Below are 124,683 nucleotides of genomic sequence, written 5' to 3' on the forward strand. Positions count from 1 at the left end.
GGGGCAAGTTTTTCCACCTGCTTTGCCCCCTCACCCCTGCTGTTAGTGACATTTTTCTTGGCACTGTCCTTTATCAGGAAAATTTGTGCTTTTTGGTTTTTAGCTGTTGTTACTTTTTAGAAATGCTAGATTTTGTTGGCTTGAATTTTTGTAAATTGTATTTTTATTTGTATTTTGTATTGGTGTTTTTCTATTTGTGTGTAAGCCACCTCGGGGGCCTCTTTGGTCAAAAGGCGGCCTAGAAATAAACCATAACAACATAACTTCCCCCCTCTCCTTTCCCCCTAAATATGCACCCCTTAATATGTTCTGGGATTCAGAGATTTGGGGAGAGTGAGGGACGCACATGAAGGAAGGAGGGGGGTCTTGTTGTGCTAGTGGTAATGCTTGTGCTAACAGGACGTATTACTAGAATACCGCTTCCCCCAAAGAATCTTGGAACTGTGATTTGTTAAGGGTGCTGGGAATGTTATCTCTATGAGGCTTAAACAACAGTTTGCTGGCTTCTTTGGGGAAAGCTATGGCTGTTAAGGTGCTATAGATATAGCTTAAATGTATGGTATGGATGCGACCTTAGATACCAATATGGCCGGGAAATTACCATGAAAAGCAAACTGGGAACTGGAACACAAGGCTGCCCCCTATTCTATGAGAATCCATGAGATATACACTGCAGTTAAGAGTCTGGAAAGATGCTTTTATTTACAGCAGTCATGATAAATTACGGCTCAATTCAACTGATTTTACGGTTTCACTGAGACACCTGAAGTCTTATGTGCTTTCTGTAATCAGAACTGGTGCTCATAAAGTGACCTTGCTGAGTCCAGAAGCACAGTGGGAAATATTTTGGATAGGGCTAGTATTCCAAACAAGCCATCCAAATTTAAAGGTTGTCACAAGAGTCTTTGGTGCAGTCATTGCACAATTGTAATGTAGCTGTTGCTTGAGATCATTTCTTTTGCAGGATTTAGGTTGCAATGGATGTTGGGATATTGATTTTATTAGACAACATCCCACCTAGGGAGAAGGGTGGCTGATCTGTTTTTGTGTTCCAAGAAAGGAAGAACCACAGTTTAAAGGCATTATGATATGCAAGACATTAAACTCAAATATGTTTTAACATGGGGATCTTTATCAAACAAGGCCCACGTATGTGGATAACGGGATTCAAAGGGTTCCTCTGGATGACATGGTTGTTCAGCGTTTATGCTGATTTGCTTCCACAAAGCTTCCAAAGAGGTTTGACTATGTCCAATCTTTACTGAGCAATCTTTCTAACTGGTTTGCAGGGTGGTTATGCAACTCAGTATTCATCTTCATTTGCTTGTGAGCTGTTTACACACCTTCCCATTAATCGTTTGTTCATCCCACACTTTACAGTGCTTTTCTGCATCATTCTGCTAACTGCAAAAAGTCCATTTTTTTAAAAAAGTAGAGTTGTTGTGCTGGGGTGAGAAAGCCCTTTAATCTAATTGCACATATCTAAATATCCTGTATGTGTTTAAATACCTTCCAGAAAACAGTGACAGTCTGGGACACCCAAAAGATTGTTGATGGGGGAAAATAGAAAATAGAAGGCTGCCTTATAACAGGTCAAACCATTTACCTATTTAGCCCAATATTGTCTTGCTGGACTGGCAGCAGCTCTCCAGGGTCTTGGGAAAGCCTTTCCAATCTCCTGCTACCTTGTCCTTTTAACTGGACATGCCAAGGGTGGAAGCCAGCACTTTATTAGGCCAAGCATGCCCTCTTACCACAGAGCTGTGGTCTTCCCTCAAACAATCTTAAGATAGAATGTATATCTAAACATTTTGTATGCCTCTATATAAACACTAAACTCTCAGATCAATTCACAAAATGTAAAACCAATTTATTGATAAATTATATTATAGATGATTACTATATATGGTCTCTGTTAAGTACCTAGTTTCACAGCTATCAACACTGGGCAAACTCCAGTCCAGTAGTCTGAAAAAATCCTTGCCTGTTATTGTGTTCAACACAAATGTCTGCAGTTGGTTTACAAACCATGCTACCCATAATGCTCTGGGCATCAAGCTGCTTATGGAGACTACAACATGCAGTTCAATAATCTCTCATTAACTAAATTATACTGTATAGTCTTGGTGCCCTGAATAATATACACAACTAAACTACTTCACTTTCGGGCTGCCACCTCTGTTGCTTTCTGTTCAATCTGCACTTAAGACAGCCCTCTTCTGGTAGGAATTAACAAGTCTGGATGCTGCATCAAGACATGTGCTTTTGAGATGACATCATTCTCCTCAGTGTCTGGGCAGTGACCTAGGCAGAGTGTGTTTGTAAATACAGAAAAGGGCCTAGGGGGTGGGGCAAGCAGAACAATTGGTACTGAAACATAGGTGACTTAATCAATGCACTACAGTTTCAGAGGCTAGATTAGGCCATTTCGAGTTGGCAAATGTTTCAAAGGCAAGAAAGCATGTGATGTAACCAAGCCAAGGGCAGGTTAGGGAACAGTTTCAACTTGACATCTAAACAATTTAAAATAATTGTTGAAGTAATTTCATGTTCTACTATTAATGTTGAAATTGCTATATGCACTCTATTAAGCAATTAAAAAATGAAATACAGACTGTGAGCCTCATTTTAATTTTCTGAAATATGTAAATAAATACATATTATACTGTTGGAGAGTCAGTATGGCGTAGTGGTTAAGGTGTTGGACTACAACCCGGGAGACCAGGGTTCAAATCCCCACACAGACATGAAGCTCACTGGGTGGCCTTGGGCCAGTCGCTGCCTCTCAGACTCAGAGGAAGGCAATGGTAAACCTCCTCTGAATTTGGGTTGCCAGGTCAGAAGCATCCCAAAACCTGAGATTTTAGGGGCAGGCCCAAGTGATGTCATGGGGCGGGCCTGAGTGATGTCATGGGGCAGGCCCAAGTGATGTCATTAAGCATTATACATTAAGCATCAATCATAGTTGCTTGGAGCGTACAATTAAAAAAAAAATCTGGCTGGAAATTAAGCTAGACATTTTAGCTAAAAGATGGAGCCTGGGTAGGGAACATTTAATCTATCCTACTTGCTTTCGGCTAGAAGGGTTTAAGTGCCTTCAGGCCAGGCCAGTCACCAGAAGGTCACTGTAGGAAGAAAGGAGCCTAGTGTTGTGGAGATGTTAGATGGGAGCATTCGGGAGTAAAGATGGATGCCCCTGAAGGCTGCAATTCTAAACACACATACTAAGGGACTAAGCCCCATAGAACTCAACAGGACTTACTTCTGAGTAGATATAGTTTGGATTGTGCTGTTGGTAAAGCTTGACTAGGGATCCTCTGCAAAGACATCCATATCCAAGCAGGGTTGGCAACCCCCTGCCTGGAATGCCCTGCCCTTATCTTTTAATGTGGCTGCTCCAAACTTCTTTACAGATTCGACCCTTCACTTCAGAAAGAGGTCTGAGAAATGAGTAAGAGTAAGAAGATTCTCTACCCTTTCTGTCTGCATAGATGCCCTCATCCTTCCCCTGTGCCCAGCAGAAGCTCTGGGCCAGGTGGGATGCAGTGGCATCTCATAGAGGACACCCTCCCCTTTCATGGGGTGTATGATTTGTCCTGGCCCAGAGCAGATTTTGGGGTGGGCACCCCCAATTACTTATTTTTCCTGTATGTCTTTTTCTGCTTTGATTTTGTATAGATGCCTTCTTCTGTGCCCTGCACCCAGCAGAAGCTCTGGGCCAGGCAGTACGCAGTGGCATCTCGTAGAGGACACCCTCCCCTTTCCTGGGGTATATAATTTGTGCTGTCCCAGAGCAGATTTCGGGGTGGGTACCCCCAGTTACTTATTTTTTTCTACGTGTTTTTGTCCATTTTGATTTTGCATTGATGCACCCGTGCGTGCCCGGTGCCCAGCAGAAGCTCTGGGCCGGACAGGATGCAGTGGCATCTCATAGAGGACACTCTCCCCTTTCCTGAGGTATATGATTTGTCCTGTCCCAGAGCAGATTTTGGGGTGGGCACCCCCAGTGACTTATTTTTTCCTGTATGTTTTGGTCTGCTTTGATTTTTCTACGTGTTTTTGTCCATTTTGATTTTGCATTGATGCCCTCCTCTGTGCCCTGCGCCCAGCAGAAGCTCTGGGCCAGGTGGGATGCAGTGGCATCTCGTAGAGGACACCCTCCCCTTTCCTGGGGTATATGATTTGTCCTGTCGCAGAGCAGAGTTTGGGGTGGGCACCCCAGTTACTTATTTTTTATGATTTTATGACATCATTATGTATTTATGATAATATCAGAAGCCTGATGATTTTGATTGCATAAATGTATTGTTATTCTTGATGGGGAGAGTCCCCCGGTCACAGTGATATATCATACATGGTACCCCAACATATATTTTGGGGTTCAGAGACATGTTACGTTTGGTTTGAAGTTGCTGTAGTTGTCAACTCTTCTTCTTTTTTAGTGTTTTGAACTTTCGAGCAAATAAGGAACTGGGAACTAGGAACCAACTTCAGCGTTGTATCAGTTAAATAGATTAAACAGTCGCGGGGGTCAGCTGACGTTTTGGTGTATATCTCGGGAACCAGACTACCTAGAAACTTCATTTTTTAAAAAATTGAAGCTGAGAGTCTGGAGATTAAGGGGTGCTAGCTGGAGAGCCTTAGGGGCCCCAAAAAAACCAGAGACTCTGGCCAAAAACCGGAGACCTGGTAACTCTATTCTGAATACCGCTTACCACCAAAAGCCTATTCATAGGGTCTCCATAAGTCGGGATCAACTTGAAGGCAGACCATTTCCATTTTCATTCATACTGTCACCTCTGAAATAAACACTCAAAGCCACCATCACAATCCAAAAAAATCAGCTTATAATTATATTTAAGGATTGCTATTCATATTGTTATAAGATCCTCAGTGGTGCAGAGTGGTAAGCGGCGGTAATGCAGCCGAAAGCTCTGCTCACGGCCGGAGTTCGATTCCAACAGAAGGAGTTGAATCTCCAGTAAAAGGGGTCGAGGTCCACTCAGCCTTCCATCCATCCGTGGTCGGTAAAATGAGTACCCGGCATATGCTGGGGGGTAAAGAAAGGCCGGGGAAGGAACTGGCAATCCCACCCCATATATACGGTCTGCCTAGTAAACGTCGCAAGATGTCACCCTAAGAGTCGGAAACGACTCGCACTATAAGCGAGGGGACACCTTTACCTTTTATTCATATTGTTAACTGAATTACTGCATTTTTCCATTTTGCATAAACTTTAAACCTTTAATAAAGCAGCAGACAAGTCAGAGCTCAAAAGTGGAAGAGATACTGCAGCATTTTCTGTATTTGGCCATTTAACTTTTCTGCTCTCTGTATATTAACAAAAGTTATCTCCATCTGAATCTGCCTGTGACCTGAACAGGTGTCCTGTAATTTCCTTTAATCAGATCTGGGGTCCTTTGACTTTGTACAGTAATAGCATGCCAGTGTGGTGTAGTGGTTAAGGTGTTGGACTACGACCTGGGAGACCAGAGTGCGAATCCCCACATAGCCATGAAGCTCACTGGGTGACCTTGGGCCAGTCACTGCCTCTCAGCTCATGAAAACCGTATTCACAGGGTCGCCATAAGTCGGAATCGACTTGAAGGCAGTGCTGTCTTATCAAAACTGAAATGTAACAGTGACAGGCATTCTTTTTTAGTCTTAAACAATTCACTGCTCTGCTGTACAATGATGTGAACTGCAATAAAATGTACATCTTGTGCTTAGTTTTTAAAATGTCAGAAACCAAATAAATTGTATGCTGTTCTTGCAAGAGTCTGGTCCTTTAAGAGTTACCACAAGTTTTGAGATTGCCTAGCTTTCTGCCAGTGTTGAAGGAGCACTGTTGCTGGTCAAGTAACAGGGCAACTGAGAAAATAGACCCCACATCTAGGCAGAATTGCCTGTCAGAGGGGGCAGAAAGCTTTTTTAATTTTGCTGGTTTAGAGCTCAGAAAGCACAAATAAAATCCTCAGTATGAGATACTTTTGATTTATTAAAGCAGATCCTGGAATAGTATGTAAAAAAATAAACACATTTAGCAAAGAATTTCAAATTAACTTTTCGCTGTGTTCTGAGATGACGCTATCAAAGTGTGGCAAACAGAATGCAACGTGTAGATTCACAAAACAGGATATTTGGTTATGATAGGTTTACAAATGTTGGAATGTCATACATGAGACCATGTGAACATAGGACCCCTGTACATGTGATATTTTTTCTGCAGAGTGGTAGGAAAGAAGTTTAAAGTATTACAATGGTTGCATCCACTTTTACATCATAAAATTGTTTTTAATATCAGGATATTACATAATATTGTGATGGTTGCAACCTACAAGTAAATATTGGAAGAAGCAGGCCATACTGAACACGTGCACATTATTTCTTGCGAGTTCACAGCTAGTTTGAAGGTAGCAAAGCATTAGATTTTTTTCTAAGGATAACTCCACATACTTTTCTACACTATCAGAGAGCATCTGCTATAACCACAGGGTATTCTCACAACCCCTACTGGAGCAATAACTGCTCAAAATTGGGTGTATATTTTCAGAATGTTTTGACGGTATACCACTTTGCATGCTTTTGAAGGTAGGTAGCTGATACATTGTAAAATGAATCCTGGATGGGTAGTGGATATAATCTTGCTGTGGCTGGATTGTCACGCTGATACTTTCTTTTCCTTCCTTATGGATGTCTGCACTTAACAGACTGCAGACCATGCAGTAAAGAGTTTTTACAAATTCCAGAAGAGTTGATGTGTTAGGCTGCAACCCTAACCCTTCATATCTGGAAGTACCCCACACTGAATTCAGTAAGACTTGCTTTTAAGTACACATGGTTAAAATTGTGCTGTTAGTTTGTTGTAGCACACACAGAAAAGAGTTGTAGCACTAGCACTTTTGACAGATTTACAGCACAATCTATGTATCTCTACTCAGAAGTAACCTCTACTGATTTCTACGGGTCTTATTCCCAATTAAATTTGAATTGCAGTCCTAATGTGTCATAAGCTTTCATGGAGTAGAATCTACTTCCTCAGATGCGTGAAGTATAATCCTATTGGCAGACACAAACATAGTGTATAGAGAGGAGAAACTGGAAGTAGCTGGACCAAAAGTCCATGCATGCCATGCAAGTACAATCTGTGTTGTGACATTTGTGTGTAAAGTTCAAATGGTTAAGATAAGCATAGACTGTACTTGCATTTCATAGCCTTTGCTCCACTGATCAGAATTCCTCCACTCCCACCCATGTGTGTGGAGGCAGTAGTTAAGGATTTTGGTAGTGTTGAGGAGGAGACACCATCAACGAAGCATAGTAAAATAATTGGTCTAAGAGACAAGTGGATTGGGGGAAAATATAAAGACCTTCTTCTTTCAACAAGCCTTTTAAGTAGAGACCTTATCCCAGTCTGTGTCTGTGTTGGAATTGCTTAAGATTTTTATTTTTTTTAACAGATGTTTTGTTTTAACATGTTTGTAAAGATTTTTAAAATATGTTTTAAAGTCTTTTGTTTTTAAGATGTTTTTGTGGGGGTTTTTTTTGCCACCTTGGGCTCTTTCTGGGAGGAAGGGCATGATATAAATTTAATAAATAAATAAATAAATATAAGCTGCTGACAGAGACTGAAGGGCTCAAACAGTTGTCCCCTTTGCCCAAGGACTTAAGATTGTACAACAGAACTTTCCCTACCTCTCCCCCCCCACATGTCTCTCAAATCTGTTCTAGGTTTTCCCACAGCCCTCCAGAACAGACTTGGGGTGGCAAGAGGAAGGGGACGTTTTGTTGCACAAGCAAACAACTCCTTGTGTAAATGGGTTGCCTTCAGTGAATACAAGTGAAATTTAAAAGCACACCAGTGCAATTTTTCAAAATTACTTTTTAAGTATTGCATGCTCAAGTGAATTGTTGTTGTTGTTGCTGCTGCTGCTTGAATACAAATTAATGAAATGGAAATGGACTGCCTTCAAGTCAATCCCGACTTATGGCTACCCTATGAATAGGGTTTTCATGGTAAGTGGTATTCAAAGGGGGTTTATCATTGCCTCCCTCTGAGGCTAGTCCTCCCCAGCTGGCTAGGGCTTGCTCAGCTTGCCACAGCTGCACAAGCCAGCCCCTTCCTTGTCCGCAACTGTCAACTGGGGTGCAACTGGGCTCCTTGGGACTATGCAGCTTGCCCACAGCTGCACAGATGGCAGGGCACATAACCCCTGAGCCACTCACTGTGGGGTGATCTTTAGCTGGCCCTTGACACCCAGGAAACACGAGAGGGGATTTAAACTCACAGACTCTGGACTCCCAGCCAGCGTCTCCTCCCCATTGTGGTATACCAGCTGTCTTACAAATTAATAGACTGTTTCAAAGCATAAAGCCATCAGAGTGGTGTACTATACAATGTTATTCCCACTCACAGGGCTATGTTTTGTCCACTCATGTGGATGGAACATAGTGGGATATGCATACATCAAAAGCAAAGTGTGAAAAGCCAAGTACAATTACAATGAAAGAGCAATGGTGTAACATGAGCTGCTACTCTGGAAGCATCCTAAATGGCAAAATACACATGCACTGCTGTCAAGTGTGAAGGCTATATATGCATTTAAATGCTTTAATTTTCTTGTATTAAAAATGGAAGTAGAGCCTAACTGTTTCCCTGTATCTCAGGCTGTAACCTATACCCCTTATTTATTTTATTTATTAAATTTGTTAGTTGCTTTTCTTCACAAAAGTGAACCCAGAGCAACTTGCAATCAATAAAAAAGTTAAAACCACTATAAAAACTTAAACACACATAAATATAACTGGTGGAACAACCCAGCCCCTAAAAGTGGGACTTACTTCTGTGTCGACATTTATGGGATTGCACTGTATTTCAGTGTTTAATGTAGGGAAACCTCTTCAGAAAATGTAATTGTCTCGATATGTTTATATTTTACCATTTAAAGTGAGGGCTCCTCTAGATTACCTGTTTATTTAGCATTGATCCCTATTTGCTTGCACAAAGCTTCTGCAGTAGTAAGACTAAGTCCAGTCTTTATTGAGCATTCAGCCTGATTTGTTTATGGGACAGTTATATGACAACAAGCATTTGTCTTGTATTCCTCCTGCTTTGCTTGTGGGCTGTTTACACATCTTCCTGTTCTCTTTTAACATTTATCCCACCCTTTTCAATGCATTTCCCCATCAGTTTCCAAACTGTAAAAAGTCTGTTGTGCTTTTTTTAAAGTAGATTTGTTGCAGTAGGGCAACAGAGCACTTTAATCCAGTTTAAATGCGAAGTTCCGGCATGTGCTTGAATCCCTCTTGCAAAATACTGACAGTCTGGAGGCACCCTCAGGTATTGCTAATAGAGGGCCTGGCTTCTATCAGTGCAGGAGCATGTGGGGTTAACCTTATTCCCTGCACCGTTTCCCTCAATTTATCCCAACCCAAAGTTACTGTTTCCCCTGCTTTTGGGTGAGGGTGGGGAATGCATGTCACATTTCCCCAGCAGGACAAACAGCAGCTTTGGAGGAACAATTTAGATCAGAATGCTGGCACTGGTAACATGAATGCATCTCTTTCACATTGAGATCTAGTAATTGTCAATCATGCCCTCATAAATCTCAAAAACTAGATTACCATCATGTGATGAATTGTGGAGTTGCCTGCCCTGAGTAACTTACTCAATAAATCCAGGTGAACTCCAGCTTTTGTAAGAGTTTGCATCTCAGCAAAATCAGCTGTTTAATCTGCTTTGCAGTGTAGTGGTATATAAACATAGCCACCAAAATTCCAACTATTCCAAGACTCCCACATCAAGAGCACAAAGCCCATTTCAGATTAGTTAAGCACTATATTACACTTTTTAAATTTACAGTATCTTTACAATTCACTCTACCGCTATAATCTATCAGTTGATGGATCCCTTAGCTTGCTGAAACGTTAGTACGAGTGACCATAATGGATTGCAAAGAAGCACTTTGCTTCTCTGTTACACCACTGCTCAACATGGGATCTCTTTATATGATCAATAACCCTGAGGTGGCAACAAAAGTATCTCTGATCACAGGAATTATTACAAAGTCTTTATTTTGACTGTCTATTGTCTCTGGATTTGTCCTTTAGTTGTATAAAAATTGTTAGGGAGTACAGTAGATAAATAGAGCAAATGGCCATATAAAACAGCCCCAACTCTCCAGGTGACATCACACCCTGAGGTTACATCAAAGTTGCCATGCAGGATTAGTATATGAAAATGAAAACAAAATTGGCATATTTCCATTTCAGGACTAATGGACTTTGGGAAGCCCCTTGGTGGCAGTATAACTGTGTTTACATGTGTCTGCAAGCATCTATCTGCAAGAAGCTGTAGAAGTACTAGCAATTGCACCTCTGCAAGTCAGCATCCAATGGCTGTTTATCAGCTTTTTGGTCACACACAGCAGAAAATATAGGACTGGGCTGTAATTTAAACAGAATGGACAAGTGCTGAATACCTTATAAGTCTCTTCCCCATTTAAAATGTAGGTTGCTAAGGTCTTTGCATCAGTCTTCACTGCAGGAGATATTGGAGAGAGACACACATCTGAATCACTGCTTTTATGCAGTTTCAGAGTGGCAGCCTTTTCAAAAGGTGCCACAAGATTCTTTGTTGCAACCTGACATATAACTGAAGAGCTATTTAAATAGAGATGACAGAGGATGCTATCTGAGAAATAACTGGCATGTTAAAAAATAACATCCCCGAAGCTCCTTGGAACAGCTTTCATCAAATAGTTTCTAAATCTTAATAATTTATAAAAGCACTTAAAATGTATTAGGTGCTGGACATAAGTAACATGCACATGTCTCTGCCACAGGCTCACAATCTACAGTTAAACAGCTCAAATCTAAATACAGAATGTAAATTTTATTGCTTAATATTTTAACTAAACTTAAGGGGAGTGTTAGTTTAAGCTAAAGTATCACATCTTAGACTGCAGTCTTATAGATATCTACTCAGTAGAAGTCTAACTGAGTTTCAGTGGAGTTCATCACCAGTGAAGAGAGTTGTTTTATGCAGCTAAGTTCATTGGAGATATAAAAGAATATGAAAGAGTGGTGTTTATCTTAAATAAAATTAACTCATTGTATTAAGAAAGTAGATTTGGATAGGGAAGCTGAATTCATTAGCTGAATTCAAAGGGGACAGAGGGAAAGGTTTGTGGGAAGGAGGAGGAACTGGAAGTGATGATAGCCCTGACATATCAGTCTAACCAATGAGAGGCATGCTTAAACTTGAGGAAAGTATCAAGGAGAAAATTCAAGCAGGGGGCATTTCAACTGACTAACTATATCTATTGCCCCTAATGATCAATAGATTCAGAGCACACAGTGAGACAATGCATTCATTGAGGTGAAACTTCCAACACCTCTTCTCATTGTCTTGACTTTTTACCCAACGTGCGTGCATTCTACTGCTTTTGCCTTTAACTCCGGATTAAATGGATGCGACAAAAACCAGCATTTGCTTTTAAAATCCGCACCTGCTTCTACCGTGTATTACCTTTTAAGTGCCTTTTCTGGCTGCGCAGTTTTTTCGCCATGAGATCCTCCCTTTTCACTGCCTCTTTCACTGTCTTGGGGCGTTATTTTGTTTCCTGCGGTTGACGAAATAACTTCCGGTTGCTCTTGCCTTTCTTTCTCCCATTTATTCCCCACCCCTTCATCGAGGGTAGCAGGGCTGGAGCTCGTAAAATTCCTTCCTCGGAGCTGTGGTTTTGGTGCTGTTGTCTACGTCTAGCGTATGTGTGTGCAAGAGAGTGTGAGAAAATGTGTGTGTGTAGGACCTCTTCTGCCTCGTAGCATCCCTCTGCTCTCCCCCCAAAGCTGGATCTCTCCCCCCCTTGGGCTGATGCATGTGCCCTTTTCACAGCCACGGTGAGAGGAGGCTGGCGAAGGTGCTGCTGGGGTAAGGGGAAAGGGGAGCTGCCTTAGCGTTTCATCCCAGCATCTGCTCCACTCACGGAGAGCAATAATATTAAACGGTCAATGCTTCCTTTAGTAGCTGCTTTTCATGTCTCTCTAAAGATAATTGTTTGGGGTTTTTTTATGTTTCCCAGAATGCATGCTGAGGCTTGTCCTGGGGTGCCAAAGGAACACCAATCTCGCGCAGGGACAGCCTAACAGCCACGGGTGGGAGCAATTCCCTTTCTTTCAAGCGCCTATTCCTTCGTTTAGGGAAATACCACCCCTTCCCCGCCTCCGCAGTTAAGATGCTAATGTGCAGGCGTGGCAACAAGGAAACGCTGATAGCAATAAACGCACATGTGGCACACGTGTGTGAATGCTAGAAAGAAAAACAGCCAATTTATTCGTAGTGAGAGCGGAAGTATGTGAGCTGTCAAAATCAATCATGATGGAAAAAGCAGCATTTTTAATGTGGATCTGGGGTCCCATGTAAACAAGAACATCTGCCACCATTTCTTCTGTCAGGCAGTACTTCAGCTGAATGAGCCCTTTCTGTTGCACATCTCTCACGCAGTGGTACTTGGTATCAATGTGCTTTGTTTGTAGTGTCCCCCTTTCTAATTGGGAAAGCAAAATACAGCTCTTGTTGTCTTCATGTATTCTAGTTGGCTTTGGTTCATTGATTCCAAAGTCTAAGAGTAGTCTGTGTAACCAGGTTGCTTCTTGACATGCTTGTGCTGCAGATATGTATTCTGCTTCTGTAGAAGGGAGGGCTACAACTGACTGTTTCTTACTAGTCCAACTGATGAGTCCTCCTCCATAATAGAACAGATTACCACTAGTGGACTTTCAATCTTCTCTGTCTTCAGCCCAGTTTACATCCATATAGCCAACCAGTCTGGGATTACTGTTTGCAGGTAGCATCAATTTCAAATCTGCAGTTCCCTTTAGATATCTTTCTATCCTCTTGTGCAATTTTTCTTTGTTGGTGTGTTAAATTTTCTGCACGGTATCCCAACTGCTGCTACAAAGTCCTGGCTGGTTACAGTTGACATGGCTTGACTAATACTAACAATTCCCCCCCCCTTCAACCTCCCCTTGGGTTTTTTGTCCAGCCAGATTATGAGGGCTGGAGAAATCAGAAGTCTGCACATTAGTTTATGACATTTTGGTTGGCCTAAAAAAGTCTTTGGGCTAATACAGTCTTTGGAATTTTACTTATGGACCAACATGTCTAATTTAGTTTTACCCTTTGTTTTATTAAGATTATTAGACATATTTATCTGGTTTGCATGTCACAGTAAGCCAAACTATGGCATACCAGAACCAGGCAAATGTGCAGGCTTCTGGGGATGAGCTCAGAGCCACTTTACTCCTCCCTGGTCTTTTTTACTTCTGTGCTTTGTTGAGCTAAACTGAGGTTTGGCTTACCATGTCATCCAAACCCAGATTTATGGTTGAGTTCTCTCCTCACTAACCATGAGATATAGCCAGTTCTATGTGATGTGCAAAACAAGCCATTGTTTTAAAGTCTCAGCCAAGCAAAACAAGGAAATGGAAGCTACAATGGTTGATATTAATTCTGTGTCCATTACTGGTCCAGTTATGGAGTAAAGCCCATTGAACACGAGTCTTACTTCTGAATAGACATGTATAGGATTGCAGTGTTATATACAGACACCAATTGGAGGATCACCAACATAATCTTAATTCTGTACTCTTTGGTGTATTGAGCATCTCTGCAAATATATGGCACAACAATACACTTTCAGAAAAATAATTCATCCTGAAGACAATAAGAAAAAAAAAGGCATCAAAATGTAGCTCTAGAATTCTGAGAATATGTAAGCTGGCCACAAAACCACATACTGTGCTTGTAGATTCCATAAGTGGGAATACGTTGCTAGAATTATGTGTGGTGAAGTGGTGCTTAAAAGTGCCTTACAAAGCAGGCTAATTGCACACACCTTCAATCCTTTTAACTCGATGATGGCCACCACCTCTACTTTGGGCTTTAACTCCAGGCAGAGAGGATGTCCAGAGCTACAAGCTAATTATCAGTTCGGGACAGATTACCAGCTAAATCTCCCATTGCTACAGGTAAGTTGCTGCTGCTGCTGCTGTTATTCAGTTTGTTAAATTTATTAGTGACCACATACTTAAGTCTCTAGGCTTTCTTCCTAAATTTCCTTAGATCAGAAAACACACAGCATGAAGCCAAACAGCTAGGTATAGTGAGAGATTACTCCTTAATAGTCAGCTAATTTATACATATTTTATTTAAACACAAAAGAAAGGGCATCAGTTCAAAGAGAAATAAGCATGATATAGGTTAAAATAAATAGTTGCTAAGTAATCTGTACTGAGCTTCTGGTAAGGTAAGTTTCTAAAACTCACAGGCGAAATTGCATGGCTCTACAATGATGTTTGGAAGAAGACAAAAACAATTAGTCAAGATTGTCCCACCCATATCCTGGGTGCATTAAATTTGAATATGAACATATTGAACCCAATATTAAAACTAAAATCAATTATGCTCTGATGAGATTTATTGGCTCCAGTGCAGCTAACGTTATGCTGCAATCCTATATACACAACTACCTGGGAATACACACTTGAATTCAGTGGGACTTACTTCTGAGTAGACATGTATAGCATTGCACTGTCTAGTTGTGATATACCTGAAGAGAGTTACTTTATGCAGCAGAGTTCATTGGAGATATAAAATAATATGAAAGAGCGGTGTTTATCTTGGCTAATTAATTCCTGGCTGTTGCTGGTCTTTTCCCCATAAAAGTAGAATTAAGATTCTGGGTTTTGTTCCCCAATGTTCCTTGGTGCTACCTGATGTTGGGGTTCCATCTTCCATCTGCTATCCAGGTTATACATCTCTGGGAAGATGTGGAACCATGAAGTTACTCAGCTGGTTTTCTTATATTGTGTGAGTATAGAATAGGCTAGACAGATGTTATTTTTGCTTGTGACTTGAACTCTTTGCCTTTTGTATTTTATTTAACCATAGGGGTGTTTGGTTTAAGGAATTATTTTGCTGTTACATTTTTTGTACTTATATTTTATTCTAATAAAGCTACCTCTTATTTACCAGTGTGTGTTCATTACAGGGGGAATTTGGCTCGGAATCCAGCAGCTTGGCCAATTAGCCATTGACTACCATATAGCTGTCTGTGGTACAGAAAACATCACTCATCCATGACATGATCGTGGATGAGAACGCAGACCTGATGTGCATCACAGAAACCTGGCTGGATGAGGCCTCAGCCCCTGTGCTTGAGGCCATGTGTCCAGCCGGTTTTCAGTACGTGCAGCAGCCGAGGGTTGGTAGGTGGGGAGGGGGAGTGGCAGTCATCTATCGGGAGTCTTTGATCTTTGCCAGACCCCCTCTCCACGAGACCAAGTTTGTTGATTGCATGTACTGGAGGTTGGGCCCAAAGGGCAGTTTAGGGATTCTGCTTGTGTACCGCCCACCCCGCTGCACAGCAGACTCCCTGACCGAGGTGCTCAAGATTGTCTCGGGGGTGCGGGTCCTTTCCCCCAACCTATTGGTTCTGGGGGACTTTAACTTGCACGCCGAGGCAGCTCTCATAGGAGGGCCTCAGGATTTCATGGAAACCATGACTTCCTGGGAACTGCACCTTAGTAATTTTGGGCCCACCCATGTAGCCGGTCATGCTCTTGACCTTGTGTTTGTCTCAGGAGGGGGAGGAAGTGCTCTGAAAATGGGGGCTGTTTCTTCAAACCCGTGTCATGGTCAGATCACTATCTGGTAAATGTAGACTTCTCAATGCCACACACCCTCCGCAGGGGACAGGGACCTATTAGGATGGTCCGCCCCAGGCGCCTGATGGAGCCTAAGGGATTCCTGAATGCGCTGGGAGATCTGGAGCTGTTTGAAGGTCGCCCGGTCGAAACCCTGGTGATGGAGTGGAATAGGGAGATCTCCGGGGCAATAGACCGGGTGGCTCCGAAGCGTCCTCTCCCCCTGAATAGAACTCAGACTGCACCCTGGTATACACCATGGTTGCGGGGTCTGAGGCAGGAGGTGAGACGACTAGAGCGCCGGTGGCAGAAATCTCGCTCCGAAGACGATCGGACACTGGTTAGAGCAGCAATAGCTGCCTACCAAGTGGCGACAAAGGCAACAAAGAGAGATTTCTTTGCTGCCTCTATTGCATCCGCAGAGTGTTGTCCCAGGAGGTTGTTCCAAGTGGTCTGTAGTCTAGTCGGTCCAGCTGCGCAGGAACCCATGGAACTTTCTAAAGCCTCTTGTGACATATTTGCCAAACACTTTGCTGATAAAATTGAGAGCCTGAAGAGCACGATTCCGTACGCCGTGAATACAGGAAGTGGGCCAGAGTTGGCCAGTTGCATTCTGGTACGGTGGGATCGGTTTCAGCCTCTTCCCTCTGAGGAAGTGGACAAGGTGCTCTCTACTGTGAGGCCGACAACCTGTCTGTTTGATCCTTGCCCCACGTGGCTCATTATGGGCTGCAAAGAGAGACTGAGCGAAGGGATCAAGGTAGTGGTGAATGCTTCCTTGGAAGAAGGTGCAATGCCATCAGCCCTCAAGGAGGCGGTAATAAAGCCCATTCTGAAAAAGCCCTCCTTGGATCCCCAAGAGTTGAAAAACTTTTGCCCGGTCTCTAATTTACCATTCTTGGGCAAGGTGATTGAGCGAGTGGTGGCCAAACAGTTACAGACACACTTGGATGAAGCAGATTACTTAGATCTGTTCCAATCGGGCTTCAGGACTGGACATGGAACTGAAACAGCCTTGGTCGCTCTGGTGGATGATTTAAGGAGGGCGTTGGATAGGGGAGAATATGCTTTCCTCGTCCTCCTGGATCTCTCAGCGGCTTTCGATACCGTCGACCACGGTATCCTTTTAGATCACCTGGAGGGAATGGGAATAGGGGGCACTGTTTTACGGTGGTTCCGTTCCTATCTCTCAGACAGGCATCAACGGGTAGCATTGGGAGATGAGGTTTCAGACTCTTGGCCTCTCAATTGTGGTGTGCCACAGGGTTCTATCCTCTCTCCCATGCTATTTAACATCTATGTAAAGCCTCTGGGAGCCATCATCAGGAGATTTGGGCTGCAGTGTCATCAATATGCGGATGACACTCAGCTCTATCTCTCGTTCAAGTCCTCACCAGAGTTGGCTGTGGATACCATTTCCAAGTGCCTGGAGTCCGTAAGTGAATGGATGGGAGGTAATAGGCTGAAACTGAACCCCGACAAGACCGAGGTGCTGCTCGTGGGAGACAAGAGAAGGTTAGGAGATATAGACCTGGTGTTTAATGGGGTAAGATTGCCCCTGAAGGACCAGGTCCGCAGCCTCGGGGTCATCCTTGACTCCCAGCTGTCCATGGAGGCTCAGGTTTTGGCAGTGAGCTGGGCAGCTTGGTATCAATTACATCTGATACAGAGGCTGCGACCCTACCTTCCTGTCCATCTGCTCCCACGGGTGGTACATGCTCTGGTCTCCTCTCGCTTAGACTACTGCAATGCGCTCTACGTTGGGTTACCCTTGAAAACGGTCCGGAAACTACAGCTGGTACAGAATGCGGCGGCACGTTTAATTAAGAACAGCCGTCGCCGTGATCTCATCACTCCGGTGTTAGAAGACCTACACTGGTTACCAGTTGTCTACCGGGCCCAATTCAAGGTGTTGGTATTAACCTTTAAAGCCCTATACGGTTTCGGCCCAGTTTATCTGAAGGAGCGCCTCCAGCATCACCAAATATGCCGCCTGACGAGATGAGCCACACAAGACCTTCTCTCGGTCCCACCAGTTAGACCAGCTAGGCTGGTGCGGACCAGAGAGAGGGCATTTTCGATTGTTGCCCCCACCCTCTGGAATTCCCTGCCCTATGACCTCCGCCATGCCCCCTCCCTGCCAAGTTTCCGCCACGCCTTGAAAACCTGGCTATTTAGGCGGGCATACAAGCTTCCTGGGGTGGGCTAGTCTTATCTTGTTACAGTTGTGGGTGGTTTTAGCTCATTATAGTTGAGGTTTTTGGGTTATCTGTTGGTATTTTATATGTTGTATTTTATCCTATTATGTACGTCGCCTAGAGTGGCCGTTAACCCGGCCAGATAGGCGACTCAGAAATAAAATTTTATTATTATTATTATTATTATATAGCTGGGTATTTTGCCTTAAGGCTCCAAGACAAGGAGTGCATCTTTAGCTCTTGTCTTTTGGAATACTTGGCAGGTCTGTTTCTGGCACTTTGGATTTCCCCTTGGGCCAGTGTGGGTGACCAGGTTTAAGGGTGGTGGCAGTCTACCTAACTTGCAGGGTTGTTGTTGGTCTAACTCAGCCTGGTAAGGGAGGCACAAGTTGTGCCTGGCCGGGATCAGTTGCCCTGGGCTTGGGAGTTGACCCCTTGCTTTCCTACTATATGGTTCTAGTAAAGATATAACCTTACCGGTAGCTAAATTCATTTTTATCGCCCAACAAATTCGTAGAGGTTGTTCTTCTACTGTTCTTTCGGATGATTAGAAGTATTTCCTATCTTATTGTAATGCATTTGGTAATTGTTCTATATTTTAACCTTTGATCTCCCATGTATATTTGTTTTAACATATGTATCATTTCCTTTTCCGTATTTGGGTCTATGACCGTAATAAAGTGGATTTGATTTGATTTGATTTGATTTGACCCCCCAGTCAGAATTTTGAGCATTCTTGACAGATAGGAAAGCCTAATCATCTACACTAGCCTAATTCAAAAGGTAGGGAGAGAGAGAATTGAGGGGAGGAGGAGGAGGAACTGGAAGTGATGATAGCCCTGAGAACATCAGTCTAACCAATCAGAGGTATGCTTCTCATGGTCTCACAACACCCCTTCTCATTGTCTTACACTCCAATTCACAACTCCCATCACTTCACAAAGATCCTGAAAACGTTCTCTAGGCAGTGGCTTGGTAAGAACATCTGCCACCATTTCTTCTTTCGGGTAGTATTTAACTCAATGAGCCCTTTCTGTTGTACATCTCTCATGCAATGGTACTTGGTATCAATGTGATTTGTTTGTGGTGTTACCCTTTGTGTTTGAGAGAGCAAAATACAGTTCTTGTTGTCTTCATGCATTCTAGTTGGCTTTGGTTCATTGATTCCAAAGTCTAAGAGTAGTCTGTGTAACCAGGTTGCTTCTTGACATGCTGTTCTACAGATATGTATTCTGCTTCTGTAGAGGACTACAACTGACTGTTTCTTACTAGTCCAACTGATGAGTCCTCCTCCATAATAGAACAGATTCCCACTAGTGGACTTTTCTGCCTTCTCTGTCTTCAGCTTTTCTAAAGCTTGAACACCAGCCCTTTTCCAGGTCCTTCAAACCCTGTTGGTTGTTGCATATATATTTTTTCCTCAACGTTTCCATATAAGAAGGCTGTCTTTATATCAAGGTGTTGAACCTGATCATCCTTGAGGTGGGAATACTGAGTGTCCTTATAGAACTGTGTGTGACCACAGCTGCAAAAATTCCATAATAATCTTCACCATAGTTTTGGGAGTATCCTTTAGCATCTAGCCTAGCTTTGTAGTGCTGTATATCCCTTTCTTAGGGTTGCCATATTGCCCGGTTAGCCGGGTTTTGCCCGGATTCTATGCATGCCACCCGGTGCCCGGCTAACCCCTTAGGTGGCCTGGATTCTCAGCTTTAATTAAAAAAAAATTAAGTTTCTAGGTGGTCCGGTTCTCAAGATATGCATAAAAACGTCAGCCGCCCCCCCGACTGTTAAATCTTTCTTTAAACAGTACTGCATGCACTTCCTACCTTTAACCCCGCCTGTTCAGGATTGCAGCCAATCTTGGATTGTGTTTCAGTTTCATTGATCTGAGGCAGTGTCTAGAAAACAAAATGGTGGTTTCACCCCCTGTTTATCTGAAAATCTCATAAATTGGGTAAGTATATACATTTCAGTTTTTTTTCCTCTTGTGTGCAGGAGTCAGATCTTGGGCAGTGTTTTGAAAACCTTCCCAATGCTTGCTTTTTGTAAGAGCAATGCTAATCCCATATGCCCAGAGTAAATCCCATTGAATTCAATAGGACTTACTTTTGAGTAGACATGGTTATGAATGTGCTCAAAATCAATGGGACTTTGGAGTGAATGTAAAAAAGAATTGTGTTTGTGTTCTAACTCTTTCTGCCCCCTTCTGCAGTCCTATTTTAAAGCATGTAGGCAGGGCTTACTTAGGTATTACAGTTTTTATTCTGTAGGAAAGTAATACTGATTTTTTTAAAACTAATACTGATTTTTCTGCAATGACCAACTGGTTTGACAATAAACTATTATATGGGCTGTATGTATTTATACATCTGCAGTGTGTGTGTGTGTGTGTGTGTGGAGTCTTTCCAACACCCCTGTGAGGTAGGGTTGGAAACCAAGGCAGCTCACAACAAGAAATAAAGCCATTTAAAATCCAATAACCATAAAAACAAGTATAAACAGTTGCAAAACAGTGTAAAGTGGCATGATTCGGAATTTTGGGTTGTGTGAATGAAGTTGCTTATCACTTGAGGTTGCATTTCTGTCCCTGTTTGAGTAAGCCCCACTGAATACACTGGGACTTGCTTCTGAATAAATAAACCTAGGATTGCACTATAAATATCTTTACAGTTTGTGTAAATAATAAATATATTTGATAGTCATGCTTATATAAATACTTCTTCATTTATCATATTTTTGGTTTTTGGTTAGGAATCCTGACTGGTTGTGAGATGCTTAGTTTTTTGCCTTACTCATAGGAATCTTGTTGTGGTTGGTATGGTATTACATTTAGGAAAGTGATACTGCCTTCTGTTTTTTTTTTCTATTTGCATTTCACTTATCTTTAACCTCACTCCGTTACAGCCATAGAAGCAACAGCAGCATATGCAAGATAATTAACTCCCATTAGTGATAAGAACAAGAATTTATAATTATTATTTCAATGAAAACAAGAGGCTTAGCAATACTTTGAAGAGGACCAGATATTTATTTTCTTTCTGAGCCCAGGACTGGGTCTTTCATGATGTCCGGGGGGGGGGAGCAGGAGAGTAGTCGATAAGACAGACATCCTGGCATTGATAATTTAATTAGCAAGGTATGTGTGGGGTTGTTGCACACTTCCAGGCCCAGTTTCATTTTGAGTATGGAGGTGGAACCTGTGTAGATGTGGTTGATCAAAGGGAGAAGAAATTTTGAGTTAAGCAAAGCTCTGCTTTTATAAAACCTAAGAAACATACAGATACTTTGAATGTCTGAGTGCCTGCACCAGTGGAATACTGGAGGAACTTGTAAAACTTGCTGCAACAGTATTTATAACTGAGCATGCGGTGTGAAAGACTCCTTTTCCTAACATTTTGGCTTCTTGTTTTTCTCCACCCACCGCATCTTTGAAATATATTGTATATGGTTAACCGTACTGCTGCCCTGACTTACTTTATGTTTGTTGCTATTTTGTGTTTTTATTATGTTTTTATATTGATTGTGTATTTTTATTGTTTTTATTATATTTGTAAGCTGTGCTGAGCTCTGTTTTTAACAGCAAAAGGGCAGGATATAAATTCTCTTAATCAATCAATAAATACTCCATAGTGTTGGAAACGAGAGTCTAGGCATTTAAGGCTGAAAATGTTGCTTTTAAAAAAAAGATTTCTCACATCTTTCCCCAGCTTTTGGTGGTAATTCCTAGGCACAAAAACAAAACAACTGGACAATCCAAATATTAACAGGCAGATATTTTGCATAATATGCAAATAATATGCAGATATTTGCATAATATGCAAATAATTTACATAATATGCAAATTAACCTGCCAGATTTGTGGAACTGGAATATGGCAACCCTACCTTTTCTGCACCTCGTTTGGTTGTAATGACCCATTTACATCCAATGGTCTTTCTCCCTTTTGGTAGCTCCAAGTTTTGTTCTTGTGAAGATATATTCTATTTCTTCTCCAGCAGCTTGCAACCATTTGTTTGTGTCAGTATCTGGCATCCCTTCAATGCCTTGCCAATTGAAGTAGAAGGAGGGACTGGAAGTGATAATAGCCCTGAGAATATTAGTCTAACCAGAGACATGCTTAAACTTGAGGAAAGTAACAAGAAGAGAATTAAAGCAGGGGATGGGAGAATTCCACCTTGTGGTTTTTCTCATTACGGTGTTGCAAGAATACCTGCACTTGGCTGACTTTCTCTTCTCCTAAAGATACAGGATCAGTCTCAGGCCATGAACCTGGCAACCCTAGCTGTGAGACTTAATTCCAAGTAAGCATACATAGGATGGTGCTGCACAGACCAGCTTATTTTTATTCAATTTATGGATTATTTGAAAGCAAAGCAAATAAAAAAGCAAGTAAGTAGGGGCTTAGTCCACATCTTCAGAGAAAAACATCAAGTTCCTCTGGTCGTGGAGGAAAAAAACCCGTTTTCATTATCAGTATTGCTGGCTGGCGTTTAGAAGAGTGGGTGAACTATGTTGCCTTCCTTTCGGAACAAGGACGGCTTGTGCTGGGCAAACGCAATTCGTCTGTGTGGCCGCAGCTGTCTGTGAAACATCCAGTCGTTACAGTCTGCACGTATGTGTTATGTGACAGGATTGCCCGCTGTTAGGTTTGCTGCCCACGTAAATCCCACTTTTGGCAAAGGCTGAAGAACTTTTATGGGTTCTTTTGGCGCCTATCCCGCCCACAAACGATTGTGGGACGTTGAGGAGTAGTAATAGGACTCTCCAATAGGGGGTGTTCTTCCTTCCCGTCATGCGTACTGGGCCAGCGCTGGAGTCAGAAGGAGTAAGTATTCGACTTCTTGAGGCGATCGCTTCTTGACGTCGTATGGCAAGAGCAGCTGACTGGTGAAACTAGAAAATAGTCACGCAGGTTTCCCACCCAGCCTCCCAGGGTGACTGCATCAGCCAGGCTCTTTAGGCATAACTCCTATATATGCGCCAATACACCTGTTCAGTTCCCTCCCTTCCTCCTAATTGCCATCTGCTTTTGCACACTACGTGCTCCGCCCCCGATTTTATTTTCCGGGGATAGGTGGCGACCAAAAGAGAAACCACGTTGCCCCTACTTGGAGCATATAGCCTTGGCAAGTTGCGTCACTACTTCTGTTCTGGCCCGCTAGTTCAGATCCGGCCACAGGCCTCCCGCAAGACAGTGCCCGAAGACCTTACGCTGGCCCATGACGTCATCAGAGAGCGAGAGGGTGAGGGCTAGGTTTGCCTCTCCCAACATGGAGCCGTGGACGTCACGTTGCCAGAGACGCTCTCTGTTTGCGACTCCAAGGAAGAGGGGAGGGGTAGCGATCGGAGCGGCTTAGGCAGCTGGGCTGGCCGGATAGAGAAGAGGAGGGGGAGGATTTAAAGGAGCCATGTCCCCGGCGCGGCGGCCTCGGCGGCTGCTGCTGAACAGGCCGGAGCCGGGTGCGGGACCGAAGGGAAGGGTGCAGCAGGGCTGCCGTGGGAGAACAAGAGAGACGACCCAGCCCTGAGCACTCGAGGGGGGCGGCTGCGGCGGTACAGAGTGCAAGATGGTGAGTGTACCCCGAGACTGAGCGCAGCTAGGAAGAGAAGGACCTGACCGGAGGGGATGGAGCCTGAAGAGGACGAGGAGGCGGTGCCTAGAAGGGGGACAAGTGACAGGGAGACGGGAGGGAGGGTGCCCGTGAAATGAGCCTTGCTATCAGGGAGGTAAGTGACAGGTAGGCCACGAGCGGGGTGGGAGATACGACACATTTTGCCCCTGAAGCGAGGAAGTGGAGAGGTCAGGTGGTGCATCCGAATGGGGCAGGTGTCAAAGAAGCTTGGAGAACGAGACACATAAAAGGTGTTGCAGGTGTCAGGGAGGTGACTGGGGAAGCCGCACCTGAAGCAGGACAGGTGGTGGGGGAGGTGGAATGTGTCCGTCAAGGGATTTAAAAGCGGCAAGCAGGTCACAGGTGTGCACTCAGTGATAGGCATCTGTGCATGGCATCTGGTGATAAAACTGAGGAGGGTGCTCGTGAAGGGAGAATGTGATGGTGGTGGTGCTTAGGGTGGGGTATGAATTACTCGGGAGGTTTTTCAGCAAGGGGGTAGGTAGGTGTTCCTTTTGGGAAGAGAGCAAAAGAGCATCAAGGTGGGTGGGATGAGAGGACATCTGCCTGTTGCTTGACCCAAAGATCCAAGAGTTTGGGAGCTTAATTTGTAAAGTATCCAGCAGTCTTTTCCTTGGCATTGTTCCCTTGTGTTGTCATGCATTGATGCATGAAGTTATTTTTGGGACAAATGGATGAGCCTTCACTAGCCCAGTACATGAGTTCCTGCACCCAGGGTGACAACTCACAGATGTGGTTTGTCTTAGATAGGTCTGCTTAGTGTAAGATTTCTGCTCCTCTCCACCCCCACCCCCACCCCCACTTTAAGGTTGCAATCCTATACTTGCTTACCTGGGAGTAAGTTCCAGTGCACTCATGGGGACTTGCAACACAATCCTATATATGTTTACTAAGAAGGAAGCTTTCTACCATTGACACTGGCAGTTCATTTGGTTTTGGCTGTAGCTCAGGCAATATGCCAGTGGCTTGCTGGTAATCGAGAGTCAGGATGGTGCTTAAGGTTATTACCCTAAACCTATTTATTTGGAAGAAAGTCCAATTCAAATTCAAGCAAGCTTTTTTCTGACTAATCATTGTTTGGATTAGGTTGTGGAATATGAAGCCTTGGTCAATATTGGTGTAGTGCTGTACTGTAAAATTCTTGATAGCAAGTTTTGGACCAAAACATTTCAAAGTTAATCTGAGGGAAAGCATGTTCTGTTCCAGTTATTATATTGCATCCATCTTTACAAGACCCGGGTGTCTTCCTGTGTTTAGTGAGCATGCACCACAGATTTGCAAACCTGAGTTTTCTAGTGTTGAGCTGCTGTTGTCCTTTGGAAATAAAGTAATAGGAAGGTGAAATAGAATAGGTAGTGCCAAAACCACTGAGAATACTTGCATGAATTTTAATTTATGTGCAGCGAGGATGAAAGGCATGTTTAGTGATGGGGTTAGTAGAACTGAAAAATGAATATTCTTGAGCATGAAAGGGAGTGAAGGAGTAATGTTGAATGTAGGCACCATTGGGTTGGGATTTGGAGAGAACCAAGTGTGTACCTCACTTAGTTACTTGCAGGAAGCAGTAAGACCGGACTTCATAATGTGTAGCAAAGGATTACTTTACTGAACATGGGCTGAAACAAGCCTCAATGGTGCCTACTGGGATTTCAGAAAAGTTACAAAATCCAGGAGTTAAAGGACAAACAGTTGGTACCTTAAAATGTATAGACCATCACACTAGACTAGATTACATGTGTTTTCCTATGCTGTTTTAGATGAGTTTCAGAGGTACAGCCATGTTAGTCTGTAGCAGCAGAAGTAATGATGAACTTAAAAGATTAACATTTATTACGCCATACGTTTTTGTGAACTAGCGTCCACTTTCTCTGACCAGTCTAGTTAGTTCAATTAACAATACTTCTAGCATATATCAACATAATGTTAATCTAAAATACATAATTGCTTGGTTTGTGTGTCATGCTAAGTCAAACCAAGGCTTAGTGTGAACATGTGAGTGTGTGGGTTCCCAGAGAAGAGATTGTAACAACTTTTCTTATCCTCCAGTCCTGCTGCCACTGCGTTGAACTAAACCATGGTTTGACTTGGTGTATTGTAGGAACCCAGGCTTGTGGTTTAGCTCCTGCAGATAAATCCACGAACCATAAACCATAGAGAAACCTTGGTTACAACCATGGTTAGGCTAGAGAGAGTTAAACTACAAACCCTGGTCTGGATGCCACACCAAAGCTTAAGGCTAAGCAAAACCATAATTTAGCTCTGTGCAGCAAAATAACATCTGGAGAGGAGCAAAATAACTGTAATTCCCTTTCTGGGAGCTTGCATATTCATGCTAGGTCATGGTTTGGCTTAGCGTGATGTGCAAACCAGGCTAATGTATGAGGATGGGCCTAATCCTAAAGGAATAAAAATGCTAAAGTGATGAAAGCAAGCACTTAATGGGACATCTTATATCGAAAGCAGCCATTCCCAAACTTTGGGTCCCCAGATATTGCTGGACTATAGTTCCCATCATTCCTGATCATTGTCCAGGCTGGCTGGGGTCTTTGTGGAGTCCTGTCCTAAAGAGGCTTGCCTAGTGTTTATTTCTGTTGGATAGTTTTGATACTACTTTAATAGCTGTTTTTAGCATATGGTGATTTTTCATTGTTATAAACTGTCTTTGGGGAGGGAAACTAAATTGAAGGGCAATACAGAAATCTTTTAAATAAAGAAAGTGGGTTGGATAGGCAGAAGCACAGTTTGCCTTTTAAGTGCTCACCCAGGGGAGTTGCTGCTTGCCTCTGGTGCGTGGCAAGATTGCGTGGCTGGTGATGGAAGTCTGGCCTTCTTGTGTGTGTGTGTGTGTTAGCATCATCTTGGCATGTAATTGTTGATTGATTGGTTTTTCAAGGATATGTTACTGCAGAAATTAATGCAATGAGAAGATCTGTTAAGTAATAGTTGAGAGGTGATTTTTATGTATAGATTTGGCATGGAATCTCTGGAATTAACTTCCTTTAAAAGAAAGGCTATTTTATTAAACTTAGAACAACTGTTTCAGTCTGTTTGCATGTTCAGGCAGTTGTTGATTAAATGTGCATTCCATAATTGAAGGCTTGTGATTGCAGACAGAAGAGTGAATGCATGCTTTTTCATTATAATGGAATGATTAATGTGCTTTGCAATGTTATATTTAAAGTTATCATTTAGTTTATGGTGAAAATGAGTGTCTGAGTCCAAATGCAGCACTGCATCTAAAGTGTAGGCAGATTATTTAGTGTCTTCAGAAAAATAACATATATGTGGAAGGACTTCTCTGGGCTCCTGCTGGGAGGAAGGGTTTGATATAAATAAAATAATAAATAAAATAATAATTAAATAAATAATATGGCTCTACTTGTGGTGCTAACGAAAGAGAGCCCAGAAAGCCAGCCTTAGAGGAAGCTGTTGCCTCTTGGTAGGAGAGAGGCTACAGTTTCAGAAAAGATTATTGTGAAACTCTCCTTTGATCTACACAATGGGAAAATATTTTCTGCTCGAAAGCATTCCTCGGATGCTGTGTTTCTCACTTCTGCTTGTTAGCTTTATCCCTCCCTTCTTTGCATACTCTGTTGCTGAAATTCAGATTGTAAGTTCCTTCGGGCTGGGGCCTATCTTTCCAGAGTAATGTTGGTAAAGAACCATGTACATGGGTAGTACTGCTGCAGAAGTGACACCGTGCTGGGAACATCAGGGGGCATGCTTTTCTATCTGCCTTGCCTCCTCACCCCTGCTCTTTCTGATATCCTTTATGGGGCTACCCATTACCAGGGAGATGAATGTATTTGGGTTTTGGTTGTTGCTTTTTAAAAATGTTAAGATTTTGCTGGCTTAAAGTTTTGTAAATTGTGTTTTTTCCCCTACTTATGTTTGTGTGTATTCTTTGTAAGCCACCTTGGGGGCCTTTTTGGCCAAAAGGCAGCATAGAAATAAACCATAACTTAAATAATGTTGTCAAACTCAATAAGATTAATGTTTCCCTTTGCAATTGCATAGTTTCTATGTGCCAGCGTAGTTCCTTGTCGCTAAATTAAACTACATTGAGGTCATTTGTGACAGAAAGTGGTACATAAAAACTTTAAATAATACATGACAGTTGTGTCTGCTAACCAGGAAGTTTTATACATGTATACCTTCTGGTCTGGGTGCTGGAAGCAGAAATTCCTTTATTATGCTGCAGCCCTATGCGCACTTCCCTGAGAATAAATATAGTGGGACTTAGTTATGTGTAAACATGCATAAGATTGCACTGTTAGTTTCACTTACACGGCTTTGATAATCATACTGCTCTAGCACATTTTGCTGGATCCAAACTATAATAATCTTAAAATGGTGAACTGGTATTTCTTTGGGAATGCTCCCTGCAGAACTAATACCATTCTTTTTCATTTGTTTGCTTCTGTGTTTCTGCACAGTATCTATGACAAATTACAAGGTTACTGTCTTATATTTCTGGACTTGCCCCATGTAAAAGGGGTCTGTAGAGCAGCAATTTGGGTGCCTGAACTGTGCTTTTAACAACTGCCACTTGAAATAGATTAATTACTCAGTAGATGCCAGAATAATTTCCTCCTTGAGCAATGTACTGTACTTTCCTCTGGCAAAAGTGCATGGCAGAGGGCAACATGGCAGTGCATCAATTCACCACATTCAGTATTTTCTGTGTAGTGATATTTGTTAGAGGTACCCTGTTGGTGACAAGCCCTGCTTAGTTCTTTGGCCCAAAAGCCAGCAGGAGAATCTGACAGGGCAGGGAGCTTGAGAACCAAATTTCCTCTCATCATCATTATGATTTTCCAGGCAAAATGTTTGCGTATGGGCACAGTTTTATTGCTGCTGTTCTTGTGTTGCATCTTGGTGAACTCAAATCAGATTCACAAGGTCACTCCGGTCCTGGCACATGCCACAGTGTAACAGATTGGGAGGAAGCATTTCAGAGGAGCTGTTGTGGTCCTTCTGATGAATGTATCATTCAGGAAGAGCTTGTGTGGAATCACAGAATAGTAGAGTTGGAAGGGGCCTATAAGGCCATCAAGTCCAACCCCCTGCTCAATGCAGGAATCCAGATCAAGGCATTCCTGACAGATGGCTATCCAGCTGCCTCTTGAATGCCTCCAGTGTCGGAGAGCCCACTACCTCTCTAGGTAATTGGTTCCATTGTCGTATGGCTCTAACAGTTAGGAGGTTTTTTCTGATGTTCAGTCGAAATCTGGCTTCCTGCAACTTGAGCCCATTATTCTGTGTCCTGCACTCTTGGACGATCGTGCGGGAAGAAAGGTGCAACCAGTTTGTCATCCTGGGGAATAAGATTTGCCAAATTGTTCTGTATTTTATCTTGTGCTCCGTATCCCCCAGCCACATATGTTTGCTCAGACAGTCATGGCCTCACTTAGTGTCACTTTTGGGTATCTATCTCCTCCTAGTGGTAACTACATTTGTTCTTCTGTTGCTTGCACTGGCCCATGCACTCAGTTCAGTACTAACTACTCTCTATTAAGTAGCAGCTCTTCTCCAGGTTCAAAATGGACATTCTGCATCTTTGCTCTAGATTCTCGATACCGTCTAAAGAGAACAATCTGGATCTAATAGAACTAGCCAGTCAGAAACTAGCATGGTGACTGTAGACCAGGCTATATTTATTTTCAATTTCTCTTATGTCTGTACTACTAAAATATTCTTTAAATGAAGGTTTGGTCAACTAAGCCTGCTAAAAATCATAAGGCAGATCTGTGGCTAATGAGTTTGTTTTGTATTCAGTTATTTCTGTTTTGATTATGTATTTTTAAGTCTTTGGAACATACTGCAGTCACTTCAACCTTTCCATTGTTAACTTTCATGTTTGAATTTTAACTTACAGGTTTTTTCAGTTTCAGCAGGTGTAACTTGAAGAAAATAAATATTCTGAAACTTGAGAGAAAGTGTTGTTTGTGTAGAATTCAAAGCTGCCATCTTAAACTAGAAAGCAGCAGTGCAATCCTATGCATGTCTGCTTAGAAGTAAGTCCCACTTCAGTGGGGCTTACTCCTAGAAAATTAGGTATAGGATTGCAGCTTCAGGCTCACTTTCTTGTAAGTCCCAATGAACCCAATGGCTTGGATGGTGAGTTCTCTTCTGTTGGTAGGAGCATCCCACGAGTTAGACTTCTGCTCACAGAACTCTTCTGCAGGTAGAAGAGGAGCAGAAATTTGCTGATTTCCCCCTGCAGTTCCTCAGTCTGCTCTGGAGGGCTAAGGAACCATCTGGAGGAAAAGGAGAGGGACTATAGGGGGAGTGGGAAATTGGGGAGAAAATGCTTCTCTGTGCCCCCCTCCTGCTAGCAGGATCCTTCCTGGATCAAAAGCCTACTGTGAATGGAAGGGACACTTAAGATCCAAGCTGATAGGCATTACTTAAGCTTGGATTGGATTGGGCTGTTAACAGTAGAGTCTGGAATACTCGGATTTATTGCCAGTGTCTTGCATGTTATGTATTCCTGTTCCAGAAAGATTTGTGAGGTAGTCCTGCGGATTATGCCTATGTAGTAATATATTTCATATGCATATTAATTGCTGAATAAAATTGCTAGGTAAACCAGAATGCAAAATAATTATTTGGAAATCAGAGGGCTTGCTAGAAAAGCCCCATTACAAGAACATATAGTGGACATGTGTGTATTCTCTCTCTCTGTCCTACACATACTTAAAAATAATACAGTCAGTTTTAGAAGAAAGGTAGCTTCCATGCCCAAAATTAAATTGGGATCTTTGAAACAGGGTTTTTTGCTAATGACTGTATGAATGAAAGTAATAAGACATACCTAAAATGTCTTCATGCTTATTTTTTTCTGTATATCATGTTGGTTTCAAAATGTGATTTTACCCACAGTAAAAGTAGTTAATAAAGTTCACTAATAGAGAATTGAGAGCCAGTGTGGTGTAGTGGTTAAGGTGTTGGACTACGACCTGGGAGACCAGGATTCGAATCCCCACACAGCCATGAAACTCACTGTGTGACTTTGGGCCAGTCACCGCCTCTTAGCCTCAGAGGAAGGCAATGGTAAACCCCCTCTGAATACCGCTTACCATGAAAACCCTATTCATAGGGTCGCCATAAGTCAGAATTGACTTGAAGGCAGTCCATCATCATCATCAACAGACAATATCAAGATACAGTATCCTTGGCCCTTCAGCTTGGCTTATTTCATATATGGGATTTCATTTAGGATCCATTCAAACCAATGTGACAATGCTAGTTTGAAGGAATTGTCTGAACCCACAACAAAATCTATTACATCTTACATTACAGTTTCCTTTATGAGAGGTTAGCTATTTGAGTTTTGTAGGCGAAACTACAAGAAACATTGTTGATAAAAGCTGGGATAGTACCTGGTAAACAGATGATTTCACATAATTTAATAACAAACAATGTAAATCCTATATGTAGGCATAGTAGCTATCCTTATGCCTAGAAAGTTATAAGAAACTTCTGAAGGTCACATCCTTTGAAACAGGATACCCCAAAGGTGGATTGCATTAATATTTAGTGAATGCTGGGGAGCACAACTGTCATACAGTTGTCTTTCTTACTTTTATCTTGGACTCAGTGCAAGCATACTCCTTTTGGGAGATGACTTGATCTGTGGAACTGTGCATTGATTGTAATGGCATGATTTAATGCTTATGCTGCTTTGTGCTGCAGCAGTCACACAAGAGATGCTCCTGATCCTTGGCTGGTGAATTGAATGCTGTCTGAACTAGCACTGAGTGACTCCACCTCTCTCTTTCTCCTTCCCCACTGCTATTTTGTGACTTTAACAAAGTTCCATAATTTTTTGTGTGGTTTAGAGTGTGAGAGCTCCTTGTACTTTAGCACTCCAGCTTGAGAATGTAGTCATCAAGCCTTAGCATCATTGATGGTCATCAATTTTGTTTTTTTGTTTTATAATTTCTCCTGTCATTTTATGAATCATTTAATTTTATTTAGTTCTTTGAATAATGTAGACTGCATATTGCACTACTGCTTCTGAATAGGGTTTTGGAGTCTTATAATGACCAAAATGTGGTTAGGACACTTTTCACTAACAGTATGGATGAGGATATAGAGCTCATTCTGCTGTTCTTTTATAATGCATGTACAGACTTGGTGTTAAATCCTGAACTAGATAATTCACTGTGGACAACCTTTATGGAGAGTTCCAGGGGGGTAGTTGTGTTAGTCTGTTGCAGCGAAAAAACAAAGACACAAGACTCTTTGTTTATGGTGAGAACATAAGGACAACATAAGAGCCCTGCTGAATCGGGCCAAAGGCCCATCTAGTCCAGTGCTGTGTTCTCACAGTGGTCAAATAGATGCTTCTTCTGGGAAGCCTAAACACAGGACCTGAGTACAATAGCACTTGCCCCACCTGCGATTCCCAGCAACTAGTATTCAAGGTATACTGCGTCTGGCAGTGGAGATAGGACATAGCCTATGGTGGACAAATTAAGGGTGCCACAAGTACAGTCCAAAGCATGAGAAAATACAGTTTAGATAAGATATGGAAAACCCATGGGCCTCTAGCTGATGATGGACTTGAACTCCCATCAGCACCAGCCATCAGGGCCAGTTGTTAGGCATGATGGGAGCTGTAGTCCAACAACATCTGAAGGCTCACAGGTTAGCCACACCTGACACGGGTGTGTGTTCCTCTAGTCTGCTGAGCTAGGGAAGAGGTGTAGAAAGGATCCAGGCCTGCCACTAGGCCACAGTGAGACCTACAGGCTTTCGTGGTCCAGTATGGGCATGGTACAACCTCCTTCTGCCTGTTTCACTTGTGATACCATGCTGCTTGTTGGCCAACCTCTGTCCTACAATAGAGTTGAGGTTGGCATGTAGAATATTTTTCATTTTCTTGTAACATACTAGTCTATTAAACAAGAATTTCTATGCTCCACACCAGAAATGTGAGCTGTCCTTAGTCAGGAGGCATTAGCTAGAGTTCTGAATTTGTGTAACAAACATACAAATATTTTTATAACAAACTTATGGAAGTCGTAAGTGTGCTAAATCTTAATCAAAATGTCTTAAAAGGGCTTGTGTGAAATTCAGTCTTTTGAACATGAGACATTTTGTCACCTTTTTTTAATTATAGGTTGTCTGGCAGTAATTGATGCAAATCCACCCAAGCCTTGATGGTTGGTTTCTGGAACTGACACAGCAAAATCCACAAGGAATGGAGAAAGCTGTTTCCACTCCTTTAACAGAACAGCAGACAGAGTGTGAGGATGATGGAGAAAAAAATGTGCTAATGACCCTAGTGTCAAACAAAGAGGATTGTGCTGCCCTTGAGTGCCCTCAAGGTGAAGAAAGAATAACTGCCTTTTTTAAAGATGCAAAAACATCCCTGGAGAGTGTGGCTTTGTTGGGGGCATCGAAGGAAGGGGGGATTGTTCTCAGGAAGCCTGTCCGTAGTTCTTCAGAGAAACTAGAAGCAATGAGTAGAGAGGGAAAAGTGACTGATGAGATGTGTAACCGTAAAGACGACCCCAGCTTTTTGTCACCATTCACTCATCAACAGCCAGATGATGCTTTGGAAGCCTGTAAAATGACTGGTAAGTCCTGTGCCTTGTAATTACAATCACTTTTTAGAAAAAGACCTTTATAAGTGTGTTTGTTTCAAAGTAGATAGGGTAGAGGCCTGGCAGGCTTCTTAGATGAAATTGACGATTTTGTTTTAACAAATCAAATGTCAGTCCAGAAAATGGTCATGAAGGCACTTTGACATGATTCTGTTGCTGTGGCTATCTTCATCCAAGTAGGAGACCATGCATTTCCTCAGCTGCAATGTATAAAGTGGCCTGTAGTATATTTGCTTGTGACATACAAGGACAGGATCAAAATGCATCTCAGAGTTCAGCAGCATAGCTGCAGTTTGTGAGTTCAGCACCACAGACAGGGATCTGAATGTAAGCTGTGCATAATGTGACCAACAACTGATGCCTGAATTTGTTTCATCCAGAAGAATCCTCTGCAGTACTTACATCCTAGGTTTGTCAAAGTTGGGATACTAATAATATGTTTCAGGTATTTGGTGCCTGGCCTGCATATGACAACTACGCAAATAAAAATGGCTGTTTTGCTGTTTAGGTATGCTTTATTTGACAATGCACTGTATGCCTTTTTAAAGCTTAAGACAGTGGTCTAGCATTGTGTAGTGATACATTCCAAGAAGGAAAGCTATGAAAGGCAAGTTTCTAAGAGAAGTATACACAACAAATACTTTTCTTAACTCCATGTACGTAATTAAGACTTTGTGAGAAGGTTGCAACAGGTGCAATGCTTCCTGCTCCTCCTGTGATTTTCCATATTTTTCTGTGCTACACTTTGCTGATTTGCCGTGTTCCTTTGCTACAATTTATCATTACAGTATTCACAACATGTCTTTAGTTCTACAGGGAAGCATGAGAATCTACCCTCATTCTGACTTCAAAGTTAGGTTTTTGAAGAATTTAGATATTTTAAGCAGGTATCTATGAACAGCAAGCGTACAGTAAACAAACATGCAATGAAATAGTTCTCCAGAGAGTGCCATGAATTGCTATTGTGACAACTGTGTGGAATTTGTTCAGAGGTGTTCACTGAATGTTATCAGTGAGCAATATAATGCTTTGACATCCACTGTGCCTGTTTTTTTGCGCCTCATTGAGTTAGAGGCTGTGGACCCATCTGCATGTACTGAATGCTTAAAAGAAAATGAAAACTGTGCTCAGATGTTCCATGAATTATATGCCAAAAAAACCCTGAGCTTGTTTGAAATTGGCAGGGCACACTGTATTGGCTTATTTTTGCCTAGTTTGTTTTGTTTCTGCTAGTCAGGAAGGACAGAGAAATATGTAGAGTACTGAAGTAACAGGCTTTACCAGATCACTCTGTCTACTTCTATTGTTTTTCTTCTTTCCTGCACTGCCAAATTTTGTGGTGCTCAGGCGAGGGGGAAAAAAAGTTACTTGGGGAGGCCAGATCAGTCCTGCGGGCTGGGAATTAGCCACCTCTGCACAAGACATTCTATTTTCGACACTTCAGAACCACAGTACTGTACAGGAATATCAACTAGCTTGGGCATGGCTGATACTGTGACCTCCTCCTCTCCTCTTAACAACATTCTGTGTTGTACCACTGGCATGTGTTTGTAGGTGATTGCATCAGCCATGTTCATAGCTTCTTTTTAGAGATAAATATTATCAAGGTCCTGACAATAGTCAGTACTGCCATTGCTAGTATAGTGGTAAATTATGAAGTGCAGGTGCTGTTCATAGCAATCCCCGTAACCAACACAGACATTTATATTATTTATTTATTTTATTTATTACACTTGTATACCGCCCCATAGCCGAAGCTCTCTGGGCGGTTTACAGCAATCAAAAACATTAAAACAAATATACCATTTAAAACAAATATCTTAAAAACAGTCTAAAACACAATTTTAAAATTTAAAACAATATAAAAACAATTTAAAACACATGCTAAAATGCCTGGGAGAAGAGGAAAGTCTTGACCTGGCGCCAAAAAGATAACAGTGTTGGCGCCAGGCGCACCTCGTCAAAAGCATCCTGCTGTAATTTGGGGGCCATCACTGAGAAGGCCCCTCTCCCTTGTTGCCACCCTCCGAGCTTCCCTTGGAGTAGGCACCCGGAGGAGGGCCTTTGATCTTCAACGGAGTGTACGGGTGGGTTTGTATCAGGAGAGGCGTTCCATCAGGTGTTGTGGTCCCAAGCCATATAAGGCTTTATAGGTCAAAACCAGCACCTTGAATTGAGCTCGGAAACATACAGGCAGCCAATGCAAGCGGGCCAGAATCGGTTTTATATGTTTGGACCGTCTGGTCCCTGTTACCAATCTGGCCGCTGCATTTTGCACAAGCTGCAGTTTCCGAACCGTCTTCAAAGGAATCCCCACGTAGAGTGCATTGCAGTAATCTAATTTGGAGGTTACCAGAGCATGGACAACTGAAGCCAGGTTATCCCTGTCCAGATAAGGACGTAGTTGGGCCACCAACCGAAGTTGGTAGAAGGCACTCTGTGCCACCGAGGCTACCTGAGCCTCAAGTGACAGAGATGGTTCTAGGAGAACCCCCAAGCTACGAACCTGCTCCTTCAGGGGGAGTGCAACTCCATCCAGAACAGGTTGGACATCCACCATCTGGTCAGAAGAACCACCCACTAGCAGCATCTCAGTCTTGTCTGGATTGAGCCTCAGTTTGTTAGCCCTCATCCAGTCCATTGTCGCAGCCAGGCACCGGTTCAGCACATTGACAGCCTCACCTGAAGAAGATGAAAGGAGAAATAGAGCTGCGTGTCATCAGCATACTGATGGCAACGCACTCCAAAGCTCCGGATGACCGAACCCAACGGTTTCATGTAGATGTTGAACAGCATGGGGGACAGAACTGACCCCTGCGGAACCCCATACTGGAGAGTCCAGGGTGCCGAGCAATGTTCCCCAAGCACCACCTTCTGGAGGCGACCTGCCAAGTAGGAGCGGAACCACTGCCATGCAGTCCCTCCCACTCCCAACTCAGCCAGTCTCCCCAGAAGGATACCATGGTTGATGGTATCGAAAGCCGCTGAGAGATCAAGGAGAATCAACAGAGTCACACTCCCCTGTCTCTCTCCTACAAAGGTAATCATACAGGGCAACCAAGGCTGTTTCTGTGCCAAAACCAGGCCTGAAACCCGACTGAAATGGATCCAGATAATCGGTCTCATCCAAGAGTGTCTGGAGCTGGCCTGCAACCACTCGTTCCAGGACCTTGCCCAGGAATGGAACATTTGCTCCCAGCCTATAGTTATTAAGATTTTCTGGGTCCAGGGAGGGTCTCTTCAGGAGTGGTCTCACTACTGCCTCTTTCAGGCAGCCAGAGACCACCCCGTCTCGCACAGAGGCATTAATCACTTCCCTGGCCCAGCTGGCCGTTCCATCCCTGCTATCTTTTATTAGCCAAGAAGGGTAAGGATCCAGCACAGAAGTGGTTGCATGAACCTGTCCAAGCACCTTGTCAATGTCCTCAAGCTGCACCAACTGAAACTCATCCAAGAAATCGGGACAAGGCTGTGCTCTGGATACCCCGCTTGATTCACCTGCTATAACACTGGAGTCTAAGTCCTGGCGGATGCTAAAGATTTTATCTTGGAAGTGCCTAGCAAATTCATTGCAGCGGGCCTCAGATGGTTCTACCATGTCCCTGGGGCCAGAGTGTAATAGCCCACGGACAATTCTGAAGAGCTCCACTGGGCGGCAGATTGATGATTTGATAGTGGCAGCAAAATATTGTTTTTTTGCTGCCCTCACTGCCCCTAAATACAGCTTACCATAGGCACTTACCAGTGTATAATTGCATCCACCAGGAGTTCGCCTCCATCTGCACTCAATCCGTCTCCTATATTGTTTCATCGTTCTCAGCTCTGGGGTATACCATGGAGCCGTACGAGCTCTACACAGGAGCAATCATGTCAACCGCCTGGGTCATTTCTGTATTCCACAGTTCAACCAGGATTTCGACAGGAGCGCCAGCCCTATCAGCCGGAAAACTCCCCAGAGCCCCTTGGAAACCATCCAGATCCATTAGTCTCTGAGGGCGGACCAACTTAACAAGTCCCCCACCCTTGCAGAGGGGAAAAGCCACTGTAAGTCTAAACTTCAGCAAGCAGTGATCTGCCCATGACAGAGGGACTGATGTAAAGCCCCCCACATTCAGATCACCAACTCCATGTCCAGTTGCAAAAACCAAGTCTAGAGTATGCCCTGCTACATGTGTTGGGCCAATGGCATATTGGGACAGTCCCATGGTTGTCATGGAGACCATGAAATCCTGAGCCGCCCCGGATAAGGTTGCCTTGACATGGATGTTGACATCCTCCAGAACCAACAGTCTGGGGGATCTCAACAGTACACCCGAGACCACCTCCGTCAGCTCAGCTAGGGAGTCTGTTGGGCAGCAGGGTGGGCGGTACACCAACAGAATCCCCAGTCTGTCCTGCTGACCCAACATAAGGTGCAAACACTCCAGACTAGTAGTCACATGGACAGGGTGCCTGCAGAGGAAGATGGAGCTCCTATAGACCACAGCAACCCCCCCTCCCCAACCCTCAGGTCTACTCTGATGCTGGACCAGGTATCCTGGTGGACATAGCTGGAAGAGACTGACTCCCCCCTGCTCACCCACCCTGGTCTCAGTTATACATGCCAGATCGGCTGCCTCATCCACAATTAAATCGTGAATGAGGGAGATCTTATTATGCACCGATCTGGCATTGAGCGGCAGCATCCGGAGGCCTGAGAGCTGGCTGATAGGGCAACCAACAAACCTGTGGGTGTGGGGAGGACCAGAACAAGGCACAGCCATTAACTGCCTGGGCCATGTTCCCCTTACCTGGCAAGTCCTCCTCACAATGCCATATCTCCCTCGGCCCATCACTACACTAATTGGGTCCCCCTCAAATCTCCCCACTTGGCTCCAAGTCCTCTCTCCCAGGCACATGACTGAAGACCCAGAAAAGGAAAAAAAAGGCAGACAAAGCAGGAGCCACCTCAGCCAGCCAGCTTATGTATCCCCTCCAGAGAAGGGACAGGTGGAAAAAACAGCTGGCTGAGTACGTGGGGCCTGGTCCTGCAAGGTGTGGCCCCCGCAGAGCAGAAGTCCAACCGGGAAAGGGTGGTTGTGGTGGTAGCCGAGCAGCAGCAAGCAGGCAGGCAGACAGCCAGCAGCAGCAAACGGCTCTCTTTCCCTGGAAGGGATGGTGGTGTTCCCCTTCCCCCTGCAGGCACTGGGTCTCCCAAGCCACCTCAGCCAGCCAGCTTATGTATTCCCTCCAGAGAAGGGACAGGTGGAAAAAATCAGCCACAGCTGGCTGAGTATGTGGGCCTGATCCTTTAAGGTGTGGCCCCCGTGGAACAGAAGTCCAACCGGGAAAGGGTGGTGGTGGTGATGGTAGCCCAGCAGCAGCAGGCAGGCAGGCCGACAGCAGCAGCAAACGGCTCTCTTTCCCTGGAAGGGATGGTGGTGTTCCCCTTCCTCCTGCAGGCACTGGGTTTATATCTTTAATACCAAGCCAGCTTTTTTTCTCACATCCTTCCTCCAGTCTTATGAAGAGTTCTGGTGGACTCAAAAGCTTGCATCCTATTTTATGACATATTGGGTTGTATTGAACTAAGCCCTGTTTGGAGTAGACCCATTGAAATTAATGCACCTAAGTTAGTCATGTCTATTTACTTCAATAGGTCTATTCTAAATAGGACCAGCACTGAATACCACCCATTGGTTGGTCATAAAAAATGATTTTGGGATTTCTCAAAATAAAAATGGCCGTTTTACATGTAGCTATTTATGCTAATTTAACCTACCTCTTTCTTTGCTTAGTTTCTTTAATGGGTTTCTCTCTGAGAAAAGCTTATTTATTTGGTATGCAGAGGATTGGCAGACAGTGCCACAGGATATGATATTGTCATCCCTTCTGTGACATAAGTGGTGGTATTTTGTCCTTGCTCCGCTATACCATGGACTGCCATCCTAGGAAGCTTGTATATCTCAGTTATGATGGATGAAAATTAATTTGAGCACATTAGATAGAAATAGTAGACCAGTTGTGTTGAGGGAATAGGTGTGGTTAAACAAAAGAGCAAGTATGAGGTCAACCATCCAGAAGAACAGTTCTGGGAAGGGAGCCTTCATTGGCAAGCTAAGGCAGCTTAAAATATTTAAATTAGAGAGTTTGGTGGTTTATAAGAATCAGGGCTGTCTGATCATTATTGCTTTGTGTTGTTTTTCCAGTAAAGCTGCTGGGCATGCTCTGGAGATCTTAGGTCTTTTGAATGAGGTAAGAAGCTGCAGCATCCTTTACAGGCAACAGCATGCACGCTGAATTGGGTTGGTTAATTATTATAAAGAGTTCACAAAAAGCAGTTCAGTGTGCCCATTTTTTGGTTTTGTCACACTTTATTTTTGGTTATGTTTGGTTTTGTCCAGTGACAGGCTTAGTTATTTTGTTCCATACTCTCTTCATACTTTTCTTGCCATCACCTCTGGGTGAGGATGAAGTAATTGTGTAGCATTATAGCCTGCTTTCAGTAAGAGCATAAGCTTTTGTTGAGAGTGAGGGTATATGGGGGGAGATGCGTAGCTCAGTGGTAGAGCATCTGCCTTGCCGTCACAAGGCCTCTGGTTCAGTTCCTAGCATTTCCAGGTAGACCATTTCCAGTCACTGTAGACAATACTGAGCTGGATGGACCAATGGTCTGACTCAGTATAAGACAGTGTCCTATTTTGCTTTAGAAAAACTTGGCCTTGAATCTCACTAATATATTCAAACCAGCAAATATTCTAGGAATTGAGTAACTTCTCTGGTGAAACACCTTGTCAGCAGAATGGAAACAAAATTGATGGCTTTAAAAAATCAATTATAGTGTCTCATTTTTAAAAGGAAATGCAATACAAGCATACTGAATCTGTATAGATTCTTGACCATTTATATAAAAAAAATTGAGTTAAAAACTGCTTTTCAGAATAGAATAGAAAAGCATATGACCTGAGGTTAAACATTGTAAATGAAACTATAAGTAGTATAATGTATTGTGGATTTCCTTCTGGACCAAGAGATGAGCATGTCATCAACAGCAAGAGGATCCGGAAGATGTGTATGGTACTCATATCCTCCCCTGAGCCCATTGCGCTGATCTTGTACTGCTGCTTTATGCCCTCCAGCTACCTGAGCTGTGTAGTCTGTTCAGTTTTGAATTATGAATGTTTATGGCTTTACCAACCAAACAGCACAAGCAGTTATTTTCCATCTCAGAAACACTGAGTTGTATCCAGCATTAGTCGTAAATGAAATAAACTAATTGAAATGAATGGACGTGACTAACTTAGGTCCATTAATTTCATTGAGTCTACTCTGAGTAAAATTTAATTGGATAGAACCCATTATTTTGGTTACTAACTTACAGAACTTGCTTTCCCAAAGTTCTGAACGTTCACAGTCTGATCCCATGTATGTTTCCTTGGAAGTGAATTCAAATTTGTTCAGTGGGACTGTCAGGGCCCTTCCTGTCAGGATCCCACCTTAGGCGCCACCCGCTAGGATCCCGCCTGTGGTCACCGCCTTGTCACGGTCCCACCTCAGGGTCCTGGTCTTTAAACAGCTCTCACACCAGCTGTAGCACAGATCTCTCAAGAGCAGCACCACCAGACACTCCCTGTAAAACAACATTGCCTTGAGACTGTGCCTTAGTGGCTTATTGCTACTTTGTGTCTGGGTGCATTTGCAGGCCACAACCCCCTGTATCTTTGTGCCTGTAAAGAATACAGCCCTGGATTGCTCTGGATACCTGATGATGTTACACTATCTCTTCACCTCTGCCACCATTGATACTGTTTCCCCACCTTGGTATATGTCCTGCCCACCCTTCTGGTCTGTGAAACCCAGCCAAGGATCAGGCATTCTGGTAAACCAAGAAATATTTATTTATATACACAGGGAATAACAAGATTACTTAAAGGTATAGTCAACAAGCATGTGGTTTCATAAGATGCGTTACTCTTTATGTTTCTAGTCATCAATAACCTGCCCCACTACCCGCCTAATTCAATCCACCCTCCAAAACTCAACCAACCAACTCCTAAACCCACCATCTAAAACCAACCAAACCAACTCACTCTCAACTGTCATCCTCTCATTTATACCTTCAGACCCTCAAGCACTCAGCCAATCATAATACAACACTCATCAACATTCCAACCCATGTACTCCCCCCTCTCACTCAGTCCACTTACCTCATTTACTCTAATAAACCCACACTTACCATATTTACAGTATTATAAATATAGGGGCATCACAGGGACTTCCAAATAATTGTGCATAGGACTGCAGCATTTGCTTTCAGGTAAATGATCTTGCTTAAATCCTTGCGTGTGTACAAAGGGAGTCAAGCAGAAATATTTTTTCTTATCTTTAAACATATAATTCTTCAAAAGTTAAAAAAAGTGGGCTCCATAAGTAAAGATTATGTATAATTTATATATAATAGTGTCTTATATAAAGGCTTTGTTTAGTTACAGATATTTTTTATTATAGTAGTCTGTATGTATACTTATATTTTTTTAATATTAATTTTCAAAATGAAAAACTTGATTTAAATCACTGCTTTAAATTTTTCCTTTTTCTGGGTGGTATGAACTTTATTTAAATTGCTTCCTAAGCATCACCCTGATTTTGGTGAAAATTTGAACTACATCAGGCAGATTTTCCTTAGGAGTACCCAACACTTTCCAGGGGCTGCACATTATGGGGGAAAATGGTTGGCAATCCATTTTTCAGGTGAGTTTGTCAATGAGATTGATATCCACTTTAGCAATGAGTGCATGATTAAACCATAGATAGAATTGGTGCATTGCACTGGGGTGGGGAAAAAATCATGTCCACGGGCAAAAGTCTTGACTTGTTTGTGTTGTAATATACCTTGTACACAGAGCCTCTGTGTCTACAAACTGTAAAGGCAGAGACTGCGCACAAAGCATAATCAAATGGTGGTTAGGGCCTGCCATTACAATCTTGATCAACTTCTATGTCCTCACTCCCCACATTTTTGAGAAGCCCCAAGATTTCACTGATTTAGTTGAAAGACTGCTGATCTTGAGAAATGGATGACATAAGAAGAGCTGTGCTGGATCGGACTGAAAGCCCATCTAGTCCAGTTCACAGTGGCCAGTCAAATGCAGGCAGAACGTGAGCACAGCAGTGGCCTCCCTACTTGAGATTGCCAGCAATTGGTGTATAGAGGCATACTGACTCTTACAGTGGAAGTAGAATATAGCCTCGGTGGACTTATCTAATTCTCTTTTAAAGCCATCCAAGGGCTCTTCCACATGTTGTTTTTGGGTGGGACTCAATCACATACAGGCAAATTTAGGTTGTACAGTTAAGGTATTATGCAACCAGCCCACTTCCCCAAAAGACTGGACTTTCTGTGATAAGGAATGATAGTGAAAATTCACTAGAAAGTGTGTGATAAAACTTGCTTGATGCCACATTGTCTTAACACCCCTGCCAACAAATAAGAATGAATTCTCAGTAAATAGCCAATGCCATCTAACTTACCTGCAAACAAATCAGGCTGACTGCCCAATGGGTTGTCTGGAAATAACCCAAATTGGTGGTCATCACAACAATTTTTGGTAGCAAATTCCATCATTTAGCTATGCAATGTGTGAAGAACTATGCACTTTTGTCTGTCCTGAATCTTTCAACATTCAGCTTCATTAGATGGCCCTGGATACTAGTATTAGGAGAGGGGGAGAAAAAATTATGTCTATCCACTTTCTTTACATCATGTATAATCTTATATAGCTTTATTATCCCCCTCCCCGTTCACCTCTTTTCTAAACTAAAAAGCCACAAGTATTGTAACCTTCTCTCATAGGGTAGTTGTTTCAGCTCCTTGATTATTTTGGTTGCCCTTTTCTGAACCTTTTCAAACTCTACAGTATCCTTTTTGAGGTGAGACCAGAACCGTACGCAGTATTCAAAGTATAGTCTCACCATAGATCTTTATAATGGCATGATGATATTGGCAGTTTTATTTTCAGTCCCTTTCCTAATGATGCCTAACATTGAATCCATGTTTTTAATAGTTGCCACACGCTGGGTCAACATTAGTTCCTTAAAGGATTTCTACCCATGTCATTATATAGGGATCAGATCAATTTTTACAGCATATTCCATTCCTAAAAGAAAAATGCAAACTCACAGTTGTTGCTGTCTGCACAATACATGGGACATTCTCTGGGCCCACTCAGCTGCCTGCTGCCTGGGTAAGAGGATCAGTGGAGGAATCCTTGCTCTCTATTAGCTTACTTTCAGCAAAGAATTTCTTCTAATGTTGTGTTAACGCACTGAATAAGAACCATAGGATGTACCTGTGCAAGCATACTCTTACTGTAGGAGTCTTTATAGTTTGTCACTTGCAGGTGCTGCTGGGGAGCAATGCATGAAACATCATACACTGGGATTTCATATACTGGGGTAGATGAATCATAGTATATTTAAATTATCTTTCTATCTATAGGTGGTGTTGCTAGTTTATTTTGGCCGAGAGCAGTCTTGTTCATTATAGAACATAATTATGTTTGGATCATCGCTGTCATGACTAGGCTGTACGCAGCTGAGTACATGGACACCTGAAAGTACAAGTCCCAGTAGGACTGAGAATAAAGTTTTTAAATTAAGTGATGGGGCAGAATCCACAGGAAGACCTAGGTAGACTTCTGGATGTCAGCCTGCATTATTGTAGCACCAGAGAGTTTGGAGATGGAATTATATAGGTTAGGGGTTAATTTGAGGGACATCAGAAGGAGGCTAGAATAGGGATGCTTCAGAAGAGTGACTGGTGAATAAAGGAGCTGGAAAACTGAAAGGGAAGCAAGCAGGGAGTCTAGATGACAAAGAGGATAAAAAGCGGAGAAACCTAGAGAGGATGTTGGATAGGTAATGCCAGAATCTGGCAGTTGCCTATAAAATCCAGACGCAAATTGGAAGGATTTTAAGCCAGACCAGGAGATACCAATAGGCTGACTGGGAGTGGAACTATGCTGGATTATTGGAGGCAATGTTGTTGTTGTTGTTATGTGCCTTCAAGTCAATTATGACTTATGGCGACCCTATGAATCAGTGACCTCCAATAGCATCTGTCGTGAACCACCTGTTCAGATCTTATAAGTTCAGGTCTATGGCTACCTTTATGGAATCAATCCATCTCTTGTTTGGCCTTCCTCTTTTTCTACTCCCTTCTGTTTTTCCCAGCATTATTGTCTTTTCTAGTGAATCAGGTCTTCTCATGATGTGTTCAAAGTATGATAACCTCAGTTTCATCATTTTAGCTTCTAGTGACAGTTCTGGTGTAATTTGTTCTAACACCCAATTATTTGTCTTTTTCGTGGTCCATGGTATGCGCAAAGCTCTCCTCCAGCACCACATTTCAAATGAGTTGATTTTTCTCTTATCTGCCTTTTTCACTGTCCAACTTGCACATCCATACATAGAGATCGGGACTACCATGGTCTCAATGATCCTGACTTCGGTGTTCAGTGATACATCTTTGCATTTGAGGACCTTTTCTAGTTCTCTCACAGCTGCCCTCCCCAGTCCTAGCCTTCTTCAGGTTTCTTGACTATTGTCTCCATTTTGGTTAATGACTGTGCCGAGGTGTTGATAATCCTTAACAAGTTCAATGTCCTCATTGTCAACTTGAAAGTTACATAAATCTTCCGTTGTCATTACATTAGTCTTTTTGACGTTGAGCTGTAGTCCTGCTTTTGTGCTTTCCTCTTGAACTTTCATCAGCATTCATTTCAAATCATTACTGGTTTCTGCTAAGAGTATGGTATCGTCTGCATATCTTAAATTATTGATATTTCTCCCTCCAATTTTCACACCTCCTTCATTTTGGTCCAATCCCACTTTCCATATGATATGTTCTGCGTACAGATTAAACAAATACGGTGATAAAATACAACCCTGTCTCACACCTTTTCCGATGGGGAACCAGTCAGTTTCTCCATATTCTGTCCTTACAGTAGCCTCTTGTGCAGAGTATAGGTTGCGCATCAGGACAATCGGATGCTGTGGCACCCCCATTTCTTTTAAAGCATTCCATAGTTTTTCATGATCTACACAGTCATTGCTGTAGTCTGTAAAGCACAGGGTGATTTTCTTCTGAAATTCCTTGCTCCGTTCCATTATCCAACGTATGTTTGCGATATGATCTCTGGTGCCTCTTCCCTTTCTAAATCCAGCTTGGACGTCTGACATTTCTCGCTCCATATATGGTAAGAGCCTTTGTTGTTGAATCTTGAGCATTACCTTACTTGCATGGGATATTAAGGCAATAGTTCGATAATTACTGCATTCTCTGGGATCCCCTTTCTTTGGAATTGGGATATATATTGAGCGCTTCCAGTCTGTGGGCCATTGTTTAGTTTTCCATATTTCTTGACAAATTTTTGTCAACATTTGGACAGATTCAGTCTCAGTAGCTTGTAGCAACTCCATTGGTATGCCATCTGTTCCTGGTGATTTGTTTCTTCCAAGAATTTTAAGAGCAGCTTTCACCTCACATTCTAAAATTTCTGGTTCTTCATCATATGGTTCCTCTGTGAATGAATCTGTCATCCTGTCATCTCTTTTATAGAGTTCTTCAGTGTATTGCTTCCATCTTCCTTTTATTTCATCTCAGTCAGTCAGTGTGTTCCCCTGTTGATTATTCAACATTCCTACTTGTGGTTTAAATTTCCCTTTCATTTATCTAATCTTTTGGAATAGGGCTCTTGTTCTTCCCATTTTGTTGTCCTTTTCTATTTCTATACAATAACTATTGTAATAGTTTTCTTTGTCTCTACGTACTAGTCGCTGTATTGTTGCATTTAGGGTTCTGACTGTGTTTCTATCTCCTTCTGCTTTTGCTTTCCTCCTCTCTTTAACCATTTGTAGAGTTTCTTCAGTCATCCATTGAGGTCTTTCTCTCTTTTTAACAAGAGGTATTGTCTTTTTGCATTCTTCCCTGATAATGTGTCTGACTTCAGTCCATAGTTCTTCTGGTTCTCTGTCAACTAAGTTTAAAGCCTCAAATCTGTTCCTTATTTGATCTTTATATTCTTCTGGGATGTTATTTAAATTGTATTTTGGCATTATGATTGCTTTGTTATTCTGTAGCTTTACTCTAATTTTCGATACGATCAGTTCATGATCTGTACCACAGTCTGCTCCTGGTCTTGTTTTTGCAGAAAGTATGGAACTTCTCCATTTTCTGTTTCCAATAAGTCTTTCTCCTGCTTCATTTCTGTCTCATAAGCCCCATTTCCCCACAATTCCTAGTTCTTCTCTGTTCCCTACTCTTGCATTCCAGTCCCCCATGATTATGAGCACATCTTGTTTTGGTGTATGATCAATTTCTTCCTGTACTTCTGCGTAAAATCTCTCAAATTCCTCTTCTTCTGTATTTACCTTTGGAACATAGACTTGGATGATGGTTATGTTAATAGGTTTCCCGTTTAATCTCATTGATATCACTCGCTCAGACCTTGCATTGTAGCTCTTAATTGCTTTTGCTACATCACTTCTCACTATTAAAGCAACCCCGTTTCTTCTTAATTTCTGATTTCCTGCATAAAATATTTTGTGGTTGCCTGATTGAAAATGTCCCATTCCTATCCATTTTAATTCACTCACACCGAGTATTGTAATGTTGATACGTTCCATTTCTTGCTTGACGATTTCTAACTTTCCCTAGTTCATGCTTCTCATATTCCATGTTCCGATTGTGCGTGTCGTACAACTCCAGACTCTTCTTTTGCATCTGTGCGCATCAGCCTCTAGGCTTCCTTTCGGCTTTGACCCAGCTGTGTCATTAGTCACAGCACTACTCGTACTTGTCCTTTGTTCTTCCCCAGTAGCTCGGTGAGTGCTTTCTGACCTGGGGGTCTCATCTTCCAGCACTATTTCATGTTTCATTTTGGATACTCCGTTCATAGGGTTTTCATGGTAAGAGGTATTCAGAGGTGGTTTACCATTGCCTTCCTCTGAGTTTGGATGCATCTTAGTCTGGTGTCTCAACTTTGACCATTCCGCCATGGGTTCCCCTGCTAGGAGTCTATCCTCTTGGTCTAGACTCCTGATGGCGTTGCTCTCAGCTTCTTCAACACTCTGGAACCCCCTCACCACGTTAAGGTGTGCATCCTAGAGGGGAATACAAATTTACCCAGAAAATAATAAACTAATGTATTTTGAGGTGAGCCTCCTTGCCCCTATGATTGGTTTTCTACTCACAATTAAAATAAATACATTTATAAGAGTATGTATCTATTTTGCAGATTGGTGGTTTGTGTTCTTCAGACTATGTGCTCAAAAAGGTATCTGATGGTGTGTGGTACATTGATTCCCCAAACTGACAAACTTTTAAAAATGGGTATGTAATCTACTGACCAATACTGTGGCTCTAAAGTCTTTATTCGAACAATCAATTTAGCTAGGAATTTTCAAGATAAAAAAACTCACATACAACCCAAGACAGAACATGCATCATGTATTATTATTATTTATTTATTACGGTCATAGACCCGAGCTGGTTATATACAATTTGAATATACAGGTAAGTACATTTAACAGTAATAGAATTAAAAGTAAAACAAGATAGAAATAAGCCAAAATTCAGTTTTAAGCTAATAGGCAAAATTCTTCGTCTAGCAATTTGTCAAGAACAGAGAATTAAAATAAGTCATTAAATCAAGAGTGCATAATTCGAACCTGGTTTTTACGTATGGATTGTGATACATAGAGAAATTTGGCAACTAGTTCTGTTAGAGTTTTGTCTTTATCGGACAAAAGAAAGTGAACAATCCATTCTGGTGTTCTATCAGAAAAGGTAGAAATGGATGGTAGAATTAATTTAACTCTTGGAACATTGTATATCTCACAGTTAAGTAGGACATGTTCCAGGTTTTCAGGTAAATTCTGATTACAAATACAGTAGCGTCTTTCTAGCGGGATACCTTGATAACGACCCGTTAAGAGAGCTGATGGTAGACAGTTGAATCTGGCATGAGAGAACAGAAATCTATAGTGTGAGGAGGTTAACTCTTCCAGATATATTGCTGAAGACGGAAAACAGAAACTTAAATTAAAGTGCATTGGGGAGCACTATGTGTGGGCCTTTGAGATTAGATATTGTTGGTCAATATCCTTTAATCGTTGGATGATGGTAGACTTAGCCATCGCTAGGTTCCAAGATGATAATAGTTCAAGAGACAGGCCTAGGTATTTTAGCTTCCCACTAAAGGTTTTGGTCCATGTACTTTCGAAGGGATCTTTCCAAATTAGGTGCAAGAGCCCTAATGGGGCTCAGACTAAGCTATTTTAAGCCAAAACCTATAGGCCTGTATCCAGGCTGTACATTCTATTGAGGAGATTCCGGCCTCTAGGCGAAGGCCAGCAGGAGAGGCACATTTTGGAAGTCCAAAAATAGAACGGAGGAAGCTTGAGAGTAATGTTTCTATTTTATTGTGGAAATTTAGAATCCAAATTGGGATACCATATAACAATTGTGAGAGGATTTTGGTTTTAAAAATTGTTAGTGCAGCGGGAATAAAACGGCCACCTTTGGTATGAAAAAATCTGATTGTAACTCTAATGGTGTTATAAGCAGCTTGTATTGCAGCCCGGATATAGGAGGTCCAGGAAAGTGTAGAGCAAAATATAATTCCAAGGTATTTATACTTTTTGACCTGTTCATAAAAAAACTCACATACAACCCAAGACAGAACATGCATCATGTAAACATTGACAATTTGGAAAAGCACATCTCAAGCCTGGTTTATTGGGTAATGAAGTGGTGGACGGGAAATATATTGACTTGGCAGATTTAATCCCACGCTGTTCTGAAAGATTGTATTCAATAAGGCTGTCCCCTTCCTTAGAGCTCTCATTTAACAAGGACAGAACATGTCTAACTTTGATTCAATGTGTCTTCTTCATCCTTTATTGCATAGTCAATAGACCGTAGCAGGAACAAACAAAGAAGTACAAATACACAGCACATATGATTAACAGATTGTTATACACTGGCTTCCAGAACCGCTTACATTACTTTAGCTTGTAGTACTTGCGTAAAAACCAGCTATAAGCTGTAAATCGTCCGATGCATAGCGTACAGTCAGACCTTCGGTCCCATCAGGTCCTTTCTAATCACCATGGCTTGATTTAAATATTTGGCCACACTTAAAGTGTCTAGTTCGTCAGAACCCTGAATAAGAATCTTTAAAAGTGTACTGGCCGAACAACCAGCGTAGTTTAAAAAAATAGGATTTAAAAGATCTCTTCTGACATCCTCGTAAAATTTACATTTAAAAAGGACATGCATGACCGTCTCCACCTCATGCACATCACAAAGGCAAAATCTAATGTTTCTTGGGATCTTTTCATATCTGCCCTCCAACAGTTTCGAAGGAAGGGCATCAAACCGAGCCAAAGTGAAGGCCCGCCTATATTTAGGAATAAAAAGCCAGTACAGATATCGCATCCCTTCCATACAAGGCAATGCGGGTAATCCCAATGCCCTGGAGGACCATGGCCCCTTGGCCGCTGCCAGCAGTTCTTGATTATCTATATCAATGAGACATCTTTTAACCAACGCCTTGGCCGCTTGAAAATCCATCCATAGCAGTTCTTGGGGTAAAAGACCAAGTGACTCAAGTCTCAGCCTGACCAGTTTAGGCCACGTTGCATTACAAGAATTGTTTAAAATCTGTCTAGCATAAGACTTTGGAGAAAGCTTACAGAAGCAGTGTAGCCAATAATAAATTGTGTAGAGGCAAGCTAAACATTTTAAAGAATTTAAGCCGACCTCCAGCATAAGAACGACCCCTAAGACACATTTAGGGACACTGAGTATAGATCTCAGCGCAGCATGAAGAGGGCCTTCTATAGACCCCTTAAAATATGGGGATCAGATCGGAGCACCATATAGCAACATCAGTGCCGGGACATACCTCCCTCCTTTGGAGAGATAAAATCGTATTAGTGCTCCCAGATTTTTACCAGCTTTGTTTTTTATATAATTTGCTTGTGATTTCCAGCTACCCGACTCGTGAAACCACATTCCCAGATATTTGTAGGAATTAACCTGTTCGATTCTACCACGTCCTAAACACCAGCGAAATCTAACCTTCTGCTTTGAAAAAACAATAACCTTTGGTTTTGCATGGTTAATTGTTAGAAAGTTATCATTGCAATAAGCCGCAAAGCCTGAAAGTAATCTTTTTAACCCTAACCCGGTGAGTGATATTAAGACTGCATCGTCCACATACAGCAATATGCAGAATTTATCATTCCCTAATTTAGGGGAGTGGGATTGAATTGAACTCATAGCCCTAGGAAGATCAGCCAAGTATAGATTAAAAAGAGTAGGTGCTAACACACAGCCCTGCCTTACTCCTCAGGTGGAGCCAATCTCTCGAGTAAGATGGCCACATTGGTTACATCATACTTGTACCACGGTGTCATGATACAGTGCTGCTGTCAGGAGCAAAAGTCTCCTGTCAATGTTCAGAGAGTCCATTTTGCTCCACAAGCGGCTACACGAAATGGAGTCAAATGCTGACTTTAGATCTACAAAGGCCACGAACAGTTTACCGCCGGGAGACAGCGCATGTTTGTACACCAGCTGGGACAAAACCAAACAATGGTCAAGAGTGGAATGGTCTGATTTAAAACCAATCTGTTCTTGGCCCAGGATGTTATTAGCATCCACCCATGACTTTAGCATGGAGTTTAAATAGCTAGCATAGATCTTACCTACCACTGAAAGCAGACTAATAGGCCGGTAATTATTAGGATCACTTTTTGAGCCACACTTATGGATTGGTAAAATTTAGGCTCACAGCCAAGGTAACGGAATCATTCCGGATTTATTAATTAGCGTGAATAAGGAGGCCAACATCGAGGCCCACCAGCTTCTATTACAGAGCAACAACTCCGGGGGAATGCCATCTGGTCCAGCTGCCTTACCCTTCTGTAATCGCGTAAGCATATCAACAATGGCATCAGGTTCAACCGGAGACCACTGTGAGATTTCAGATGAGACAGAAAAGGGAAGGCTGGGGTTTAATACATCCTCATTGTTAAAAGCCACTCGAAAGTGCTCCTCCCATATGTCCACCGAGATATAACACTCTGGGCTTTCCTTACGATTTGTCAAGGCCCCGTTGACTAGCTGCCAGAAGGACCTTGAGCTATGTGTCACGGTTGCAGCTACAAGCAGGAGTCTCAGACCGCTTCCTGTTTCTTTTTGACTATCAGTTTCTTATACTCCATGCGCAGTGCATAGTAGGAATGCGGAAGTTGCCATTCATTGTTGCTGCGATAACAACAATAAGCAGCACGGATCGACCTCCTCATATTTCTACATTCCCTGTCGAACCAACTGTTACATCTATCATCATGATATTCACAAGTAAAAGTAGAGGTACTTTTAGATAATGCACTGACCCCCTGTATCAGCTCGTCATAAAAGGCCATACCCAGTCCCGGTGCTTCCACCAGGGCCAGTTGGGTTACAAGCTGGTTGGTATAAGAGAGTTTTACAAACTCGAGAAACTTCTGTTCCACTTGATTTTGTTGCAGATGTTCAGGGTAGATGGTCTTAGGGATGGCAAGGAGGATTTGGGTAATTGAATATCACCTGAGATGGCAAGAAAAAACTCCAGGGGCAAGTGGTCGCTATCGGTGCGCCCCGCAACTCTAAACAGGGAGCTCTCGTGCTTCAACGCACTCAGGATAATTATATAATCAACCACACTCGACCCCCAGGAAGAAAAAAAGGTGAATTCACCGCACTCATCCGTTGCAGACGATCCATTTAAAATACACAGGTCGTGTTTAGATGTAAACTGGAGCAGGCCAATTCCAGCTAGGTTTAAAAGCTGGTCTTTAGAGTGGCGAGCCTTACATCTTAAATTTCTCCTATCCACATTGGATAGGAATCCATTCTGGGGAATATCTTGCAAAAAAGTCCCTGTCCTTGTATTAAAATCTCCAGCCAGAAGAGGGAAGGCTTGAGGGTAAATTGACAGACATTGTTCAAACAAGGAGTCCAGTTGAATCCAGTTTGACAAAATAATCTCCCTGTTTAAAACAGGGGGAAGATACATATCAAACAGGAGTACCGACAGATGGATCGGTCTTTCTACAAACAAGGTCAGAACCATCAAATCATTATCCATTAGATCGTGGACTTGGGACTACAGCTATTTTGGCGTCTAGCGCAGAGGAAACCAAGGTACACACCCCTTGCCTAGATCTACCCTTATGCTTACTTGGCGTACTTGATTCAGTGTGATTATTTGACCACTGGAGTGAACATCTGCCACTACACACCATAGCACAGACCTCCCTGTCTCGCCATCAACCAGTCCTGCCCCTGCAACTTCCACTCCTGCTAGAAAACTAAATAATTGCTTACCTGATCCTGGCTCCCTTGGCTTACCTGATCCTTGGTCCTGTTTGTGGCGTGGTGGAAAATGAAGAATGCCAGTGGTGAAAATAGGTGCCTCCTTTTAAATGACAGCCACCACTCATCTCACATGTAAAACTGCTCCTGCCCGTGCAATGCTGCAGCCACTGCCACTACTTCCTGCATGTGTTCCATGTTTATAAACATGCGCAGCAGTTAAACAAGGGACAAGGGGGCATCAGACACAGTATACAAGGAATGAAAGGGATTGTTCCATAGTTGCCTAGGCAGTGCACTACTTTCCCCTGCATTACAAATCTCAAGCGGCCTTGTGAAAACAAGCCTGCATCTCTGAAAGGAAACTCACACACACAATAATTATAAGACAATTTTGAACTGTTGGGGGGGGGATTCTACAATAACTTTCATAATTACCAAATGATTTTCAACTTAGATTGCCATATCTGTTTGAACTGTGGTACTCAAAAGTTGAAAACGGGCCTCCTAAGATGCATGCAGATAGTTGGCAGATGACACCAGCCAGGCTGTGTGTGTTTTCGGGGGTGGGGGTATTGAGATTTTGCACCAGCACAAAAAGGTATGGGTTTTTAAATTGGACTCACAACCCAGCATCTTGAGTATATACACTTTTACTTTTACTTTTCCTTCAAGCAAGTTTCTAGCCCTTATGGCTACAAAGATAGGAAAGAAAATGTGTGTGAGCAACGTCTGAAATCTCTGAAGCCAGAGGAAAGATTACGCAGCACTTCCAGTGGGCATGGAATAAGCTTTGACTGTCCTATATATAGTTTCATGCCTCTCACCATATATACCACCAGAGTCAGAATAAATTATCCACAGCAAGCAAATACATACAGATTTGTTCAGTTTACATAGGCCAAGAGCAAAAGAACTATTTTAGGCATGCCCAAGAGTTTAGATTTGCCCAGTGGGATTTTTGTTCTTTTCCCCCTCTGTCTTTGAATAGCAGGCCTCCATACTGTATCATGAACTTCAGTAATTAAGCAGTATGTAAATGTCTTAAATAAATTAAATAAGAGAACCTGCTTTTGAAAGCCCCTTCAGCTTCAGAAAGAATTTGCCATGTGATAATGGAGGCTATTGTTCAAGCTAAAAAAGTCCAACACTCCCGTGGACACAGAACAAGTGCTTTGGAGCCTAGCCATAATATATACAGTATACAGAATTCCGATTTAGTAGAGAATTCCAATTTACTTAATAACAAACTCTGACTGAAACTCTTATTTAGCCCTTTTTCATGTATCATTCCAGTGAGTATTGGCATTTCCAGGAAGAGCATGACCTCAGTGGAATATGTACACATATAGATGTAAGTCAGAAGAACCTGTACTCCTCTAGATGTTGTTGGACTCCAGCTCCCATCAGCCATCACAGACAATGGTCAGGAATGACTAAAGTTATAGTCCACCAACATCTGGAGGGTCACAGTGGTGTTCACTGAATTATACTTTTGTAATTTGCTAGATTGAATTGGTAACATGCTAGTTTGGATCTAAGTGGTCCTTCTGAAGGGACAGAAAATGTGCTAGACTAGAGCAAGTCTTAGGCCAGGAAGCAGAAAACAGAGAATGACTGCTATGTGAAAAATAGGATTTAGCACCAGTACACAGCAGTAAAAGTGAAGTAGAGACAATGGCTATGGAAAGGAACAAGACACACATAGACAAGGGTAACCAGTGCCCAAATGTGCTGTGAGTATGTTATGCCATGGCTACTTGGTCCAGAAAACATGTGCTCTGCAATGGAAGAAGCTGTAGTCAAAGGAGTGAGACTCCACTTCAGGGATCCAGAGGACACAGGTTCAAGGCTCCCTGCTTCCAGAGCCCCAACACTATCCAATAGATATCTTACGTAGGCTTGAAGGCAGGGTGTGGATCCATTACCAGTCCTTCTGTTTAACCCAGATGATGGTGTATCCCTGGGGTCACCAGTGTGGCACCCTTGAGCATGCTCCCCCCCCACCCTGTGTCATGAGTTGTTAAGGATGGTCACCTTCTTCCCCTTTGAAGAGTTTATAGAGCTGAAGGAGGAAGCTGGAAGAGTGATGTGCTTTCCCACTTCCTCATTCAGCTCTATGTGCTTTTCAAAGTTCAGATAAACATCTGAGCAAATGAAAAGAAAGTATAGAAAGCTGATTTTAATAAACTCAGAACAATTGTAAGTACGGTTCCATGGCAAGCGACCCTAATGAGAAAAGGAGTCAAAGATAGGTGGGAGTTTCTAAAAAAGAAATTCTAAAAGCGCAATGGCAAGCAATTCCAACAAGAAAAAAAGTAGGGAAACAACAGAAGAAGCCAATGTGGCTTTACAAAAAGCTTAGAGAGGACCTGACAACAAAAAGGAACGATATAGAAAGTGGAAAGAAGGCCAGGCCACAAAGGAAGAGTACAGGCAGGTATCACGGAATTGCAGGATGGTGTCAGGAAGGCTAAAGCTGAGAATGAGCTGAGGTTAGCGAGGGATGCTAACAACAGCAAAAAAGCTTTCTTCAGATATGTCCATAATAAAAGTCAGAGAAAAGAAACGGTGGCACAGCTACTCAATGAGGATGGCAAAATGATAACAGATGAAAAAGAAAAGGCAGAAATGCTCAATTCTTACTTTGGCTCAGTCTTCTCCCAGAAAAGGATCTGTGACCCTCCCGGGAAACATGAAGTAGAAGGGGCAGGATTGGAGCTTGAGATTGATAGACAAACGGTCAAGGAATACCTAATCACTTTGAACGAATTCAGATCTCCAGGGCCCGATAAACTGCATCCTAGAGTATTGAAGGAACTGGCTGAAGAACTCTCAGGACTGCTGTCTATTATCTTTGCGAAATCATGGAGGACTGGTGGAGTGCCGGATGACTGGAGGAGAGCTAATGTTGTCCCTATCTTCAAAAAAGGGAAAAAAGAGGAACCGGGGAACTACAGACCAGTCAAGCTAACATCAATCCCTGGAAAAACTCTGAAGCAGATTATAAAGCAGTCAATCTGTAAGCACCTTGAAAACAATGTAGTGATTACTAGGAGCCAACATGGATTTATGAAGAACAAATCCTGCCAAACTAATCTTATCTCATTTTTTGACCTGGTAACCTCCTTTGTAGACTGGGAATGTTGTGGACATAATATATCTCAATTTCAGCAAAGGTTTTAACCAAGTGCCCCATGATATTCTGATTAGCAAGCTAGCTAAATGTGGGCTGGATGGAACAACTATCAGGTGGATCCACAGTTGGCTCCAGAATCGTACTCAAAGAGTGCTTATCAATGGTTCCTTCTCAAACTGGGCAGAAGTAACAAGTGGGGTACCACAGGGCTTGGTCCTGGGCCCAGTGCTCTTCAACATTTTTATTAACGACTTGGATGAGGAGGTACAGAGCATGCTTATCAAATTTGCAGATGATACAAAATTGGGGGGCATGGCTAATACCGTGGAAGACAGAAACAAAATTCAAAGGGACCTCGATAGGCTGGAGCATTGGGCTGAAAAAAACAGAATGAAATTCAACAGGGATAAATGCAAAGTTCTACACTTAAGAAAAAGAAACCAAATGCACAGTTATAAGATGGGGGATACTTGGCTCAGCAATACGACATATGAGAAGGATCTTGGAATTGTCATTGATCACAAGCTGAATATGAGCCAACAGTGTGATGTGGCTGCAAAAAAGGCAAATGCTATATTAGGCTGCATTAACAGAAGTATAGTGTCCAAATCGCGTGAAGTATTAGTTCACCTCTATTCAGCACTGGTTAGGCCTCATCTTGAGTACTGCGTCCAGTTCTGGTCTCCGCACTTCAAGAAGGATGCAGACAAACTGGAACAGGTTCAGAGGAGGGCAACAAGGATGATCAGGGGACTGGAAACAAAGTCCTATGAGGAGAGACTGAAAGAACTGTGCATGTTTAGCCTGGAGAAGAGAAGACTGAGGGGAGATATGATAGCACTCTTCAAGTATGTGAAAGGTTGTCACATAGAGGAGGGCCGGGATCTCTTCTCCAACGTCCCAGAGTGCAGGACACGGAATAATGGGCTCAAGTTGCAGGAAGCCAGATTTCGACTGGACATCAGGAAAAATCTCCTAACTGTTAGAGCCATACAACAATGGAACCCATTACCTAGAGAGGTAGTGGGCTCTCAGACACTGGAGGCATTCAAGAGGCAGCTGGACAGCCATCTGTCGGAAATGCTTTGATTTGGATTCCTGCATTGAGCAAGAGGTTGGACTTGATGGCCTTATAGGCCCCTTCCAACTCTACTATTCTATGATTCTATGTAGCAGCCAAGAGGGTAGGAGTGAAAGGGAGTGATTTGGGATGAGGGGTGGGGGAAGGAAAATAGAGTGATGGGTGGAAGGCAGAAGAGAGAAAGTGAAGTGCTGCAGGAGCTTAGAGAGAAGGCATGTTTGCACACACATGCTGGATCCAATGAAACAGATCTTCTTAAAATTGCATATTTTTTCATGGTTCTTTCTCCCTCCCCATAATTGCTGCCAAATCTATCTCCATTGATTGAACCATAACAATAATGGATGCTTTGCAGCACTGCCATAGTGCAAAAATGTGAATCTGAGGCATGGATACTTACGGATTCTCATATATATATATATATATTTTCCAAAGGATCACTGAAAACCCACTATCAAATCATAGATCGCATCTGCGCCCACAGATTTGTCTTCTGTGTTTTGGTGGTGGTTTTGTTGTCATCCTATGCAAATCATTATCATCATCTTGAAGATTTGTGAAGATCTGTGCCTCGCATCAATGTTTTTGTGATGCTGGCAAGCACCAGTTCCGTGATTTTTTACTGTGCAGTCTTCCAGTGCAATCTTTAATTTTAAATCTGCTGGATCAGACTTTTTCCCAGACCTCATGGAAAAGCAAAGTGTGTGTGCATGCATGCATGCGTCCATGCTTTGTATGTTTCTGTCTGTCGGCATAACTTAAGGGAGAGAAGCAACCAGAAGAACAGGTACCTACAGCACTCTCTTAAAATTCAAAATGTGCCGTCAAGCCCCCAAAAGGTATATTCCATTCATTTACAAAGAACTATGTCTGTCACAAGCATCTTGTTCCTCTGGCTTAAACATATAGGCATGTCCAGAATCTTTCCTGCTGATCTCTTCTTCCCAGGCTTAGTGAATGCATAACTGAACACTGCTCAGCAAGCTCTCCATCTTTGTTTTGTTGGTTAGCTTTGGGGAGGCTCAAACAGTTGTTTCTTGAATTGCATTTCAATCCTATGCTTGTTTACGCAGGAGCAAGAAATGTGTGCATGGGATCGCAGCCTCAAACTCACATTGGCAAAGTTTGAGAATCCATGTTTTAAGGAGTCATGCACAAATATTTCTAGCCACTTGTAGTTAAGTACCTGAATGGTTTGTACACCTTCTAGCCCGAGGGTGTCAACTCTTCCAACACAAATGGTGTGTAATATTTTAATATTACAATTGACAGTGACTCTCCATGATAGTTTTCGTTCTCTCTAAGGCCTGTATTGCTTCTGTCACATCCCTACTTATTTAATAAATAAATAATTTAACAACAAAGAATACTCCTTTCTGCTCTGTTTGTCTATTGCTGTGCTGGAAACATTTTTTTAATGTGTTGTGTTGACTAAGTTAGTAAAGTCAGGTTTTTATCTCATTGTATTCCTACTAGAACAGAAAGATATTTTGCTATGTAGAATGCAGGGCTCTTCCCGAGCCTTTTGTGGCTCCCTTTTCTACACACACCACTTTCCTTTTCTTTCATTTTTGCATAGCTCTCTTTGCTGCAAACCTAGCTTAATGTAAGCTCTCTTAGGTTTCTCTGCTTTGCATGTATAGATATCTTCATCCCAAATGTTTTCAAGCTTTGGGAAATCCTACACAGAAACTAGAACACCTGTGATGCAAATGTTGTAAAGAAATCAGCCAGAATATGGCAGTATGTTCCTGCTTTCCAAATTAACATGGGATACCCTAGTCCTGTGTGTGTAAAATGTAAATATGACCATTTGATCATTGGATTGATGTAGGAACTCTGGGAATGGCCATTCCTTCAGAAGGGGACTAACTTTAGCAGCCATTTGATAAGATGGTATTAGGAAGATGCAGGAATTCCTGACATAAAGCTGCAATACTCTGCCACTTGCTCAAGTTTAAAGCCACAGAGGTGAAGTATTGCAGCATTGTAGTGGATGCTGCATTTTCCCCTAACACACAGCTTTGGAGTACATCCTTCATTGGGGTTTGATTTCTGTTTAAATATACTTCTGTGGAAAGATACACATCTGAATAGGGATGTGCTAGAATTCCACCCAATTCAGATTTTGTACTGAATTTCCCAATTAGCTTATTCATTGCGGATCAGATTTTTATGTAGCAATTTTCTACGGCTAATTTCAAAACCTGATGTTTTGTTAAGAAAATCTGCTTCTAAAATATCGATATTAAGAATTATAATTTTATCAATATTTCCTTTCCTTTACTGATATTTCCTTTCAAAATATCAACATTTCCTTTAAATATCTATATTTCCTTTATATATTAATATCAGTATTTTTTGTGAGGAAAAAAATGGATGGGTAACAGCAGCAGCTAACAGACAAAAAACAAACTTGAATAGATACCAGCCTGTTAGGTTGACAGAATGCTTTTGAACTGGCACTGGCTAATAGATCCCATCCCCACATTTGAATACCTGCCTTAGGTATTAATCATCTACCAAGGGTTGTTTGGATGGTATTTAACATGGTATTTAAGTTATACTCAGAGTAGTTTATTCTCACACTGGATATCATTCTCTATCCATACCACATGGGACAGCCTTTCCCAAGCTGGTACCCTCTAGATTTTTAGACTAAAACACTCATCACCCCTGACCATTGGTCATACTGACTGAGGCTAATAGTGTCAAGAATAGCTAATTTTGGTCAAGCTGAAATGGGTCAACCAGAGAGAATTCTGGGAGCCTGTGGGTCCCTGGGACACCCTACTGGGGGAGATCCGTGGCTCAGTGCCATACACACAATTTGCAACCTTGCAAGAAGATGCAGCTGAACCTTAGCTGTTATCCCTTATCGGCTTCCTGAGATCAAAAGTCAAGAAGAGGGGGTGTTGTAGATCAGGACCCCTGGGTGAGGCTGTCTAGCCCCCTTATCTTCAAAGACTTCAAAGGAGTGGATCATGGCAGGGGTGGAATATGATATGGCTATTTGCCTCCCCCCTCCCTGTGGACCAAGGAACTCCATAAAAATGAAGGATATTCCTTCAGTTGTTGTTCTCTATTTCCATTTACTTGACTCGCCTGAAGCTTTACAGAAAAGAAATCCATTTGGGGACCAGGCTATTCTACTGTGAGTATAGGATCTTAGTTTAGAAAGTTCTTTGTTATGTTCCTTGACTGTATTGAACCTCTCACCTTTGTTATGCCAGTGTATCTCATGTAGCCTGGCTGAGGGTAATTAGCTTTGAGGCAACAATTGCTGCTCTCTTTTTGTATATACTTTTCTTTTCTTTTAAATAAACTACTCTTTTATAAATGGCTTGAAACTAATGATTCTAAATCTAGTCCTTGATCGCTGAATGCTACTGATTACTGATAATGTGAGTTAATACCCTTAGAACTCACATAGTTCTCTGAGATCCCCTTGCTCAGAAAAGGAAGCTGGAAAAAAGGGGTGGTGGCAGTTCTACCATTGGTTTAATCCTGAAGGAGGGATAGTTTGCCTGGGAAGCAGAGACCCAAGGGAGTTGGGACTGTTCTCAGAAGCAAAGAACCCCCCTTGGGGCTTTGAGGACAAGGGACCCCAGGGGGACAATTCTTTGACAAATAGGAGTTGTAGGAGGGCATCATGTTGGGAAAGGCTAACACAGAACATGTCCAAATGTAGTAGGACTCAGACTAGGTTCTTCATGCATTTTTGCAAAAGTTGAGTACACATTGAAGTGTGTTTAGCCATTGATAAGACAGGTGGCAATATGCTTGAACGTATGTTATTGATTAAACAGCACTTTTTGATCCATGATGTGTCAAAGAGACTGATGAGCAACAGGAAAACAAGGGAAGTCAGTAGGACATTTTTCAGTCATGAGTTTGTTAGTACACTGAGCAACATCAGCACTTGCTACTGATATTTTTGAATACAGTACTAATGATGAACACTTCATTTACGTTTACACACACCACCTTAAATTTTGACAGAAAGAGAATGTATTGACCAGTGATACTGAGTTCCAGGGATAAAACTGAAAGAGTTAAAGGTTTCACTTTGTGCTGATGGAAGTATTTTTCTTATTATGGCATGGGAGTGATTTATGTGTGCAAGTTTTTTGCAGTGTCTGCATGATGTTGGCATCAAAATGGCAGTCTGTATTTCGCCTCCTCCCCACTCCCTTTAATCCAGATTTAGCCTTTCTGGGGGAAATCTAATAATCTTTTTAAAACGTTTCCAACAACCAATTTGTGATATTTTAATGACCCATGTACAATATTAAGCCCCCGTCTGGAAGCACCCTAAGAAGTTTCATTACACCAGTTTAGGCTGACGAGATTTCTACTACATGGCTGTAGTCAAGGAGATTTTGTGATTAAGAGCAGCCTGTATCAAGAAAATGGCAGTCAATATTAATCCTGAGATTAGCCTGAGAGCTTGAAAATGTGTGGTCAGCTTCTGTTAAATTGACTCAGAAAATAAAGTTGTAATTGCGGGTTTTTGTCCCTTCTTGTATCCTTTAAGTTGCTGCCCTGGGATCCTACGGAGAAAGGGTGGGATATAAATCTAATAAATAAATAAATTGAACTCGCATCCTATCTGTTGTGCTCAGTGCCACATGCATTTATATGTAAGCCACTTTGTGAAGGCCTTTTACTTGGAACAATGAAGACACAAATACAAAAATAAAATAAATTGGCTCCTTTCCCAGTGTAACCCCACTACCTGCCATAATTTTTAATTGTATAAAAGCCCGAAATACAGTCAGCAAAAAAATAGACCTGTGCTTAATTTACCAAACATATCCTGTCTACAATATTTGTTTTCTATTTACTGCAGAATTAGATGTCCTCTGACCATCTCCACCATAGGCTGACTGAGAATAAAGATTTTTAATGATTTATTTATTATTTAGTTTGTATTCTGCCCTTCCTCCCAGCAGGAGCCCAGGGCGGCAAACAAAGTGCTAAAAACTCTTTAAAACATCATAAAAACAGATCTTAAAATAAATTAAAAGAAAACAGCATTAAAAACATTTAAAAAAACTTTAAAAAAGGATTAAAAACATTATAAAAAAACATATTAAGCAATTCTAACACAGACACAGACTGGGATAGGTCTCAACCTAAAAGGCTTGTTGAAAGAGGAAAGTCTTCAAAAGGCACCGAAAAGATAGCAGAGATGGTGCCTGCCTAATATTCAAAGGGAGGGAATTCCACAGGGTAGGTTCCACACTAAAGGTCCGTTTCCTATATTGTGCAGAACGAGCCTCCTGATAAGATGGTATCTGCAGGAGGCCCTCACCTGCAGAGCGCAGTGCTCGACTGGGTATATAAGGGGTAAGACGGTCTTTCAGATATCCTGGTCCCGAGCTGTATAGGGCTTTGTACACCAAAACTAGAACCTTGAACTTGGCCCTGTAGCAAATGGGCAGCCAGTGCAATTCTTTCAGCAGCGGGGTGACATGTTGGCTATACTGTGCCCCAGTGACCAGTCTCACCACCACATTTTGCACCAGCTGCAGCTTCCGGACCAACCTCAAGGGCAGCCCCACATAGAGCGCATTACAGTAATCCAGCCTGGAGGTTACCAGTGCGTGGACAACAGTGGTCAGGCTCAGCTGTACCTTTTTATAGGCGCACAGGGTCAAGTGACTTTAATCCATTCAATGACTGGCCACCTCTGCTCTTGTAAGCTTCAGATAGATATCTAGAAAGTATTATCATTATTTATTACATTTATACCCTGCCTTTCTTTGTTCATGAAACCTAAGGCGGCTTACATATGGTTCCCAGGCGGTCTCCCATTCAGGGACTCACCAGACCTGACCCTCCTTAGGTTCAGCAGGGAGCTGGCCTTATGTGCCTTCAGACCATAGCCTGGGGCCAGTACAAGTAGGAGTGAGATGGCTCCCTCCAAGCTCATTTTGGAAGAGCTTTGGGAGTCATTCAAAACACTTGTTACTATGTTAGCAGACAGGTGTGAACAAAACTTACCAAGGGGTTGATTGTAAGCAGTACATTATCCTAAATAATGTAGGAAGTAACTTTTAGAAACTGGTGGCAAATCTGTATTTCCAAAGTATAATCTCAGTGATAGCAGGCAAGGGTAGAAGAGTCCCAGTTGCTATCTGATGGTGAGGGAGGTATTCAGGTTACCTTGCTGAAATGAAAAGAGTGGTCTCATAATAAGTGTTCTGCTGATTGAAAGAACTTTCTTGCTTTTATCCTGATGTCACACTGAGTCTATTTCAGATCCACCAGCCTCTTAAAGACTCCAACTGTCAGCACACAAAGACCTCTTTTGTAAACTCACAGTTCCTTCTTCTTAGCAGCTGTATCTGTAGCTTCCTTCTGTGAGGTACTTGCCATTATGTTTCTGATATTTAAGTTTTAAATCTGACAAAGGGTGGGGTCTTTGATTGTGGAGCAGCAAGAATGGAGAGCTCCAGTTGACAACAATCAACAAAATGTTCAGTCGGTATCAGTGACCAATGAACATGGTAGGAAGAGTTCTCATAGATTCAGAAGGTGAAGCAACTGCCCTTAACATTTTTGGCTACCTCTTCAGATCCATATCTGAATGCTTTCGGGCTTTGTAAAATCAACAGCGAGGGAGTGTGACATCTGTGTGCAGAGGCAGTGGATAGAAGTGATCTTGCTAATCAATTTGTGGTAAAATGGATCTGGTTGTTAAGTTTTGCCCACACAGTTAATTACCCCATACCTGGTACTATTCTGTTGTTGTTTTCATTGGAATTGTAGCAGTGTCTCTTTATTTATTTATTTATTTATTTATTTATTATTTGATTTATATCCCGCCCTTCCTCCCAGCAGGAGCCCAGGGCGGCAAACAAAAGCACTAAAAATACTTTAAAACATCATAAAAACAGACCTTAAAATACATTAAAACAAAACAACTTTAAAAACATTTTTTTAAAAAGCTTTGAAGACATTTTCTTTAAAAAGGTTAAAAACATATTGTTAAAAAAAAGGTTTAAAAGCGTATTAAAAAGCAATTTCAAAACAGACGCAGACTGGGATAAGGGCTCTACTTAAAAGTTTTGTTGAAAGAGGTAGGTCTTCAGTAGGCTCTGAAAAGATAACAGAGATGGTGCCTGTCTAATATTTAAAGGGATGGAATTCCAAAGGTTAGGCACCACCACACTAAAGGTCTGTTTCCTATGTTGTGTGGAACAGACCTCCTGATAGGATGGTATCTGCAGGAGGCCCTCACCTGCAGAGCGCAGTGATCGACTGGGTATATAAGGGATAAGATGGTTTTTCAGGAATCCTGGTCCCAAGCTGTATAGGGCTTTGGACACCAAAACTAGAACCTTGAACTTAGCCTGGTAGCTAATAGGTAACCAGTGCAATTCTTTCAGTACTGGGGTGACATGTTGGCAACACCTTGCCCCAGTGAGCAGTCTCGCTGCTGCATTTTGCACCAGATGCAGCTTCCAGACCATCATCAAGGATAGCCCCATATAGAGTGCATTACAGTAATGGAGGCTGGAGGTTACCAGTGCATGGACAACAGTGGTCAGACTATCCCAGTCCAGAAACAGCCGCAGCTGTCTTACCAGCTGCAGCTGGTAAAAAGCACTCCTAGCCTCTGAGGTCACCTGGGCCTCTAGCGACAAAGATGGATCCAGGAGCATCCCTAGACTACAAACCTGCTCTTTCAGAGGGAGTACGACCCCATCCAGAGCAGGCAACTGACCAATTATCTGAACTTGGGAACCACCAACCCACAGTGCCTCTGTCTTGTCAGGATTCAGAGTCAGTTTATTGGCCCTCATCCAGCCCACCCCTGAGTCCAGGCAGCAGTCCACGGCTTGCACAACCTCTCCTGATTCAGATGTTACAGAGAAATAGAGCTGGGTATTGTCAGCGTACTGCTGACACCTTGCCCCAAATCTCCTGATGACTGCTCCCAAGGGCTTCATATAGATGTTAAATAGCATGGGGGACAAGATGGTACCCTGCAGCACCCCACAGCACAACTGCCAGGGGGCTGAAAGACAATCACCCAATGCTGTTCTCTGAAAATGACCCTGGAGATAGGATCAGAACTACTGTAAAACAGTGCCTCCAATACCCATCTCACCAAATTGACCCAGAAGGATATCATGGTCAATGGTATCAAAAGCCGCCGAGAGAGCCGATTCAGTCCCATAACCAGGCCTGAACCCAGGCTGGAATGGGTCAAGATAATCTGTTTCATCCAAAAGTACTTGCAATTGCTACACCAAATCATCTTCTATAAAAAGGGGATATTTGCTACTGGGTGGTAGTTGTTGCAAACCAATGGGTCCAGGGTGGGCTTTTTCAGGAGTGGTTGGATCACTGCCTTTTTCAGGACGGTTGGAACCACTCCCTCCCTTAATGATGCGTTGACCACACCCTGGATCAACTCGATTAAACTCCATTGGCAAGCTTTAATAAGCCAAGAAGGGCAAGGGTCGAGAGGATATGTTGGACTCTTATCACCTGACTGGTGATCAGGAATGATGAAGTTGTAGTCTAACAACATTTGTAGGGCCACAGGTTAGCCAATCCTGATGAAAAGGCTAGAAAGATCCACCTCATGGTCTGGGTAGGTTTTCTGGTTCACACTGAGAAGCTATGTAAGTGTCTCCAAGGACAGAAGAGAGAGCTGTCCATATACATCAGTGCAGAAACTATGGAATTTAATATAGCTAGGCTTGGACACAAGTGCATCCATCCCTTCCTTCCCCCACAAAAAAATAAATAAATGGAGAAAATCACTGCCAAACAGCCCAGTGGGGATTGATCATGTTCATTGGGCATGGACTGCTGGCCATTGGGTGGCTGGGCAGGGGTGAGGAGGAAATGGGAGAGGAAATGTCGGAGCCGGGAGGAGTGGCTGAAACCCTAAACAGAAGTACTCCGCCCTGCAATGTTTCCTTTTCTGTTTTCCATCATAGGTTCCACAGTTTCTCAAGTAAATGTTGATTATGATCCTTTGATGAGCAAGAACTTCCCTGGATATTTTATCACCTCACTAATCATCTCAAGAATTTAGTGTCATTCCTGTTCCATACTACATGCCAATTAACGTCAGCCCTCTTCACTTGTTATAGAGTGTGTAGAAAGTGTGGATCTGTGCCATCTCTACCACCACCACAACAACATGCTTTGTCGGGCAACGAGGTCTTAAGGGGGCTTATAAGCATGTTTGCTTGAGTTAGCTTATAAGCCTGGGATCAGGAGCACTGCACAATGTGACTTCCCCATCGCAGGGACCCTAGTCAGGCCCACCCTTAGCATGTGTGGGGCCCACAGCAAAAGCATAGTTGGGGCTCCCCCATGAGCACCACTTTCGTATTTTCTGTTTTTATCTCGATCTCAACTTGTATTCATTATAAATATCTAAAATAATAATAAATTATAGATAGATCTACGAAATTAAAATGAAATTATCACAACGTAAACAAAAAATGAATTAAGAAAAAAGGAGATGCAGTGGTACTTATCCCAGTGGCTCATGGAATTTGGAGTCCAAAAACATCTGGAGGGCACTAGGTATCCTGCATCCCTGATTTAGGCCAGCCATTTCAACAAAAAACTTAACTTTTTTTTTGGTGTAACGTATACACCTAAAAGTGTAACACTGGAATGAAGTAAATGAGTCTGATTCAGGCACACTCCTCAGAGTGTAGATTATTGGCTGCAATTCCCTGTCAAGTATATACTCAGTGGCAAACCTGGGTTTCCTTAATGTGTGAAAAGTTGCTCCTGAGAGATCCAGGATTCGCAGCGGCAAACTGTACCGTACCAAGTATGTTTGTTTTTTGTCACGTCATATGTGGAACCGCCCAGGGTAAAAACAGCCCTTGATCATGTGCAGACGGCCTTGCCTTTGCTGTGTAACGACACAGCCTCCCGATACACTTTTTAAGGTAGACAGAATGGCTTCCGGTTACAGAGTGTGTGATGTTTTCAGTCAACGTGGGGCCCCGGGGTCTCTCAGTTTAGTTTCCTGAAAGCCTCTGACTTCTAGAGAGCTCCCCCTCCCCCACCAGATATGTGTGCGGGAGGGAGGCTGCTTTTATCTGGCTGAGGGCACTCTGCACACACTCAAATGGAGTCTCTTTTTTAAATTATTTTTAAAGAAAACCTGCTCCAAGTGTTCCAGGTTGAGAGTGGCGATTCTCGACTTCCGGGAAGGGTGACTTAGCCTGTGCCTGCTTTTGAGACGGGCTCCTGCCTCAAAAGAAGCTTATTCAGATATATCAGTCAGATTTTTTCTTTTTTTGACTGATTAAACTTCTCCCGGGTAGGGAGAAACGAAGAGATTAACCTCAAAGCCTATTTTTGTTGGGACGACCAGATCTCATTAATTTATGGGACGAGGTCCAGCCGACGAAGGTGGGACGGATTTTTAACAACAAGCTCTATCTGGAAAAGCGAACGTTCATCTTATCTTCTAAGAGAGAACGCACTAACAGGCAAGCACCCTTCTTTCTATATTTTTCTTTTACTTGACTTAAATTGTTGCTGTTTAAAAGAGATTTGCCAGATTGATCGGTTTTTGACATCTCACTGGGGAGCCATAACTTCTCTCTGCTACTCACTAATTAATAGCTTATCTCTGTTTTTGTTGCAAAAAGCTGTCCTGGATTTGCATTCTAAAGATATACACAGAAGAGGGATTTCTATTCCAGATTTTTATTTTGAAGAATATTATATTGTCTGAGACTACTCTCTTTTTGGTCTATTTTATTTTGACGAATCTGTTTCCTGATGACCGCCATTAATTGTTTCGATCCTGGGAACTGCATTTTGTTTACTTAAGCATGGAGAGATAAAGCTGTCTGCTCTGTTTATACTGTGATGTCACCAAGTTTGGAGTATTAACCCAATTGTTGCTGAAATAAGAAGTGGTTTTCCTATATTTTTCTTTTAAAATGGCAATTAAGAAAGTGGCTGAGAAGCTGGAAATAACTATGTTTCAGAAAATAATGGATGAGATTGAGATAACGAAACAAAACCTGCGACAGGGTTGTAAGGAGCTGAAAATTGAATTGAGTAAAATGAAGCAGGAGATTAAAGATATAGGGGTCCCTGTGAGAGAGGTGACCCTGGAAGGGGTCCCTGTGAGAGAGGAGACCCCGGAGATTGGAACAAACGTGGAACAGGAAAAAGATTTGGAGTCTATGGACTTTAGAAACAAAATTTATTGTTTGGAGACACAGGAGATTAAAGACATAGGGGTCCTTGTGAGAGAGGAGACCCTGGAGACTGGAACAGGGGTCCCTGTGAGAGAGGAGACCCTGGAGACTGGAACAGGGGTCCCTGTGAGAGAGGAGATCCCGGAGATTGGAACAAACGTGGAACAGGAACAAGATTTGGAGTCTATGGACTTTAGAAATAAAATCTATTGTTTGGAACTCAATGTTATCTCTGAAGAAATTAATGAAGATTCTAGAGATAAAGTTATCAATGGCATGGATAATCTTCTGGACTGGAATGATGTGATGGAGCCCAATATAGAGAAAATCTATGGAATTAACTGCAGCCATGTGACAATGGAAAAACTTTCAAGAGATGACCCAGTGTATTTTGAAAAAAAGAACAGAGATATGATTTTACAGCAGTATTTCAGCAACCTATTCAGAATGGATGGCAAGAAAATATTTGGGATAGAGGTAATTCCCATCAGACTCTTACTATATGACTATGGCTTTGACAGCAAGATTATTATGGAATACTGATAATGGAAGATTGGATACTGAAATTACTGGACTTAACAAGACTACTGAAGATGGAAGATGGAAAATGGAACTAATAGGGATAATAGAACAATGGCTACTGAAATTACTGAACCTAACAGATTCTGATGTGATGGATTAATTGAAATGTTTATTTTGACTATGGTTATGACAATAAGATTATCATAATTAGTAATGAGATGGATTAATCGATATGCTTATCTGGAAAAAAAAATTGATAGATATATTTCTTAAAGAATTGAAACCTCTCTTTGACTTTTTGTGGAAAGAATAAAGTAATGTTTATGAGATTTGATGATTAAGTAAGATAACTACTGGAGGAAAGTGATTTTATAATATGACTTAAGAGACAGGATTGTTATATATTATAGACTTATAACTGATTTGATCTTTGACAAATGGGAAGTCAATATTTTACTCTTTATTTTTTATTTTTGTTTTTTTTTTCTTTTTTTTCTTTTTGTTTAACTATTTTTGATTTTGTTTTTTGTCTTTGAATGTTTTATGATTTTGTCTTGTATGTTTTATGAAAATCTGAATAAAAATTATTGAAAAAAAAAAAAGAGAGTGGCGATTCTCCTTTACAACCCCTAACTTGTAAACACACCCTCCTGACTGAAATTCAGCGCCAAAAAAGGGGCTGGCCGGCCATCTCCCCTGCTCTCCTTTCTCCTGGAGCGCATCTCTCACCTTCCCCCACATTTGCTTCCTCGCTTGCATGCAAACATGCATTGCATTGTGTTGCTTTCCATCGCATCCCAGTTGGTTCGTGTGCAACAGCCACCGCCTGCAGTCAGAATTAATCTGTGCCGGCCAAGCCATGTGATCAGCGAGTCAAGTGTCTCCCCATCCCGCCTTGGCTGGGGGCGGTGCCAGGGTCATGTCCATCAGGTTATCGCCTTGATGCCAAATCTAGGCCGCAGATCACCAAGAGAGCCCCCCCCCAAAAGCGCGGGGCCCAGGGCAACTGCCCCGCTTCCCGGTACCTAGGGGCGGTACTGACCCTAGTAAGTGTGTTCAAGTGAACACGCCTACAGCTCCCCTTCACACCTTGCCAGTCAGGGGGTCCTGCACCTCCAACCTACTTCATTATTAATTATTATTAATTTCTAAATGTTTGCTGAAAACCTTTTTATGCTGCCAGGCCTCTGCAGACCATTAAAGAAAAATATTTTACAGTTAGTCTGGTGATCTATAATTTTGGTTTTTATTGTGTATATGTATTCACTAATAGGCAAAAAAACTTTGCGTTTTAAGAATGTACCTATAGCCAACAAGTATGTCTATCAAACTTTAAAAAGCAGGGAAATTGGGCAGCTATAGTGAATGCACCAGGGGAACAAGAGCCCTGACCACCTCTCTGAGATACTGTACTGCCCTACAAATTTGTCAAAATGCAAATACAATTTGGGTTGGTCTTTTCACAGTCCAGTCCACTTCCTGTGTACCTTGGAAGAATTTGGTAGCATGTGCCTCTGAGCATATGGTGACTGGTGCATTCACTATAGCTACCCAGTTTCCTTGCTTTTTAAAGTTTGATAGAATTATCTGATGGCTATTGGTACGTTCTTAAACCACAAGGATTTTTTGCCTGTTAGTGAATTTATCTGCTTTTTAATCCAGGAGATAAGAAATTGGATCCTGTGCAAGTTTGCTGAGAATGGATTGATCATTTGCATGCTTATTGAGTTCAGTGGGATTTACTCCCATGCAATTATGGTTAAGATAGGTAAAACTGACCATAGAGGAGGAGGAGGGGTAGGAGAAAGGGAGGGGATGGGAAGGGGATGGGGGGAGGGAAGGGGCAAGATGGAGGTGATAGGAGGGACAGGGAGGAGGGTAGGGTAGGTTTGATCATTTGCATGCTTTTTGAGTTCAGTGGGATTTACTCCTGTGCAATCATGCTTAGGATAGGTGAAACTGACCTGGGGGAGGGACAGGGAGGAGAGGAGGAAGGCAGGAAGGGGAGGGAGGGAGGGAAGGGGAGAGGAGGGGAGGAGATTGGGTGGGTGGGCACTGGGCAGAGGGGAAGCCCCTTTCCCTTCCAAGAGGAAAACATTGTGAACAGTATCATTGTTTTTAAGGGTTTCCCCCACCTTTTTATTCTACAGCAGGCACATATAGTCTCCCACCCAAATTTAAACCAAAGTTGTCACTGGCCGCATCCACACCACTTTAGACAGTCATGGCTTTCCCCAAAGAATCTTGCTAAGTGTAGTTAATGAAGGGTGCTGAGAGTTGCTAGGAGAATTTCAGCAAATTATGAGAACACTGACAGAAAAAAGTCCAACAGGGGTCTGGTTTTCCCCCCTCTCTCTTATACTTTGAACTCTCAGTTCTCTCTGACTGTTTTGTGTATCACCATGAAAATTGAGAGGGTTGTTAAGCAAGCATTTCTGAGTTCAGGACTATACATTTTGTAATGTTTTGTTTTGAAATGAGCTTATGGGAGGCATCAGAATGGCATTGGGGTATTTTCAATTTAACATTGCAGAATGTGAAAAATCCATGCTGGCTGTAGTATACAGCCACACTTTTGGCTGTATAATTTGCTGTACACTGGTTTGATGTTTTTTATGAATTGTGGCATATAAGTATTTTCCTATATAAACAAACTTTCTAACACCTGGAGAGTGCCCCTTAATTGCAGTGATGTGGGGAGATGCTGCCCTGGTAACACTTGTATAAAAGAACCCCCACGGGTGGGGGCACAATTGCCATGGCTGTTTTCTATGTGGACATTGCCTGCTCTTCTGTGATTTCAAACCTAAAGTTAGGTGTAATATAATAGTATCATCATCAGAAGCATTCTTTATAATAATTCTGTCATTATAGAAACCTGCCGTTGAGCCCCAGTTACTCCAAACGGCTCAGAGCGAGTGGGCAGAGGAGGATGAGCCTTGAGGGAGGGGGGGAGCATTAGCAACCCTTCAATCTCTCAGGACACTCCCCTGGGTGGCTTAGAGCCTGTTCTACCTGATAGCATCTTGCCACCTGCAAGCGTGCTGCCAGAGCCATTGAGGAGTGATCTTGCTCGCCAACTCCTGCCCCCGAGGCTGCCCTGCCTGGACCTTCAAACATTTCCCCACCAACTCGCTCCCCGCCCCCTGAAGTTGAGCTGGCACCTAGTGAGCCTGTACTGTCTGATGAGCAGGCGGAGGCTCACCCTTCTTCAACCCACGCGAGATGACACAAGAAGTGGTTCAGGCAGAGGGAGGGTCTTTGAAGGAGTCACAGATTACGAGCGAAGACCTTTCCTACTTAAGGCGGCACCCCTTTGATTTGGGTGCTGAGTCAACTTACTCCATACGCTGCAGAGGATGCTTAGTTAGCATCAGTAGTGAGCTAGTCTTGCCAGGCCTATGAGACGCACTAATGTAACGGTGACTCTAATAAAGCAAGAATTATTGCCAGACTTGCCTCTGACTCCTGTGTAAAACTCTGGGCAGGACACCTGCAATACATTTGGTATTCCAACAGCTTTCTAGTTTCTTAGGACACCTCTGAGCTCTCCTCTCTGCTCCCTTTCAGACAGCTAGATATTCCATAAAGTAGAGAGTAGCAGAATAGTGTCTCCAAGATAAGGAGCCAGGAACAAACCAACCCTTGTACATGTTACTCCACCACTGCTCTCAAGCAAAATGTTATTTACTAAGGAAAGTGATCTAATGAAAAGCGTTGTTTAAAAAAGCACCCTAGAGACACAAAATCCCAGTAATTATTTAAACTGTACGTTCACTTGTTAGTGGATAAATGATTTCAGCCCCAAATATCTAAAAAAAACTTCCATTGCTACAACGCCTCTTCATGTTAAGAACTGTAGAGAGGACTGTCTTAGTAATTCAAGCACCCTCAGAACTGTGGGAAATGATGGCCTGGGAAGAGGTCTTTCACTGTGGCAGCCTTTAAATTCTGGAACTTCCCAGAGAGGTGCATCTAGCACTGTCATTGTATACCTTTCACTGTATGCTGAAGATGGACCTCTTTACCCTGGTCTTTGATAGTGAAGGTATTTTGCTTTGTGGGATCTGCCTCTTTTTCTGAATTCATATTGTTCTGTTCTGGTTGGAATGGTCTCTACTTGTTTTTATAATTGTTACTATTTTATCTGTTTTTATACCTGTAACCTATGTTGTTCTAACGGTTAGAACTTTATGGTGAACGATGGGTTAAAAACAAGCTTGTAATAAATTTACCTTGGCACATTCATTAACCAGAATAGAGACAATAGTCAAGAAATTAGAAGAAGGCTAGGAATGTGGAGGGCAGCTATGAGAGACCCAAAGATGTATCACTGAACACTAAAGTCAGGATCATTCAGATCATGGTATTCCCGATCTCTATGTATGGATGTAAAAGTTGGACAGTGAAAAAAGCGGGTAAGAGAAAAATCAGCTCATTTGAAATGTGGTGTTGGAGGAGAGCTTTGCAGATACCATGGACCACGAAAAAGACAAATAATTGGATGTTAGAACAAACCAGAACTATCACTAGAAGCTAAAATGATGAAACTGAGGTTATCATACTTTGGACATATCATGAGAAGACATGATTCACTAGAAAAGACAATAATGCTGGGAAAAACAGAAGGGAGTAGAAAAAGAGGAAGGCCAAACAAGAGATGGATTGATTCCATAAAGGAAGCCACAGACCTGAACTTATAAGATCTGAACAGGGCGGTTCATGACAGATGCTCTTGGAGGTCGCTGATTAATAGAGTCGCCATAAGTCGTAATCGACTCAAAGGTACATAACAACAAACCTATGTTGTTCTAACCTGCCCCCAAGACCTTATGGTGAGCGATGGGTTAAAAACAAGCTTGTAATAAATTTATAATAAACAAACAATACTTTCACTTTTTAGTGGATAATATGAGTCTTTAATTAAATTAAAGTTAGTTTGTTTTGTTAAAATTTTAGTGGCAGGGTCTGATGTTCTCCAAAGAATGCCACAGCAGTCCAATCCAGTTAGTTTCTTTCAGCAAAGAAAGTAATTGCCCTGGCTCCAGCCAAACACAAAAGTCAAAGCCTTTCTTTTCAAGCAGCTTATTGCGGAATAAATGTACGTTGTTGTTGCTCAGTCATTGCACATAGTCCACATATCTTCTCTCAAGATCGTGTTTTTCTGTCATGGAATGTTGCATTTTTCCAGCACTCAAAGTATAATATTTTGCAATATCTTCCTTCAGATGGAGCATTCATTGTTAGTGCGATTGCACTGTCATTATGCAAGTGTCACAGGCCTCTATTGGACAGTAGTATTTGTGATGTTCTTAATGACAGATAATAACTCTTCCTTCCCCATGCCTGCATTATTTTTGTGACCTTCTAGTTTTATCATGTAATTGCAGGAAAGCTAATAAGCATAGTCCACAAAGGCTTCAGGAAACACCCTTCAGTTTCGTGGGTTCCATTTTAAAATATCCAGGAACCTGATCTGCAGCTCAGCTGCTCTGAACTGTGTTATGCTATTGATATGCACATGTTTAGTCTCCTCTGTTCTGCCAAATCCCAAGTTTACTTGAGGTTGGGACACTGAAGCACAGGTATATGATGTAACTAGTGGCAAAACTGCAGTGACTGGTGGAATCAAAAACTGTGGCATCCAGCCTGGTGGCCAAAAGGCCATGACATCTTAGTGCCTGGCCAGGAGCTGTTCAGAGTGCCCCAGCAAGCAGTTTATATAACATGGCGACTGAGTATATCTGTGTTTGCCAGGACTTCTCTCCCTTGTGGTGGCGTAGAAAAGGAGTCACAGTTCATCTGTTCATTACACCTTAAAGACATCTGTAAACTGAATTTGCATTCAAATACGTCTTGTGATTACAGCAGTTTACAAGAATTAACCAAAGGCATAAACAGATTTTTAAATGTAGAGGTTTCAGAGCTACCTCATCTTAATCCCTGGTGTAACTGTACCTCTTGTTGTGTGATGGTCTATGTCTGCGCTAATGATTAATACTTTGAACTTCAGCCATCTGTTCTCAGTGTTTAGAAATAAAGCTGTTCATTACATTGCTTTTTTTGTATGAGATATCTGGTTGCATTCTGACAATAGTATTTAGGTGGACACAGGACTATAAACCGCTGAGATTCTACAGTGATGGTTGTCTCTCTGTAAATATGTGTTCACATGTATTAGACTACTCTGACTGGCAGCAGCTCTCCAAGTTCTCAGGCAGAAGACTTTCCCAGTCTGCTCAGTTTCTTTTTACTGAAACTGTTGGAGATTGAGTTTAAGACATTTTATATATGTAAAGTACATGCTCTATTACAAGTGGTAAACCTCTTTGTGTTTGTTCTGTTTTCTATTCTTCTTGCTTACCAGCTTTCTTTGAAGTGCCTTTAATTAGAACTGATCATTTATTGTTATGACCTGCTCTACATGGAAGACATGGCTTAAAAAACAGTAAAAATAAACAGCGTCCTTTGGGAGGCTATCCCTTTGAGCGATGGAATGGCAGGTGAGCTAGTGAACCTTTCTCCCCCCGCCACCATTTTCCACTGAAAATTAACCTCCCCACCCCATCTCGCTTTTCACCCATGAGGAAAATATATGGGTACTCTCTTTTCCTCAACTGTAGTGAAATAGCTGGGGGGGGGCACATGTGGCTGAAAAGGAAAGGGTTAAGCTGCCTTTCTCCTGCTGTTCATCTACTCAAAATGGCAGCCTCCCATAACTGTTTTTCATTTATTTAAAAAAGAGATTAAGAAGCAGCTTCAAGATGCACTGAGGCATATGTTAACAGTAACATATAATTTTGCCCTAAGAGAATAGCCAAAGGTCCTAAATGTGAAAGGCACATTCCAAACTCTTCCCATAAATATCACTTTACCTCCATCTCTCATCACCTCAAATGCTTCCCCTCAAACACTGCAGTTGCTTCATTCTACTTCAGTAGTTCTCCCCAACTCCTATCCCCCACATGCAATTACAAGACAAAATGTCTAGATATGATATATCTGTGCCTTACAACAGTAGTCATGGAACCAAATAGAAGGGAAATGACCATTGATGTAATCCTGAGTGGTGTCCAGGATCTCATAAAAGATGTGCCATCAAAGTGCTTAAGAAAAGTGACCACCATCATGCTGTCAAATTCAACATGTATGTAAGTGGAAAGCTGGGCAGAAAATTAAAGACAGACACAATTTCTAAAGAGGAAACTTCTGAGATGAGGGGATTCATTTAAAAGGAAGTTGAATGGAGGAATCAGGAAGGTCCAAGACACTTTGAGGTTATTGAAGATCACTGTAATGGAAGTCTGGATAAAAGATACATATTGGAGATCAGGAAAAGGTTCAACAAATTTAAGAAGATGCCAGCATGGCCAGTGAACAAAGTCAAGAAAACTATGGAAAAAAAGTATAGTACTTTAATTTCAGAGGAGTTCTGCCACTCTTTATTTCCTTAGGCCATCCTACACAAGATGTTAGGAGATCCATGAACGTACAGGTACTATATGTTTTCCCTGCTGTTGCAAATAGAAAAACTGGAGGTGGGGGGAGTACAGATCAGGGAAATAGTGTGGGAGGAAAGAGTTAGCACCCTCAAGTGCTACAGTCTTGATCAGATCCACCGTCCCTTGCTTTTATCTTTGAAGTGTGTGGTGTGTGTGGGGGTGAGAAATGTGGGATATCTGATCACAGACTTCCTGAAGCCATGTGTAGTGTATCTCTTGAAGGTTGAGTGCTTCCTTACTTTTGCATAGGTTAGAAGAATCGTATCTCTCTAGTTTTAAACCAGTTCTGCTGGCTTTCTGTTCCTTTGTGGATATAATTTAAAGTGCTGGGGTTAGCCTGGTCTGAAGAACATACAGGTTATTTCAATGACCACTTACTCCCATACAGATCTGTTCTCAGTTGAAGGTAAATATGGTGAGGCCCGTGTACAAATACCCCCACTACTGAGATCAGGCAGGTAATGATTATGGATTGAGTTTTCCTAGTGGCGATATAGCATTCTCATTTTAAATGTGGACCTACCGTTTGGAATTCACTCCCTTTAAATATTAGACAGTATCTGTTGTCTTTTCAGTGCCTGCTGAAGGCCTTCTTTTTCAACAAGCCTTTTAAGTAGACACTTTATCCCAGTCTGCATCTCTGTTGGAGTTGTTTTTTAAGATGTTTTTAAAGATTTAAAAAAACATATTTTTAGTTGTTTTGTTTTTTAAAATGTTTTAAAGATATTTTATAGATGTATTTAGTGTTTTATTGCCTGTTTGGTGCCCTGGACTCCTTTTGGGAGGAAGGGCGGGATATAAATTTAATATATAAATTAATACCCTCACTAGGACTGCTACCTAAATCTAGGAGTTTGACATGCCAGATGAACATTGTTTTGTTCACCCCGGCCTTGTAATAGATTTTTATTGTCTGCTGCAGTGGAAGTTTTGATAAACTGCTGCTGTTCTAAATAGTGCTTATGTTTTTAAGTTCTTTTAATTTTAATGTTCTTTTTTAACTATTTTATTGTGTTTGGATTTTTTTTACATTTTAATTGTTTCGCTATTTATAATTGCAAGCTGCTTTGACAAGCCCCTTGAAGTGGTGGGTTAGGAATTACCTCTGAGTTTGGAATTGTACAACTGTCTGACAAAGGCTGAAATGTGCTTGCAAGCATGCTTTGACTGGTCACCTGAATAAAACAGTAGTGTTATGGTAAACCATTTGCCCCTTCAGCCTTAACTTAGGGATGGTTCAGTGCGCATATTCATTGCTGTGTGAAGCATCAGGTGTTGTCAGGTCAAACATCAGAGCTTTCTATCATCTCAGGTCAAACATCAGAGCTTTCTATCATCTCAGTGTTGTCTTAGTAGAGTGAATTCACACAATTAGCTGTGAGTGCACAAATGTCAAGTGACATACATGCATGTGTCAGCTACCCCTGTTAGGACTCCATTTTCTTACTTTCAGAATTTCATCAACACAAACACTTGTTTAAAATGAGTTTGTGCTGGTGACATGTCGTATTATATTTTGGAAGTGTATTCCAGTCCTCTGACCCCATTTTTGAGACTGTACTTTTCTAGGTTAACTATAATTGCTTATGCTGTTATTAGCTATATAAATATAGTATTTTTCACATTTCAAGTCATAGCACCATTTTCCTCTAATAAAATCTATTTTCCTTGCAGTATGTACTTGACTTTTCCTTGTGATTTAGGAAATAGATTTTTTTCAATATAAACTAAATCACTTGGAATGAATAGTATACTATCAGATGCACTTGAAGAAAGGCATTGCAGAAAAATATTCCTATAGAATTTATTAAAGCTTGGGGGGTGGGGGGAGAACAGTTGCCAAATGACTGGACTGAGTCCTAAATCTATCCTATCAACTTTTTTATATAAAAAAGAAAAGACAGATGCCATAGAGGCATTTTGTTATTATTAACAACAATAAGTGTAGCAGATTCCCTTAAAGAGGATCATGCTATGTGCCTAGCAAATGACAGATTAGGCCAAACTAGATGTGACAGTAGCAACTCTGTATGTTTAAACCTGAAACAGCCTTAGTCACATAGCAAGCAGTGGAATGGGGGATCCAATCTTAAAAGCAGAGAAGGAGCAAGCAGGTGAAGAAGCTATATCTTTTCCCCTGCTATGGCTTATTTTACTGCAGCCCCTTTCCCCATGCCCCTTTCTCTTAGTCAGGATAACTTCCGATATCTGAACCTCTGCTGGAAGAAACCTTCCCAAAGAGAGAGAGGGTTCAGGGACGTAAGCTCTGTTTGTTGGTGACATGGGGGAGGATTCAGCACTCTTTATCCATGCATTCCTTTATTGCTTTAAAATCCAGATTCTTCCATCCCTCTCTTTCTATGCCATTGGGCGTGTTCTGTGTTGAAGTATACAAAATTGTTGTCATCTTCTAGTTTGATCGTTTTAGGAGACTTCCAAAGTCCCTGTTAGGTTTGGATAGGATCTCTCCGGTATCAGCTGCTTTGATATTTTATAATGTGAGCAGTTTATAAATATTTTAAAGTAAAAAGCAAATCTTATGGAAGACAGACAATAAGGTAATCGGGTTATATGCCAACTCTTCTCTGCAATTAGCTAGTTGACATTTTATACAGCCTTTCCCAACCTTTGGGTCCCTAGATGTTGCTGGACTACAGTTCCCATAATTCCTGACCATTGGTCATGCTGGCTGGGACTGATGGGAGTTGTACTCCAGCAACATCTGTGGGCTCAAAGGTTGGGAAAGGCTGCAGCTTAGAATATATCTAAAGCATCACAGTTCATGGAAGAAAGTTCTATGTGTTTTCCATAGTCACTGGACTTCCATCCTGATCCTCAATGTGTCAGTGTGAAAGTTGATTTTAGTAATTTTCTTTTCAAATAATATGGCTAAGATTGAAGGCTAGGGCAGAGAGTACTCTCTGCCCTTTCCTCTCCCCCCCCCCTGTCAGAGTAGCACCAACGGCCACCATAGAGAACTTACATAAACTAGATATCTGTGTGCCGTTAAATGGGGTAATAAGTTTCTTATCTTTGCAGACTGTGTGGTCTTTGTGAAAAATCTGAAGGAAGATGTTAAATCAACTATAAAAAGGGATAAAGGAGTTGAACAATATATACTTCTAATAGGATAGATCATAATGTAAGTCTAAAGAAAATGAGCGAGATTGAAAAGTACAGCTCAGTCACACTGATGTGTAGTTAAACCACCTCAGATTTTGTGGTTACAAAACAAAAGTAAAATTTAAGGGAGCCAAATCAGCTACCCGTCTTTAAGAATAAGGTTGTGATGAAAATATTGAACTGTCTCACACTACCTTTGTATTATCTGGTTTGTAAGATCTTGATAACTTCCAGCTGCATAGTGAAAGCGGGGAATGAGAATCAGTTTTCTCTGAACAATTGGAATCAAATGAAATGAAAGCAGATTGTAGCAGTATGAGGTGAATGGACAAAGTCCAAAGCAACGCAAGCTGTCTTGCTTGGTTAGAGGAAGATAAACCTGGAATTGGATTGTTTGATGCCTTAGTGTCTTGGAAATACTATGAGGATTATATTTTTAGCCATCATGCCCTTGTTTTGCTGGAGCAGAGCTTCTCAGCTGGTGCTTGCACATGAGTTACACAAAGGTGATCCACCTCAGACAGGGCTTGTCTAGAGGGAGCCATGGCTGCGTGTCAGACTAAGGTTATGAATAGCTGAAGACTATGAACCTGATGTGAGCCTGGCAGTGTGACTTGTTACGTATCAGAGTAGACAAGTGGAGACGGCTTTAGCTATGCATGATAACTCTGTTTGTAAATTTATGGTGGAAGATACAGTAGATACTTTGTATTTTTGCATCATTTTTTAAACTAGATTATCTGTTCCTTCCTTGAATAATGTACCTAATAGTACTATTTAGATTATGAGGATGCTTTGCCAGTTTGAACCTGTGGCCATGGTTGAAGGGGAAATCTGGTGATTGCTGTGTGTTCAGCCTTTTCTAAAAACTCACGAGTTCCATTCTTGAATTTTCAAAGTTTGTTTTGGATTACCATAGAGGTTAAAATGTTAGCCAGCTAAGATCAAGACATTAAATTATCTCTTCTCATGCTGTTTCCAAGAAATGAGGTCTTGCAGCACAGAGTACAGTTTCATGCTCATCAGAAGGAAGATGAATCGCTCTGTTTTTCCTCTAAAGGAGATGGTTTCTAAATATAGAACATGCTGGAGCTCTCAGGAACAAAAGAATTCCTAAGATCCACCTCTGCCATTGTCCTCTATCTGTTTTTTTGCTGGTTTTTCTCTAAACGGCTCCCTATTTTTAATACTCTAATGTACCATTCTTTGTCACTTTTACAAAGATTGTTCTTTCCTCCCTACAAGTGAAACTGCCCTAGTCAATATCTGTTTTCTGGAAGAACAGGACCCTGCTGTTTGTCCACCAAGAGATCAATTTCATTTTTGCTGTCTTGCAAAACACTTAAAAAAAATATGAAGAACTTTTAGACAGGCAGTTCTCAAACTGCAGAGATGTTATCTCTTTGGTCTGAATTTTCATCAGCTTTGCAACAGAAATCCAGAGACACTGCATGTCTTGATTGGATATTGGTGTATAATAGATTCTTTCATTCTCTTTGTGAATCATGGACATGTTGAAGCAAAGGCTTTTGGAAAAGATACACTTTCATCCAAGTTACAGCATAGTTGTGTGTCTGGAAACATAGTCTAAAGGTGAAGGTAGATGTATCATATGCACATGTACTGCATTCATGACTAGCTTGGGGTTTCCCATAGGCATCTGGTTGGCAACTGTGAGAAGAGATAGGATTTTAGTCTGATCCAGCAGGGCTGTCTTCATGTTCTTCTAGAGTGGGAATGGCTTGGAAGAGCACTTGGTCTGTTCAGTTCAAACATACTTTCTTCTCCTGGGACAAGGTTTGGAAAAAAATCCGATTCAGAAGTTTTTCAAAATATTTCAGTTTAAATGTGGAAAATTCATCTCAGGATGCTTACTGGTTGTCTAGCACACACTTCCTCTCAATCCCCAGAATAGTTTTGCTGCTGGTTTTTAAAATCTTTGCATTCTGTTCTATAAGGAGAAGGGTAAACATATAAATCTATATGTGTAACTTAAAAAAAAAAAGAATAGCCCACAGGAAGTATGAATGGAGGTGCAAGGTTGATAGCTGAACCACCATTTGACTTGCTGTTATGTTTATAAAATGTCATATCTGTGTTCAACCTAGGATGGCATGAACAACTTTTCCTTTCCAGGTTCATTGTCAGTGAAAATTGCATTGAATCTTGCCTACAGCTGGTATAAAATATAAACCCTGCTTTTTCTTTTCTTCTATTTTATGTTTATTGCACTACAAATGTAATCAGTGCCTGACAGAACTGGGATATTCCATAGTCTCTGACACTGCAGGTTGTATTCAGCTGAGTCCTACACACAGAAGGCTCATTGAAATTAATGAATCTAAGCTAGTCATGTCTATTCACTTCAGTGAGTTTACTCTGAGTAGGACTAGCATTGAATATCACTCTGCATTTCCAATCCATGAAGGCATTCTGGTGTATGAAAAAATGTACAAAGGCAACAACCACAAAAAAGCACTGTGCAGATTCAAGCTCTTTTTCAGTTTAGACCTGTTACTTCTGCCCTGGTATCTTGCCATTGCTCCTCATTTTACAACCACATATTAAAAAGCTTTTTCTGTGGCAATATATGTCAGCAAGCTGCTAGTGTTCCTTTCTCCTGCCTGTACTTTCAGAATTGTAGAAATTATCTCATCAAATTCTATGGCCAAACTCCAACTCTTCCCCCCCCCCCCGAAAATAAATACCAGTGTCAAGCTTCCCTCAGAGGACTCACCCGAGGAGGAAGAGGAATGGGAGACCACAGACCCAGGAGAGGGGACAAGTACGGAGACAGCCCAAGACCCTTCACCAGACCAGAGACAAGCCCTGAGGAAGCCTGCCTGCCAGAATCAGGAAGCAACCAAGAGGCTGCCCCTTCCCCAGCAGAGAGAAGACACCAACAGGTGTTGCAGCAACGAAGGCAATCAGCGTGATTAAGGAGCAGGAGAGCTTGCAAGAACACAGGCTGATTGGAAGCACCTGGGCCAGCATGCAGAGTACAAAAGGCTGGAAGGAAAGGGAGACTCCTTGCTAGCGTCCAGCATCAAGCCTTGCTGCAGACATTACTCCAGCTTCCTGTTAAACCTGTGCCTTGAACCCTGGTCTGCCTGGTTGGATCTCTTGGTTTCTGAACATGGACGTGGAAGCTGATGCATCAGACAAAGCCATAGCAGCAGTACTGCTGCAGCCAGTAGACAAGGGACAGACTCTGCTCCCATGTGAGTTTCATTCCCAGAAACTCAACTTCTCAGAGAAAAACTATACTATTTGGGGAAAAGACTTGCTAGCAATCAAGGTGGCTTTCGAGATGTGGCGCCACCATCTAGAAGGGGCACGTCATCCGGTGCAAGTATGGACTGATCATCAGAACCTAGAGTACTTGCAGACTGCCTGATGGTTGAATCAGCGCCAGATCCGCTGGTCCCTTTTCTTTTCCGGGTTCAATTTCACCGTCTCCTACTTTCCTGGCTGTCAGAACAAACAAGCGGATGCGCTCTCCCACAAACCAGAGTACCAGACTGAGTCAAGTCAGGTTCCCCTGTGCCTCATCCTACGTCCAGAAAATTTTGCAGCCGCCCAGCAACCCCAGTCCCTACTGGACCGGGTGAGAGAACACCAGCAGAAGGACCCGTATGCGCGAAAGCACCTGCAAGCCCTTGCATCAGGAGCCCCAGCCACTGATAGTCCACTCTCGCTACACCATGGTGCCTTGTACCACCAGAACCAGTTATACGTGCCCCTGGGGGTCCTAAGAGAAGTGCTTCACCTGTGCCATGACAGCTAGCCAGCTGGGCACTTTGGGACCTACAAGACCCTCCACCTAGTGTTGCAGGAGTTCTGGTGGCCCCGAGTCTATGCGGATGTCAAGGACTACATAGCCACCTATGATACCTGCCAGCGGGCAAACGGCTGCCCCAGGAAGTCACCAGGGCCCCTGCTTCCACTCCCGACTCCCCCAGGACCCTGGCGGTTGGTCTTCTTGGATTTCATCACAGATTTGCCTACCTCCAGGGGAATGACTACTATCCTGGTAGTGGTAGACCTGTTTACTAAGATGGCCCACTTCCTCCCATGTACCAGAGTTCTCTCAGCTCCTGAGACCGCCCGGATGCTTCTTGCCCAGGTATTCCGTTTGCATGGCCTTCCAGGTCATCTAATATCGGACCAAGGAGTCCAGTTTACCTCCCAATTTTGGCAAGGCCTGTTTCAAACCCTAGAGGTCCAGCTCCATTTGTCCTTGGCCCATTATCCTCAAACGGATGGTCAGACGGTGGAGCAATACTTGTGATGCTATACCAGTTTCCAGCAGGATAATTGGGTGGATCTGCTGCCTCTGGCGGAATTTGCACTTGAGTGCTCAGCTGCAGCCTCCACCACCCCCCGTCAATGTTGATGGGGAGGAGGAGTTTGAAGTGTCCCAGATCCTGCCGGCTCCAGTACCTGATAGACTGGAAGGGGTATGGCCCGGACGAAAGATCTTGGGAAGATGCGTCTCAGGTACATGCCCCCTGTCTGGTCCGCCGGTTCCACCTTCATTACCCGGCCAAACCAGGGCTGGAGGGTCGGGGGAGGAGGACCCTGGGGTGGGGAATAGTGTCATGCCCCTCTCAGAGGACTCATCTGAGGAGGAAGAGCAATGGGAGACCGCAGACCCAGGAGAGGGGACAAGCACGGAGACAGTCCAGGACTCTTCACCAGATCAGAGACAAGCCCCTGAGGGAGCCTGCCTGCCAGAATCAGGAAGCAACCAGGAGGTTGCCCTTCCCCAGCAGAGAGAAGACACCAACGAAGACAATCAGTGTGATTAAGGAGCAGGAGAGCTCGCACGAACATAGGCTGATTGGAAGCACCTGGGTCAGCATGCAGAGTACAAAAGGCTGGAAGGAAAGGGAGACTCCTTGCTAGAGTCAATGTCAAGCCTTGCTGCAAACATTACTTCAGCTCTCCTGTTAAACCCGTGCCTTGAACCCTGGCCTGCCTGGTCGGATCTCTTGGTTTCTGGACATTTGGACTCCCTTAAGGACTTCTCTGCCTCTTCCTTCAGCCCTTCCCAAATGGTAAAACACACTGGCTGACCCCCTGGTTTCTCCTGCCTGGCAGATGTATGGTCTGACCTTATCTGTTCATTAGCTGCATGCCTCTGTGAACCCCTGCGTTTGACAACCAGCTTCAGAGCAGTTATCTTAGAACTGCAGGAGAGGTGGAAAAGGTTAAACTCCTCATCTGTGATCCTAATAATGCTCCCTCCAGTTGATGCTATTTTTTTTTTTTAAAACCATACACATTAAATGCAAAGATATATTCAGCATCATCTGTAGTTTGGCCCTTAGAATGTAACCCTTTGTATCCCAAGTCCTGTGTTATGAGATGGGTTCTGTTTCCAGTGGCATCTCCATTTTGTTTGAGTAACATCAAGGTATTGTCATATTCTGATGGTCAGCTGTGAGTTACACTGAAGCTCCACCATTTTGGTTCCAGTGGGTGTCTATTTATAAAAAATATTTGTATACCGCAATTTCATAAAAAATATCAAAGTGGTTTACAATAGCTATAGTGCAGTAAAAACCACACAAAAATTAAAACAGATTACCACCTGACTATTATAGAAAATAATTTTCTTAAGTACAGCACAAGCCTGGCGGCAAAGAAAAGCAAATGAAAGTTAATATAGAAAGTGCCTGCTGAATCTTTGTTATTAAGAGCTTTCACAGGAATGGACAAATAGCGCTTAAGGCTTGGTTTCGTGTTAATATCAAATGAGCCTCACCAACCCGGGGAACAACCAGTGACACCCCTACGGATCATCTTAGTGATTGAGCTGGGATGTAAGGGTTCGGGTGGTCCCTAAGTAGGGATGGGGTTCTCTGCCTAGTTCCGATCCCCTTGCATTCACATAGTCCATCGCTCAATCCCTATCCGCTGGTGTTTTTTGTTTTTGTTTCCACTTGCTTTTGCACTTACCAATTCGATCCACTGGGGGGGGGGTTGGCGGCAAAACTTTTTAAAGTAATTTTTAACATAATTTTTTTAACTTAAGCTGCTCATGGCTTTGCAAATTAATACAAGGACCTTGAAACTGGCTCGGTAGTAAATGGGCAGCCAGTGCAGATGTTTTAACAATGGTGCTGCAAGATGGCAGCTATATGGCAGCCACTTTCTCCACCAGCTGGAGCTTCCAGACCAGGCCTGAGGGTAGGCCCACATAGAACACATTGCTGTAATTAAGCCTCAAGGTATGCCGAGTTAACACATGCCAAGTTGGGTTCTTTAATGATATTAAAGCCACTTTTAATTAGCGGTCATCTCCTGTTATGCCTCTTCTTAAGCCATTTTACATGTATTCAGGTTATGGAAAGGTGAGGACTATTTGGGGCCATGGCTGTAGGTAATCGGTGGAGCATCTGCTTTGCATGCTAAATGTCCCAAGTTCAGTCCCCGGCATCTCCAGATAGGGCTGGGAGAGACTCCCTACCTGAAACCCTGGAAAGCTGCTGCCAGTCAGGGTAGACAATTCTGAGCTAAATGGACCAATGGTGTGACTCTGTATAAAGCACCTTTCCTGTATATCTACATACTATTGCTTCAGGAATGCAGTTTGCCACTGCATGCCATCTTGCTTGGAATTTTGTGGAATTAAGCCAAATGACTATGCACTTCAGCACTGAGCCCTAGAACTGTGTGTAGATTCTGACCAAACAAAGAATTTAATGGAAGCTTTGGCCAGATATTGGTGGCTGCTCACTTGTGCAAGGTAATAGAAGAGTGGTCCAGATCAATCCTGCATTCCACACAGAACTGGAAGTGCCATAGGGTGGACAAAGTATGAAGCATCCATTGGAGGCTAGCATGTCAAGATATATGAACATAATTTGTGTTTTAGCACAGCCTCACTGTTATCTGATATAAGCAGAGTTGTGGGTATTCTGTCTCTTCTTCCCCCCGCTTCCTATTTTTTGCACCAAAGCCACATTCTCTGGGTTTATTCCCAGAATAAATTACTGCATTAGTCTCTGGAATGCTAAGTTAAACCTAAGCAGTTTCTATTATGTGTAATTCTGTCTCCAAGAAAGCACTCTTTCAAAGAATTTGAAGAGAAACGTTTGTGAGGATCAGGGTTAAGGGAGAATGGTAGAAAGCCCACTAACAGCACAATCCTAATGACGTCTACTCAGATGTAAGTGCTATCTTACTCCCAGGTAAATGGGGTTATGAGTGCAGCCTCAGTTAGAGTGGAGATGAACCATCAGAAGGCATAAAGAAGCATTTGTCAAAAATCTGCTTTTGTGTTTAATTTGGCTCTGTATCCCCAATTCTGAAGGTAAATCTAACTCTCCCCCTTGCCTAAATTTGATGCAAAATCTGTTTAAAGAAAAATGTTTCAAATTAAGGAGTGTTTGTCTCCTGAAAATTTAAGTTCTGGTTTTTCTGATTTCATCCCCCCCCTCCATTACTACTTATAGATTGTGGAACATTTAGTCTTTCTTACTGGTCTGGAAGGTGATTGTGTGTTATCTGCCATATGTAAGGAAGACACAGCTATATGTACATACCATGTAACTTCTGAAATCACAGTATACAAGATAGCTTTCTTTCTGAGATCATAGATAAGGCAAATCACCAAGGTTATAGAGGTTGCCCATAATGTTGTATAAAGGCTAACTAGACAGTAAGTTAGTTCCATATGTGTCTCCTTAAGCGCAGATTTTTAAAAACACAAATTGCCAGTGTCAAGACCCTAGTGTGGGGAGGGGGGCTTTAACCTTTTGTCCTGTGCTGCGATCCTATATTGGATCAGACCCCCTGCACTGGAAATTTGCATGGGAAAAAACTCCCATTGCTTCAGTTCAAATTATCTTGCTTTGCACAGAAGTTGGTAAAATTCTAAGAAAGCCTAGCATTATGGGTTTTTTTTAAGTTATAGGATAGATTTCTGATAATGCTTCATTTCATATCTATCTTTTTTATTTTAAACTGCTTAACTGCTAGAATTATTATATATCAAATTGTTTCTGTTCAGGATTAAACGGTGTGGGTTAGAAATCCTATGCTAATCCAAAACCGCCCTGAGGAAGGGACAAAAGCTGCTTGGGTTTATATACTTTGAAACTTTTATAGATGTATAGCTATAAAATTATATGTTTGTAAATTACACTTGAATTCCCAGTATTCTGCACTGTCAGGCACATGATGTTCCTTTTTCTTTCTCACAGATCAGCCCAATCCTTCTCCTTGTGGTATTGTCTCCATCTCAACTCGCAGGAAGGAAGCCTGGTAAGTGTTGACATTTCTAGAGGAAGAATTGCAGTATTTGGCATTTTAATCTCTATAGGACAGTTCCCGGGTTTTTCATTTGCACTGCAACATCAAGCTTAGCATAAAACCATTCAATATAACATGTGTGCTCTCACCCATGTAATCCTTCCTGGAAAACGTTGAAGTGGGTCAAATCACATAAATTTGCTCTTCAAGTCATTTGATCCATTGATAGCACATATCCCCGCTACTTGATCATGGCTCCCAGGCCCATTCAATGCTGTGCAATGAAGGGTGGGATATAAATTCAACAAACAAATCTGAAAATAAAATCAGATAAATCAGTGAGAATTGCCAAGTAAAGATATATAGGATTGGGGTGTAAATTCAGTCTCTGCATTAGGCCATTATGTAGCATGAAGCTTCAACCATCAAATTTCTGCCATCCTATGCACTTGGCAAAGGATATGTGCTCATAACTGCTCAAGTTTACTTTCCCTTCCATCTGAGTTGGTCTTGGTCAAGGAACAGGTCTGATGTATTGCATTACGGCAGTCCAGTGAAGTGTGTTCGTTCATTGTAGACATGTCTGCTGTTCCTTCATCCCAAAAAGCAAATAATTCAAATGTAGCTTCTGCTGATAGAAATTAACATCTAATATGTGTGAGGAGTCTAAAATGAATGGGTACACAGATGCAATGGTATAAACCTATAGTAGCAAAAGTTGAAAAAGCTTCCAATGACAATGGAGGATCAGAAAATGGCTAGGAAGCAGGACAGCTTGAGGTAGAAACTACATGTTTCATTACGCACACATTTTAAAAGCATGGTGAGCACTGGTCATTTTCTTTTTTGAGAAAATGCAGAAGTGTGGAGTCCTAAGCTAGGTCAGGACTGTGTAGCATGGGGAGCAGGGGTTAGTCCTTCCTTCCCCATACCCCCAAAATCATGTTTACTGCAAGTAGTACTTTGGGGCAACAAATAACAGACGGGGCGGGGGCAATGGCTTTTGGTCAGGACCCTTACAGCATCTTTTTCTTAAAAAGAAACTGGCAAGTGATGAGCATGCTTAACATAACTTGTAGCTTGGTCTTCTGACTTTGGTTCAGAACAATCATGGCAAGTTTTGCACTTCTTTAATAAGGTAAACATGCAAATTAACAAGAAAATGTTACTAGTTTGAACTTGCTGTTACAGGTTGCTAGCTGGTTTTACATGAACGTGGTTCATGACCCATTAGCAAGTTCTACTGAGTTGCTTGGCAAAGTTAAGTCTGTTGCCAATGCTGGAAATGAAGTGAGTTGGCATCAAAAGAATGTTTCTTTCAGGCAATTGGACAAAAGTAGATAATGGGCTGCTTATGGAATCCATGAAGGGGCAATGGAAATGTAAACTTGAAGAAACGTTATCTAACTAGAAAGGGATATGTAGTTCAGTCTCTCCAAGCTATACAAAAAGTTTTAAAATGTCACAGGCCATGCCTTCAGACTCAAAATCTAAAGGACACAATGCAGAAAGAAAAAGGTATGGAAAAGGAAGAAGAGAATTCAGGGAATGCCAACACTTTCTAGTTACATAATGACCAGATAGAATGGCCACTGGGGTGACAGGTCTAGGAAAGGGGGAGCTAAACAGTTGATCCCAGCAGGCTGAGTCAATGGAGTGAGTGTTAGTGTTGTCTTGCCCTCTGCCAAGATGAATGATTCTTCTAGGAATGTTTTAGTTCTATTGATGGAACTGTGCAGGGAGATGTGAACAGGCATTTGAAATGTTCCAGGTTTCCATTCATCAGGGTTTAATTGAATACATGAATCCAACTGTGACTTGGAGCAATAGTGTCTCCATAGTTCATGATTAGAGATGTGCATCTTTTTAGAGCAACAATTCAGTACACGACCTTTAGCTAATATCTGTTGATTGTTCTTTTCAGCACCAAGGCAGAAGAACATTTAAAATTAAGGAAAGGCTGTTACAAAACAAAATCTAGGGGATCAGCAGATCAAAGAAGCGTGACTGCCTTGTGGGATTGCTCTACACAGGAGAGAATGGGTAGTGTCTCCAAAGAAGAAAGCACTTTAAAAAAACTCCCATGTTTGAAAGATTCAGCAAGCTCTAAGGCAGCAGCACGGAAAAATCCTTCTTATCCAAAGGAACCCACTTCTGCAATGGAAACCAACATTATAAAAACTGTGGAAATGAATACTGATGAGCTAGGAGAGCTCGAGCACTTAGACTCTGGCAAAGCAGCAGTAGAAACTTCACCACCACCTACTGGAGCACAGACTGTTAGTGGGGATGAAAGATACCATAGCAATGAACCAAAGCAGCTAGAAGCCTTCAGCAAAGAGCACTTAGAGAAAAGGCAAGAGCTGGAAAAAAAGGGCTTTCGGAGGTTTGACTGGCTTTCTGAGCACAATGAGGGGCTTAGGCCTCCCTACAGAAACATAAATAAGCCAGTGGATGTAGCAACAAACCTATCTGTTAGGGGACAGTCTGCACGAGAAGCTTCTTTGTTGGCTCTGCCGGTATTTAAAAAAATGCTAAATCCCCACTTAAGTAAAGCAAAGACTGTTGAGAGTGCACTTTCCCCCAGGAAGGGACAGGCAGCGGACTCTGATTTACCTGAAGTAAGTTCTGCTAACACTGCTGAGTGGGCATTACAGAAATCGGGGCACCAGACAGCCACGGACCTTTCTGTCCGCAAACATGCTTGGACTGTTAATGCCGGAGATGCTATGGAACGTATTCCTCTGCAGTCTGTGGAGTCTCCTTCCTGCAGTACCTATGATGAGACAAGGCCCTATATGTGCAATGTCCTGCTGGAGGAGCAGGGAAAAGATGATGTAGGCCAGGAAGAGGACCCAGCTGTGTACACATGCATTGAATGTAGCATCTATTTTAAGATGAAGGAACACTTGATGGATCATATGCTTCAGCATAACAGAGGACTTGGCCCGGATCAAGGCAAAGAAGGCATTGGAAGTCAGTATCAGTTGACCTGTAATGAATGTGGATGGGCTTTTGGGGACATTGGTTCTCTACAGCAGCACAGGAGACTCCATCAAGAGTCCAGAGAAAAAATCATTGAGGAAATTCAGAAGCTCAATGAATTCCCAGATGAAGGCCGTGATGCTAGGCTACAGTGCCCCAAATGTGTGTTTGGAACCAACTCCTCTAAGGTGTTTGTCCAGCACGCAAAGATGCATGTCAAGGAGAGGAAAGATCAACGTATGAAGAATGTGAACTTGTTTGGCAGTTCTGGTGGCAGTGAACCAAGGGACAGCTCAATACACAATGTATATAGACACTTCAGGCCAAATGATCATGTACCTCAAGTGGCACATGCACACAATAGCAACAAAAGTCTTAGCACTTGCATGCTTTGCAGCTTTCCAGCTCCAAATGAAAACATCTTAAAAGAACACATGAAATATGCCCATTCCCACTTATCCTGGAATGCAGAGTCTTTTGAATCAGATTTGAACCAGCCTGGAACTAGTAGGGATGCCTACAGCCCTAGCAGATCAGGACGACATTCAGAAACTGATTATTTGAGCAAAGCAGACAGACACTTTCTTCAGTCCCACTGTGAAACCATGCCCCACTATGAATCTCTCCATGGCTTTACAGCGGGCCACCAGAGACTTAATAAAAGCAATGGCACTAATAAAAAAGACATCCCTATGCCTGGGTTTCGGGCTAGGAAACGAGCTCCCTATAGCTCTTCACATAAGATCTTGGGGATGTCTACTCATACCTCAGCAAAATCTTATTCTCCATATGCCCTGAAGCAAATAAGGAATAAAAGCACAGCACTGCCACTTGAGACTGAGAAAGAGAATGCCAAAAGCCATCCAGGTGGGCTGGAGGAACTCCAGCACAAATGGTTACCCATGAATGATATTAGGAGCATGGAAGAAGAGTTCCCTTTAGCAACAGAAATAGAACTAGCAGAGAATAGATTCTTCAGGCATGTTGCGATTCCTCAATCTGCCGTGGACCTCAAAATGACTTTCAGGGGTATTTTGAAGGCAACAGATTATTCAATAGCGTCAGCAGGACAGCAACATCAGTTACGTCAGATGATCCCTATTGTTCTTGTTGAGGAGATTAATCTTTATCCCAGAAAGATGAAGCGACCTAACATGAAAATTCTCAAGAAAAAGATGTTGCCTACTTCTCAAGAGTTTGGAATGGATGAGTCCCTTCCCTTAGGTGTCTTCCTGTTAGATCCCTCTCTAGAAGGCTCTCTTGAGCTGGATGATCTTCTGGATGATGATTCGTCGATGCTGAAGAATGAGGAGAGGAAATGCCCGTACTGTCCTGACAGGTTCCACAATGGGATTGGACTAGCCAATCACGTGCGGGGCCACCTGAATAGGGTGGGTGTGAGCTACAATGTCCGTCACTTCATCTCTGCAGAAGAAGTGAAAGCTATTGAGCAAAAATTTTCCTTCCAAAAGAAGAAGAAAAAAGGTAGTATGTATTCAATTTATAATTTTTCCAATTTTTCTAATATTTTTCATTCCCTTGAAGATGGGTATGTATGTTCCTCTATTTTCTCTCTCAACAATAGATGTTACAGCATCCTTGCAATGTCTAGTTTTTATAGTATTGTGTTTTTTAATCATGTGATCTAGCACGGGTACTTTGGAAGTATTTATTGTCTGTTCTTTATGTTTTATTATGACACTGGTTATTATTCTCTTTCACAGTTGCAAACTTTGATCCAAGTACTTTCAGTTTAATGAGATGTGAGTTCTGTGGGGCTGGCTTTGACACACGTGCAGGATTATCCAGCCATGCCCGAGCCCACCTGAGGGATTTTGGGATCACTAACTGGGAGCTTACCATCTCACCAATTAACATCTTGAAGGAGCTACTGGCCAATTCATCGGAATACCCTATGCTTCAGTCTGCACTAGGAACAGATCCTTCATCTCCAAATCAGGAGAGGGAGATGCTTGGATTTGGGCCCTGCAAAAGCACGACCCCCATATCTGAATGCAGCATTTCACAATCCCCTTTCTCCCCATTCCCTCCTTCCTGGGGAGATGAGCCTATGCAGTCCTTCAGAGATGGTAAGCAGTTTTTAAATTTTACATGAATCCTGGAAACAGTACTAATATCTGTAAGTGTTCTGCCTCCTCAACTCTGCCTGATGGTAACCTTAATAGAACAACATGAAGGAAATGATGGTGCATGGTATGAACTATAGAGATAAATGTAGGATTCAGACATTTCCTAGGAACCCATTGAGAGGTGCCAGTGAAAGAATCTGTTCTGATGTCCATTTTTTCCTCCCCTTATTCTGGGTAGTGTCTAATTGAGAAGTCATGCAATGGCTCAAGCCTTTCCAGAAGTCATAGACTGGTCTAAGTTCTGCTTCAGGGAAGGCTTAAGGAGAAAAAGGAGGAAAGATATATGCATACATATTAATAAAAGAAAGTGTGGGAACCAAGAGAAGGAAACAAAAGTGGAAAAAGCTGAAACTGGTAGGGAGGGGGATGAGAAAAAATATTGAGTAGAACTGAGGGCAAAAGAGGAATAGAGTCAAATAAGAATGTGTAAAAAAGGGAGGGGGAGCGGAAAATAAGAATTATAAAGTGTCAAGGGAGAAGTTTACAAGTGAGAAAATTCTGTGGAAATTGGATGTGGTAACCCAGTCCAGACAGCAGTGCATATGTGTTTGGCAAAACCTTACTTCCTGACCTCCTAAGCAAATCACCAGATCAAATTTTTAAGCAGCCAGTGGTGACTTGGTGCCCAACGTTTTGCATCCCTGATAAAAAAAGTAGCTTGAAGACTGAAAGTGGTGATTAAATCTAAAATAAGTATGAAAGTGCATCATGGTGCTATAGCCCTGCCTAAATTCTGCTACATTTCAGGCCAGCACATTCTGACTTTGGTTACCTTGTTTATAACGGTGGCAGCTTAAGGTCTTAACAATAGATTTTTGTCCATAGAGTTGGCCTGCTCTGGGCATCGTCCTAAGTTTTTTCCACTGGAAAAAATACTTCTATGGGGCAGAAGTAGACTATAATCAGGAGAAATAACAAACATTGTTACTGATGTTACTTAGCTTTTTATCTATAAGCTGTTGATGCATACACAGTTCTGTAAAGGAGTAGGGTACTATCAATCTTCATCCCATTCCCATCATTTTGTACTATTTAGCATTTCACATTTATATAACTACCTGTATTTAACCATTTTCAGCTAGCAGCCTGAATTTCATTGGTTGGTTAGAGGAACTGATGGATACCATTACATACAGATGCACAGTGTTCAGCAAGAGACACATTTCTGATGCGTAATAGTAACTAAGGGAGAAACAAAAGATCTGAATACTTTCCCCATAGAGTTTGGAATGTATTTCTGATTCCAAAACTCAGTCCGTATAGGGCTTTTTGTCTGTTCATACATTGAACTGTTTCACTCTATTGCTGTCAGAACACCTTGCCTTTGAGTAGTTTAGTGGTTATGCACATTGTGTAGCTAATGTAAGAAGCTTTAGATTTAATTTAGATATGTATATATGTAATGTGCAGGCAAGTATGTGCAAGTCAAAATAATGTAATGCATGATATGCTGAAGCACATGGACCATTGCCTTTTGAGAGGTTTCAACTTTTTGCTAAGATGATGATGATGATTAAATTTATTGCCTGGCCTTCACCAAAAGGTCCTAGGGCGGGACACAACAATATAAAATACAATATTAAAAACAGTTTAAGACAAATTACATAATTAGTTGCTTCAGGGGTAATGGTTAACCCTACTCACATGAACCCTATATTCAGATGACAATACCTGCCAAATGTAATTTGTTCAACCTTATAAGACAGGGCTCCCCAATTGTTTTGGACCAGAGGGCAAAACACAAAATGGCATAACACATAAATGTGGCATAATACAAAATGGCTGTCATGGGGAGCATGGCATAGTACAAAATTAGAAAAGAGTCAGTGAATTTTCCCCATAATTCTATTTCCATACTAGAAAAGGTTTGACCTGTTGAATTTCTGCCTGCCTTACAGCTGTTGGGGAAAAATAAAAACCTGTTTTCCCCCAATTCCAAACCTAAAACAAAGCTGAAGGCTGCCAAACAACTCACTTATCAATCACAGCTCTGACGTCACTCATTGGCTAATAACACTGACAGGCCGGAGCAGCCAGCTTGGCTCATTTCACATAAATCACTTAGACGGTATCTGCACATTCTGCTCCATAGCTTCCTTTCTAGGAGGGATGGAGAGGCACTTTTTTTTTTAAATGAAAGCTCAGATTCTGGGCTGCCTACTGGGGGGACCACCAAAGGCCTTTGTGGGCACCATAGTGCCTGTAGGTGGCTAATTGGTGACCCGTTACAAGGCACCAATCTTCTGAGTCTTTTGGTGAGACCCCCACAGTTTATGCAGTGGGCCAATATGATATCTTTTAAAATGGACATAGGCACAATGTTTGAAGTTATCGATGTAGAAAAGTTATAAGAAACCTTTGGCCCTCCATATGCTGCTGAACGACAACTCCCATCATCCTTGGCCATTGGTCATGCTTTCTGAGACTTATGGGTGTTGTAGTTCAGCAACATCTGGAACACCAGACACCCTCTACACCTGCAGATGAACAGACTCTCTCTGGTAATAGAACAAGACCAATCTGTCAGTCATCTTGTCTATGCTATTTACTGTAGCCTAAAAAACAAGGTGCAAGTGTTTATTGCCAAACGGTGCCTTATGTTATTAACAAGCTGGTACGAGTCCTTCTATCTGTGGAATGTCCTACTGCAAGTGCAAGGTATGCTAAACAGCAAATTCAAAAGCCATTTTACAGGTATGGCTACATTGTGAAATTGTGATTGTCTCCAAGAATGGTATGCAAGCACATTATGCATATCTACCACTGCTAGTTAAGCAATTCTGGCTCTGTGAACTGCTTGGATGGAAACAATATATGTCACACCTGCTCTTTAGAGAAAGAGCAGGATATAAATGTAATAAATAATTCATCTGCAGGTCGACTAGCCAGAAATACATCACTCATTGTATGCAAACTGACAGATGGGCATTTCTGTAAAGAGGCTGGGACTACTGATAAAAAGCAACTTATGGAGATATTGGTGTGTATTTCTTATTCTATGAGAAGATCACTTACACTGAGAACTGTGAAAATCACTTAGCTTTGCAAAGTGGAGACAATATGTAGCTCGAGAGTCTGCCTAAATGCATAAGCAACTGCCTGAAGCTTATGGGGTCATCAGTATGCACACATGTATTAGTGCTCCTATTGTGCACCTATCAGTTCATTATAGGACTTACTCTTACATTACCTAGTACAGTAATACAGCGTAGGGGAAATTATGATGGGGACTTTAATGGAAAGCTGGCCATGGAGAGGTATCATGATGCATCAAGGGATACTAAATATTCATGGATTTCTGTTGCTAGTCACATGCATTAAAATCAACAGTGAGATGGACAAAATATTTGATGCACTGTAATTCTGGATTCATTCAGAAAAGAAATATAGCAGCTAAATTGACAAGATCTAGTACTAAAATTAGGTAGGTAGTATGGAAGAACGAATTACTAGATGCCTTTGTAAGTTTTTCTTAATTTGTGGAAGAAGCATTGCAGAATTCATAGATGCCAACAACACCATGATATAGAAAATAAAAAGTAAAACCTCCAACAGCTGCAACTTCTACTGTTGTCCATTTCTGGAGAGACTGCATGGAATACTTAGTTGTCTTAAGCATAATCATATTTAGTACCCAGTTGCAAAAGTTCCAAATCATGATGAGAAGCAACAGACAATGGCCTGGTTTGCACATCACTGTAAACTGTAGTTTAAAATAAACTGATTTAAGGTGAAAAGCAGCATGGTTGTTGAGGTGTGTCAACCAGAACTGCACATGGTATTCCAAGTGTGGTTGGACCACAGATCTGTATATGGACATTATGATATTGGCAGTTTTATTTTCTATCCCTTATGAATTTGCCTTTTTCACAGCTGCCCTATGCTGCTGCCCACTTAAAAGCTAATCCACCATGACACCAAGATGTCTTCCTGGTCAATCAGCAGCAGCAAAGAATATATAGTCAGTATATATTTGAAGTTAGGATTTTTGCCCCAATGTGCATCACTTTATTATTTATTTATTTATTGCATTTATATCCCACCCTTACTCCCAGTAGGAGCCCAAAGCCACACTTGTTGTTACACTGAACAGCATTTCCCATTTGATTGCCCAGTTTGATCACTGCTTTCTCCTGCTATGTTAATTGTGTGCAGGGTTTTTAAAAAGTTGTTTTCTTGTGAACAAGCATTCAAGTGTGGGTCTTCACCTGCAGTCTGAAGTTGTACGGTCTGCACGTGGGTTTGTAACCTCATCTGCTGTTTGTGAGAATTAGACCTACATCTGGAATTAGTGAATGACCCCTATTTACACATGACTTTGTGTCACTGGAAAATAGACCAGGGACTTCTGCCTCTCTTCAAGAGGTACACTATGAGTTGTGGAAACACAGCTTCCTATTGTACCTGCACCTGTTCATATATGTTTGTGTAGATGTTGTCTGTCAACTCTAACATGTGGTAAACCAAGAGTGAATAAAGACGAGTCTGGCAACAATGAGACATACGTAACATCTATAAAATAAGTTCTTGTGATATGGATACAAGGCATACGTATTCAACAGATTACTAATTTCATGAGATTTTGAAGTGCAGCCAGTTTAAGTTGAAGCCTTGCTCACTGCAGTACAAGTAATTATTTTGCTCATATGTTGAGGATAAATGGAATTGGATAGTAATACAGTTGTATAGAGAAGCAAGGGTGACTATCCAAGCTGGATAGAACAATTGCCTCCCTTCCTTCTTATTTGATTCCAGAATTACAACAGTGCATGAATGTTGATTTAGCTGGTAAATATTTTGTGGAGTATACAATCTGAAACCTAAATTAAAATGTTAATGGTTTTTAGTTATCTGCTGGAAAGTGATTGGTAATGGATCATGACAACTATTAGCATTTAAGGCTGAATCTAAAATGTGGCTCTATTTGAATGCCACTGAAGGAACAGGTATTGAGTGTTGTACATAGGCCGGGGGATTCTCAGGGATGTGGAATGTGTGGCCCTCCAGATTTTGTTGGACTACAGCTCCCAACTTCCTTGACCACCGGCTGTGGTGGCTGAGGCTGATGGAAGTTGGACTCCACAACATTGGGAGGGAAGCCCAAATGAGAAGTGGCTGCAACTGAGTGTCTCTGGTAATAGTTGGTTTCTCCCTCAGAATGAAGCTGTAAATAAATAAATAAGAAATAAAAGCTGTCACTCAGGAATGTGATCATCTGAGGATATATCTTTACAAAACCTTGTGCTTCTTATAGGCTGTTGTGGAAGATGACCCTCTAAGAACATAAACAACGTAATACAGAATAACAAAACAACTCTGCTGCCCACATACAAACAGCCTATGTAGAAAGTTGTTTAGTCTTAAATGACTACGCACAACAAAATGGCAGCATTTGCAGAAAGCTATTCCATTATAACTTCATCCTGCAAAATACCGAAATAAAATAAGGATGGAATATGTCTGGCATTAGTGAAGAAAATAACTTTATAAAGTTTTGTTTCTTCTCATGCAAAATGCAAGAAGATTATTCTCTTATTCACCTGTGTTTTCAGTAATGGGGGAATAGCTGGATTGTATGACTGTAGGCAAAATGGATGTCGAGTTTGAAACCAGTGCTTGTCTACAATTAGCAAAATATTTTTGCTAATCCTTTATAAATCATCTTTTATCTTACTGCAAATACTATTTGTTTTAAAATGTTATGACTAAGACTCCATCAAACTTCACATTCTCTCTAATTTATCAGTAAATACCTGCATTTTCAAGGCCTTACTAAGCCAAGCAACTGCACAAAGCATATGGTGATTTTTGCTTCAAGACAGTAGAGTTGATTAATTAGATTTCTGACAGACTTTTATGCAGTTTGGAGGTCTCAGAAAATCTTTTGGATAGCCAATTCATTATAATTTTTGGGATTATGTGTTCATTGGATTCCTAATATATGCTGTGTGTGTGTTAAATCCTGGAAACTTTGGGAGCAGTATTTCTCTTCTTGTGAAGTGTCTTAGTGCTGATCTTCCCAAGGTACGTATTTGAAAACTAAGCTTGGACAATCTGCAAATAAAATAAAATAAAAGTAAATCAACCCTAGGGTTGTTAACTGATTGAAATATATTATTGTTCAAGAATAAAAAAAATATTTCACACACATAATCATCATATCATGGTAGAACCTCAACATAGGTTTCATTTTGAAAAACTGAAGGAACTATTGAACTTGCAATTTAATAAAAGCTACCAATTATTGTTAGAAGAAAATAGCATCTTTAATAGGGTCCATGTAATTTCCTGTTACAGCAACACACTATAGCCAAAGTATGCTTTTTTAAAAGGCTGAAATCCTATGCACCCTCTCCTGGGAGTAAGTCCCATTGAATTCAGTGGTGACATAATTCTGAGTAGACACACATAGGATTGTACTGTTAGTGAACTTAACTCTCAGCCCCACCAGTAATAAAATTGTTCTGACACATAGATTATACCACATCAGACTTTAAAATCTGGTTACTGAACACATTTTAAACTTTTAGCAAAATTTAATAGCTTCTTTTTCAAAGCTTATTGTTAAAAGTTCAAAATTATTTTGCAACCTCAGCAAAGAACAAGGATGATTTTAACTCTGCTTTCCTGCCTCTGCTTACATTGTGTGGCAAAAATGCAGAATATGGTTTTATTCTGGCCCTATCCCTGTATCTTTTTATTTTTATTTTTGCCAAGCAGCACACTGTTGGAAGGCCATGGACAAAGAGAGCTATCGCTAGTCGGGCGGTATATAAATTTAATAAATAAATAAATAAAATAAATAAATAAAATGTAAATTGCCAGGCTTCTTACTTTCCCTAGTGACCTTCACTCCTTCAAGGATATATTTTGAGGCACATCCTTCATACATCCCCTGCAACTGCATACATAGATGGCTGGGGCTCTTAATTTGGGGAAAAGTTCTGTTGGTGGTCCCCCATGGCTCACATGCACAGCTTGTAACAACTAGAAACTGTGTAGTGGGCCCAAGCCTGTAGAACTCCCTCCCAACCAAGATTAGACAGGCACCCTCCTTGCTGAAATTCAGGTGCATGGTTAAGACTTTCTTGTTTTGACTTCCATGGGCATTTGACTTCCATGGACATTAATAATTGTTTTGACTTCCATGGGCATTTGACTTCCATGGAAATTAATAATTGTTTTGACTTCCATGGGTATTTGGTTTTATGATTATTTCATTGTTTCATTTTATGTGTGGCTCATTTTTATGGACACTGCTTAGAAATGTGAATGATTAAGCAGTATGTAAATGTCTTAAATAAATGAATGTAGTGCGAAGTATGAAGATTCCAAAATGGCATGGACCCTGTGTTGAGTGACATGCGGGCTAAAAACACCTTGGCTATTTTTAATCTTTTTGACTTCCAATTCATAGTGCTGATCCTAAACTACAGCACTCTGGTACTAGATAAGGCCTTAACCTCATCTAACATAAGAAGCATAGAGGGCATTGACCAAAACAAATGGACAAGATGTCTTTTACCATTTATTTATTTTGTCCATTCTTGCAATGAGATAATATACTTACCAGAATCCTTGGATTGTTACCATCTACTATTTCAAGTGGATAAAATCCCTTTCAGGTAATCTCTGGTAATGAGAAGTGAATCACTTTAATTAAACATGACAGCATTTTCATACATTGGTAAAAATGCTGTAACAGTGCTGAAGACCTGAATGGTGAAAGTTAGGAAATCTAGAGAACCAAAAGTTAGAGCAGTGCTGTTAAAGCATATACATTCCCATATAGGATCTTCTGTCTGTTCTACAGCTGCTTAAAGTTAATGCCATTGTAAGAAAAGAAAGGAGGACCCCTTCCAAACAATTTTGTTACAATCAGTTCATAAGTGCTGGTGAAGCCTGCCCAAGGGCACTCCTTTATTTTTCAGTCCTTAAGCATCTGCTTAGTGAGGAATGCAACCCTCAATCCACATTAGTTTGACACCCACATTAGTATATGTGATGGGGGTGAAAAATATGTAAATAACAGACAGCTACATATAAAGGAAAATTTTTAACATAGGAATAGGATGTTTAGAGAAATATGACTAAGAGTGCTGTCTTAACTATGACTACTCAGAAGAAGTAGTGGGGTTAGGATTGCAACCAAAGACAGGAAATATTTATTTAATTATGTATTTATATCCTGCCCTTCCTCCCAGTAGGAGCCCAGGGCAGCAAACAGAAACACTAACAACACTCTAAAACTGAATAAAAACAGACTTTAAAATACATTAAAACAAAACATCTTTTTTAAAAAGCTTTTAAAACATCTTAAAAAGCAATTCCAACACAGACGCAGACTGGGATACAGTCTCTATTTAAAACGCTTTTGGAAAGAGGAAGGCCTTAAGGAATTCCTTCAGTTTCAGATGCAGAAAAAATGCTTGCTTTCTTTTGATTAAAATATTTTCCCTCTTGTCTTGCAGTTATGTTTATTTTGAACTGATAGAGAGGAAGATTTTTTATTTATTTATTTATTATTAAATTTGTTAGTCGCCCATCTGACTGGTTGTCCAGCCACTCTGGGCGACGTACAAGATAAAACAGTACATAAACAGTTAAAAAAATTAAAAAACAGTAAAAACTAATCCGTCCCAAAAGCTTGCCTAAAAAACCAGGTCTTCAGGGTCTGGCAGAAGTTCATTATAGATGGGGCATGGCGTAGATCACTAGGGAGAAGATTCCATAGGGTGGGGGCTATTATTGAGAAGGCCCTCTCTCGAGTCCTCACCAGTCTAGTTGTTTTGACTGGTGGGATCCAGAGGAGGTCTTCTGAGGCTGATCTTGTTGAGCGGCATCCCTGTCGATGCTGGAGGCGCTCCTTCAGATAAGCTGGGCCACAACCGTATAGGGTTTTAAAGGTTAAGACCAACACCTTGAATTGGGCTTGGTACACAACCGGTAACCAATGCAACTCCTTCAGCACAGGAGTGATGTGATCTCTACGGCGGCTGCCTGCAATCAGACATGCCGCTGCATTCTGTACCAGCTGTAACTTCCGAACCGTTTTCAAGGGTAACCCCACGTAGAGCGCATTACAGTAGTCTAGGCGAGTGGTGATCAGGGCATGCACCACTGGTGGGAGCAGATGATTGGGAAGGTAGGGGTGTAGCCTCCATATCAGATGAAGTTGATACAGAGCTGCCCAGCTCACAGCCGACGCTTGAGCCTCCATGGACAGCTGGGAGTCAAGAATGACCCCCAGGCTACGGACCTGGTCTTTCAGAGGCAGTCGTACCCCGTTAAGCACCAGGTCTATATCTCCCAGCCTTCCCTTGTCTCCCACAAACAGCACTTCGGTTTTGTCAGGATTCAGCTTCAGCTTATTCCTTCCCATCCAGCCACTCACCGACTCCAGACACTTGGACATGGTTTCCACAGCCAACCTTGGTGAAGATTTAAATGAGAGATAGAGCTGCGTGTCATCCGCATACTGATGACACTGCAGCCCAAATCTCCTGATGATTGCCCCCAGCGGCTTTATATAGATGTTAAAAAGCATTGGAGAGAGGATAGAACCCTGTGGCACCCCACAAGTGAGGGGCCAGGGATCCGAAACCACCTCCTCCAGTGCTACTCTTTGGTATCTCCCAGAGAGGAAGGAATGGAACCACTGCAATACAGTGCCCCCAATACCTAACCTCTGCAGGCGGTCCAAGAGGATAGCATGGTCAACGGTATCAAATGCCGCTGAGAGATTGAGGAGGACAAGGAAGGTGCATTCGCCTCTATCCCATGCCCTTCTCATATCATCTACCAAGGCGACCAAGGCTGTTTCAGTCCCATGTCCCGGTCTGAAGCCCGACTGAAATGGATCCAGATAATCCGCTTCTTCCAAGTGTGCTTTTTATTGCACTTTATTGCATATTTATTCTTTTGAAGTTGGTTCATCTTTCTTAAACTTTAGAACAGAAGGAAAGGAAAGCCTCCATTTATTAGAAGACATGTAACTGAAGCAAAGAATAAAAAATCAGGAAGAAACTGACTTTCTAAAGTTTAAGCAGCTGCTATTGTTGCAGTGAAGGGAGGAAGGGAGGACAAAGGGGAGAAGGACAAAGGCTACCACCACCACCACCACTGCAGAAAGCAAGAGAAAGAAGCCTGCATTTTAAAATGCAAGTGTCTTTCTGAGGCTGTTCCCTCAGTGGCAGTAGGTAGTTGGGAACCCTGCAAGGGATTTTGACAGGTAGGTTGGGCAGCCCTGTCAATCATGTGATGTCATAATGACATAATGTGACCGACAGGTGGACAGCCCCACCCATCCATTGAATTTGGCCTGGTAAGGATCTGGCTTTTGGAGCCAAAAAGTTTCCCCATCCCTGTCTTCAACTGTCACCTGCCTCTTTATCTGTGACTTGGATTGAATCTGAGCTGGAAAAACCTAACTGCAGTACAGGAAAGGGATTGCCATGTGTATTCAAAGTGCCAAACCTGATTAGGATTTAAAGGACAGTCTTTTTCTGGCAGCTGTTGCTTATAAGTGGATATGAAGAAAATTCAGTTACCTCAGCCTTGAGATAAAAAGAGACTTTTGATAAATAACAATTTATATATATATCTGTCATAGTTTTTAAAATATGTTTCCGTCTCAATCTATTAGCTTGCTTTGCACCTGGACAAGAGAAATTACTGTTTTAACTTGTATATAAAGGCTGCAACTGTGAGTTATGCACACCACCACTCGGATATGCTTGAATCATTTTGCAGAAAACTGTGACTATTCAAGTAACTGATTTTGCAGATGGTGAAATAGAAAAATGTTTTTAAAACTATTTCTTAAATATTTAGAAACCCAGAATTTATTTATACACCTCAGGTTGGTTGTCTGCTGTGAAGCTCTGCATGAAGGTATTCTGGCCATAGGGTGTGTCTTCTGTTAAATGAATTCAGTACTAGATAGTTGCTTATGTAATAAAGATTGCGATTAGACTTACCTTTCGTAGGACACACAAGAACCCTGTTTGTTAATACCACATTCTTTAGGAGATATTCCCTCCCCCCGCACCTGCTGTTTAGCAAACTGGCCTGCTCTTCCCTTTCTTTCTGTCTTACCAAATCCTTCCTAGCTATGTTCAGGAGAGCTAGGTGATCTACTGCTCCTGTCTGCTGGAGTCAAGTACACGGGTTCCTGCCTAGCGAGCGCTCCTGTGATCGGTAGTTCGGTGGTGGAGTTATTCTGCCTGGATCCTTACCTCGCTCGTTTCTTGCTTTGCTGCCTCGTTCTGGGCCTGTGGATTTCTCCTGGTTCGGCTGGAGCCGGCTGCTCTGCTTTAACTCGGCGCTCGACTACTTCACCTGATCAGACTCAGTTGGAGTTTCGGCTCTCTGCCGTCCCACCTGGCTGCTGCCCCGCATGTGCCGGACCCAAGATGGCGGCCTCCACCCCCTCGCAGCTGAAAGCTACAAAAGCGGTGGCGGCGCCGCGGCCCCGAGAGGATGAATCGGACGCGGGTCCGTCGCCCGAGGCCGGTAAGACCCTGAAAGGCGGAGAGGAAGGCTCAGTCCGTCGGGCAAGAAGGCCGTGCTAGGAGTGTCAGGCTGGATTGTCGCTTTCCCTTCCTTGATCCTTCCCCCCGCGCCTCCGGGGTAACCGGACTCTGCCTTAGGGAATGCAACGGCTGTTCCTTTCTAGAAGTGGCATGAGATTGGGTTGAGTGGCTGACAGGAAGCAGCACCTTGTTTCGCTGCGCCAGCCCGAGCCGAGTCCGTGGAACCTTTCCTGTCAAGGCCTGTTAGACCGCTGCTCTTCTCCCCCAACGGGGGCGCCTGGGTATCTTAGTCGCTACCAGGTCTTGCTCATAGCGCTGGTCAGCATCCTTTCAGCCGCCTTTGATTTAACATGCAGCACTCGAGTATCTGGCCAGCGCCTGTCACGCCTGGTCCACGCTATGGTAGCAGCTAGTAATTGAAAAGGAGATGTTTAATGAAACATTTTTTGTCCGCTGGGAAAACGGGAATAATCCATATTGAAATAAATCAACTCTCGAATCTTTTGACTTTCAAATTGTGTAACTTGTACCCGTTATAGTCTCTCTTGTTAATACATATCTGTAACTAAAGTGGGTTTTGAAACTTCTTAAGGGGGAAAAAATGCTACTGACTCAGATCTAGGCTAACGCCCAAAGTAGGTCAACAAGAATTAGTTGCATTGCACTGTGAGAAATATACATACATAAAACATTGGTTTTAGCTATCCAGAGCTTTGATTGACTTCTACTGTAAAACATCACAAGTCTAGTAGGCATTGAATACAGTAATTCTGCTTTAATCTGTTTTTCCCTCTAACTAGGTTGTAGATTATTTAAAGATTTGGTTCGTCTATAAAGTTTATGTATCTAATATAATTATCTCTGAATTATCGTAAATTTGTCCAGCAAGCAACAGTTGGAATCAGTCTTAGAAGATTGCCTGTTCTGCTCCTCTCCCCCATCCCTGTCTTTTTTGTTGTTTGTATTTGGAGGAAAATCCCTTTTAAGTTATTTATTTATATTTATTTATATATAATATTGCAACTGTATTCTGCCTTTCCTCCAAAAAGCTCAGGATGGCGTACATGGTTCTTTCTTTTACCCACTTCATTTTATTCTTATAGCAGCCAGTTAGATTAGTTAGGCTGAGAGAAAGTGACTACCCGAGGCCCCACTGTACGCTTCATGTCTGAGTGGGGATTTGAACTACAGTCTCCCCAGTTTTAGTCTGACAACACTATACTACAAGGAGTTATTCCCAGATAAATGTCTTTAGGATTGTGCCTTTAGAAATCCTTGTCGTTTGTTTTTGGCTAAATTGCTTTTTGTAATGCTACAGTAGTACTGTTTACTGTATCTTTTGTTAGATCATAGCATATTAGCCTGTACTTGGCTTCTTGCTGGAAACAGTTGTGTATGATGATCTTGTCACTTTCCGCTCTAGCAAAATTGTTTTCTCTGTATTGAATATAGTTACACCATGCTCTGTTTGTAATTAGTGCTTTTTTCATCAGTACAAATTTTTCTCTACATCTTGTGTGTTACTGTAGTGTAAATGCTGCTCAGTGTGGTGCTTTGTGATGCAGCTGAAAATATAGCACAGAACTAGAAAGTAACTGTTGCATTAGCTGATATGATTCTTTTTATTTTCTTTCTCTAAGGAATTTGCTTAGCTTATCCAATGGGTAGTGAGTAACCAATTTTTATTGTCTATTATTCCAAGAAGACTGGTTTATCATAATATATCTTCTAATATTAACACCTGATCCTATTACATCTGTGTTGACTTTGTCAATATTCACATTTTGTAACTTCCTATACATTTTGTCTGTTGTTCTGCTAAATACAGACATATATTAGTAGGAATAACATGGCTTCTAATATTTGCATTCTGTTCACTTAATAGTTGGTTATTAATTGGGATTTTTTTTAAAAAAAACCTTTCACTGGCAAATTTCTTTATTGCTCAGTGGCCCAACACATATTTGTACACTTAAACAAAAAGCAAGGACTTTATTATAAGTATAATATCTTCAGTAGGCCATTTATGTTGGGGTTTGTTTTTTAATAAGTTGCTTTCTTTGCAATCCAATACACACTTAATGTGACACTGAAACTGCTTTGGTCATCATTGATGACTTTGTCGAAAAAAATGGAGGAATGCAACCCTGCTTGTTCTTCTTGATCTCTTGGCAACTTTTGATACCATTGATCATGGTACCCTTTGGAGCAGCTCAGGGAGGTTGGGCTTGGGGGCACTGTACTGGTTCTGCTCCTACCTCCAGGGATATTTCCAGAAAGTAGTTATGGGAGGCTTCTGTTTGACACCATGGGAGCTTTCCTGTGGTGTCCTGCAAGGTTCCATCTTGTCCCCTATGCTATTTAACATCTATATGAAGCTGCTGGGGAGTGGTCATCAGGAATTTTGGAGTGAAGTGTCACCGATATGTGATTGACACTCAGCTCTATCTCTCTGTTCCATCTGAATCAGGAGAGGTGGTGGAGGTGCTAGATAGGTGTCTGGAGGCAGTGATGGGCTGGATGTGGGCCAACACATTGAAGCTAAATCCTGAAAAGACAGAGGTTTTATGTGTTCCAAACTTCTGAGTCCAGGAGATGGAAAGATGGCCTGTTCTGGATGGGGTGCACTTCCCTGGAAGGAGCAGGTTCACAGCTTGGGGGTACTCCTGGATCCAACATTATCACTGGAGGCTTGGGTGGCCATGGTGACGAGGAGTGCCTATTTCCAGCTTCGGCTGGTTTGCCAGGTATGGCCCCTTTAAGACGTGGTTGACTTGGCAACAGTACTCCAGTCTCTGATAACTTCCAGATTAGATTATTGCAATGCGCTTGAAGATGACTTGGAAACTGGTCCAAAAGGCAGTAACCAGATTACTGGCTGGGGTTCCTTTTAGAAATCATATCACCCCTGTTCTAAAACAGTTGCATTGGTTGCCAGTTTGTTTCTGGGCCCAATTTAAGGTTCTCACAATAGTATTTAAAGCCCTAAACGACTCAGGCCTCGAATATCTCCCGAGACTATCTCCTTCCCTACAGACCCTATTGGTTGTTAAGATCAGCAGAGTGGCTGTCTTAGTTGTTCCGCCACCCTCAGAAGTTCACGGCATGGTGGTTCAGGAGAGGCCTTTCTCTGTGGTGGCCCCTAAGTCGTGGAATTCCCTCCTTAGAGAGGTGCATCTGGCACCTTCTTTGTACAGCTGTCAGTAAATGCCAAAGATGCACCTCTTTACCCTGGCTTTTTGCTCCTGAGATGTATGTTTTCAGAATCTACCCTATTATTGTGATTGAAGTGTGTTTTTAATTCTTTTTAATATTGTGTTTCAGATTTTTGTAACCCACCCTAGAACCTATTGGTGAAGAGTGGGCAGGAACATTAATAATGGTAATGGTAATAGTAATAACAACATGGAAGGAAGACTCATTGAACTCAGTGGGACTTAATTCTGAGTACACATGCATAGGGTTGCCTTATTAGTCTAGTGGCTTATGCTAATCAAAATTATATTTTGCTCTTCTTAATAGGCACCGTGAGACAAATGTAATTTGTATGGTGCTTAATTTCTTTGCATTGTTAATTTTCCATTTTCTAGTTCAAACTCCATATTCTCTTTTGTCTTTTGATAGTTATGGCTTCTGAAGAAGAAGAGGAGATGGTCACTGCAGAGATGGGGTTACCACCCCTTCAGAAGAAAGGTTCTCTGGCTGCGTCATTAGACCAAATTCCAAACAGGATAGGGAGCTCGCTTTCTCCTGAACCTTCCAGCAATAGGGCAGATTCCCAAGATTCCAAAAGTGAGTCTGCCTTCTGTTGAGGTTGCTGTTGAGCTTTGTGTGTGGTATCTGTGATAGTAAGAGCCCCACTGGCTGCCTTAAAGTGTAGATCTGAGCCCTTTGCTTACAGTGGTGTCACTGCTTTTAATTTTCCTGTCTGTGGGTGAAAGAATTTGCAAGCTTTCATGACTAACAAACATTGTTCACATGGAAAAGGTCGCTGAAAGAATTCTGTGCAGATAAAAAGCTTCATTCTTTGTGTTAAATACTGAAGGTTTAATAAAATATGTTTTGTTTTTCAATATGTTGTGGATACAGTGTAACAGTATAGTGTTTTTCACAGAACCTGTCATAGTTTTATGTAAAAGTACATTGTGAAGGACAGCACTCAAATCACCAAACAGCTAACTAATGGCCTCTTAAGCAAATATGATCTGCTACCATCATTGATTGGGGCTGGGGTGGGGGTATTTTCCCATCACTCGTTATGGTGTACAGCCAAATACCCATGTGGTTTTTCTTCGTTTTAAAGGAAATATGGAACACAAGCTCTAAGGGATTCCAACTTTCTGAGCTGAAGTTGTATTTGCTCTTGAAACTAAGAAGAAATTAACATTTCCTGATTTCAGCTTTAAGATAATCACAAGTAGCCATTCGGTACCGCTGTTATTTAAAGCATGTTTACCCCACTGTTTGGCTGAAAAGGTTTGCAGAGCAGTTTACATAAGGTAACTAAAGACAAGGCAGTTCCTGCCCACAGGCTTTCAATCTAAAAGAAACAACACAAAAGGAAAAAGGAATGAGGGAAGAGAAAAACAAGAAAACTCAGGCACCAGTTGTTAAGGTTACATTGTAGTTCTTATAATGACCAGTTGGAATGGAAACAGTTCAGAGAGAGGAAGGGCCTGATGGAGCTGGTCTCTCAGCAGGGCCAACTGAGAGGCCCTCATTCTGATACCTCCCACTGCTACAGTCTGATGGAATAGACTTCATAGTTCTTGACTGTATTTTGGTAGGAGGAACAGGCAATGAAACATGATTGAGAATAAGAATTATAATTTTTGTGAAGAGGGAGCCTACAGGGAGTATTGACAGTGTGGATTTCAGCAACTTAGCATAAGGCACCTGTCACCAATTTTCTGTGTGAACATTGGTCAGTGTGATAGTTGCAAGATGGACTAATCGTTTTGACACTGATTTTTGCAGAAGGAATTTGACCATCAAACACCATTTTTTACTAAAGCTTGGTGGAGTCATCTGTTGCAAAATAGACTGCAAGCGCCAGTCTGTTTAGCTAGTCCAATTATATCTGTTTGGTTATGGAGAGGTGCCCAAATCAAGATAACATGGTGTGCGCTTGTGATCTACTGCCTGGTAGCGAAGACAGTGTGGGGTTTAGCTTAACCTTGTCTCAATAAGTCACTCTCCTCTTTCCAGCACCAAACCTCACAACATGTGAGGTCTGTGGCGCCTGCTTCGAGACCCGCAAGGGCCTGTCCAGCCATGCCCGTTCTCACTTACGTCAGCTTGGTGTGGCTGAGTCTGAGAGCAGTGGAGCTCCCATCGATTTACTCTATGAACTGATGAAACAGAAGGGCAAAGTGGACAGTGACCCCATCTCTCCAAGTCTTAGCAAAAAATCTGCTTCTCCCAAAGAAGGGACTGCAGGGTCCTCACGGCCAGCACTGCTGCCTCTGAACAAAGCTACGGAGCGGCAACAAGAGCCACCTGTAAACAAAGCAATCAAATCCCCTCCAGGTTTCACCCCCAAGAATGTTGCCCAGCCAGGATCTCCCATACTCAAGAAGGTGACACCTGCTCTGCCTGGTTCTCCTCTGCCAAAGAACCCTGAAGACAAAAGCTCCAAGCTACCGCTGAGCCCTCTGCAGAGTTCTCCTAAAGCACAGTGGCCACAGTCGGAGGAAGAAGGCCCCTTAAATCTAAGTGAGTCTGTTTGATGCTGATGCTGCTTGTGAACAGGAGAGCTGGCTTGCAGTTTGCTGCTGTAGGGAGCTGTTGTGTTTCGCATTATCTTGTAGGGTGAACCAGTGCAGGGTTGCCCATCCCAAGACACATTTTACTTCCGTTGGCTCTGCACAGGCTGCTGCATTTGCACATAATGCATCTTGTGTACACTACAATAAAGGAAGGGCATAAGAGACTTAATGGATATGTTTGATCTCGTTTTCTTTTTCTAGAAGATTTGCTAAGGTTATCATTGTGATTCTTGGTGTTGGTCGGGGGGGGTTCTTCCCTTCTCTGAGCTGTGTGAGCAGTTGTACATTTTTACAAAATATTCCTAGGTACCCTTCTAACAAACCTCTCTTCCCAGAAGAGACTATTTCCTCAGCCAGCTGCTTCCCCGACTCATCTCCAAGAGGGTCAGTCATATCTATATTCTTCCTTGGATAGGCCACAAAGCCTTCCCATGTGTCCTTGTGATTTGTGCCCAGAGACTATATAAAATCACTGTTGCAGGGATGTTTATCTGTTGAAGGGACAGCAGCCGTAAAGACTATCTCTTTCTTTCCAAAATTGTGAGTGAAATTATTCTTATCAGAAGAAAAGGCTAAGACACCCCCTGAAATCCTGTGGATAGGTGTTCATTTTAAACCAAATTTCTTAGTTATATTCCAGGATAAAGGGTGAGGAGTTCGGTGCTATTAGTATCTCAGGTTTCCTAACTAAAGGCAGTTTCTACTGCTTCTGAGCCATTGCTTTCCTCGTTGTACATTATCTGTGTGCCCTACTTCTCATGGCCTATAGTAAGACTTGTGGACTTGCAGCTATTGTTGGAGCTTGGAGACTAATGTAGTCTGTGCTGCTTTTGAACTATAATATTCAGAGTTAGGTCTGTTCAGCGATGTTCTCTGTGAATAGTGGCAGAAATGGCACAAGCCACCCAGTACCCCTGCTTCAGTCTTGTACAGTATTTTCTTGCATTGGAGGGAAATCATGGAAAATCAACACCTCTACCACCGTTTCAGTCCTTTTAAAGATATTTTTCAATTGTTGCTGGTGAGGGAGTGGTGAGTTCTAATTTGGTGGGACAGAGGAAAGGAGAATCATAAAGACAGGGGAATTTTCTGTGGGCTTGACTAAAGGTACTAAGGCCCTCTGCCGCCTGTCTGGGCTGGGGGAAGCTAACAATGCATAAGGCTTACATTGTGGTCCCTCCTGTTGACCAATCAGCAGCAAAGTCCACAGCACCAGTTGCATAGAAAGTGTTTGATGACATCCTGACCTATCTACCCCACAACTGAGCCCCATACTTCTTTCGTCTGGCTACCTTCAATTTAAAAGCCCCTTTTTCCAAGACCCATTTGGCTTCCACTCAGACGGCATTATTAGGAGCAGCAGACTCTTGCTATAATGTAGTGTCTTGGTTTAAATTAAGCACTGGAGGCCTTAGATATGTTGTGATTCTTATTTTTACAATTGAAAGAAGGGCTAAGAAAGTTGACAACATTTGTACAACTGCTTTTCATTCCCCTTTTGAGCTATAATCCATTCCTAAATGTACCTCTTGCCCCAGGCGTAGATATTTGACCTATATTCACATTTTAGAAACCACTGTGAGAACCTCTGCTTTTATTGTTCTTTGTTCATTGACTTTGTCTTGGCTGACAAGATTCTGAACTGTGTTTCATCCAGTCAGTTATATATGCAAGTGGAGGTTTATAACCAACAAACCTTGCAATTTTCTACATAGCTTACATGGCTTCTTTGAACATACATGGAAATTTGAAATTGCATGTGACAGAAATTGGCTTAAATCTGCATGAACTAAAACAAACTCTTGAAGTGGCAGTTCTGCACTCATTGAGTAATGACAACTGTCAATTCTGGTGTCGGCCCAGTTCTTCCTATCAGCTTTTACCACATGTTGGTGGACCATATAGGAGTCATAGCACTGAAAGAATCACCGCAGGGCCCATCTCAGTCCATCTTTGTTTTGAAATCAAACCCAAAGCTTTAATAGTGGATTGAAGGAGCTTCGTGAAACTTAAAGGTATGGGGAATGACTGCATTTTGGAAAGTTTTCTATTTAGCATTGTGCCACTGTTGGGGATGACCATTTCCATTGAGATTCTTCAGTCTGAAGGCATGGAATGCTAGGCAAAAATACAAATACTTTGGACCTTTTAAATTGACCGTTTGTTTTAATTTTTAAAATGACTGTTTCTGTTTGCCATCTTGCTCTTCTGGCATGAACCCAGTTGGTGGCCTGAAGCTTTGCTAAAGCTGGGACTAAGGCCATCTGACACTCTGCAGCTAGCTTTTGATGATGCCATTCTCAAAAGTTACAGATGTGTGAAATACCCGATGGTTTAAACTGAGATGGAAAAGGCTTGAGCATAATGTTTTCAGGAAAGACAAACTTTGTTTGAAAACTTGACCTGAAACAGTGAAAGGAAATCTATTAAATATAAGTCTTCTGTGAGGATTTCTGCTTAGCTATTAAGCCAGCAGCAGTGGTACAGGTGAATAACACGCCTTTCCTTTGGGGCTGCTTGTTAAATCCTACTAGGAAACCACTTTACCATTTCTGGAGTAAGAAACTGGGCCTTTAGAGCAAGGTCCTTTACAGGTTGTAACAGGTACTTGAGACACATTCTTTGTGTGATCGTATCTATTGTGATCAATGTGTTTTTTTTTCCGCAGCTGTAGATAGTGACTCGGGCAGAGAAATTGACTGCCAGTTATGTGGTGCCTGGTTTGAAACCAGAAAAGGGCTGTCGAGTCACGCTAGAGCCCACCTGAGACACCTGGGAGTGAGCGATCCAGATGCTAAAGGATCTCCTATTGATGTTTTAAATGATCTCATCAAAAGTGAAGACTTCAAAGGCCGTCTTTCCTCTCTCCTCCCTAGCGAGAGAGAATCTTTAGGGGAGACTGGGAGCTCTGATGGACCCAGCCCAAAGAGCACAGCTACAGCAGCGCCTGCCACAGGCATGAAACAAGCACACTCACCAAGGCCTTTGGGCAAACAGCCATCTGTACTCTCACCTCACTCCCCTCCACCATCCAAGAAGCTGAAGCCACTTGGTCACAGGCTGTCAGCTGTGGCCAGTCTGCAAAGGAAACAGGGTCTTTCTTCCAGTGCGTACTGGGCATCAGATGCTGAGATGGCTCCACTCAATCTCTGTAGGTTCTATCAACACTGGCTCCTGCCCCCTCCCCCTCCCCAGTCTTGTTTATGTGACATGGAGCTATACACTGAGAAATCCAGGTTCCTTGCCATTTCCTGCCACTTTGTCCAATAAGTAGCGAAGGGGTGGGGATGCAAGCTCTTTAGCCCATAAGCTCACCATTGCCCTTTCCCTGCAAAGCTTTTTCTGAACTCTATATTGCAGCTTTCCCAGCCGGTCTCTGCGTGTGCTGATGTTGACCTTCCCCTGTCTGGGCATTTTCTCCGTGGTTACGCCTTGCTCCAAATTGATGGCATCTTCCTGTCCCAGATAGGACAAGGCTATAAGTTTGGTTGTTCTGCAGTTAGGAGTATCACAAGACAAATGTGGATTCAAGCTGATGAAGTGGAAATTAATGATTACAAGTTGAAGGGAAGAGTGTGAAGTCTTGTGTAGCCTGAGTCCTTTTGTGGCCATTGGTTGGACTTTGCTGCACTTTTTAGAGCACTCATTGGCTATATTTAGTGCCAGCAGAATGTTCAGTACTAATGTGTTTCTCTTTGGCATATAATGTCCTAGCAGGCACAGAGCAAGGAAGAAGATTGCTTCTACCATTTGCAAGTTTGCCAGGGATTTGCTACATGCCATTCCAGGGATGGAGGTGACTGTTGCCTCAAGGTGGTGGGGTTTCAGCAATTTCCCTCTCTCAGTGCAGGGAGAGTAGATGAGACAGTCAAAGGGTTATCTGCATACTGCTGGTTTAAAGCTATTAAATGGCCATGGACATCCCATATTGAATGGCATGTTTCACCCCTTTGCGCTAGCTGTTCTGCATTACCTAAAGCAAGCTGCATGGCTCAAACCTACGGCGGCAAATACAGAGCAGTTGGGGGTTCTTCCCCAGGCACACACTGAGAAATGAGTCTTCTCTGAACTTCCTGACAGGAACAATTAAGCAGGCATTGCATTCTGGGACAGGAAAGATATTCAGCATTTTTCATTGTAGGATCAGCTGTACAGCAAATGTATTTAATACAGATGGGTGGCCCTTTGTTTTAAAAGAGACAGTGGAGATCATGGAGGAGAATCTAGCCTTCCTGCCAGATTCCTTCACCCATACCTGATCTTCATTCGAAAGTTTGATCAGGGTGGGAAGGAAAGCTCACAACTTCTGTTCTACCTCCTCACTAATCTCATGACATAGGATCAGCCATCCTCAGCATTTTTTTATTTTGCAGCGCCTTCTCTTCACTGTCTCTTGTCCATGTATGCAGTGTTCCCTGCTCTGACCACATCCTACTACCCCTGCTTTCATGCTTCACAGGAATTGTTGATGGTTTGTTTATTCCCCCCCCCTTTGGCCAATCTTGTTAAGGTATCAGCTTTGCCTTGTGTGAAACCCTTGTGCTATGTGCCTGCTTCATGCTGCCTTGCAGGGGAACAATCTAGTTGGTGTCCACATCACATCCTGCTCCCTGCCCTGGATGGCTCTTTCAGCCACTGTAATTGCATGTCTCTCCTCTCCTCTCTTTCTCCTCAGCCTCTGGAGCAGAACCTGTGCGGGATATCAGGTGTGAGTTCTGTGGTGAATATTTTGAGAACCGGAAAGGGCTCTCCAGCCATGCCAGGTCACATCTACGTCAGATGGGGGTAACTGAGTGGTACGTGAATGGCTCTCCCATCGACACCCTGCGGGAAATCCTGAAACGGCGAGCTCAGCCTAGGACCAGTACCTCCAACTCCCCAGCACAGAGTCAGAAATCACTTGCCTCATCTGTTCTTGGAGGCTCCTTAGAGCCACGCAGTCCAGGGGAGAGCCATATGCCTGCCATGCCTAAGAAGGCACAACAGCCAGGGAGCCCTATGGGGCACTCTCCTACCTCTTCTCCTCCCCCAACTGCCAGAAAAATATTCTCTGGGCTTTCTTCTCCCTCTTTGCACAAGAAACTGAAACAAGATCAGTTGCGAATGGAAATCAAGCGGGAAATGATGTCTGGGGGAGTTCATAATGAGTCACATCTGTCTGATAGAGCTTGGTCACCACGAGAGGAGATGTCCCCGCTTAATCTCTGTAAGTGTTAGTAATGGGGGCTGTTTCCATAAAGCAAGAATGCATGTCTGAATGGGTATGAAAGTGAAAAACTGGGAATCAGGACTACAGCGTATTTTTTTCTCAGTTAAGGGAGTGCTGCCTAATAATCCTGGGTTCTCTCAACTTTGTTTGTGCTCATGCATTCCTGCAATGGTTTCTGTGCTAGAGATTCTGAGAACTTGTGGCCATGCTGGATGGGTTTCCTATAAGATGGGTGTAGGTTGAAATCTTAAGTATTTGGTACGTTAGTAGAGTGAGAAGCGCTCTATTTACTGGTTAGCAAATTAAATTAAGGTATTTAGATACATCTATCTCCAAATACCCAGTCACTCTTGAGCCAGGAAAGGGTTGAGAAGTATGCTGGCTTCTGTGGGAAGGACCTAGGCTTTGAACCTGTTCTGTGTGTGGCTTTAGAGAAGTAATTATATCAAATATAAATGAGATAAGTCGTTCATCATTTTTTCATGTGTATTGAAAAGCGCTGCAGAAATAAATAAGAGCATTGTGAATTCCTTGCTTTCAGATGTTAAGCATTCTCTATGCATTTTCATTTGTCCTCTGCAGCCTCTCGTGCTGACCCTGTGCGGGATATCCGGTGTGAGTTTTGTGGCGAGTTTTTTGAGAACCGGAAGGGGCTCTCCAGCCATGCCAGATCTCACTTGCGCCAGATGGGAGTAACTGAGTGGTCAGTCAATGGCTCCCCCATTGACACACTACGAGAAATCATAAAGAAAAAGAACAAGCCATGCTTGATAAAGAAAGAGCCAAACGCAATGAGCATTGAGCTTCCGAAGCCCATGGGGGATGATGGAGCTGATCCTAAATCCCCTGGGAAAATGCTGCAGCCCATGGCCTTGTCCCCACTGGGTGGGAGAACTGGGAAACCAAACCTAGGTCGGGAGGTGTCTCTGTCTCCACTCAAGTCGCAGGAAGGCTTCTTGACACCACTGTCCTCTAAGCGCCCGCTATCAGATGAGCGTCTCTGTGGCCACAGTGAAGTGAAGCAGAAAACCTACATCCAGACTGAATTGCCATTCAAAGCCAAGCATGTGCATGAAAAGCCCACTCATACATGTAAGTGCTACCCCAGAATGGGGAGGGGATATGGTGGGGATCCAGATAAATATGGATATTCTATTGCAGGGCCTTGCTATAGTGGGGGAGGGAGAGAGGAGGCCAGATTCGGCAGCGTACGTATGGACTTCAAGTAATAGGTTTTCCACTGCAGTGTTTAGAGAAGCCTTTTGATGCAAGCCAACATCCTGATAGGTGGACACTTTTTAAAAGCTAACTTCCTCAGGTGTAGAGTCAGCCAGCAACCCTGATGTAGTGCACTGCCTCTCCTTCTTCCCTGGTATTAGCAAGCCTTTATGAATCCTGTGGCTGGTAGGGAGTTATTTCTCTGTCTTTTGGGATTCAGACATCAGGCATATCAATAAATGGTGTAAACCCTCATGCCTTCAGCCATAGGCCCACAGACCCAAAGTGGCCAAAGATATGCAACTTGCTGTTTATGTTCAAACAGTTCTGGGGTTTGGTTTACTTGGCTTGTGGCTGCAGGTGGTGACAGTGCTTAGGATAGCTATGGGGAACCTTTGGCCCTCCAGGTGTTGCTGAACTACAACTCCCATCATGCATGGCCATTTGCTGGGGGTGATAGAAGTTGTTGTTCAGCAACACCCCTGAAGTTGTTGTTCAGCAACACTCCTGGCTTAGAAGTTTCAAAGTGGGCCTTTCAGTATTAATTCTTGAGGATCTTTTATGTGGAAATAAAAATACCGCTGTAAAGCAAATAATACCTAGCACTCCACTCTTGAATTGTTGCTGCTTAAGTCCTTTACTGAGGGTTTTGCTCAGTCTAGCTCCCTGCCATTTCTGCTCCCAGCCACTGAAGCCTGCTGTGAACTGTGTGGCCTCTACTTTGAGAACCGCAAGGCACTGGCCAGCCATGCTCGTGCGCACCTCAGACAGTTTGGAGTGACTGAATGGTGTGTGAACGGCTCCCCAATCGAGACTTTGAGTGAGTGGATCAAGCATCGTCCCCAGAAAGCCGGAGCCTATCGCAGCTACATCCAAGGTGGGCGGCCCTTCACCAAGAAGTTCCGCAATGCCTCTCATGTGCGTGACAATGATGCTTCTGGGAAGCGGGTTCCGCTGAGCCTGCAGACAGGCAGCCCTCCACTGGCAAACAGAAGCCTCGGCAGTGAGATAGTGCCCAGTGAGCCCAGCAAAGCTGTGGATGGTGGCGGCAGCGGCAGCAGCAGCAACAGCAGTGAGCGCCCTGCGGTCACATCACCTTTGTCGTTGGTAAAGATGGAGGAGCATCAGCAGCATAACATCAACAGTGAGTCATTGCTCCCAAATTTCCACCATAGGGTCCATCTGGTTGCAATGCTTTCACAGGAGGTCCCCTTAATAAAGGAGACTCTAGCTTCCTTGGGGTGGGGAAAGGATGAAGGTGCAGGTACAGTTCTATTTCCCACTGTTCCTAAATTCTTCATTGGCCCTCATTCCTCCTAATGTGTTAGTTAGTTCTAGCTAAGAGTCTCAGAGAAGTTACTCAACAGACTGGTATGTTAAGATCTTAGTCATGAGGAGATACTCAGGCTGACAGTGCTATTCTTTTAGATTCCATACCCTCTTGCATGACTTCTAGACTTTATCCTTCTTGAATGGACCCCACCCATACTTTACTTTCTTAATCAAAATAGTTTTCACAAAGTTCCTTTTTCATCGCAGATCTATCACAGCCAGTGCTGTTTGGTGTATCCCAGCATCCTTTCTGAAATGAATATTCCCCCCCCCCTGTTCATTAGAGTTTGAACGGAGGCAGGCCAAGCCCATCGAGGTTCCGCCACCTCAAGAAGAAGAAACTAATGATTTGCAGCAGAAGGTTGAAGAGGTCCGCCAGCCACCCCCCAGAGTGAGACCAGTTCCCTCCTTGGTTCCTAGGCCACCACAGACCTCCTTGGTGAAGTTTGTGGGCAACATTTACACACTGAAGTGCAGGTTTGTGCCATTCCTCCATCTTGCTAATTCTCTTATCTGTCATGAAATTTGAATTGGAGGGTAGTAGCTGTGGCTGAACTGCAGATAATTTGATCTCAGACTTATTACAGGCAACAATCCCTTTTGCACCAGGCATCTTGGAGTCGGGCATAATCAATTTTCTTTTAGAAGGTTTCACTATGTAATTTGAGATGAGTCATTCTTCAAGTGGACTCAAATAGACATTGTCTTCTCTTTGTGCAGGTTCTGCGAAGTGGAGTTCCAGGGGCCCCTCTCCATCCAAGAGGAGTGGGTGCGGCACCTCCAGCGCCACATCTTGGAGACTAACTTCTCCAAGGCAGATGCTTTGCGAAGTGGGACCGATGTGCCTGTGGCACCATCTATAGCTGAGGCCCAGTAGCAAAGCTCTTAGGAAGCACCAGCATTCCAGGATTTCTCCCTTACCTTTCCATATGAACAAGAGTAATGGTTAACAAATGAGGGTGAAAGCAGTATTTGGTCTTCTGGGCTCCACAGCTTTGCCAGAGTCTGTAGACTTACTTGGACTTTGGGGGGGGTCAGGGGAACAGTCCCAGAGTTTGAGCACTAAATAAACCATAGTGGGTTTTTTTGGAGATGCTCCTTATTGATGGCAGTGGTATTCCAGACCGGAGTTTGCTTGTGTGCATTCTGTCTGAACAGAGAGGAGGGTGTGGAACAAAGTAAAATGGAAATTCCTTGTCCTTCCAGTGAATGCAGGTTTCTCCAAAGACACACACTCGTTACAGGGAGGAAACATGCACTTGCTCTGTTGCAGTTCACGCTGTGGGAGATGTGATGGTGAGAATCGTGAATATGAGGTTCTAGTGAAAGTTGTGAACATGAGGATCTGTTTGAGGTCAAGCATAAGCAAGTTGGGAGGGTAGACACTGAGCGCTTTGCTCTGTGGGGAAGCTGTTGATTCTGTATGTGACTAGAGTTAATGTACGTTTGACTCCTTAGGGGACAAGTCTTTAGTTTCTGTAGACATTGGATCCTATTGTGCATGTTCACGTCCCCTAGCTGTGTGTAATGGGGGTCTCGGTCCCACCTACATTAAAGGGGAAGTTATGGACTCCTTGAAGCATATATATTTCCCCTTTCCATAACTTACTGATGCATAGGGACAACCAAGTGACATTTCATGTGGGACCCTGTAGGGAATCCAGCTCTGCCATGTTACAGCAATGAAATTTTGGCAAAGGTGTATGGTTTCCCCCCGTCTTTAGCTAATGAAGAATAGCTAATGATGTCCCACAGATAACCTGTACCTGAAATCAGGGAAGGCATGTCCTTCTGAACAGGCAAGGTCTTTCCAAGAATCTTCTGGACTTCATGGGGGTGGAGGGGCTTATGTTTCTCCTTTCTAGCAAGCACTTGGTGCAGTTCCCAAATCAGCAACAGCAGGTCCTACTGCTTTCCTGTTCTTGCTCAATGTTGCTGTTCTCTCTCTTCATAGAACCTCAACTTTTTAAACTCTAGTTTTGTGTAGAAATAACAAGCATTTGTTTTTATTTGGATCCCAGGCTGAGCAGAGCCTGGAGGGAAATTACCTTTTAACTTTTTCAATGGGCATATTCTGGTTATTATTGTACCTAGGAATATGTATATTAGATTAAACCTGTTCTGGAAACAAAAAGGAGAATCCTGAGTGTGTGCTTTTCTGATGGTCTGTATGGGGGAGGTGAATGTGTTACAGCTTCTGTAGAGAAGTATCTGAGCCACCAGTGGATGTGGGAGCTGATGAAACCTTAGGTTGTATCACTCCAGTACGTACTGAAACTGGCAGTCATTTACTTGGTAAGGCATAATTAAAACATGTGTTGAAACAGGTTATGCTTTTTAAAATTTTGCTTTAATTTTCTCCATGTTAAGGTTATTTCCCACACCTTGTGCTCTGGCAATACATTCTGATCCCAAACCTGCAAAGCAGTTAAGTAGAACAGATTGAAAGCCTTGTATCAGAGTGTGACGACATCACCAAAGACTCGCTGTCATTGGAGGAGGGTATCTATTTTGCCATGTGCAACTTTTTCCTGTTTCTGATTGTTGAAAGTTCTCCTTTTTATATACTGTAGCCTTCCAAAGCAGGCTGAGCAGCAGTTATATTATGAAATCAAAGTCACCATACTAAGCCTTTTTTCTCCAGCACCAACAAAACAGAAGGATGTCCCAGCACAAAGCAGTGTAACTTCATTAACATATGTTTCACTGGATTCCTCTTAGGCTGAATTAAGAGTTTAATCCTTGATTTCAGTCCAAGTGTCCAACCAAAGGTATGTGGAAATTCACAGCACAGAATGATTTTATTTATTATTTTATTTATTAGTTTTATATCCCGCCCTTCCTCCCAGTAGGAGCCCAGAGCGGCAAACAAAAGCACTAAAAACACTTTAAAACATCATAAAAACAGACTTTAGAATATATTAAAACAAAACATCCTTAAAAACATATTAAAACAAAATATCTTTAAAAACATTTAAAAAGGTTTAAAAATATTAAAAAGCAACTCCAACACAGATGCAGACTGGGATAAGGTCTAGGTCTCTACTTACAAGGTTTGTTGAAAGGGGAAGGTCTTCAGCAGGCACCAAAAAGATAATAGAGATGGTGCCTGTCTAATATTTAGGAGGAGGTAATTCCAAAGGGTAGGTGCCACTACACTAAAGGTCCGTTTCCTGTGTTGTGTGGAACAGATCTCATAAGATGGTATCTACAGGAGGCGCTCATCTGTAGAGCACAGTGCTCAACTAGGTATATAAGGGATAAGATGGTATTTCAGGTATCCTGGTCCCAAGCTGTATAGGGCTTTGTACAGCAAAACCAGAACCTTGAACTTGGCCCAGTAGCTAACAGGTAGCCAGTGCAATTCTTTCAGCAGCGGGGTGACATGTTGGCAATACCCTGCCCCAGTGAGCAGTTTCGCCAACACATTTTGCACCAGATGCAACAAAGATGCATCCAGGAGCACCCCCAGAATACAGACCTGCTCTTTCAGAGGAAGTACAACCCCATCCAAAGCAGGCAACTGACCAATTATCCGAACTTGGGAACCACCAACCCACAGTGTCTCCATCTGGCTAGGATTCAGACTCAGCTTATTGGCCTTCATCCAGCCCACCACCAAGTCCAGGCACCGGTCCAGGGCTTGCACGGCCTCTCCCTATTCAGATGTTAAGGACAAATAGAGCTGGGTATCGTCAGTATACTGCTGACACCTCGCCCCAAATCTCCTGATGACCACTCCCAAGGGCTTCATATAGATGTTAAATAGCATGGGGAACAAGGTGGTACCCTGCAGCATCCCACAGCACTACTGCCAGGGGGCTGAAAGACAATTGCCCAATGTTATTCTCTGAAAATGACCCTGGAGATAGGATCGGAACCACTGTAAAACAGTGCCTCCGATACCCATTTCACCAAGTCAGCCCAGAAGGATACCATGGTCAACGATATCAAAAGCCGCCGAGATCAATAAAGAATAACAGGGTTGCACTTCCCCTGTCCTTCTCCCTATAAAGGTCATCCATGAGGATGACCAAGGCTGATTCAGTCTCATAACCAGGCCTGAACCCAGACTGGAATGGGTCAAAATAATCTATTTCATCCAAGAGTACTTGCAATTGCTGCACCACAACCCTCTCAATAACCTTAAGGGGGTATTTGCAACCAGGTGGTAGTTGTCACAAACCAGTGGGTTTAGGGTGAGCTTTTTCAGGAGCGGTCAGATCACTGCCTCTTTCAGGGCAGCTGGAATCACTCCCTCAACGTGTTGACCTCACCCTGGATCCACTCGGTCAAACCCCCTTGGCAAGCTTTAATAAGCCAAGAAGGGCAATGGTCGAGAGTAGACGTTGCTGGCCACATCACTGCAAGCACCTCGTCAACATCATCAGGCTGCATCAACTGAAACCATTCCCAAGAAGTTGCTGCAGATGTTGCACTGAACACCTCACTATGGCGGCGAGCAACTTTACCCTTAAAGTGCCTTGCAAACAATTCACAGTGGGCCTCTGAACCGTCTAAAACTCAATTTCCTGGAGTTGATGTCAACAGCCCCGATAATATGGAAAAGTTCTACTGGACAGCTACTTGAGGATGCGATGGTGCCAGAGAAGTGGGCCTTTGCCACCCTCACCGCAGGCAGTTATGTTTTACTCATGCCCAATCCGCCTCACAGCACATCTTTCGCCACTTGCACTCTAGCCGTCGTCCAACCTGTTTCATTGCCCTTACCTTAGAATGATGCACTGGGGAGTGAAATCCTCACCATGTATAATTGGACCAGTTTCCAGTGGATTGACTAGTGGGATAATATAGTTCCAAACAATGCATTGATAACCTAGTTGCCACATCACTCCCCATCCTTCAGTGCTACAAGCAATCCTTTCAAAACTCTTGTGTGTGTGAGAAAGTGATAGAGTTGTTACTCATACTAAATTAAGGGTCAGCAACAGCATCATAATTTTCCAGCCAGCTTCACGTTGGCTGTAACAAGGAATGGAAGAGAAAGTAGGTAGAATCATGTGTCATGCATGCAATCATCCCTCTCATTTCCTTTTTAATCCAGGGCAATGCAGGATGCTTGCATGGTTGATTCTGCTTTGTATCCCTTCCCCCATCCATCCAAGATTTATTCTTCATTAGTGTAGGAAGCATGGAGCCTGCTCGAAAGGTATTCTGTGATAGTGCTACCAGGGAAATGCTGCCTGGGGCTAGCTGGCAGCCTCCATGTGTCAAATTCTGTCCATGTCTCCCTGTCTATTGACTACCAGGAGAACATTGCACCTCTGCCTGTGCCTACTTTCACTTCTAAATGCAATTAAAGGCACTTGGCTAAATAGCTGGCTCATTAGTTCAAACTAATATATGAAATCCAGCTTTCCCTTAACTTGCTTCTTGGCCCTTTAGGATTGCCAGGCACAATGCTCCAATCATCCTAACAGCATATTCTCCTATAAGAATCTAATCTAGTGACTGCTTCCCTTATGCATCTTGTCTTCTAATCAGGCTCCATAGCACACCTGTCTTCTTTACCCCCTTCCTGATCTTAAGATACAGCTCCTCCTAACCTTAGATATTGTGAAGCTTTCTCAGAGCTCCGTCTGATTAGATATTTCATGCATAAATTTCTTGTCTCCCCTCTACTCTCCTACCCTTCAAGTTCCTTTCTCAGTCTCTTCCCTAATGTGCCACCCTGCCTTCAGCTTTGTTGCCTTTGGGCTCCCTGTTTCTCAACTTCCCTGTTTCCAAGTGCAGTTTTACTCTTCCCCCAACCAACAAAATTCCCCTTCTTTCACAGAAGTGGGGCTGCAAGCTGATTAGTTCTCTGAACAATAGAACAATGTGTGCCACCACACCAACCCAATCAATTAATCCCAGAGGTCTCACTGCCTCAAGCACAATGCAATAGAATTTAATCAGTTAGGTTAATCAATTACAACTTTTAAAATCTAAAAGATGCCCCAATAAACTGGTTAGCAGATTGTGGGGGAAAATGTTACTTTTTAACGCTTAGAAGAACTGCGGATGCCAAACATTATCTTAGAGGCATTCTCTTTTCTGCTCAGAAAGAAACCTCTTCTAAGATGCTTGCTATGACGTGTGTTATAATGTATGTGTGTGTCTTCTAAAACAAAGCACACTTCTTGCTTACAGGAATATTCTTTTTACCCATACACAAAATTTATCTGATTAAATCAAGTAAAACTCATACAACTAATTGATTTACAATTCTTTAATTGGGTTGCTGCCCTGTTTGAAAGTTTTGCAGTTTTTGACCTTTGGAATTGACTCTTATTTCTTCCATCTTCATAGGTATTGAGATCAGAGGGAACTTTTTTATCAATACTCCAGAGATTGTATTTTTGGAGTTGATCCAGCTTTTTACTCCATCCAAAGGGCCAGTCCCACTAATAAAACTTTGTGTTCCAGTAGGAAAAGATCTTATTGCAATTAGAGACATATTTGGTAATTATACTAGTTGCCCTTTATGATGTTTATTCCCCCAAGAAGCCTTGCATTCAACCTATTAACAAATTACCTGCAAATGGAAATAAAACTCTTGAATTACCTTATATTAAAAGTGCAAAGCCTTTACAGTTGAGGGGACAGATACAGGGAAATATGTAATTTGATGTGGGACTGTATAGGACCACAGCTTTTCTGAAGAGGCTGAGACTGCACAACATGGGAACAGGGGGATGCTGTATTATATGTGTTTGGCCAGGGAGCATTATGATCCTTTTCTCCTTGCAGTCAGTATCATTGATTGGTCTATTTCAGACCATTTCCCAAGGCTTACATGTAACTTGTTTATCTCTGATTGCACTGTAAGGTGTTGGGCACCAATGTTCTCTTTCCAACACCAAAGGACCCATACATCCAAGCGGTCTTAAGTGTTTTTATTCTTCCCTGAGTGTGGGACATAGAGAGAACTGAAGACTCCTGGAACAATATACTTCAACTGGGAGAAAAATCTCTTGTGTTGTGCCCATTGCTGGCTATAGCTAGAGGTTCATGCACACAAATATTGCACAAATTTCTGTAATATTCTACATGAATGTAATAGAAGCTGAACCTA

General features: G+C 42.4%; 1 protein-coding gene and 3 long non-coding RNA genes across 11 annotated transcripts; 1 reads left to right on the forward strand and 3 right to left on the reverse strand.

Annotated features, from left to right (window-relative positions):
• Positions 1-16,777: 16,777 nt before the first annotated feature.
• Positions 16,778-22,092, reverse strand: LOC133382183 (uncharacterized). The gene is made up of 3 exons (XR_009761833.1): positions 21,797-22,092; positions 19,739-19,810; positions 16,778-16,846 (listed from the first exon to the last, which is right to left on the reverse strand). It is a non-coding gene; the product is annotated as an uncharacterized LOC133382183 (long non-coding RNA).
• Positions 22,093-22,672: 580 nt separating this feature from the next.
• Positions 22,673-119,933, forward strand: WIZ (WIZ zinc finger). Of its 8 annotated transcripts, none has more exons than XM_061616547.1 (13): positions 22,673-22,737; positions 32,676-33,135; positions 87,361-87,421; positions 89,334-91,882; positions 92,119-92,484; positions 107,703-107,870; positions 109,287-109,793; positions 112,515-112,997; positions 114,522-115,052; positions 115,638-116,147; positions 116,959-117,417; positions 117,890-118,082; positions 118,326-119,932. In XM_061616547.1, the coding sequence occupies exons 2-13, from the start codon at positions 32,694-32,696 to the stop codon at positions 118,480-118,482; spliced, it is 6,426 nt and encodes a 2,141-aa protein (XP_061472531.1). In that variant the 5' UTR covers positions 22,673-22,737; positions 32,676-32,693; the 3' UTR covers positions 118,483-119,932. The 8 variants fall into 8 exon arrangements, with proteins under 8 accessions (XP_061472531.1, XP_061472535.1, XP_061472536.1 ...); XM_061616546.1 differs by lacking the exon at positions 22,673-22,737 and adding an exon at positions 23,034-23,482; XM_061616548.1 differs by lacking the exon at positions 22,673-22,737 and adding an exon at positions 23,034-23,482 and having other exon boundaries at positions 89,334-91,879.
• On the reverse strand, positions 79,729-82,019 carry LOC133380056 (uncharacterized). The gene is made up of 3 exons (XR_009761356.1): positions 81,885-82,019; positions 81,023-81,098; positions 79,729-80,934 (listed from the first exon to the last, which is right to left on the reverse strand). It is a non-coding gene; the product is annotated as an uncharacterized LOC133380056 (long non-coding RNA).
• Positions 96,442-103,736, reverse strand: LOC133380055 (uncharacterized). Its single transcript, XR_009761355.1, has 3 exons — positions 103,524-103,736; positions 100,115-100,176; positions 96,442-98,598 (listed from the first exon to the last, which is right to left on the reverse strand). It is a non-coding gene; the product is annotated as an uncharacterized LOC133380055 (long non-coding RNA).
• Positions 119,934-124,683: the final 4,750 nt, after the last annotated feature.

This window comes from Rhineura floridana, chromosome 3 (assembly GCF_030035675.1).
Source record: "Rhineura floridana isolate rRhiFlo1 chromosome 3, rRhiFlo1.hap2, whole genome shotgun sequence".
Classification (NCBI taxonomy): Eukaryota; Metazoa; Chordata; class Lepidosauria; order Squamata; family Rhineuridae; genus Rhineura; species Rhineura floridana.

Excerpts from the sequence above, each read along its gene's own strand:
- WIZ (XM_061616547.1), top strand. The coding sequence starts at position 32,694 with ATGCAAATCCACCCAAGCCTTGATGGTTGGTTTCTGGAACTGACACAG. Across the intron at positions 107,871-109,286 it reads AGATTCCCAAGATTCCAAAA|CACCAAACCTCACAACATGT; the intron begins GTGAGTCTGCCT and ends TCCTCTTTCCAG. Across the intron at positions 112,998-114,521 it reads GATGGCTCCACTCAATCTCT|CCTCTGGAGCAGAACCTGTG; the intron begins GTAGGTTCTATC and ends CTTTCTCCTCAG.